This window comes from Ochlerotatus camptorhynchus, unplaced genomic scaffold (genome assembly GCF_037179485.1).
Source record: "Ochlerotatus camptorhynchus isolate MF236.1 unplaced genomic scaffold, CSIRO-AGI_Acam_v1.1 ptg000192l, whole genome shotgun sequence".
Lineage (NCBI taxonomy): Eukaryota > Metazoa > Arthropoda > Insecta > Diptera > Culicidae > Ochlerotatus > Ochlerotatus camptorhynchus.
The window spans coordinates 3,725,870-3,864,583 of record NW_027040682.1 but is presented as its reverse complement, the minus strand read 5'-3'; the positions used below and the strand labels follow the sequence as shown (position 1 = coordinate 3,864,583).

Sequence of the window (138,714 nt, the reverse complement as noted above, 5' to 3'; positions counted from 1 at the left end):
GAAAGCTCCAGGTGATGATGGAATTTTCTATATCCTCATCAAAAAACTCCCAGAGAGTACCTTGTCTTTCTTGGTAAAATTATTTAACAGATGTTTCCATTTGGCATACTTTCCTGATAAATGGAAAAATGCAAAAGTTGTTCCAATTTTGAAGCCGGATAAAAATCCAGCTGAAGCTTCTAGCTACCGTCCAATAAGTTTGCTTTCTTCAATAAGTAAACTTTTTGAAAAGATAATTTTGAATAGAATGATGCTTCACATCAATACGAACTCAATTTTTGCAGATGAGCAGTTTGGATTTCGCCATGGGCATTCAACTACTCATCAACTCTTAAGAGTTACCAATTTAATTCGTTCAAACAAATCGGAAGGCCACTCAACTGGAGTTGCTCTTCTAGACATAGAAAAAGCATTCGACAGTATTTGGCATGAAGGTTTGATTGCTAAATTGAAAAAGTTTAATTTTCCACTTTATATTATGAAATTAGTTCAAAATTATTTAACTGACAGAACTCTGCAGGAAAATTATCAAAATTCCAAATCTAATCGACTACCTGTTAGAGCAGGAGTTCCTCAGGGTAGCGTTCTTAAGCCTATATTGTATAACATTTTCACTTCGGATCTCCCTGATTTGCCTCAGGGTTGCCACAAATCTTTGTTCGCTGATGATACAGGCATTTCCGCTAAAGGAAGAAGTCTTCGTGTTATTTGCAGCAGACTGCAGAAAAGTTTAGATATTTTCTCTTCTTATTTACAAAAATGGAAGATTTCTCCCAACGCTTCCAAAACTCAACTTATAATATTTCCACATAAGCCTAGAGCTTCGTTTTTGAAACCTAGTAGTAGTCACATAGTCACTATGAACGGAGTTCCAATTTCCTGGTCAAACCAAGTGAAATATCTTGGATTAATACTTGACCAAAAATTAACTTTTAAAGATAACATTGAGGGCATTCAAGCCAAATGTAACAAATATATAAAATGTTTGTATCCTCTTATAAACAGGAAATCCAAACTTTGCCTGACGAATAAACTTCTAATATTTAAACAAGTTTTTAGACCGGCCATGCTTTACGCTGTGCCAATATGGTCTAGTTGTTGCACTACCAGGAAAAAAGCACTTCAAAGGATTCAGAACAAAGTTCTGAAAATGATCTTGAAGTTGCCTCCCTGGTACAGTACTACTGAGGTACATAGAATTTCGAATGTTGAGACTTTAGAACAAATGTCCAACAAAATAATTAATAATTTCAGGCAAAAATCGTTGCAATCCAACGATTAATTCTCTTTATACTCAGATAAGATTTAGTTTTAGTTTTTATTTTTAAGATATCAATTGTTATACTGACATGCATGTTTAAGAAACCTGTTTAAAATACTGAATTGCCAAGACAGGAACAATGTAAAAACACTTAGCTATATATCATAACAATTAAGGCTGGTAAGTTACTGTAGTAACTGGAGCACCTAGGTTAAAATGAAATGTAATTTATTTTGAATTTGAAACAAATAAAGAGTTAAAAAAATCCAAATCTTTACTGTAATAAGCTTGTTGGACCTGAAAAGGGTCGTTTTGTTGCCAAAGTTGGTGATCATATTTAACCTCTGAAAACGTACAGAGTGCGTCTCCCAAGTAACATTGCAAGTTTTATCAAGATTTTGAAGCATTCTACAAGTCCAATTTATGGTCTACAGAAGCCTCCTAAAACAAAAATTGTTACTTGGGCTGTCGCTTCAAAGCGTAGACGACATCCATAGCCGCTTACGCTTGGTGGGTTCATAGTAGGTGACACCATTGGCTTTGTGTTGTAGCTTGTCAACTAACGCATCAGTACAAACGTATTACTGATTTCTGCACGGTCAAATCATTGATTATACTGATAGTTTCTGCTCGATAGAACGGAAATGGATGATTACGACGAAGTAGCGCTCTACCCTAGTTAACTTCGCGCGGCGGCGAATTTTATTTGACCAGAGCGTCCTCCGAAGTCCAAAGTAGGCACGATTCCCTGCCATAATGCGTCTTTGAATTTCTCTGCAGGTATAATTTTCGGCGGTCACCAGTGAGCCCAAATATACGAACTAATCGACCACCTCGATTTCGTCACCGTCAGTCTGAACTCGGGGTGGGAGGCTAACATTGTCTTCCGTAGAACCTCATCCTTTGTTTTTGATGCGTTGATGGCAAGTCCAATCCGCCTAGCTTCAGCCTTCAGTCTGATGTACGTTATCGCCATCGTTTCAAAGTTCCGAGCCATGATGTGGATGTCGTCGGCGAAGCCAAGAAGCTGAATGGACTTCCTGAAGCTCGTGCAACTCGTATCTATCCCAACTCTTCTGATCACACCTTCTAACGCGATGTTGAATAACAGACACGAACGTCCATCACCTTGCCGTAACCCCCTTCGAGATTTAAAGGGACATAACTCGATCCATCGTCGCCTTGACCAATCGCGTCAGTTTATCCAGAATCACGTCCCCACGGTAATTAAAAAAAACACGGGAGGTGACCGGTTGTTATAACTCTGTAGTTTGAACAAGACATTAGAAATGATTTGCCAGTTCACGGGTTGCACCGCATGGGTGCGCACATCTGGTCTACACACTTGATTTGTTTTTTCCGAAATTTCAACAGTTAACAATTTATTTTACTGAGATTCAGTACAACAATTTCCAAGACTCGGCAAACAAATTAGATTTTTTGCATAGATTCCAGTGAAAGTAAATGCCGAGGTAATCATCAGCAGATTTTACCAAGCTAGATTAAGTGTTATAGTATATCTCTTATTGTTACCCTGCGAGCCCTTATCTTTCTACTCCTCTAGGCTATTTAGTAATTGAATAATTTCTTCCAGCATGTTATCCGACTCACAAACAATAAATCTTCGGCTTAAACCATCTGATCCAAGAAAAACTTCAGCTTTTCTTCTTCACAAACTTAACCATTTACAAAAACACCTCTCTGCCACCACCACCACCATCAAGAACTGGAGCAAAACCGCAACGCTTCCCCCGTGTACGTAACTTGATTCGTATGCAGCTCAAGTTTTTCGTTTTCCGTAAAAACAGCCAGGCAGCCAGCGCCACGCCGCCTGTCCGGAACGTGCAACAGCAGTAAAACACTAATGCCTTCTGTTTGATGAGAACTTTATCTCTCACTTTTTTTTCCCACGTCGCCGTCGTCGTCGTCGTCGCTTAGAATCCATATTACACATTCAACCACTTTAACCAACCGGGACGGGAACGGGGACGGTCGGCATCGCCGATGACAGCACGACAGATTCTTTTAAAGTGTCCTCTTTTATCACGCTCGTCGGAGATGTTCACCTCCTTTCCTCCTTGCCGCAGTATAAAATCCCTACACTTTACCGAGAATAATCTTTGCCTCAATCTGGCTTTTCCCGATTTTTTTTCTTTCTCGATCGGATGCTGCGTTCGTTTCCTCCCTCTCTCAGCAAGAAGTCAACCATCACCGATCTCCGATAACCAGAACGACATTGGATGTTATCCTTTGGATTTCGCCTCACCCCTCGATAGGTGGTTCTCGGGGTTTGACTTCTTCCTTATGCTGGTTTTTTTTCCATTCGCCAACCCGTCGATGATTTGGGTTGCTGCGGCCGATCAGCAGCATGGGGCTTCAGTTTCAATTTTGAGCCCTTTCTGTTATTCCATGCTCGGGGTTTCTGCACCAGCAGTGCCGACGGCGCCAATAAGGCGAAAATACATGACTTTGCAGTGTTTTTCCTTCCCGTTTGAATGTGGGATGGTATTCTGATCTCTGCTTTCGGGTTCATTCGACCGTAGTTTTTCATGTTTGGGTTCTTTTTTTTTTGCTAGATGTGATGATGGTTTAAAGGTTCATTCAATGTCTTATTTTGACAAGATGAATCTAGGGGTAAAGTTAAACATCATAAAGTGGCGTGGATTGCCTTAAATTTGGAGTGGGGTTTCCAAGTAACTCATGACGACCTTTGGAATACTCATAAACGAATCATGTATGTTGACTTACCTTACCTTCCTTTCCTGTTGCAACGTGCTACGGTCCTACTGTTTTAAAAACAATGAATCACGGGTATGACTTCATTAGTTTCATGATGACAAATTAATACGTTTCATTGAAAATGTTTAGTGTTAGGTACTAGTGTATTTCAATCAATGTTCACAATAACTAATTATTCTTTTCTTATCTTTTTCAGGTCCATCCTAAACCAGGTACGAATTAAGTTATATAAATATACAATAACGCCCCGATTATAAATAGCTGTGTCCCGATGCGTCTCAATGGGATCCTTTTGAATTTTACTGGCTTAAAAAAATATAAACTGTTGTGCGGTACAAACAACCTCACATGCACTCATATGTAGACAACAAAAATGTTTAATCGAAGCTTTGGAAGATGAAAAAGTATTGCTCTGCCCCTAGTTTGGAAAAAGTCCACCTGTAAATCAAAAAGGTTTGGAAAAGAAGTCGATACCTTCAAATAGTTTCGAAAATTTCAGCGAACTATAATAAAGTTGAGAGAAGTTTAAAGACCGTCAAAATAATAACGGACACATTGCAGAACTTCCAAGAAATTCACGGAAGTCCAGAGAACTTTGGGGATCTTTATTAGAATTCAACTAACTTCAGGGCAGTTTCAAGAACATCATCAGGAAAAATAGTGAATACTAATGCGAGGCTAAAAAAAAACTTCAGGTCTTAGAAAATTTTGGGAACCTAATAGAAGTTCCGAGGATTGAAATCAAAGTCCGGGAAATTCTTAGAACAACTACTGTATTACTGGAAAATTGGGATGGATCAGATAACTTATGCAATTAAAGGAATAAATGTTTTCAATTTGATGTCTAGACTTATTAAAGTGTAACAAGAGTAGCAGAACTTAAGACACTAAATTTTTTTTATTGGGTATCAAGCTGGAGCTGCATGACAGCTTTGTTTTCAGGACTTGACCCATTTTACTAAATTTTGCTTCTATCTTTGACAATACAACAGAAGGACTAGCCTATGTTGGCAGGTTGAACACTGGATTCCATGTGTATTGTTTAAGGGGAAGGTTACCGGCCCGAAAATAAAAAAAAATCGGTACGTTTTTATTTTTCTAAAAATATTGGGAAAAACTATCAAAACTCCAAGATAATCAGTTTCTTCCTTAGATTCTTGACAAAAATTACATGTAAAAATATGTTTGCTATCTCATCATGAAAAAATATTGGACTCTCAGCAAAATTGAAAAGTTGATGTTTTGTGGTTTTTTGAGTCCAGTTTTATGCCATAATGACTAAAAATGTTTTTTCACGTGTTTTTTTTTGAAAAATAAGAAAAAATGTGATTTTTTTAGTTTTTTGATACCTTTTTCCAATATTTTTAGAAAAACCAAAACGTAATTATTTTTTTCGGAGCGGTGAGCTTCCCCTTAAAGATTGTTTAAGAAAAAAAATACTGTGCCGTGTGCGCATAGATACATCCACGTAGTAATCCAATTGAATTAGTAAATCCGTTTTCGAACGAAATATCTAAATTATGTAAGTTACGAAAACCGCGTGAATTCCGAACACCTTACAAAACAACCGAAGCGAAAAAAAGCTTATTATCATTTAAAGAGTGCCACCAAAATAATTGTGATAACCTATGTTGGCAAGTTGATTAATTTTAGTTTCCTCCCTAGATATTCTACTTATTTAACGGACGTATCAATCATTTCAATATTTCGCGACTGTACCGAACAATTTTTAAAGTACATAAGCTCAAAAATTTTTGGCAAGCTCCAGTTCCGCGTAAGCTCCGTAGACGTAGGGGCATTGAATCCGACAGTCGCGAAATGTTAAATATCAATTACCACATAAGGATCGATTTTGCAGTCTCGTAGGATTTAGTTTATAGATAAACATTGACTGCTGTTTAGAAATGTAAGTACTTGAACAAAAAGAAATAAGTTAACTCAATTGCTTTAACCGCATAATATAGTAATAGAGTACAATAAATTCAGAGGAAAACAATGCCTACAAAAGATTAAAAGTTATTAATTGTCACATACCTCTAGTTTTACTTATTTGCTCAACTGTTCCTCTTCTTGTTAATCTGCTTAATGCTATTGGTTTGCTTGCGTTTTATTATTGAAGTTCAAGACTAAATAGGAAGATTTATTCTACAACTTTAAAGGTTAGTTGCCTCCCTAAGCGGACCCCTTGCATCCTAATTCTATTGTTAATTTACCTAATGTTATTAGACTTTCTGAATTTTCTGATTTAAGTTCATTTGGTGATTATGATATCTCATAAGTCTAATTTAATACATAATTGAAATCTCTAATTCACCTACACAATCATAACCCATGCTTTGTACTTAGCACTTGTGCTTGTAATCTTAAATTAAACGGGTTTCAAGCACTTTTGACTTTGATCTATATTCATTAAGGTACATTTTGGAAACAATCTGGGTGAATTTGAGGTGACGTTGAACTGAACATGCTTTGAAAGAAGTTTGAAAAAAGATTAGCAGCTTCTTCGGGCGTGGTGGTCGTAGATGAATCGAATCTAACATTGCACAATGGTCTCAAAGCCGTATGTACTTAGGAAGACAAAAATGTTTGCGCTAAAACAGTTGGTTTTAGGCATATGGTGTCTTGGGGAAAATTTCTTCTTATATTATTGCTTGAGATAGACCAATGCAATATTCCAAAAATTTGCAAAACAATCAATTTGCAGCAACTTTGCTCAAGACATCAAATGTCTATTGTCTGGCTGCTTGGGTCGGGAGATTGCGCATTTCTTCTGGTATGTGCAAACTTCAAACAGGTGTCGATCACCAAGAAAATACAGCAAACCCACCAATCTCACATCACTACCTTTCTGGAGTCCTTAAAATTTTAATGCCCGAGGCTTATAACATGCCTGCTATCGACACAATTTCCACCAATTGTTCGTTCACACTATTGTTGGTGTGATCGTGCGAGAGTGCATTCCATGCTTTTTGCTTTAGTGACATAGTGCGACAAGAAGAGTTGATGATTTGTGATCTAGTTTTTATTGATCTAGAAGTATAGGGTAATTTCGATGATTGTTGGCGCATTTCGTCGGCATAATCTCGAATATGTAACACAACATCATTCAAACTGCAACGAGTGTGCACAGTCGCAAAAATTTCGTCTGATTTGTGACGATCAGATGTTGAAAAGGCTGATTGAACCTTATGCTAAACAATCTTTAACAGATCTTCTCCAAGTTGGACATCGAGTATTGTGGTGATAGTTCGTTACGGTAATTTGATACATAACTTATTAGCTAACGGTAATAAAATACTTGATACACTTGTTCGTGACAGATCTATCCAAGAAACTAGCTTCTTCACCGCTGTTGAGCATAGCGGAATATCTCTAAGACCTAATTGCTTATTCTATCCTAATCCTAGGGCTAATCGCTTCTTCAATATCTGAGTTACGAATTAGTTGTTGGGCGCCAGAAATTATGACGAGAAAATACAATAGTGAGGACTGTCACAGTAACTAATCGTTAACTAGGCAGCATATGAGATGAGGAATTGAGTAAAGAGTTTGAGTAGCACATTGACTGTTGCGTCGTTCTTGGGCGTTCTTTTTCAACTAGACATGAGTGAGTGATTTTTCCGTATAGTGTTCCTTGATGACCCTCTCCGACCGTTTCCAGCGCGGAGGAGAGCGATTTCTCGCGATTTGCTAAACGGCACGCGCGGTTGCGCTTCTCCTTCGGTAGCTGCCCTTCTGCTGAAAAGCTAGCGCCGTTGCACGTTCTCCTCCGATGGCTGCTCTCCTGCCGAACGGCTAGTGCGATTGCACTCTCTTTGCCGATGGCTGTTCGTCGCCTGAACGGCTGGCGCGGGTCTGCACTTCTGCTGAACGGCTAGCGCAGTTGCGCTTTCTCCTCCGGTGGCTGCTTTTCTGCCGATCGGTTGGCGCGGTTGCACTTTCCCCTCCGATGGCTGCAAGTTTTTCAAGCGTTGACGTAAACGATCGATGAACAGTTTGATGGACTGTTTGCTGACGACGAGGTTTCTCTAATAGTTGTTGGGCCTGCAGTGTATTGATTGCACATACCACTTGCTGGATGTGCACATCCCAGTCCCGTTGGCCATCGTCTAGGAGGGATCTTACACAGGTGATCAGCGTGCGGTTGGTTCTTTCGGCCGCGTTGCACATCGGTGTATAGAATGCAGTTCTCATGTGGATTACGTTATACCTTTTCAGCAATGTTTGGAAGACTTGGGAAAGAAATTGTGATCCAGAGTCTGAAACGATGATCCTTGGCGTCGAAAACCGAAGAAACACGTATTGCTCTAGAAAATCAGACATCTTTTGAGCGTTTGTGCACGGTTCCGTGATGACGAATTTGGCTACCCAATCGACAATCACTATCACAATCACTGCAAAATACCGACTTCTCTCAGAAAAAGGTGGAATATATCCTGAACGGTGGCAGCAATATCTCCATTGAATTCCATTACCGATTCCCTGCGTTGCTCGTTCACGTATACTATAGTTCCAAAAGGATTTCGGGTGTAGCTTAAGTTTGCGCTGGACGCCTCGTTGGAAACTTGAAAAGCATTCACGACTGGCTCGCTGGTACATGTGATTCAGCCTCACAGAATGTAGTTTCAGAGGAAGCGTGCGATACTTCGTAAATCTTCTTTTCTGCTGCTCTCTTGATTGACTTTAACCTACGTAGCTCTCTCGTCTTCCAGGGGGGCGAGACACTTTGTGGTGAGTTCTTTATTTATTTATTTATTTCGTCAAGGCAGTGTAGACTACATACAATAATTATTACAATGTTTACTTACATACTATGCATTAATTCTATTCTGTTTTAGCTTAGTTTTTAATTGTTGCTTGGACATAGTGATGTCGATAGTTCCGCAATGCAAATTATACAGGCGCATCATTCCATTAATTGGGCTATTTTTTGCATAGTTTGTTCTGTACGATTTTTCAGAAAATAAATTCCGTGTTCTAAGATATCGACAAGGTGTGTAAAAGTTTAATTGTGCGAGAATTTCTGCCGAATCTATGCGCATTGAACTAATGTTGTTGATGAAGAAAAGCATTGCAAATTGGCGGCGCTCCTTAAGTGTTTGTATATTGATGAGCATGCAGCGCGCATCATAAGATGGTAATGGAAATGCAGTCCAATTCAATTTACGTAAAGCATATAAAAGGAATTGTTTTTGGACAGATTCTATGCGTTCTTCGTATATGGAAATGTATGGATTCCATACTAGGTGGCAGTATTCCAGAATTGGCCTTTCATATGTGGTATATAATAGCTTAATAGTGTATGGGTCCTCTAAATTATGACTGAACCTTTTAATGAAGCCTAGCATTCTGTTTGTTTTACTAATGATAGTATTTTAATGTTCTATATAAGTTAGTTTGGAGTCTAGGATTACACCTAGATCTAAAGATTTTGCATTTTTCTACTATTTGGTTGCCTAATGATATTTCAATATGCGGTGTTTCAATTTTCCTGCTAAATGCTATTGCAGTACATTTTTTTTTACGTTCAGTTGAAGTAGACTTTTACCACACCAGGTGTGGAATATATTGATTTCATTCAGGAATTCTTCTGCATCGCTAGAATTACTTATTTCCATAAAGAGCTTCATGTCGTCTGCATATACAAGCAGTTTTTTTTTTTTTAAGTATGTAGGAAATGTCGTTTATGTACAAAATAAAAAGAAGTGGGCTTAAATGAGAACCCTGGGGTACCCCAGTGCGATGCCGTCATACCCTTTTGACGCGTTTAAGTTTTATAGTGCATTGAGGACTTCATGTTGAGAAAGTGGGTTGACAGAGATGTTTTTAGAAATTTCAGGAATGAATGCAAAGAAATCGTGGTCACGATCTTCTTCGGAAAATGTGGTGTATACTTCTTGGAAGAAATTTGCAAAGAGATTGCAAATTTCAGAAGAATTTCGGGACGTGTCTGTCAATGACATATGCCAAGACATGTGAAAAGGTTTGCGCTGCAGCCTCATCGTCATATGGATCTAGGATGTTCTCCCATACCATGCTAGACAATACATCTATGATGCTACGGTGGTCAGTTTTACGGAAATCATAAGAAACCGTAGCAGGATAATCGTCGAAATCACGCTCGAGTTTGTCCTCAACAGTGACAATTAGAGGAGGGTGATGTAGAACTAGCTTAGTTAGTGCACAAGGAGCCGAGGAACAGAATGGAGCCCTGTCCTGCGTGCTCATTTTCGTTAACTACATGGTTAATTTGAGAAAGCGTCGCTGCGCTGTAGTCGTCGAGAAGGCTAATAGCTCCTGCGTGAAATAAAGAGCTATCAGGATCTGGATACAGGAATCTGCTATGAGATGGACTCCACGAAACGCCTGGCAGATTGAAGTTACCAAAAATGAATACCTCATCAACCGACCGACAGTGAGTATCGATGAGTTCATTGTCCCGGACTCGATCCGGATGTACAAAGCGCATAGAAATAGGTAGTGTGCGATCACCCAGATTGATGGCTGTCCGAACCTGCTCCACATAGTTCCATGAATCGTTCTCGATGGCCTTTGCCTTCAACCCGCCACGGACAGCTACAAGGACACATCCACCAGTAGATTTACGGCTGTTGTTAGGATTCCGATCACAACGAAAGACCTCGTAGTCAGGACCGAAGACTTGACTGGAAAGCGTTCGATAATCGAGCCACGTTTCGCACTGTACAATTACATAGTAGCAACAATCCGATACAGCTAGGTGGTACTCTTCAACATCAGAATTCATTCCACCGGCGTTTTGGTAGAAGATCACGACGTCCTGCTTGCGGCTGCTCTCCCAGGAAATCACAGATACATCAGGCAATAACTGACCATCATCAAGTCTGATTGCATACTCGCCATAGTTAGTGGGTTGGAAGACCCCCTCTCCACATCCGACAGCAGGTCCGGAACGACTATGATGAACGAAGGCTGCTAATGGCAGGACTGAGACGGAGGGATTGGGGGCTTCCATGGGGCTTTCTACGACGCGTTCCGGGCTCGCAGGATTGGGACTTGCAGAGGCATCATCACAATGACTAACATAGTCCGAATTGCTGAAAATTTGATCGGCATCAGGCAGTGATTAGTCAATATATTGATTGTACTTGCCTGTAGAGGCAAGGTGGAAGACTCCTGATTCATATCCAGCCACAGGTCCAGGACGACTATACTGAACGCTGGCAGGAATCGGCACGACTGGGCTGGAGGAACCAGGAGCTTCCAAAGAGCGGTCTATTGTGCGTCCCGCAGATGAATTAGGATTGTTCGAACAGTAAAGTGGATGTTGTGAATGAGTAGTATCTGAAGTGCTTCTCAACTAAAAACAGCCGGCAGATGCTTGAGGCGTTGCACTGGAATACGGAAGCTGATCAGGAAAATTACTGTATCTAATGTATGCATACTTTCCTGAAGACGATGTTTGGGAGACCTCACCACCGAACTCGACCGCAGGTCCAGAACGACGCTGATGGCAGGAAATAGAACGACTTTGATGGCGGGAAACAGCTTGTGCGACTGGATCGAGTGGTTCGAGGTCTCCCATAATGCGACAGGCAGTGCGTTCTGGTTTACAGTGTTCTAATTCACAACGCGGCATCCAATTCTGAATCAGCAGACTGGGTCTAGTCCGGAGAAGGGAGTTGAGAACTCGGAAGGTCCCGGAACAGAAGATATCGTGATGGCAGGCGTGTTCAAACGAGGCATCCCCATGTTTTTTGAACAGTCTTCAAATTCACGGAACAAAATTCGAAGTAAGAGCAACTTAAAGTAGTTTGTTGAATAAAAAATGTTGCTCTATGACATCAATTACTAATCTGTTAGTAAAAACTGTGTTCTCAATAAGTAGAAAATTACAAATTTTACTCTTTTTAAAACAGTGCCAAAAATGAAAGTAGTACGAAAAATGCTCATGATGGGTTGTATGAGTGTGAAATTTATCGAAGAGGGTCGCAATCAACGCAAGATTGGAACTATATCTTTCCGATCAATAAATGTCATTATTGGTCGCTTTTTGATTGATTTAAAGTCTTTAATTGGACACTATTTTCGTTATATTTGCCACTTAAGTCACTACTATTATATCCCATACTCACTACCATCCCTGTTAGACGAAAGCATTCATAAAATGCACATACCTTAGAATAGGTAGACAACTTTCGTGAGGATTCCTGAGCTGCAAGCTATACCTTTAGCAGATATACCGATTTTTACTGATTTTCAAGCTTGATACCGATATACTGATAAGACTCTTCAGAAAACCGGTTTTTGAGATTATATGCCGATATATAAAGATTTTTAAATATTTCAAAAATGTCAGGTGAGAGACTTTTATATTTTTGTGAATGCGTCAATTTCTTTGAGCCTTCAATTGCTCAAAAACTTATTCCTCTTTAAAATTGTCTTACATAGGTGTTTTAATTTTACAGCCGTTTTTAACTACCCATGAATTGAGAAACAGCTGATGGCTCATTCATGGGAATCGGGAAATACTTTTATCTTTTATGTGACCATAAAGGTCTATCAGAATGTCCATTTTTTAATTTTCTGAGGTTGATTTATTCTTCTCTTGGAAGTTTCTTCCAACTTCCCCCGGAATTTTCTTCCACCTTACCCCGTAAGTTATTTTCCGATTCCTCCTACAAAATTATTTTGACTTCGCTCGAAATGTTCTTCGGTCTTCTCCTGCCATTTTTTTTTTTCAACTTCCCCCAGAATATTTTACTACCTTTCCCCAGAAGATTCTAACGATTTCCACCGGAATTTTCTTTCAACACCCCCCACAAATCTCTTGCTTTCCGAATTGTATTCCCTAATTCCCCTAGAAGCTTCTTTCGATTGTCCCGAAAGCCACCTGGCTTCCCCGGATGAAGCTTCTAACTTTCTTCAGAAGTTTCTTCCAAACTACCTCAGGAAGTTTCTTCCGTTTCTATAGGAAGTTCTTGTAAACTTATCCCAGAAGTATCTATCGAATTCTCCCAGAAGTTTCTTTCGTATTGCTCTGGAAGTTTCTCCATGAGCTTCCTTCGGAGGTTTTATTCCTACTTCCATTGGAAGATTTTTCCGGCCTTCTTCTAGCTTCTCCTGGAAATGGCTACTCCTGGAATTTTCTTCCGTTTTCGAAAGCGTTCTGGCTTCCTTTGGATGTGCCACCGGTTTTTCCGGAAGTGTCTCAATATTTTTTCTAGGAAGTTCTTTGAATGTTTTTATGACTTTTATAAAATCTTCTTCCTCCAGAAGAGCTGCCGTCTTCTTTTTTCTGGAAGTTTTTTCGGCTTCCTTCAGAAGCTTATTCAAACATTCCCTGGAAATCTCTGCCGACTTTCCTGGAAAGGCCGTTCTTAGTCCAAAAGTTTAAATTTTCGCCTTGAGCTGACTAATTAGAAAAACTCGACCTTCACCGATTTGTATGAAACTTCGCATAATTATTTGTCAAGGGCAGTGGTTCACATTTTAGCTTAAATTCAACCATTTTGGATCTTGTAAAATTCCAAAACGGCGTTTTTGAATTTCTGAAATAAATTGTAGCACGTAAACACTATTTCTGGATGGTCTGGAACTGCTCCCTTCAAAATTGAAAATATAAAAGAACATTTATTAAATCTATACATCTATACATCTATACATCTATACATCTATACATCTATCTATACATCTATACATCTATACATCTATACATCTATACATCTATACATATATATAAAAGTGGATGTATGTTTGTATGTTTGTATGTATGTTCCAGCATAACTCTGGAACGCATGGACCGATTTCTACCAAACTTGGCATACGTATTCCTCACTTTAAGAAGATGGTTATAGGGTGATTGGGAAGACGGGGGGTCCGAAGATTAAGCCGAGGGGCTATCAAAAGTATAGCGCGCTTCGATTTTTTTGCATTTTTGGTACCTTTACACCACATGTAAAATGTTACAAGACATGAAAAATGTTGCACGACACGAAAAATGTTGCACGACATAAAAATGTTGCACGACATAAAAATGTTGCACGACATGCAATTTGTTGCGCGACACGAAAAATGCTGCACGACATGAAAAATGTTGCGAGTATGTTTTGTATATTTTGAACGACCGGAAAAATGTTGCGTAACATGAAGAATGTTGCACGACATGAAAAATGTTGCGCAACACGAAAAATGTTGCACGATATGAAAAATGTTGCATGACATGAAAAATGTTGCACGACATCAAAAATGTTGCACGACATCAAAAATGTTGCACGACATCGAAAATGTTGCACGATATGAAAAATGTTGCACGACATGAAAAATTATGCATGACATGAAAACTGTTGCGCAACACGACATGAAAAATTTTGCACGACCTGAAAAATGTTGCGCAACAAGAAAAATGTTGTACGACCTGGAAAATGTTGCGCAACAAGAAAAATGTTGCACGACATGACAAATGTTGCGCGACACGAAAAATTTTGCACGACATGAAAAATGTTGCATGACATGAAACATGTTGCACTACATGAAAAATGTTGCACGACAAGAAAAATTTTGCATGACATGAAAAATGTTGCGCAACAAGAAAAATGTTTTACGACCTGAAAAATGTTGCGCAACAAGAAAATTGTTGCACGGCATGAACAATGTTGCACGACATGAAAAATATTGTGCGACACGAAAAATGTTGCACGACATGAAAAATGTTGCGCGACACGAAAAATGTTGCATGACATGAAAAATGTTGCACGACATGAAAAATGTTGCGCGACACAAAAATTTTGTAAGACACGAAAATGTTGCGTGATACGAGAAATGTTGTGTGGCATGAAAAACTTACGTGACATGATAAATGTTGCGCGACGCAGAAAATGTTGGTGTTGAAACAAATGTTGCGCAACATTAAAAATGTTGCACGGTATATTTAATGTCGCGACTTTTAAAATGTGTTACAAAACAAAAATGTTGCACGACCTGCAAATTGTAGTACGATAAGAAAAATGTTGCACTACCTAAAAAAACTTTCACCTCTATTCTGGTTTTCGAAAGAATCGAATCCGTCATACAAAAAAAAAATTTTTTTTTTGTATGTCGAATCCGATTTGTTGAAAAACCAGAATAGAGGTGTTTATGTGTTATGAAAAATGTTGTGCAGCATGAAAAATGTTGCATGACATGAAAACTGTTACAAGACTTGAAAAATGCTTCGCGACATAAAAAATGTGGCACGATATGAAAAATTTCTTACGAAATGATAAATGTTGCACGTTGTATACATGAAAAATTGTGAACGACATAAAAAACAACATTCAAAATGTTGCGCAATAAAGATAATGTTGCCCGACATGAAATGATGCATGAAATAAAAAATGCTGCGTGACATGAAAAATGTTGCACGATATGAAAAATGTAGCACGAAAGTAAAAATGCTGCGCAGCATAACAAATGCTAAGCTACGTTAATAGTTGTACTACATAAAAATGTTTCGTGACATAGAAAATGTTGTTTGTCATGAAAAATGTTGCACGACATGGAAAATGATGCACGACATGGAAAATGGTGCAAGGCATGAAAATGTTGCAGGATACGACAGTTTTTTTTCAAAATATAGAAAACGTTGCATGACATGAAAAATATAACGCAACTTTAAAAATGTTGCATGATATGAAATTGTTGCGTGAAATGAAAAATATTTCACAACATGGAAATTATTTCACGACATAAGAATGATTAACGACACAACAAATGTTGCGTGATAAAAAAAAGTTGCACGACATTAAAAATAATAAACGGCATGAAACATGTTGCGAATTATTGAAAATGTTGCACGATGTAAAAATGTTGCATGACAGAACAAATTTAAATGTTGCGCGATCGGGGTATTTTGAACGGCAAAACGAATGTTGCACGCCATGGAAAATGTTGCATGACATGAAAAATGTTGCACGAAACGACTTATTTCGCGTGAAATAATAAAAACTCGGTTGCTCGGAATGAGAAATATTGCTCAACATGTAAAATGTCACATGACACATGTCACGTTGTATGACATGGAAAATGTTGCACGACACAATAAATGTTGCGTAAAATGAAAAATTTTGCACGACACGAAAAAGTTGCACACCACCAATAATATACCGTGAAAAATGCACTGAAAATATGTTGAACGATTGAAAAATGTGCGACTTTTTTTATCTATAGGGGACGGTAGTTTTATTGTGACCCTCCAAAAGGTAGAGGCCATAAAGGTGCTAAGTTTAAAGTTGTACTCTATAGAGGAGAAGCGAAACAGATTAATTTTTTTTTCATCATTTATTTATTTATGTCGGAAAGAAAATGTCCTTTCTCAAATCCAAATACAAGATGCTGGAATGAATTTAAAGATCGGCGGTCATGTGACGTCAAAAGCGCCCCTGAATCCATGCCATTTGATAATCTATCATTGGCAGATGGAGACTTTCCGTTATCCAAAATATTTCAAATACCCTAAATACAATCTGGGTATTTTCGGAAAGGAGGTGACGTGTACAGGCCAGAAATCGATTTAAATTTAAATCTAGAGAGGTTTCACTCAGTCTTTTAGTATAGCCCTAGGTTAATGATACTTCTCTCGATTTTCCTCATATTCGAAAAGTAAACGGTATTCTCTGTTGGGTTAAATGGGTTAAAGAGACGGGCATGCGTTTATTAAAAGCCTCTCTTTAAAGCTTCTTTTTTCTAATAATCCTTGAAAAATGCTCTTCTACTGCGTAGTCCTCAGATTTACTGTCCTGCCCGTGTTTTTTTTAGTAAGAGGAGCGTAGCGACGGGCATGCATTTACTAAAAGCATTTTAAGAAGAATATTATCTTCACTATCATTTGAGAAACGCTTTTTTACTGGGTAGCCCTCAGATTTACTGTTATGCCCGTGTTTTTTTTAGTCAGAGGATCGTAGTGACAGATATGCATTTACTATAAGCTTCTTTCCTCCATTAACCTTTGAAAAACGTTTGTCTACTGCTTTGCTCTCTGATTTATTGTCCTTCCCGTGTTTTTTTAGTCAGAGAAGTATAGCAACGAACATTCGTTTACTAAAAGGTACTTAAAGCTTCGGTCTTCGATGTACGTTAATTCGCTGTTTTTTGCAGGTTTTTAGCATTTAGCTATTCGTACTTTTCAGTTTTTTGTGCTGTTCAGGCTTCTGTGCTGTTCAGCCTTTCTTGATTCAGCGAGAGATCCCTCTTCGATTTGATGTGTTCATTTTTGTTCTATTTACGTCAAACAAATCGGCTGCTCTTTTATTCACCGTGAAGATGATTTTCCTCAGCTCAGTCTTTGACAGTTCAGTGGTAAAATTCACCGGACTTAGAATTTTTTTCGAAAAAATATTTTTGATGTTTCGAGTTTTCATTTAAAAAATAACGAGGAAATAGGCGATGAAAAGAAAAATTATTGAAAAAATCCACTCAACAAAATATCGGCTAAGTCTATGTAAACAGTACCACCAAACTGTCAAAATTTGAGGTTAGCCGCCGACGGTGCAGTACCTAATAACATGAAACACTTGAGTATCCGTCGATAATTTTGAAATCACGTATAGGTAAGGACATAGATACGGTTCAGTTGTGTTGGGGGCCGTTCACGTATAACGTAACGTGAAATATTTCATTTTCGATACAAAATGAAATGTTTCACCATACAAAATGAAATATTTCGCGTTACGTAATATTTGAACGGGTCCTTGTGTGTGAACCTGATAATTAGCTTATTTGATATTTGATGCGTTTGCTTATAGAGAACTTATAACAGCAAGATTCGTAATAACAGCAAGCTACAAAAGATACTAGAAGCATGTTAATTTATTGATTCCTTTACAATTAACAAAGATGATAAAGTCTCGCAGTTGCTAATTAATTTAACTAGCATGATTCGTATTGCTTGCGACTAAGAGGATAGGATTTTTTTTAGTCAGAACATGAACTTAAGGAAATATGGAATCCCGAGCAAAGCCGGATACACTCAGCTAGTTATTAAATAAAGATAAATACCGATTTTTTAAACCTTTGATACTGATAAGCTTGAAAACCATCTGATAACGTTGGCTATGGCTCCTCGACAGTAGTGACCATTGGCTTGCTTCCATTCGTATTGATTCTTCAGCACCTGGTGGGGATTTTTTACCATCAAAGAAGTCCAAATCAATGAAGATGAAATATTTGTGTTATTATCGACCATCAATTGAAAAGGGCCTATCAGCTTTTGTAATCAAAACTTTGTTAGCCTTTTCCTCGTAAAGCGTAGGCCGCCCAAGACAACCCAACAGCCAGTTATGCAAAATATCATGACTCTCACGTGACACTCGTCTACGCATCAACCGACTATCGCTGACAGAACGTTTTGTCACACAGTGAGAGGTAGATCCATGGCAAACGACAATCACCAGTAATGGTCGCTGCTATCAAGCAAAATGTAACACTCGCTGCTGATGATGAAAAGCATAACGAAAACAGTGAAGACTTCTGCAGTACGATCATGAGAAAAGAAGAAAATGAAAACAATGCCTACGCATTCCAAGTTCGTGTCGACAGGCGCGACTATGTGAGTTAAAAACAAAGCAGGCAACATTAAACGGAAGCTGTTGGGCTCACTCACCAACACACTCACATAAGCAAGCAAAACAGCAATTGTTTCAAAACGAGCACAGATGAGTGTCGTGATTGTTAAGAATGACCAGATCGGTGATGGATCACAACCGAAGACGACATTCACCAGTTGCTTTTTACTTCTTTCGTCAACTTAATGGATGGTAATGGAGAGAGCTTCGACGAGCACATCGATAGGAATGTACAAAGCGTTACTACCATCAGCTGTTTGACGATCGTGATTGTGATAGGTCGCAACTCTGCCAACAGCATTACCGTGTAGGGAAAAGTTTCCTCTACCCGATGATTCTGTTGATTTGCGTTGGCGGCCTACAATCTGCGAGGAAAGGGATTAGAAAGATAGGATTACAAAAGCTGATTGACCCTTTTCAATTATCGATCGTGAATTCATACATGAATTGTTAAACCTTCTTAGATTATTTTAATTTGTTTTTGGCTTTCCCAAAAGCACTGGAAATTGTTCGATCGGCAATGTTAAATTAAATGCCAGCCTCGACAACAATGACAACGCATACCAATAATCGTTATTTAAAGAGGATTACCCGCGTAAACAATGTTACATAAAAGTAAACCACGTTTTTTTTCCTGGACGCAGAGGTCATTGTATTGTCGGAAAAGGAAACAGCGAAATCGAAACGCGGGTAATTTCTTCCGACGGCTCGGTAGGGTAGCAAGGCAAGCATGGAACTGATTTTGGTCGTGGTGGAATTTTGAATACTACGTGCTGCTGCTATTGTTGGTGATGAAGAAAATGTGTTTTTTCCCCCGCTTAGTCAGTGGTGGAAAGGGAAAAAGTTATGGTCTCAACATTCCCATGGTAGAGCGAAGGCGACCGACCGACCAAATGCCAAAGCGAAACGAAAGCTTTATTCGTTTTCATTAGCCTTCTGCTGTTGGTGTATATTTTTACGGTTTTATGATTGTTTTATGAGAATGCGTTTAATTTTCCGGAATGTAATCTGATATTAATGGAATGTGCTAAAGTGGCGGCTGGTGCTGCTGTTGACGATCGCTGGAATTAAAACGAATCTGGTGTGATGGCGAGTTACGATAGAGATGCGGTGGAGGCTGATCAACGGAGCTGAAAAGATTGACGACAAAATTCGGGAAATACTTTGGCAGAATTTGATTTGGTTTGGCAATTTTTTTTGGTAATTATACGTTGCGTGGTTGTGGTTTATCGATTTCATGCATTCAGTTGCTTTGGTCTGAACAAGCGTTCAAATTTTACAGACACTAGGTCCATTTTACATTCTATTCAACCCTTTCAGTTCCTATTAGGAGACTCTTCATTACCCAGCCTCATTCATGATTCATGCCCGTTCATGAACTGCTCAATCAAGTGAAACGCTTCTTTTCAAATGCCAACCCTTGTACCCAAACCACTCCATACAAAAGAAAGCATCGAAAATTAAGATCTCGCTCATGTCGATGGGCTTTTCATCAAGTTCGTCACGCTGCCGGCTTTCCTCCTTGAGGCTTGAACCCAAAAGAAAAGACGTCTTCTTTTCACATGGAACTCACAAAGACCGGCACGCACTTGCAGAGCATACGGGACCCTACCGGGGTCTACCTTCTCCATTTTTCAGCCTATTTAATAGACTTTCTGCTTGTTCTTCTTGTTCTCAAAGGAAGTCGAAAATAAAGGCATAACTGTCTTCCGCGTAGTCAGTGAGGCAACACCAAGTTGAGCGTGGTTAATAAATTTAGTTCGCCTTACCACGAACCACAAATGGGGGAATTTTTCTCGCCCCGCTACCCCCCATTATTGCACCCCACTTCCGGTCGACCAGATGCTGCTGCTGCTCCTGGAATGGGCGTCGCAAACCTTGCGGCATTATTTCACATTCTTTACGGGTGCACACTTCCTTGGAAGTTGGGCAATTTACCCTCTCCTTCCCCGTCTGCTTCCAACTGAACGAATAAGAAATTGTAAGGGGAGCAGAGTTTTCTCACAATTCCTTTTTTTGTCGTTGCGTGAAAGCTTTCCTTCCGTAGCGAATTTTTCCTTAGCGCGTCGAAAGTTCCGTACGACGATGACGGCGGGCGGTTCAAAGGAAAAGTCTTACCCTCTAGGTACTAGAAAAATATGTACAGCGAAACAATACAATGTATATGTGTGTGTGAGTGTGAAGGAGCAAAACTAAGAACCCGGAAGAGGGAAAAAGAATGCGCCACTTTCGGGTGAACGCCGTTGTCTGAAAAGACAATAAATTCATCACGGTCGTGTCGGTCGCGTTGTAGCCCTCGTCTTCGTCGTCGTCGTCGTCGTCGTGGTGGTATCGCGTGTGGTTGTTGAGCTTCTTAAAAAAAATTCTGAAATTATCGACGGAAGCGGAACGGGAAGCATGCACTGCACACACACACAGACGGAGAGGAAGGAAGGAAGTGGAAAATATTGTTTTGGCTGCCTTTCGTGATAGGGGGTCACGTTGGAGCTAGTTCCGGATTTAGGGTTGGTGGAAGGTCGTCCGCAGAAGCAAAATAAGCGAAAATAAAATCAGAAAATCGCTGATCGATACTCTCTGAATGCAAAATTGACAGGTTTAATGTGTACAAAACGAATATATGACAAAAGGTTGATTGACAAAAGATCGACCGATAAAGATCGAAGCACAAAAAGTCGAAAGACAAAAGGTCGAAAGATAAAAGGTCCAAGGACAAAAAGTCGAAGGACATATGTTCGAATGAACAAAAGGTCGAATGGACAAAAGGTCGCATGAACAAAAGGTCGAGAGATAAATACAAACTGAAAAAAAATCATAACTTCTCGACAAAAATGTAAAAGTTGTTCAAATCTTCAACATCAAAAAAGGAACATTTTAAAAAAATTTAAATTAATTTTTTTTTTGAAAGCCTATAAAAAATGAGAACTTTCCTGAACTGGATACAACAGCAACTTCAAAATTATCCACAATTGTAGAGCATAAACTTATTGTATTTTTTTTTATATGGTATGGTTTTGATCTAATTTCCGTCCTACTAAGCACAAGTTGGCACCTCTCATCTTGAAAGGGTTTTAACAATAAATTAAATGTTTCTATCACATTCAAGACATTTATTGACCTTTCCATAAGTACCGTTGTATTTGATAAAGAGCCACACATTGTTGAGATATTGTTAAAAATCTAACACTGCTTCTTGATTCCAAATTCGTCCTAAGAGTTTCAATTCCGTCCTAACGCATTGAAACATCATTAGATTTTCTTCGTCCTTTTGATGAAAGTAGAAAAAGCGAGTTCGCTAGGAGCGTTTCTTATTTTTTTTTTTTTTTTTTGAGAACAATGAGTGTAAATATTCACAAAATACGCCCTTATAGGCTTTGTTTTGTAGGTTGTGAACTGACGCATCGGTACAAACGTATTACTGATGTTGTCAGCTCGATAGAACGGAAATGGACGATTACGACGAAGTAGCGCTCTATCCTATCAAGCTGAAGCTGCGTGACAACTTAGTTTTCAAAACATGACCCACACGGTGAATGAGAAGGACCCAATGTTGAGTCTCGTCAACTAACAAGTCACATAAAGTGCAGGATCTCAGCGATAAGCAAATTTGCCTCAGATCCCACGATCCCAAATTTTGAAGCATTCTACGAGTCTAAATCATTGTCTTCAGAACCGTCACAAAACCAAAGTTGTTACTTGGGGTTGGGATTAAACGTAAACAAACATGTAACGTAATGTTAAGTGTTCCGAGACTTAAAAGTTCGTTGCTCGACGAAAAGTACGTTAGATTAAGCTATTTTTTGCGTCTTGTATGACTCAAATTTCTGTCAAAATTGACGCTCGTATATGTCACTCTTAGAGCACCTAAATTAACATATTTTTTTTCTTAATGTGTAGAATAAACGTATTAACGAGTCAAAGGGTACGTCCGCGTAGAACTCCAATTGAATCAGTAAATCTGTTAAGTATAAAATATCTAAACTAAGTGAGTTCCGAGTACCGGGCGAGTTCCAAATGCCGCGCGAAACAGCAGAAAAAAGCTTATTACTTAAGGAGTGCCACCAAAATAAATGTGATAGCCTATGTTGGCAAGGCGATTAATTTTGGTTTCCTCCCTAAATATTCGGCTAATTGTACTATAGAAATCCTAAGATTTCGCGCCCGTATCGACTAAATTTACAATTGGTCTTATTTTTGATCAACTCTTTCAACGTTTTTGAGTTTTTTGTTTTTTTTTACTTTTTATAAAAACATTCATATTTTTATAATAGTTTTCCAATCGACTCAGCTTGACGGCATCGGAAAATGTCTGTCTTTGTATGTGTGTGTGAGTGTGCGTAACACAATTTTCTTAAACATATTTCTGGGCAACCACTCTACCGAATTGAACCACCAAATGAAAAGGTACCATGATTCTTTAGAATGTTAATTAATAGTGTTAAGTTAATTAAAATAAATTTCAATCGATTAACTCGTTCCGGAGATATGGACGGAACAAGACCCGAAAATCGTGGAATTCGGGAACTAAGTGGTATTTGTCGCCAACCACATAACGGAATTAATTGAATCAACCGGCCTATTAAAAGGTATTATGATCAAATTGAATGCTTTGGAATAAATTTAGAACCGGTGAACTATTTCCGGAGATAAGGGTTGGGAAAAGTTTGGAAAAACATGAATTTTGGGAACTAAGTTGTCTTTCTCGGTAACCACTAATACGATTTGCACGCAACCACCACCACATTAAAAGTCTCATGATTCCATAGCCTCGTCCATAGAATATGATTGGACAGATCCAGATTCGGTCAACTGGTGCTGCATATGGAATATAACCTATCATGTGACAAAACATATTAGGGGCTGTTCATTAACTACGCAGAAGGTTTATTTGGGATTCTTGACCCCCCCCCCCCTCCCCTGCGTAGACAATTGCACATACAAAATTTTGAAAATTTGTATGGACCGTGGATAATAATCAACCCCCCCCCCCTAAACTGTCTTCGTAGTTTATGAACAGCCCCTTACTTCAAAATATGATAACCGAATCAATGGTGGCCATTTCGAGCGCCGCGGACCACATTGGTCAGTTCAGGGCATGTCCCTGATGCCCCCAGGGAATTACCCGGACTATATTAGAATTAAAACATAAAACTCGCCATGCCAAATAATGAATTTTGATTTCATCAAATCGATTAAATTTCAAGATATAAGGAAATCATTGCGACATCAGTAATAGGGTATACGTCCCTAACCTCGGTCTAATATGCAGCCATAGATTACGTTTTTAATCATAACTCATCAATTAATTTACCTGCAAACGATATTCTACTGCTAAATGGTATGTTTAGATATGCTTATCATGTCGTTTGCTATCAGGAACCGCAAAAAGTTGAAAAACTTACTTTTTTTAAGACAAAAACTCACCAGGGAAATGTATGTAATATCGGTCTATTGTCCCCAAATTGGGTCTATTTATGGATGCAACTTCGTCCTATCCTGTTTGATTCTCAAAAAAAACGCTCTTGGTAACGTTTTCTTATGTATTTTTTTTTATCACTATCACTGTTAACTTAATACTCTTCATTCCTCAAAACATTTCTTAGAGAAAATTTTACGAAAACTACATTAAATCACTCAAGTTAAAAATTAAAAATTAAAAATTTCGCTTATCGTCTTTCGACCGCAGAATATCTAAATCAAAACATTGTGATGTTCATTATACAGATTTGGCAGAAAAAATCTCCCTTCCTGTTCGTTCCTTATCATCCAAATGCAAACCACATTGTTGACGTTACTCTTATTGCTATATGCTGTCAAATGAATTTCATGGGCCAAAGTTAGGAACATAGAAAAGAAATGTGTCCCTAAAGTTGGGTCCATGATTTACTTGTGAAAACGTTGTTAAACAATTAAAATAAACATAAAATATTCAAACAGTAACTGTGAGTTTTACGTCTAGTGTGTATTATCAGGTAATTCCATTCAATAAATGCCATAATCAGGCCATTTGATGATCGTCAGTGCAACCTTCCCATCTTAACCTTAGAAGTCATGGCGGTTAAAAACTCCGAACAGAGTGATATTCTCAACCAGTTTTATTACTTACGAGAGCTGAAAATGTATTGAAATGTTGTGATATAAATTGATTTGTGTGTGGTACACATTTATCAATCATCAGTGATCAATATTTTCCTTATTTTTTGTGTAATATTCCTTAATTAATTATTTATTTGCGTGATAGGCCGAATGAAAGGACTAGACCCACATTACATACCGTAACCCTACCATAGAAGAAACTCTAAGACTAGAGACTATTCACCCCTCGAAACATAGGAAAATCCACTAAACCCTCATTTTATCTGTCAAACTTTCATAGTGAATCAAAACAAACATAGTGTAGTACTAGAATTTCGACTAGAATGGGGTACGTTAATCGATTTGCTTGGGACCAATAGGCTAGTCAAATAGTGAGCCAATTTAAAATCGTTAGTTTCCACTGGTTGGTAATACATCTCACTCGAAATTTATTCTTGGCGAGCTTTCGACGTCCACATGAAGTGAAACAAAAACATGTTTTCTGATGTGAAAAAAAACTTGTGCCACCAACGATGGCTGACACCATTGTTCACGTACGGTGGAGACATCTACAATTAATTATTTTGTCAAGCTTCTGCATTCATTTTCCATCAGATGTCACTGCTGTTGTTCGCGGTGACATCTATCAAAAACTTCACATAATCTGTTTTCCGTTAATTGTTCACAGAGGACAGTGCAGTGTAGGATTGGGTGATCTTGGATCGATTTTTGGAAGATCGATCTTTGGAAGATCGATCTTTTTTATGCCGATTTTTCAGATCGATTCTTTGTCTACGAAAAGATCGAAAAAATCTATCTCTTCTTTCGATCTTTTCAATCTTACAAAAAAGGTGTTAAATTTGTAAGTGTATTTACATCGAAAAAACGGTTTACTCTCATTCCAGAATACGTGGTAAATTTAACGAACATAACGTCATCATCAGCATCGCTCCCTACAATGACATCATTATTTGCGTTTCCGATATTTACGAATACAGCAACATTCGAAGGTTTGCGCTACCTACATCCTATGCTCATTGTTTTTTACCGTTACGACAACATTCAATTGAATATTATAAAGGAAAGAATGTCTTGGGGTACCAACGTAAACAAGCGTATTAAAATAAAAATCAAAAGTTCGATCTACCAAAGATCGATTCTTTGGTATCGATTTAATCAGTGGATCGATTCTAGAGCCAAATATAAGATCGATCCGTCAAGATCGATATTTCTCTGAAGATCGCCTAATCCTAGTGCAGTGCAAAACATGTCTGGTACTTGTATACATGCATTTAGATTAATATTCGAAGTCCCTCCTTTTTTTTTACACATTCTGCACACAAAATAGCTCACCCCTCACAGAATTTCCCACCGATTTTTATGAATGAGGCAAACATAACAAACGGAATAAGTGTAATTTGCACACACATTGACGTTTGTTTTCAATTGATTTGGTTGCATGCTTTATTAGACATCTAGCGAAAACAACATATCAAGAAGACGTAAGAGATGAACTAGCCATATGGCTAAAAATCTCTATAATAAAGGAAAAAAAATCTTCCATTTTCACATACGAACGCTATGAGACAGGTACAATCGCGTCATCTGCCCCTCAAAGGTAAATGCTTCGAACGAGATTGATAGCAAAGATTACATCCTCGGAAGAAAGGTTTGTGTATTTGCTCATTTTTCTCTGCGTTGCTTCCACCTTCATTCAAGCGCAGCGCTACTGTATCTGCCGCTTGGATTCTGGAAAAGTTGCCAGTCTTCTTGATATGAAGTCTTCGCATCTAGTAAAGCTGAAGTTGTGAATTCAAAATATGTTCCACTCTTCAAATTGTCCTGGAGTTCTGATATTGACAATCAACAGGCTGTAATATTGTACGATGTTCCGACTAAATTTTTGCTTTCGTAGAATCGCGTGGCTCCTTAAATAATGTAGAAAATATATATGAAATGACAAAACTAATTCGAGTCCTCCAAATTGTAAGAAAGGGTTTTCCTACAATTGGGAGCATGCGACTTACCTTAATGACTCATCTCAGGGGGAGCCTAGCTTCCGTCTAAAAGGTTAATTTCTACGTTGGGAGAGGGGACTCTCCGTTCCGCTGTCACGCCAAAGAACACCACCTTCACGAACGACACCAATTCAACGCGAAGCGTCCACTCGAACCGTAGTTTTTCCTTGGTTTTCGCCCCGGACCAGAAAACGGCGATTATTATTCCTCACGCACTTTGGGACCACGGGACAAATCGGATCCGCTCGCGGAACGAGATCGGGAGTCGGTCTTCAAATTACACTGCACTATCTTGGTTCCGGAACGAGAGTCGACACTTGGTCTCACTGTGAACTGGATGCGACACAAGTGATATTCACACGACGGTTTATAATTTTTCACCACGGACTAGATTTTCGACCTTATCGTTGGGAGGTTGGTACGCAAGAGACCGACGTCTCTTTTTTTCCGATCCTCCTCCACCTCCCAAGTTCGTTTTTTTGCGCGTCGTTGCTCGAGCGACGCTCGTTTCGGCGGAAGCTGCCCACCGATCGTTCTTTGCGTTTTGGACGCCTCCTTGTGTCGGAGTGGGTGTTGGCGTTTTGCGGCAAGCCGGAATGCAATTTTATTTTAAATTTATAAACCTAACTCCTACAAGCAATACTAAACAATTTTGATAATTAATTTTTGATTATCTTTGGGACATTGCAAATATGTAACAAAATGATCCAGAAGTTATTATCATGGAGTTCTACAGATTCAACCAAAGTATTGCACGATATTCTGACTTATTTGAAACTATTTGAAGTTAAGTAGAATTCCAATCCTCACGATAGTTTGCAGCATCAAGATCTGAACTCCAGGTCCATTTTCCCTTTGATATCAGCAAGTTCAGCATCCACCTTTGTAAGCGCATTATCAGGTTCGAGTAGTCCAACGGCGCTCTTTTGCATGTGTTCGTAGAAAGCGGAGAGACAATCATTGCATAGCCAGATGATGTTCTTCTTTAGGCAACACACACTATCCTCAGAAAAACCGACACACGCAGCATGGAACGATCTACTACAGCTTCCCTCGCAATCAGTAAACACACCTCTTTTGCAGTTAATCCGTAGAGGTAACTCTAAGACCAGAAGGTCCCGAAGAAACGTGCTCAACTTTTTGGCTCACCTCTGGTACTATCTTCGGTCTCAAGCTAATAGATGCACCCCTCGAAACATAGGAAAATCCACGAACCCCTCATTTTATCTGTCAAACTTTCATAGTGAATCAAAACAAACAAAATGTAGTAGTAGAATTTCGACAAGAATGGAGTACGCTTAGAAATGTACTTAGGACTAATAGGCTAGTCAAGTAGTGAGCCAATTTAAAATCGATAGTTTCCACCGGTTGGCTAATCACCATATTTGCTGATTATACAAAGCACAATCGAATAATTCGATAGTGAGCATTAGAGTGTTACAGCGTTATATGGAAAAAGTCAAAGTCTGGAATTTCAAACGCTACCCTCTGGAATGGTAGTTTTGGGGGTCAGAAACACCCTGCCAAAATTTGAAGTGATTTGGTTCACGGGAACCCCTCGCTCAAACGGCTTGAAGTTTGTATGGGGAAAATCGACAAAATATATAGGGGATCGAGCCACTTTCACATTCGTGGCTCTAGGTGGCGCTGTAGTGGGTCGATTTTCTTCGTGTAGCACCTTTGGAGTATTGGGAACACCTTGGCTCAAGACCGGATGTGAATCCGAGTTACCCCCGAAAAGTTATTAGCGTTTCAAATGAACACCACCTGCTTTACTTCTGGGGAGGGCCTAACGCGCTTGTGCAGTTTTTATTTTTACGAACAGGTATACGAATAGCAATGTTTGCATAGGTATAACTTTTTTTTTTAACCATGAAATTGGTTGAAATTTTCACACTGAGTAGAAAAATGTTCGAAATTATGGTCTACTAAAAATTGGAACAGATTGGCCAAGTGGTTCCGGTTTTATTCCGGGTTTCCGAGAGGCCATCGGAGGGGGGGGGGGGGAGAAAAGGTACCAGTCGTCTAGAACAAGGTGGTGCTGGAAATCCACAGCAACAGGCATCTATGGGTAGTGCTGATTAATATTTCAACAAAATCAACCCATAACCTGGTTCTAAATACTGAGCGTCCACCGGAAGGCCTTCCGATGACCTGGATCAACCTTAATCTGGATTATTATGTATTTTTGATCAAAATAGGCCTTCATTATTCTCTGCAACTATATGAAATGTAGTAAATTAATGATTTTAGATGTATAAGCGTTTCTATGGCTTCAAGTGGTCACCAGATGATCCGCCGGAAGATCCGAAACATCCGTAAAATTTAGTGCTACATAAATTCGATCAAAGTATGCCTTGATTTTTCTCTACAACAATGATAAATTAGCATTAGCATTAGCATTAGCATCGAACAAGTTGCACAATATCGTAGGTGGTACGAATTCAAAACTATTAAGAGCAAGACGGATATCTATTACTGGACAGATAGTAAGTAGGAAGTAATTACTATCTCCCAGATAAAGACATATTCCGCTCCAACAGTTAAGGATTGTCCTGGCCACGTCCTTACAACTGGTAGGGATAGGAAAGGTATGTTAGTCCAACATTTACTTAAGAGAGATGCAGAGAACTCTACGACCCCTCATAAATGTCTCGGGAATTTAGGAATTATGTTAGTAGGGAAGGTAAGCCATAGGATACACCCAGTCAGTGTTGCTGGCATATGTAGTTTTTTTTTATTAATGTTGAAATTGCTGTCCGGATCATCTGCTGGAAGATAAGGTTGCTGAAATAAAATGAAAATATAACATTGTGAACTCGCCATCGTTGTCACACCCGTACCTAATTAAAAGGAAGGAAATATGTTGTGTTTTATCTATTTTTTTCTCCTATTGATTGAGAGGAAAACTCGCGGGAGTGAAAATAATTTAACTACCTCTTCTCCCGTAGGCCCAAAACCTCTATGTCTTTTCAATTTGAATTAAAATCAATTTAAGTAAACTTAAGTTCATGTGATGCACTCAAATTATACGAAATTTATTTCGTTTTCGTTTTTGCGGTGCTACACTGCCGTACACCGAAATAATTTAGGGTGTTGATATAGGATGCACCTTTGTTTAAAACTAATGATGTTAAGCTGTCAAAGACTCGCGCTAATTCCTGTTTACACTAAAGCCCTACAGTAAAAGTATGGACGTCTGTCAAAAGTTGTTCCAATCGAACCGTCAAAATGCACCGCTTTTCTCGATTGGAACAGCTTTTTTCAGTTTTGTGGTGACAGTCGTCCATACTTTTACTATAGGGCTTTAGTTTACACTACACCGGTGCTACACCGCAATAACGAAAGCGACATGACTGGAACAAGCTTACCAATGGGTAGTCCCAGTCTCCCTCGACAATGCTCGCTTTGTAGTCATTATTGGGTATTTTGCGGTTACCGTGTACTATCATTACACCTATACTTTTTTTTTTTAAATTGACACTAGATGGCATTACAAAAAACGCTTCAATTGGTTGTTGTCTCGCCTATCTCTACCATTATATACTCGGACAAAAATGCTACACTTATACCACAGACAAGCAGACATAACACTCACAATTTGTTCATCGAACAAGCATTTAACGGTCAATTTAAAAGTATTTTAGTTGGTAGTACTGCCACCTGTGGCGCGCATAGTCAATTCCCTTGCGTTTGACGTTTACACACTACCGCCATCTGTACAGCGTACTACCCACCACAGTGTACTCAACAGATGGCGGTATTGATTTAGCGACGATGTTTTGCAGTGAGAAAAATTCAATGTGTTATGTCTGTTTGTCTGTGCTTATACAATTCCACACATTTTTATTGACGAATTTCTACATGATTTTTTATGTGAACACACATAAACAGAATCCATCCAGAAGCACACTTAAAATTTATCAGTCAAAAGAATAGTATGTTTGGTTACACATGGCTTTTATGTGTACACATATTAAGTATGCGTCTGACAAATAGATGTAATTCGTTGATCACATTTCAAAAATTCATGTGTGGGACACATAAAAATAATCTTTGAAATTTTATCAGTGTGCTCATATCAGTTCACTCAAAAAGCGCAAGAAGTGTATCCACATACAAATGAGCAAAATTCCACCCAAACTCGAGGAAATTTCACCAACATTGCTGCAACTTTTCCGGAAAATCTGCATCCCATTCCCGAGTAAACCCACCCTCTACATTTAACGCAACACAAAACTATTGTACTTAGCTTTTTTTGAAGGACAAACCATCCATTCCTTCTTTTTCGTCTTTCGGCAATCTTACGCAGAGGACGCAACGCAACCGTTTGTTTTTTTTTCTCGTATTGTACCGTCGTTCAGCCATCCGGTTCCTTCTGCTTCTCGCCATTTTCCTTTTTATTTTTATTTTTATTTTCACAATCTGCGCCAACTCTTTTTTCACACTTTTAGACCTTTCTGAGACTTCTAACACTAATTTTTTGCATCAAATCACTTTCCACCGTACTTATTTAAGCCTTACTCGTATCTTTTTTAATAAATTCCACCAAAAAACATAGGAATTATGATTTAACTGGGTGGGCTATTTTTCCACTACCACTTGATGCGCCAGTGCCTCAAAAACACCTTCTCTACAACAATGATAAATGTTGTAAAATTGTGATTTTTGATATGTCAAGAGCAAATTTTCATTACGTCGAATGTAACAAAGGTAAACAAAGTCGAGCTATCAGTGTCAATCGATTCTCCTGCTATTACACTATATACTGTCCGAATATAGGATCAAATCCCATTTTTAAATTTATTTACCAGTCAAATTGCTTTTTGACGTAATCACCTTCCGATCAAAATAGTTTTCGATGTTACTTAAGTCACCCAATTTCTATGGAGATGCCGTTTGACTTAAGTAACAGCGCTGAGAAACCCGTGAAAAGTGTACGTTCGTCGTTTCGCCTTCTCATTATTAAAGTGAATAAATCGAACTGTTTGTTGCTAAGATGATTTCGGTGGTCCTAAAATGATGAATGGGCTGCACGTATGGAGACGTAATTGATAATTCTCCCGAATATCCTGGTAAATACACTTTGACTTAAGTAACAATAGGGGCCACCAAACGACGTATAATAACTTTTGACTCAAAAACCAGTATTTTTTAGCATGAAAGCTAGCGATTTGCATTTGTATGATTAAAACACTGCTAAATATGTTAAACATTGCTATCACTATGAGATTATATGTGTTTACTTGGAAATAGAAATAACTTTTCGGTCATCAAAACAAAACTTTATTTTTCTCGGATTGGTGCGAATGCTACTTACGACATAATGAAAATTTGCTCTTGATGTTAGCTGTTCAACGGCTCCGAGTTATCACCAGATGGTCCGCTGGTAGATACGGAACATATGTAAAATTGATTGCTGTGTAAATTTGATCAAAGTAGGCCTTGATTTTCCTCCGAAATTATATGGATTACAGTTTCTGAAATATTAGCTGGTCATTGGCGTTGACGGCACCGTCGAAAAATTTGCACTTCCAGCAAATTTAGACAGTTTCTTATGGGAATTTTCGGTGGAGTGAAAGGATAGTACAAAGTCCGCCATGTTTCACGCACAGTCTGACGTTTTCTTACGGATTTTTCCATAGGAGTAAAGAGCTACAGAGTCGCCGTCAACGCCAATTGGCTCCAAATGGTCACCAGATGACCCACCAAAAGATCTGGAACATCCGTAAAATTGGTTGCTACGTAAATTTCATCAAAGTATGCCTTGATTTTTCATTGCAACTGTATATAATGAAGTAAAATTATGATTTTTTATATATTAGCTGGTCACTGGCTCCAAGTGGCTCGCCGAAAGATCCGGAACATCCGTAAAATGTATTGCTGCGTAAATTTGATTAAAGTAGGCCTTGATTTTGCTTTGCAACTACGTGAAATGTAGTAAAAGGGTGATTTTTGTTATATTAGCTGTTCAATTGTTCCGAGTGGTCACGACATAACCCGCCGGAAGATCCGGAAAATCTGATAAATTTATTGCTGTGTAAATTTGATCAAATTAGGCCTTGATTTTTCTCTGCAAGTATGTGGAGTGTAGTAAAATGGTGATTTTAGATACATTAGTTGTTCAATGGCTCTGAGTAGTCACCAGATGGTCCGTGAGAAGATCCGGAACATCCGTAAAATTGATTTATGTGTAAATTTTATCAAAGCAGGCCTTGCTTGTTCCCTGCAACTAAATGGAATGTAGTAAAATAGTGATTTTTTTTATATATTCGCTGGTCATTGGCTTCAAGTTATCACCAGGTGGTCCAGAAAATACGGAACATCCGTAAAATTTATTGCTGCGTAAATTTGATCAAAGTTGACGGACTCAAAGGTGCGTTATAAAAATGTGCTACATTAGCAGAAATGGACTTCAATTCATCAAGAATATCCAACTGTAGCATTGGATTGCTATGCATTGGCGCACTAGAATTCATGTCCATCGTGAGACTTGAGAGTTGCTTGATTTCTTCATTCAAACATTTCAAGTCATCAGACATATCCGACGTCATTGTTTGCAATGACGTAGATATAGTCTCTTTAGACGCTTGCATCGCTATATCAAATAGCGGATAAGGTATTGTCGTAGCCGACATTTCCCCTATTTAAATTCGCTCCCTTGGCTTATCGCCTTAGGTAGGGGCCATTTGTATACGATTGTTTGCATTCGCATGCTAAAAGTCTCGTACTAGCATTCACTTGTTGTTAAGGGTTACTCATAATCCAGCATTCAGTCTGCACAATCTCTGATGTAAAACTGTGTCAATTATCTTAACTGCAGTGCGAAATTAGCAGTTTGAAATCATAAAATCTAAACCAGTACTAAAATATTTTACAAACCCTGTATTATTCGGGCGAATAGCTGCCTGTAACATAGCCTCTATCGTTCCATCCCGCATAATAGCAGTTTGTTGGTTTAGGGCTCAATAAAATTAAGCAAAATTGCAAATTAATGCCTTGCGAATTGTGGCCGCCCCGAACATGCATTTCGTTTCCCCATGGTCGTCGGGCTCCAGCAAACCCATGACTGCAGGGTAGCTCCTTTATTTTTCCGGTTTCAGAAAAGCACGAACAACACCCAAAACGGATATGCAATTCGAATTAAATCTACGTGGCCGCCGCCGAGCGGGTGGTGCTTTTGTGCTTCGAACTGCTGCTTGTTGTGTTGGTCCCGTTTTTATACAACTCAGGGATTAGGTTGGCAACACTTTTGTAGATTGTTGTGGTGGACTCGGATGTTGGAGAATTGCTAGCTGGCGGTACCTACATAAGTGATGGAGAATTGCTGCAGCAGCATGCTGGGTGGTCGAGAGCTAGAATTCCAAATCAGACCAAATATTTATGATGCTAATTCAAATCGGATTTTCGGTGGTGCATTGTTCGCTTTATCCAGTGCAATTGTAACCGATTTGGAATTGCTTCCGGAGTCATAAAGTGTAAATTGGGAATGTGGCTGGGTGAGTTCAAAACGAATTGTTTCTCAGTATTTTAAAGGATTTCAATTACGGTTGGTTAAATTTAGAGGCCTTACCGATGCAAATCTAAAGTTGCGAATAATAGCATTCAAACCAATAGGCAATTATTTGCATGAATATTTATAACCATCAATTCAGTATTACAATACCTAAAAGCATTCTATTGATGCCAGCCACCTAATGATCTTGTTTATCTCTTTCGTTTCAGAATTTATATCGAACACATGACGATGACAAAAAAAAGCTCTTCAAATCGGTGAGTATGCATCCCTCGAATCCTCCCACTCTATTCAAGGCTATTTTTGTTCTACATCATTACCATCATCATCATCATCATCATCATCGTCGTCGTCGTTATTGTCGTCGTCGCCGTTGTTATCAACGAGTCAGAATCTACTCATACCTTTCTATAGAAACTAGAAAAAAGAGAGCTCGATTCACCAAAGCCATCTGCTGCTTGCTCAGGAGATTTATTATCCTTTCCAGCCATACAGAACCGCATCAGAAGAAAAAGGAAAAAAATCTGTCCATTTTACCGACCTTCTCACGTCCAACCACCGTCCCGCGTGGGTGGGTGCCTTTTGAACCAGACTCACACGTACATGTTCCGACTAACCTTTGGGTATACATACGTGTTTGTCCAACCCAATTCATGATGCGAGGTGTCATGCTCTTTTTTAGTACTGTTTGTATCCCCTATAAATGCATCGCCCTTTGGCTGCTGGCGACGGACACTCCATTTGCGAGCTAGTAGGGTAATGTCACTACAAATCAGCGAGTTGCCGACTCGCTCATCCTCACAATCATCAACACGAACTCTCCTTTACACTTCTGACATATCTTGGAATGCAGTGGTGGTGGTGGCTAATAATGAAACTTGACGACAGTGAAAAATTACACGACAAAATTCTCCCTGGTCGAAATTAGAAAATAAATAGAATTTACAAATTTTGCAATAGGTTCGAGCAACATAGCGAAAATAGTCGACAACCTCTTGCCATGGAGCATTACTCATCATTTATGCCACCAGGGGCAATGAGCAAAATATTCCCATTCCTACTTGGTGGGGTGGGGTACGACCCTATCATTTATATTAGGTGTACCACCACCATCATCAGCAGCTGGGACGACTATCCGGTGAGACGGTCCTCCACCTGTCCCCTCCTGTTCGAGTGACAGTTTGTATCATTTTTCAACGAACCACAACCATTCATCTATCCCGTGCTAGCTAGCTACCCAGCATCCAGAAATGGCACGACAGCACCAAACAGCGACTGCCTTATTTGCCGGGAGCAGTGGTGGCACGAGTCCTGGAGTTTAACATTTTTTCCTTAACATTTGATACTTTTTGCGATAACCATTTTGACGACACACAAAAACAAACTGGCAAGCGGCAAAAATGTCATGACATTTCTAAACTGTTTTCTGCCGGCGACAGAACATTTTCGCACAAAGAAGCAGACAAGACCGGCGGCGTGCGCGACATAAATTTATGTCGTGTAGAATTTTGCTGATTTCTGGCTAATTACTGCATTTATTTGATGTTTATTGCATGGAATTAAAAGATAAGAATGAAGACTGACCACTCATAAGCATTGATGTTAAAATTATGCGTAAATAAGGGAGTTGGTAATTTACTGTCACACGCAAGCCTGCAGCTAAAATTTCATTACAATAAACTGTTTGGAAAAATCAGGCTGCGAGATTTTATTTATTCTCTAACTCCGCTGTTCGCTTGGAATGTAGTTATAAACGGCCGCCCGTGTGCTGGCAGTTTTGTTTCGCTCTGGACGATGGTTTTTCAAAAAATGTACTGTTGCCACCTCTGGCCGGGAGTCATGTCACCTTGTGACGTGTTTTTCATACCGAATCAGACAGACAGCACAATGCTCGGAAGCTCATCGTCTGCGGAGTGAAAAACAGCAACCGGAGAACAATTGTATGACATAAGGATTACGACGGATCGACGGTACTTGGCACCCCTTGCAGCTGTCATGGTGCATGGTGGGAAAAAAGTGACCAAACAACCTCCCCTCAGGGGTGGGCGTTTTTCTTTATTTTCTGCGATTTGCTGATGTTGTTTTGAAGAAGCCATTGGCAGAGTGAATTTATCATGCGAAAAGCTGGTTTGCATGGATGTTGAGTTGATGGGGATGCTTTCTTTGGCGTAGCTAGTGGAGGTGCCTGGGGCTCCAGAATGGATCACTCGAGCAGTTTAAAATGACGTCTTATTGCATCATTTTATTAAAATCGCTGGTAGCAGACCGTCACAAAACTACACGACAATGTGATTAATTCTGAATTTTACAAAATCGGAGTTCGATTCCCAGTTCGGTCTAGAAAATCTTAAAAGTAAATTTTGTAGCACAATTTACAAATTGGTTAGCATAGAAAGCTCTAAATAAATACAGGTATCCGTTCAGCCGTTCAGCCATAGGTAGTACTGCTGCAGCGGCACTAGGTACTGCAATCCCGGACCGAAGAAATGACTGGTTTGACGGCGAATGCAAGCTGTTAGTAGAGGAGAAGAATGCAGCACGGGCGAGAATGCTGCAATAACGCACGAGATTGAATGTAGAACGATACAGACAAGCGCGGAACAGACAAAACTCGGTTTTCCGAAGGAAGAAACGACAGCAGGAAGACCGAGATCGCGAGGCGATGGAAAATCTGTACCGCGTAAATGACACACGGAAGTTCTACGAGAAGCTAAATAGTTCGCGCAAAGGCTACGTGCCGCAAGCCGATATGTGCAAGGACTTGGACGGTAACCTTCTCACGAACGAGTGTGAGGTGATTGAGAGGTGGAAGCAGTACTGTGACGAGCACCTCAACGGTGAAGCAGCAGAAAACGAAGGTGGCACGGCAACAGACCTTGGAGCACGCGCAGAAGACGACAGGCTACCGGCCCCCGATCTTCAAGAAGTCGAGGAGGAGATCGGTCGGCTGAAGAACAACAAAGCAACTGGTGTACATCAACTACCAAGTGAGCTATTGAAATACGGTGGTGAAGCCCTGGCTAGAGCGCTGCACTGGGTAATTGCCAAGATTTGGGAGGAGGAGATATTACCGGAGGAGTAGATGGAAGGTGTCGTATGCCCAATCTACAAAAAGGGCGACAAGTTGGATTGCTGCAACTACCGCGCGATCACACTGCTGAGCGCCGCCTACAAAGTACTCTCCCAAATTCTATGCCGCCGTCTGTCACCATATGCAAGAGAGTTCGTGGGGCAATACCAGGCGGGATTCATGGGTGCCCGCGCTACCACGGACCAAATTTTCGCGATTCGGCAGGTTCTGCAGAAATGCCGCGAATACAACGTGCCCACACATCATTTGTTCATCGATTTCAAATCCGCATACGACACAATCGATCGAGATCAGCTATGGTAGATTATGCACGAGTACGGACTTCCGGATAAACTGACGCGATTGGTCAAGGCGACGATGGATCGAGTGATGTGCGTTGTTCGAGTATCGGGGACACTCTCGAGTCCCTTTGAATCTCGAAGGGGGTTACGACAGCTGTCTGCTGTTCAACATCGCGTTAGAAGGTGTGATCAGAAGAGCTGAGATAGACACGAGTGGCACGATATTAAGGAAGTCCATCCAGCTCCTTGGCTTCGCCGATGACATTGACATTATGGCAAGGAACTTTGAGATGATAGCGGAAACGTACATCAGACTGAAGGCTGAAGCTAGACGTATTGGACGTGCCATCAACGCATTAAAGGCAAAATACATGAAAGGAAGAGGTTCTAGGGAAGACAATGTTAGCCTCCCACCCCGAGTTCAGATTGACGGTAACGAAATCGAGGTGGTCGATGAGTTCGTGTATTTGGGCTCACTGGTGACTGCCGAAAATGATACCAGCAGAGAAATTCAAAGACGCATCATGGTAGGGAATCGTGCCGACTTTGAACTCCGGAGGACGCTCCTGTCGAATAAAATTCGCCGCCGCACGAAGTTGACTATCTACAATACGCTGATTAGACCGGTGGTCCTCTACGGCCACGAGACCTGGACTATGCTCGTGGAGGACCAACGCGCCCTTGGTGTTTTCGAACGGAAGGTGTTGCGTACCATCTACGGTGGAGTGCAGATGGATGACGGAACGTGGAGGAGGCGAATGAACCACGAATTGCACCAGCTGCTGGGAGAACCATCCATCGTCCACATTGCAAAAATTGGGCGACTACGGTGGGCTGGGCACGTCGTAAGAATGCCGCACGACGACCCAGTGAAAATGGTTCTAGAAAGCGACCCAACAGGAACAAGAAGAAGAGACGCGCAGCGGGCAAGGTGGATCGACCAAGTAGAAGGTGACCTGCGGACCCGTCGCAGACTACGAGGCTGGCGAACTGTGGCCATGGATCGAGTAGAGTGCAGACGACTTCTTCGGACAGCAGAGGACAACAAGGCCTTAGCCTGATTGGTAAGGTAAGGTAAGGGGTAAGAGGGGTATAGTGAACAGGTGGGGCATAGTGAGCATCCCGTGCACCACCTTGGACTTCCGGCCGTTCGGAACAAATTGGTTGGTAGTAGGATCAATATCATAATGATATTGAATCTCCTACCAGTTGATTTGTTTCATGCAGCTGGAGATCCAGAGCCAAAGTGCGGGATGCTCACTATGCCTCACCTGTTCACTATGCCCCTCCTTCCCCTATGCCTCGATATAACGTAGCTGTCAATTTTGACTTCCATCGCCGATTTCTCGCAAACGATCATTCAATCAAGCAAAGTAATGATTCCATCGGAAAGTCGAGACAAACCTCCATCTATTGGTAATGTTGATTTATATGATTGAATTATTATTTGAGAGATATCGACGATAACGGTCAAAAGTGACAGTTACGTTATATCGAGGTTTACCTGTAACTGTAGAAGTGCTTCAAAGAACACTACGCAGAGATCAGCCAAAACGCTCGCAAAAGAAGCGTCAATAGCGAGGAAGAAAATATTCAGGATTCCTTTTGTCGGTCGGTGTCGGTGGTGTAGTGAGTGGTAAGCGTGACTGCTTTCTCATTCCAATGGGTCTGGGTTCAATCCCAGCCGAGGCACAGTGAGACGAAATAAAAAAGAGTGGGACATGGCTATTGGCGATGCAACTATTGAGTGTAGCATTTTGATGTCTTTTGGAATGTTTCTTAATTTTTTGAGTACTTTAACTGAGAAGTGAACATTTTTGATTAAGGGAGGTATACACTTAGATAAAAAAAAACTTTTTTATGTCTTGTTGAAATTGATGAACATCTTAGGAAATATTGTAGATGAAGTCATTTTAAGAAACTTTGTCCAAGACGTCAATTTTCTATCTCTCAAGTGGACGAAGTTATAGGGTGAAATGGAGTACAAACGCTAGTACCCTCTAAAAACCATTTTTTACCATAGCTTTTTAGTTTGAATTTTACCATTTTTTGAATGTTATACAAAATTGTAAGTGCTCTAAAAATACACATTTTTGTCGATAAAGAAAAGCGTTATCTTTTCATGTAAAGGATTTACATACGTATTGATGTTTTTTACACACTAACTTTAAAAGGGTGTATCTTGCAGGTTAAAATCGTTAAAGGCAACTCCAATAAAATCTACATCATTATCTTATAAGATTTATCTTTTAGTGAGCAATATTCATCACGATTTTTATTATTATTAATTTATTTGATAATGCTCAACCGAATTAACTTTACAGGGCCAAGGATTCTTGTTCACTATACAATACATCTTAACGCTATAGTCAAAAGGTACAACACAATAATCATTTTATTTTTCGCTATCAAATAAGCCTCCGTTACCAGAACGGGAGCCGCTTCCAGTGGTTTACTTGTATGGCATATTCGCCAACGAGGGTCAGAGCGCTTCCATTGTAGCAATGGACGCAAAACGTTCTATACAACGTAGCGTCTCCCATCATCTTTGATGGTCAGCATGACTTTATGAAGCATCGTTCTACAACAACGAACCTCATGTGTTACGTCACAGCACTGTCTCGCGAAGTAGAAGAGAGGCGGCAAGTTGACGCGGTGTATGTTGACTTTGCGAAAGCCTTCGACACTGTACCGCACATTCTAGCCGTGGAAAAACTGAAGCACATAGGTTTTCCAGATTGGATTACAGAGTGGATACATTCGTACTTGTGCGATCGTACTGCATATGTTGCGGTCAACTCGACTCGATCCCGCACTTTCAAAATCACGTCTGGTGTACCCCAAGGAAGCGTTCTGGGACCATTAATATTCAACATTTTTATAAATGACCTGTGTCTGCTGCTTTCCTTGTTTAAGCTTTCATTCGCTGATGACCTAAAAATGTATCGTGTCATAGCTTCTCTTCCGGATTGTATTGCCCTGGAACGTGTGTCGTCCATCTGTGACCTTGGCGTTACCATCGATTTGAGGCTCAGATTCAACGAACACGTGAGCATTACTTCTGCCAAAGCTTTTTCTGTGCTGGGATTCATCCGTCGCCACGCTTCCGAGTTCACCGACATCCACGCTTTAAAAACTCTATATTGCTCGTTGGTTCATAGCATTCTGGAGTACGCTGCTCCGATTTGGTCCCCTTATGATGTAGCTCATGTTCTCACGATTGAACGGGTGCAGAAAAGGTTCTTACGGTTTGCACTGAGACAACTTCCTTGGAACGATCCGACCAATCTTCCTCCTTATTCTGACCGATGCAAGCTCATAGGATTGAAACCACTATCTGTCAGACGAGTAACGATGCACCGGCTATTTATTTTCGATGTCATTGGAGGACCTATAGATTGCCCTGAACTTCTCGCACAGATCCCGCTCAACACTCCTCCTCGACGGTTTCGGAGCTCAGCTTTAATAGCAGTCCCATACCACAGAACAAACTACGGCTACAACAACCCTTTCGATTCGTGTCTTCGCTTGTTCAATGTTGTCTGTGACGAATTCTATTTTAACTTGACTAAAAATGTTTTTAGAAATAGGATTAGTAGTAATTTCTAGTTTATAAGTAAAATAGTTCAGTCTGTACGACTAGTCGAAGACGGTGATAAATAAATAAATAAATAAATGAAAACGTGGTCAGCACGAAACTGCTGATGAAGAACAATGAGGAGGACCACACAATGGTTGCTGCCGAGTAAACAGACGATCGCGTGACACACATTGAGAGGGGTTCTGCTTCTGTCGACAGCCGAGTGAACACTCATTCATCCTGTTATCGTATTTTACTGGATTTTCTTATAGTGCAAACTTTTATGAATTTCCATTAGTTTCTAGATGTCGGTTCCCACCTATGACATATCAATAGTTTTTCACCATAAAATATATCAGACAATATTGATACAAAGACTGGAACGCGCAAAAATTGATTGACAAAAAAAATCGTTTCTTTCAGTCAAAATTCATATCAGAAAAATCTTCCTATTTTTCTTTTGGTAGTTCAATTCATATATTTGAAGGAAAAAATGTTCGTTTATTCTTTTGGTTTGCCAAATCCGAACTGCCTTGCCTTCCACTTAACCCCTTCAATTAAATTTTGCACAGTGATCTCATTGACCTTATTCGCCGCCGAACGCCAGTTAGATTTAAGCTGCTGCTCGATTTCCATGGATTTATTAGTTTTTTTGAGATTCCATTTGACCAAGGCCCAATACCGTTCGATAGGGCGGAGTTCTGGGCTGTTGGGAGGGTTGTGGCCTTTGGGTACCACAACCACGTTGTTCGCATCGTACCACTCGATTGCCTTTTTCCCATAGTGGCAGCTCGCCAAGTTTGGCCAGAACAGTACAGGTCTATTATGTTGCTTTAAGGTACGTTTAGACTATCTGATTTGTTGGTCTGATTCGAGCGAACTGCTCGATAATTTTGTCGAATGCAATGTTTGGAGCGTTCACACTTTTTCAACAGGATGATTAGATTTGACGTTTGATTTGTCGAACGAAATAGCTTTGCGTTTAATTTTCATTCGGCTCATCCAGTAAAATAGCCGTACTTAGGTGACAATATTGATTTTTTTCTTCTATGGTTTCACGGATTTGAACAGCTAGAGAACGCTTGATTTGTGTTTTGACGGCATCCAGCAGCAACCCTAATAAAATATGTATGATTATTTTGCTTAACGACGTCACCATTTCTGGAATAGTTCAATCATATGGGTTATTAGAGTGATGCAAAATTTGAAATTTTCGCTTCACAATACTTAAACGATTCCAAATCGGATCCTGACTAACCTCTCAAAATTTGAACCCATTTGGTGAGAAACTGAGATGGCACAAACCATTTGAAGTTTGTATGGGAATTACTATGGTAAAACCAAGATTTGTTCATGTCTATCTATTCATTCACCATACCGGTCTGCTTCAAAAGCTTTTAACTGTACTTGTAGGAAATAAAGCTGAAAACCACTTTTTGATTAAATGCAAGAATCGAAAGTTATCAATGGTTCAATGCGCTGATGTCTAATGATCATGCTCAATCAATTGCTCAGCAGGCAACATTGGTGTTTCTGGGGTGTTGAAAAGGACACAAAAATCATGGCTACTATGTCACACTGCAAAATACAGTGTTGCCTACAGAACAGTTGCTCGATCATGTCATAAGTTTATCAATATCTTGAATAATTAATAACTTTTTCCTGCCTCGTTTTACATAGAAACGATCTTGAGCAAAGTTGTAGCTGATAAAATTTCCTACAAGTACAGTTGAAAGCTTTTGAAGCAGACCGGTATGGTGAATTATTAGTTAGACATGAACAAAAATCTTGGTTTTACCATAGTAATTCCCATACAAACTTCAAATGATTTGTGCCATCTCAGTTTCTCACCAAATGGGTTCAAATTTTGAAAGGTTAGTCAGCGAAAATTTCAAATTTTGCATCACTCTAATAATCCATATGATTGAACTATTCCAGAAATGGTCACGTCGTTAGGCAAAATAATCATACATATTTTATTAGGGTTGCTGCTGGATGCCTATAAGAATGGCTATCGAACTGTTTCGTAGCTCAATATGGAAAAAGACTAGAAAGCAATGAACAGAAATTTGAGATTTCCCATATTAATTTACATGTAAACTTCAAATGGCTTGTGCGAAGCCTGTTTCTAACCAATTGAGTTGTAGCTTTGGGAGGCTAATCAGGACCCGATTTGAAACCATTTAAGCACTGTGGAGCGAAAAAGTCAAATTTTACATCAGTTTAATGGGTTATCGTTCGGGTATGGTATTTTCAATTAGGGAAGGTAAACCGATTCCACTGTTCAATAATGTCCTGTGTATGGTTTGACTGATTTTTATTTTCCAGTGTGATTGGCAGAAAGATGCCATAATGACTTTGATCATGGCATTATCAACAAAACAGTGTTTATATAATACTATATATAAACTTCAAGCAAGCTTAAATATTTTCAGATCAATTTGTAAAACTATAAGCGAAATTTTGCAAATCTTCAGGGAAATTCGCATAACTTCAGGTAAGTCCAAGAATCTACAGTGTAATATACAGTATTTCACAGAAGTTTGGAAATCTACTGAAAAATTATTAAACATCAGAAAAGTTCGTAGATCTTCAGATTATAGAACTTCTGAAACAAATTTGAAATCTCAGAACTTTTAATGGATCTTCAGTCAAATTTGCAGAACTTCAGGGAAGTTCGGCGATTTAAAAAAAAATATTTATTAGATTTTAGGGAAATTTGTAGATCTTGAGAGAGACATTTAAAACTTCAAGGAAGATCAAATATTTTCAGATTAATTTTGAGAACTTTAGGTAATTAAGAAGATCTTCAGGGAAATTTTCGAATCTTCAGGGTAGCCTGAGAGCCTACAGAGGAATTTACAAAACTTCAAAGAAGTTTGCAGATCTACTGTGAAATTTATAGATCCTCAAGGTTTTGTTTTCGTAGATCTTGGGAATAGAACTTCGGAGCTTCAGACAACTTTACAGAACTTTAAAGATGTTTCAGGAATTTTTCAGAAAGTTTCACAGTTTCAGAAAAATGTGAGATCTTCAGAAAAATTCGTTAAATGTCAGAAAAGTACCTCAATTCCAAAAACAAATCACAGCAAAGTACAAAAGTACAAGATGTTGAAGAACTCCATGGAAGTTGGAAATAGATAGATCTGAAGAACTTCAGAAAATCCGTAGACCTTAAGAGAAGTCTGTAGAAGTCAGAAAGTTCGTATGTTTTAAGACAAATTTGCAAAACTCACAGAACTTCAGGAAAGTTTGCCGATCTTAAGAAGTAATTACACAACTTCAGAGAAATTCGTAAATCTTCAGAGAAATTTTTGAAACTTCAGCGAAGTTCAAATATTTTCAGATAATTTGTAGAGCTTTTGGGGAATTTCAAAGAATTTTTGATAAATCTGCAGAACCTTATGGAAATCCAAGAATCCACAAAGAAAAATTATAGAACTTTAGACAAGTTCGGAGATCTACTGAGACATTTTTTGAACTTAAGGGTAGTTTGTAGACCTTTAGAGCAGAAATACAGTACTTCATAAAACTTAACAGAACTTCAAGTAAGTTTGCTGATCTTCAGAGATATTTGCACAACTTCAGAAAAAATAGTAATACTTCAAAAAACTTCCTAAAACTTCCGGAAAGCTCAAACATTTCTAGATAATATTTTAATTCATTGAATCATGAAAATCTACAGAGAAAATTACAGAACTTTCGAGAAGTTCGTAGATTATTACAAATTTTGTGAACCTCAGAGATAAGTGTTGATCTTTAAGGATCTTAAATCTGCAGAGATTCAGGAACTTTGTAGATTTTTAGGAAAATTTTCAGAACTTCTGAAGAACACATTGAACTTCAAAGAAATCTGTACAACTACTGTGAAATTTGCAGAGCTTCAGGAACAAAACTTGAGGGACGTCCGAAGGTTTTCAAACAAAATGTGCAGCATTGAGTTCTTAGCAGAAATTTTCAGAACTCAAGGAATCATGTAGATCTATAGAGAACTTTTCCCACTAGCTTGTCGAAAGTTGGTATCGACATCCTGGCTTCCCTTCATATTGCAGCTCTTGAAGGACAAGATGAGTCAGATCCCTGCCGGTGTTCCTCTGGAGCATCCATTTCCTACTCCACAAAGTTCACCTTCTCCTTCTCATTTTATTCAAAATAATAAAAGCAAATACGCCTACCGAAGCTAGAGCAATTTTCCGGTAATTCATGGTTTGTTTTTTTTTCCGTCGATCTTGTTTTCCGTGCTGAGCACCAATGCTACCGACGTGCCAGGAAGGCAGCTCCCACACCTGGACCCTACCTATCGACCCATCAACTCATGAACCGGGGACCAACGGCTTTACTTCCCATCCGAAGGAAGGCGTGATCAGAGATGTTATGCCTCAGAACATCCCGGCGGCGCCGACTGGGATTGAACCCAGGCCTGCTGGGGTGAGAGGCAATCACGCTTACCACTACCCCACCGGCGCCGCTAGAGCAATTTTCCGGTAATTCATGATGGAAGTATTTACTTCTGATTCCAGATGCAGTTTTGTTTTGAAATCTTAATTGACAGTTATTTCGACATGTGCAAGCAGTGTGAATACCAGCAAACGGGGGGGTTCGACGAAGTGTGTCGAAAGTAAATTCGAGCAGATTTTTCAATAGGGGCTGTCCATAAACTACGAAGACAGTTTAGGGGGGGGGGGTTGGCAATTATTCACGGCCCATACAAATTTAATTTTTTTGTATGGACAATTGTCTATGCAGGGGGAGTCAAGATTCCCAAAAAACTGTCTACGTAGTTTATGAACAGCCCTTATGGCGGCGGTCAAAATAAGACCAAGAAATCAGATAGTCTAAACGGACGTTTAGGAATGGTAGCATTCGCTTTTCCAGGCACTCCTGGACGTAGATCTCTTGATTGGTGGTTCCCGTAGCAATGAAAATGCCGCTTTTTAGACCACACGTGCATATGGCCTGCCAAACGAGATATTTTTTTCTGTTTGATGGTTTTGAAAATTTCAGCCACCTTCCCTTTTCCTAATGCGGTATAAAACTCCTGTCCCGAAAGTTGCTTAAAATCCGACTTCACATAAATTTCATCGTCCAAGACGACACAGTCGAACTTTGTGAGCAGATTCGTATTCAGCTTTCGGGGCCGCTGCTTTGCCGACGTGTTTTGTTTGCAATCTCGATTCGCCACCTTCACCTTCTTAAACGTCGACAACCCGGCTCGTTTCTTGGGCCGCTGCACAGTAGTATGGGAGACATTAAGCTTGCCAGTGACGTCCCGGATGGAGAGGTTAGGATTCCGCTTATATTTCACCGACACCTTCTTTGTCGTCGCTGCCATGTCCGGATTGCCGCCACTTCCAGGCTTCCTGGCGGTCGACAGACGCTCCCAAAACACTTTTAAAACGTTTGTCACGGTCGATTTGGCCACATCCAGCAATTTTGTCAACTTGGCGTGTGTGAGAACGTTGGATTCTCTTGCTGATCGAGCAAAATTTTGACACGCTGCTCCTCTAGCTTGGACCTTATTTTGAAAACTGGAGGACAAACGGTGAAAACTCATCATAGCAACCATTGCACACTGGGCCAGGAACCGAAATTAGCAAGACATATTGAAATGGTGTCTTTGGCAAAGTTTCTCGATTTAACATGCGCCTTCATATGGCATTGAAAATTAGTTCCAATTTTCTCCGCATAGATAGTGCTGCGATACTAACTTTCTTATTTTACATCCTAGAGGTTTTATGTCTACGGCAAAGTTGTAGAACATTAAAAAATATAAAAAAATGCCGGAAGACTCAAAGTTCTAGGTCTTCAAATAACAAAGATATAGTGAAAATTGTAAAATTTCACTTTTTTTTGTTTTTTTTTTAAATTTTTTATTAAAGAGCTTTTTAGCCTTAGGCTAGTTCATCTCTATGAAATTTAACTGAAATTTACGTTTTTTGTTCTATTTTCCATACAAACGACAAATCCTTCATTTTTAACGCCGTTTATCTTTTAAGTCGGATAATTTTCAAGTTTTAAGGAAGAGTTCCCAATGTTTTGGGTCGATACAAGCGAAATATTAGCCAAAATAGTGAAAATTACCATGATTTGTATAATCTGGTTTCTCGAAAAGTAGCAAGTTTTAGCAAAAAGTCATTTACTTTCCGAAATGTACCATTTATCATCAATCAAAGGTGAAAGTTTGCCGGACATATAATTTTATATATTTGAGATATCTGAGTTCATAGACTACAATGTTTATTCAAGCAGCGTTCGCCAACGCACGGCTTGCTGGCTGCATGCGATGGAAACGATGGAATATGTCTCTTATGCTTCGCTAGCCGCACGTTGGTAAAAGCTGTACTTATGTATGCGCAAAGCTTCTTCATGTATATTCTCGAACATGTGTGCTTGTGTGATGAGATATCTAGATTCAAAGTATTTTTTTTTTAATTCTAACAACTACCTGTTATCTTGCATTGTCGATTATTGCATCAGCATTTCCACGGGTCCTGGAAATTGCTCTTTCTTGTTTTGAGGAAACTGTTTCTGCACTGTCATCACCGGTTAAGAGGTCAGCAAAAGTCGATGGAATACGTCCTCGATTTTTGCAAGACGACTGAATTGTCGAGAATGGTACTCCCGATATTTTCTAATTGATTTGTTTCGTCGCTCTTGCGCCTCTTCGGATAATAAACCAATCGGAATATCACAATGGCTTATGATTGTCGGTCCATGCACCAAGATCCTGTGTACCGTAGGTGACAAAGTGTAAAAACTATAATAATGGACAAATAACCTTCTAGTCTCTTCTGCGTAGGTTTCGAATGCCTTTACGTCGATTTTAAGGTTGCTAGATAGCGCACACAGAATTGTAACCAATCAACGAAGGATATCCTTCTCAATTCCTGTAATTCTTGCCGTTATTTCTGGATTCTGAAATAATCTTCTGGCGGTGTTGTCATCATTTCGATTACATGTTCGAGAATGAACATGAACATGAAAAAGCTTTGTGCATACATAAGTACAGCGTTCCCCAACGTGCAGCTAGCGAAGCATAAGAGACATATTCCATCGTTTCCATCGCATGCAGCCAGCAAGCCGTGCGTTGGCGAACGCTGCTTGAATAAACATTGTAGTCTATGAACTCAGATATCTCAAATATATAAAATTATATGTCCGGCAAACTTTCACCTTTGATTGATGATAAATGGTACATTTCGGAAAGTAAATGACTTTTTGCTAAAACTTGCTACTTTTCGAGAAACCAGATTATAAAAATCATGGTCATGCGGAGAAAATTGGAACTAATTTCCACTGCCAGATGAAGGCACATGTTAAATCAAGAAACTTTGCCAAAGACACCATTTCAATATAATGCAAACCCAATGCGCTAGAGGTTTTGTCTTGCTAATTTCGGTTCCTGGCCCAGTGTGCATTGTATACACTCAACTAGCAAATGCAGCATTTATGTTTTTTTTTTTTTAAATGCATTATTAACAGGAATACACCAATTGGAAGTTGACCAATTTTTGCGCGTTCCAGACTTTACATATACAAACTACGATAGATATCATTCCATATCACAGTCATAGTTTTTAAGTGATAATTCAATGGAATCTATCAATCATCACATAGAATGAATGAATCTTCTGACATCGCTATATTATAAGATGGATCCAATAAACCACACACTTCGATTTTTTTAAGTGTAGTATCAACATTAATCATGAACAAAAAGTATGAACCTGCCAAAATTGCGTATAATCTTCAACTGATCCAATCGCAACCCCCCCACTACGTCCAAACAAACTGACAGCAAACACTTTTGGACTTCTCAAATCTGCCCAAAATGAGCACAATGATACAAACAAAAAAGCAACAATACGGCTAAACCGTTTGCCACCCTTTTCCAATTTCAACTGTCATCGAACAGTTGCGAAAAAAAAAAGAAAATCAGAATGATGCATCGAACAGTTCCCTGACTCAGAGCCAAGAGAAGGGGTTGAAAATCGTGAAATAAAAACAAACGGATCGTATGAATATTTAATTCAAATAAAATCACCATTTTTTTAGCTGTGTGCTGCCCCCTCCGGAACATTCTCACAACCAACGCCTCTATCGACCATAACGTTTCCTGTCAGCAACAATCCTGGAACAATGGCGATGGAAAGGGACTGGTGCGTGGCGTCCTGAGGAGTGATGCTGATTTTATTTTGATAGTGTTTTTGAAGTAGACTACAGTACACATTTTGACCATCAACTACCACGCTGTTTATACCATCAAAGTTTCATCACTCGTTGGAGCTATTCCTTGCCAGTTTCGGGAGTAGTTGTGTGTTTTTTTTTTTCAAAGGATATTTATTTTATTTTCCCGGGATTTGCAGCTGGTGCAGATTGCGGTAGCTGGTGATTCCCTGCCATGGGGTTTCAATTTGTGGCCAAACTACAGTGTTTAAGCGGATGTTGGATACTTGTCCCATGATGATGGTTGGAGTGTAGAAACAGAGGGGGAGCCAAAAAAAATGCACCAATGATAAATTGGTGGTCTAAATATTTTATTACTTGTATGTGTGCGGTGATGGTGTTTTTATTGTGATGGACCTATTAGTTATCATTTTTTTTTCTGGAATTTGTTCCACACATTTGTTAACCGGCTCTGGTCTCGTGTGGAATTTTATTTCATTGTTGGTCATTTTGGATATAAGCCGTAAGTTTAGTCATTCTTTTTCTAAGACGAAATTGTAATTTTTTTAAGCTGAAGTAAGCTTTAATTTAATGATAAAATTGCTTTCAGGCATAAAAGTTTGCTTCGATTTTGAAATTGTCGTGACACGATCCTAAAAACTGATATTTTCATTTGTACAACCACTGATCTACTTCAATTCAATGTCGATTTTGACTCCCGTCCTTTGTTCTCAACAACCTTCAAAATTATCCATAAGCTTTTGTCCTATCGATTGACCCGTTGCTACTCAAACGGAAAATCCGTTTTCTTTTTTATAATCCCCGGGCACTAAACCGCATTGAGTGTCCCATCAAAGTTGATCCTTATGTCGTGCTGGTTGCTGGGCTGCTGCAGTGACGACATAAATTTTCATTCCCTGCTTTTTACACTGGCTGCTTCGATTCCAATTTGAAAAGCTTAACCTCCGATTTTTGCTTGGGTCAGTTTCTCCGAAATCGACGTCGTCGTTTTCGATAATAACACAGCAGGTCATCATCGTCGTCAGCAAACGTTGATGTGCCGTAAATTTGGCTAATCCGATAACGGAGCTCGGACAGAAAAGGTCGGTCCGAGATGGGTGGTTGTCAATTATTAAAAGTCAATAAAAGTTGCTTTTCATTTTCCTCGACCCTTGTCGTCTCGACTTTCAACCCGGAACGGAGCAGGATGCGGCGAGCTCAGGTGGATCCAAGTGGGGGATCATCATTTTCTGTTTGACCAGCCACTTTCGGTTTGTTTGGTACGGTTTGGTCTTCATAAACCCGGGTGCAGATTGTAGAATCGGAGGGTTGCTTTGCTGCAGATATCATAACAGGTTGTTTTACGAGCCCCGAAAAATGGTGTGAGTGTGTGCATGGGGTGTTGTTTATTGGGGGCCACCGTGATTTAGAGATTTCCCGGTTCTATTTCATGATTATGGGGAAAGAGAGCATTATAATTTATGCTTCTTGCGGGGGAGGACCGATCCTTTTGAGTGTGAATAACGATTTCGACCTAATGGCATGATTCTAGGGCCAGGGGATCCTTTTCCGATCTCCTTTGAATGGCTATACATTATCTGAGGGAAATAATCTGCTTTGATTAACAGTGTGCTCAAATTGGATAAGAAAGTTTCCTTCTCTGTTGGAAACTTAACTGGTCCACTTGGTTGGGGCACACGCATACATACATACCAATACAGAGTTGCGAGTACAATCAAGGTTAATCAGTGTCTGGGTTCGCCGTCAGAGCAAGAAAGGGAGATTACATCGTAATGGAAGTAATTTGGAACTGATACAAAAGAGGACGTCGCCGGCCGGGTGGTCTTCTTTGGAAGTAGCACAAAATTGGATCCGTTGTGTTGAATAATAGATGCCATGTATAGCGAGTAGCTGCTTAATGGTTTGGCTAGGGAAAATCAATCTTGTTCGATGGGAAAAGTTGTGTCCACTTACGAGAAATGAGTGCGACTGGGGTGAAGCTTTGTGGAGGTTATGATGTTGGTAATTTCGTATATCCCAACGACAAGTTTTATCCTGATTTAATGATATCGGCATCATTGGTTTTGGTGAATTTTTCTTGTACTTTAAACTGCAATGCACTACAATTTCATGCATTGAAAGATTGCACCATGATAACACATATTTCTTGTAAACTTTTCACAAACTTTCATCAAGTTCACCTAGATGGAAATTTGCAAATCAATGGCAGTTATTTGCGAACTTCTACATCACTACTTGTGAATGAATCAGATGATTCGACCAGTTGAAAATTACATTTTATGTCAATCGAACTTTGCCGTTTAACAATACCTGTCATTTTTTTTTCAAAAACCTTGAAAAATAAAGTCTTATTTATCATGGATGCCAGGTGTAATAAGAAAAAAATCTTCGTAGATTAGGAATTTTGATAATTTACCTGCAGAGTTCTGTCAGTTAAATAATTTTGAACTAATTTCATAATATAGAGTGGCAAATTAAACTTTTACCATTTGGCAATCAAACCTACATGACAAACACTGTCGAATGTTTTTTTCTATGTCTAGAAGAGCAACTCCAGTTGAGTAGCCTTCACGTTTGTTTGAAATAAATTGGTAACTCTTAAGAGTTGATGAGTAGTTGAATGCCCATGGCGAAATCCAATCTGTTCATCTGCAAAAATTGAGTTCGTATTGATGTGAAGCATCATTCTATTCAAAATTATCTTTTCAAAAAGTTTACTTATTGAAGAAAGCAAACTTATTGGACGGTAGCTAAAATCTTCAGCTGGATTTTTATCCGGCTTCAAAATTGGAACAACTTTTGCATTTTTCCATTTACCAGGAAAGTATGCCAAATGGAAACATCTGTTGAATAATTTTACCAAGAAAGACAAGGTACTCTCCGGGAGTTTTTTGATGAGGATATGGAAAATTTCAGCATCACCTGGAGCTTTCAAATTATGAAACTTTTTAGTTATAGATCTTACTTCGTCCAAATAAGTCCCCCAGGAATCATCAAAAAAATTTTCCCGAGAGAAAATATTCAGATAATCCCGAGCAACCTGATTCTCAATAGGACTAGTAAGACCCAAACTGAAATTATGGGAACTCTCGAATTGCTTAGCAAGTTTCTGAGCTTTCTCCGAATTTGTGATCAAAATGTTACCACCTTCTTTAAGCGCTGGAATAGGCTGTTGAGGTATTTTCAGAAATTATGTGAGCTTCCAAAAGGGGATGGAACTCGGGTCTAATTTAAAAACATTATTTTCAAAAGTTTTGTTCCTCAGGGCAGAGAATCGCTTTTTAATTTGTTTTTGCAAATCCCGTCGGATAACTTTCATGGCAGGATCGCGTGTTCTTTGATATTGTCTCCTACGGACATTTTTAAGGCGGATCAAGACGTCTATTATAATTGAATCGAATTTAACCTCGCATTTTGGTACTGAGGCAGCTCTTGCTTCAACTATAACTATAGAGCATAATTAATTTCATCTTTGGTTTGCAAAGGAATGTTTGGATCGAAGTTATATTCCATAAATGTTCGATATTGCTTGATTGGGAGCTCTATGGTAATTGAAAGTAGAGCTGTTGGGATTACAAATTATTTCTTGGGATATTTCAAAAGTTACTAGAAGGTGATCAGTACCGAAGTCAGCATGGGTAACCAGTTGGCTACAAAATTGACATGAATCAGTTAAGACCAAATCAATAGTTGAAGGATTTCTCGCTGAAGAAAAGCATGCTGGGCTGTTTGGATATTGAATAGTGTAATAACCTGCAGAACAATCATCAAACAGAATATTACCATTGGAATTGCTTTGAGCATTATTCCATGAGCGGTGTTTTGCATTAAAATCACCAATAATGAAGAATTTAGACCTATGACGGGTAAGTTTCTGAAGGTCAGCCGTGAGAAAATTCTTTTGCTGGCCTACGCATTGGAATGGAAAATAGGCAGCTATAAACGAAAGTTGTCCAAATTTTGTTTCAACAGAAACTGCCAATGTTTCAAAAAATTTGGTTTCAAACGAAGAAAGAATCTGATGTTTGATTCGTCTATGAACAATGATGGCAACGCCACCATTGGGTCCATCAAGACGATCAATTCTATAAATGAAATAATTTGCGTCCCTCTTAACCTTATGGTCAGGTTTAAGGAACGTTTCAGTTATAACGGCAATATGCACGTTATGAACTCTCAAAACAGGAAATAGCTTATCTTCATAAGCTTCTTAAAATCCATTTTAGAATTTTAAAGTCATAACAATATTGTTTGCAAATTTTACTCCAGTTTGAATAGCATCAAGCATGGAGTTAGATTTAAGCATATCAGTAATCATGTCGATTAGTGATTTCTGTAAAAATTCGATTTAAAGAGCAGTAATGCTTTCAAAGTCAAAATCATTAAAATTTCTGTTACAATTATGCTGGCTAGAATTTTCATTTTGATTTCTACCAGCTGTAATAGGAGCATAGTTAGCTTTATTTAACATTATCAGCAGAGGTTATAGATGAAGAATTTGAAGCAGGGGAGCTGTTTGTACCTACCGGTACGAATGTAGAGTTTGTTCCTCAGTGCCCGTTGTTAATAGCAGAGGAATTTGTACATGGCCGGGAACGTGGAGCGCTTAGAACGAGATTGAAGGATCGCTTTGCTAGTCTTACAATCCCAAAAATTTGATTTTACATTAAAATTTCCTTTCACAGGACAGCCGTCCTTAGCGTGAGAGGAATCACCACAATTAATGCATTTACGGCACTGAGTGAGGTTTAGGAAATTTCCTCCAGTTTTCCTGAAGTGTTCCCACTTCACTCGGACATGGAGCATGAGGCTAGCTTTTTCTAAGGCCTTAAGGTTGTTTAGTTCACTAGTCTTGAAGTGAACTAAATAAAAATCATCGAAAATCCGGTTGCGTGAATCGCCAGGACTGGATTTCATTTTCATTTTGATTACTTGGACAGGCTCAACTCCAAGTAATTTAGTCAATTCATCTTAATCCAGGGATGAACCACTGGGCAGACCTTTCATGACAACTTTGAACACACGTTCAGTTTTGGTGTCGTAAGTAAAAAATTTGTGCTGCTTATCAGTAAGATACTTGAGAAGACATTTAAATCCGTCCAAGGTTTCAGCCAATACACGGCATTCACCCCGACGTCCAATTGTAGTGAAAACTTAACTTTCACGAAGTTCAAAAGTTCCATGCGAAGAGCCAACCATCGGAAGTGGTTATCACAATAGGGGGAATCTTTTCCTTCTTTGCATTAAGCCGGGAAAATTTACTAGAATTTTTCTTGGATGATGGATCATTATCATCATCCGTAAGCATATCAAATTGATTGCTCAATTGAATTTCATCAAAAGGGGGATCAAGAGATTGCCCTTTTCTTTTGCGCTTAGACACCATGGTGGCAGAACCAAGTTTCTACAAATTGACTTCCAATCAGATTACTAGGGGAAATGTTGGCTTCGGCAATACCTACCTACCGAAGGATCGAAGAGGAATTTTCCAAGTCGATGGCCAAGCAGAATTACCTCGGGTAGGGTCCAAACAATGATCGAAGAGGAATAAGGGTCTAAAAAGGTAGAAATTTTACAGGTTGAGCACTGAAAAGTGTTTTAAATTTGTTGTAACTTTAGGTAGCAGTAACACTTCCCTCAGCAAAAAACAAATAGATCCGCACAGCAAGAGAGCACGATGCGGACTGAAGCAGAAATCAATCGTTTGATGAGAGAAGTGTCCTGCCATTGACAGGAAGTGTTATCGATGTGGAAATGTAAGTCGATGTGCAAACAGAATGCGAGGAATGTACGAATACTATTCAGTTTTGTAGAGTTAGATCCTAATGATTTCTTGTTATTTACTTAAATGTTTTATATTGTATAGTCATTAGAGATACATAAGCGAAGACAATGAACAAAAATTTTTGTTTTTCCAAATTAATTTCCATATAAACTTTAAATGGTTTGTGCCAAGTCAGTTTCTTATCAAATAAGTTTAAAGTTTCGGAGGCTAATTAGGACCCGATTCGAAACAGTTCACACTGTGGAGCGAAAATTTAAAATTTTGCATCAGACTACTAAGCATATTGTCGGACTGCCCGAATACAGTTGTCTTCATTGATGGCATTCTGATCTAGGGAGCCTCCGAAGAAGACCACGACAACGCAGTAAAGAAAACACTTTCAGTCCTGAAAGAATATGGGATGTTGTTCAACACGCAGAAATGAAAATAAATTACATTTCTTGGACACAAACTCTCAGAAAATGGCGTTCTTCCAACCCATTTCAAACTTCGATCTATTCTTCCATGACGAGCACTGCGGAGTAAAGAAGAATTGAGAAGATGTCTTAAGGCCGGCGCACAATAGATACGTTTTCAGGTTTTTTGACAGTTAGCCCATGCATCAGCATCTGTCAAAAAACCCGAAAACGTATCTATTGTGCGCCGGCCTTTAGACTCGTTACTAACGTTTCCCGCTTCAACCAAACCTGGCAACAGAAAACCATACTGCTCAAGAATTCGGCACCGTTCGTTACTCAATAGAGCAACACATGGAGAATTTGCAAAATTTTGGGTATTATGACCCTAAGAACCAGACCTCGAATGTTGAAATTTAATACCGGTTAAGAATAACAAGCCTGTGTGCTTCTCGAAGTTTCTCAATGACTGAACAACGCTATTCACCTATTGAGGAAGAAGCTCTGGGAATATTATGGGCTGTAGAGAGGTTTAAAGCTTATCTACTCAGAGCTTCATTTACTCTGGAGCAGTGATGGAAAACAGATCATCGTTCATTGGAAGTTCTATTCACAGTGAAATCTCGTTCACCTGCAAGAATAGAACGATTGATCATGCAGTCGCTTAACTGTACTGTCATCTACAGGAAAGGCTGTCACGACTATCATCCCAAGTAACATTGCAAGTTTTATCAAGGTTTTAATTCTACAAGTCCAATTCACGGTCTACAGAACCCTCATAAAACCAAAATTGTTACTTGGGATCTCACGTTGAAGATAATTGACTGGAAGAGTCAGAGATTTATATTCGTCGTATGGTAGCTTCAACATTGGCTGCGCTTTTGGACGAATGGGGATTTTGATGAAGACACTGAAATTTGTATGCGGACTATTCAAGAGATGGCTGCAATGGATATCGTGGAAGTTGTAGAAGCAAGTGCAAAGGACAAAGAACTTCAAGTTGTTAAAAGAACAGCCATGGATGAAACTTTGGCATAAGAACTGGTGAAGCCGTATGCAACATTTTGAAATGAACTCTCATTCGTGAACGGACTTACTATGCAAGGATCAAAGCTGGTGATTCTTTTCTCTTTGCGCAACAAAATGCTTGTATCAGCACATGAGGGTCAGCCAGGTCAATTGATATTGAAAAGAATGCGAAGGGATCGTTACTGGTGGCCAAAAATGGGCCAGAAAGCTGCAAAAACATGCGTTAGCTGTAAGAGATGTCGCTGGGTGAATGTTTTGGAGCCCGCTTTAATTCATAGAGGGAAAAATAAAATAGATTCGGCAGTTGGCGTGGGACTGCTCTCATTATAAATTTCACAAATAGAATAGAACTTGAAAAATATTATTCGAATTTAGAAACAGCTTATAGAGGAAATTGTAATTCAGGAAAAATTCAGAATATTATTATGCATTTGCAGATACATATTTAGAATATTGGACAATCCTAACCGAAGTTCTGAAGACCCCATTAACCTTCTTGACCTCAAATAAAATTCCGATAGATCCCAGATTGAAATCAAAAAAAAATGGGAGGCGATGTTTTTCAGAATATAAATTGAATTGCTTCTTGACCCTCAAGAAAGCCCCGGTATTGCAAATATGTTTCTGCATAAATTTTATTCAGAACGTTTGAAATAGCTAACAACATTGATGCTCTAACAGGAATCTTCGAATCCATTAAAGACATTTTCCTGGCTTGGAATCCATTCTAGAATTCAAGACTCTTCAAATTACCAAATTTAAAATGAGGTCTGTACCGCAGTGACTTTAAATCCCATCCAAAACTATCCAACTCCTCCCCGAATCCAACCCGCATCCCATTCGATTTCATCTCCGCCAGCATTCTGACCGTCATTGGACCATTATTGGACATAACAGCAAAAAAAAACCAAAATCCTAACGAAGGATCCCCCGGTCCGAATCGCCGGGTTGGAGCAAAATTATCACCTCTTTCATTTGACCCTTTTCCGGCTCCCACTGCTGACCACTATTTGAACAAGTCCTATCAAATCACACCCGACTAATTCTCGATATTTCCTCAGCCCACCCCCGACCGCTTTGTCTTCCCTTGGTCCCTCGATTTTCCCAACCCGGTTCGACAGAAATGGAAATGTTTATTTTGCAATGCTGCTGCTGCTGCTGCTCGAAAGGAACTCAAAATGAAAATTTATTAAATAAATATCCGCACCCGGCACGTACCAGCCAAATCAAACCGTTTCCGAATGGATGGACATTGCACACATACGGACCACCATAAATTATGTATATTTTATTATCATTATCATTATCGTTATTATGCTCGAAATGTGTGTGTTTCTTCGTCCTTGGGTGGGATCTGTGTGATCCGATTGTGAATGACTGACCATAATCACGCCATCAAATCACCCTTCACCAAGGCAGGGGTGGCAAACGATCAGCCATCAAATCGCTCATCCTCGAAACAGATGCAGGCACGAGCTTCCTAGTTATTAGGTGAACGCATGCCGATGACGCCAACGACGACGACGACGACGACGGTTTATCTGGATTCCGGAATGAGAAATGTTTGTTTACGACTGTTCTGTTCTATAGTCGTCGTCGACGACGTCGAGTGTTTACCGTGAGAAGGCCCCGGCTGGCTGCCGCTGCTGCTACTACTGCTTCCCACTAGTAGTGGATTGTGTGTTTTATGATTTACCGCTTGCCCCCACCGGATCACCACATATCCTGGCAAGCTGATACGGTTCGTTAGCAAACTCGACAAGGTCTATTCCCTCATCCGTCAGGATACGACACGACACGGCACAAGTGTTCAGCGTATGTAGTGTTCAATTTATATTCACGCACTGCGGATGCACGACGACGTCGACGACGTCGATGACGACGACGGCGCGATGACGATGAACGAGCGCAGCATGAAATGAACAAGCGATTTTCTGGTGGCGTTAACAGGATAAGGCTGATGCCAAACTAACGAATGGTGTGCCACTCTTCGACGTGGGTGGATCTGCAGTACTTGGTGGTATGGAGGGCAAACTTATTTAGTTAGAAGTTAGGTAAATTGGCACCTGTAGACGTTGCTACTAGTGACGATGAGGGTGATGACGACGACGACGTGTAGCAAGACTGGTTTGTAGAAATGCATACATCACTATAATAAAATTGGGCACATTTTAGAGCTAAGAACTGATGGTTTGCGCATCTATCGATGGATTGTTATTATCCCTATGGAATCAATACACGCTGCCTGTTGAACTGGTATGTTATTGTGTGCCGGGGTAATAGATGATCCTTTTTATTTAACACCTGATTTCGGATCCGTCTCTCATGACTTCAGGCGCCCCTTAGCGGAGTCATCTTAGGCCTTTTTTTCGTGTTTTTTTGTGAATGATCTTAACAGTGCGTTAAAGTCATAAGCAGAGCTGTTACAGCTGGCGTGGATTTTGCGTGATTTTAGCTCTGCGGTGTGAATTTCGCGGAAAGCTTGTAATAATATGTTAAACCATTTAGAATTGTATTTACCAATGTTTAATTTTTATTCAATGTGTTTAGTAAATTTCTGATTAATCAATGACTTAAAAAATCCATCAATCGTCACATCAAATTAAGTGATACACCATGGAAAATATTGACATCATTCAGAAACTGTCTAAATTCTTCGTTGAACAAGAACTGGAAGGAGTTGGTTGAAAATGCTATCCAATATGAAGCTTTAGTGTGATAATTTATTAGCTAGAGAATGATTTTTAGAAGAGGGTAGGTGGATAGTTCCGTTAGAGTTCGGTAGTATGAAAAATGGATAGAAGTTGAAAATGAGCGAAGGGCCATTAATGCGACAGTACAAAGTCAAACGCACACCTTTTTCGCGCCCGCCTTTGCTCATTACTGTCTGCGGCTGTGAATTAGTTCGCAACACCTACCCTACTGCTTTCTCTCTGAGATGAACACGTTGGTCATGATGAGAGGAGCAACACAATAGTTGGGTAAAGAAGAATTGCATTTTTACACACCATCGACTGGAAATGCTTTCGGCAACGTGAGGCTTTAGGTAGTGTTGAAACGTCGCTAGAACTATTCCTCAGCCGCAGACATTAATGAGCAAAGGCGGGCGCACACTTTTTGCCTGTAGATTTGAAGACATACTTCAAATCTCCGCGTACATCTTACGGGTTAGGAAAAAGGTGTGCGTTTGACTTGCAATGCCGCATTAATGGCCCTTCGCTCATTTTCAACTTTAATTCAATTTTCATACTGCCGTACTCTAACGGAACTATCCACCTACCCTCTTCTAAAGATCATTCTCTAGCTAATAAATAATCACACTAAAGCTTCATATTGGATAGCATTTCCAACCAACTCTGAAAATCGCAAACTTCGCGTAGCATAAAAACACTTTGAAAGAATTGGAACTTTTTTGTCGGAATTTAAATTCGTACAAAAGTTCAGAACTCGCCATAGGTGGGTGAATTCAAGTATTTTATATATTGTCCTACACGCAAAACTGTTTTCTCTCACATCCAATGTAAGGTTGCATTAATTACATCCTCTGCATATGTTTCATACAGCAAATATAATGGCAGTTATTGCAAAGGACTGCAGTGTACAACCAAGTTTTTCCAGAATGAATATTTTAGTATAAAACCTTTACGAGATGATTTTATAGAGACAGCTTTACTTTTGCTCCATAAAACAGATGAAATTATCCTTAATAAGTAAAAAAAAAATCTCCTTAAAATAGATCGGGGTGCTCCTTAAATGATTGATCAAAATACGTTAAAAATCTTAAAATGCTCAGTAAATATTTAAAGTACGCTCCCTAAAATAGAGAAAACTGTACATTAAGCATTTGAAAATGCTCCTTAGTATGTACCGCTTTGCACCATTTTGAAGTGTAATTGTACCATATATCATCGGAAAAGCTGCTGTAGAAAAGTTAATAAGTAAAAATGCACAAATGCACACAATGATTTACTGAACATTTCAGATGATTTCATGGTACTTATAGACTGTTCCAGAAAGTATAAGCACACCTTATTTTAACGGTCACTTTGACTATAATGAAATATTTCAACATGTTTTGGCTGCATCCTTTTGTTTGCTTATTTCTGAATGACATAGCATAAAAAAAGTGCTCAGTTTTGTGTTTGTGTTTCCTGTGAAACCACGGGCCCGCAAACTCTACGATTCATTATTGTGTCGATATTCTGGGTGTATAATAATGGACGACGAAACGTACGTGAAACTAGATTACAAAACGCTTCCCGGACCACAATTCTATACTGTAAGCGAAGGCAAGGACATCCTCAAAACGGAGAAGGCAATTTTTACCGAAAAATTCGGAAAGAAGGTTATGGTTTGGCAGGCAATATGCGAGTGTGGTAAAACATCTAGTCCGTACATCACAACGGAGACGATGAACACTCAGAAATACGTTAAGGAATTGAAGAGAAGCGATTGTTGCCGATGATCAGGCAGCAAGAAGGTCAAGTAGTATTTTGGCCTGATTTGGCGTCATGTCATTACGCAAAGGACGCTTTAGAATGGTACAAAAGTCAAAATGTATGTTTCGTGCCGAAAGACATGAATCCGCCAAACTGCCCGGAGGCACGGCCAATCGAGACTTTTTGGGCTTTAACCAAAGCAAAGCTTCGAAAATTAATAAAACCAGCGGACGACATCCAAAAATTCAAAAAAGATTGGCCAAAAGTGGTCAAAATGGTGCAAAATGTGCAGAAGCTAATGGGTCATGTTCCAGGAAAAGTTAGGAGTCTTGGCTATGATTAAATATGTTGATTAAACGAGAGTAAAATATCATTTGAAACACAAATACAAATATGATTTGCCAAATAAAATTATTAAAACTTAAAAAAACATGACTTTTTTGTTATTTTGAAAGTGTGCTTATACTTTCTGGAACAGTCTATATTAACCTTTCTACAGCAGCTTTTCCGATGATATATGGTACAATTACATTTCAAAATGGTGCAAAGCGGTGCATACTAAGGAGCATTTTCAAATGCTTAATGTACAGTTTTCTCTATTTTAGGGAGCACACTTTAAATATTTACTGAGCATTTTAAGATTTTTAACGTATTTTGATCAATCATTTAAAGAGCAACCCGATCTATTTTAAGGAGATTTTTTTACTTATTAAAGAACATCGTCATTGTTTAATGATTCATTTACCTTTTTACCTTTTATAGACGCAATGCATTTGGGGAAACAAATTATGTTCGAAGAATGAGCTTGCATAAAAATTACAAAATTATTTTAAAAACATTCCGGTGGCTACATTACACAATCTATTCATGTCACGCTACATTGCAAATTTTCCAAACTTTTCATGCAAATCTTTAATATAATCTTTCATTTTCCGGTTGGTTTCATATTTGTTACATCAGACCACTCAAACTTTAACTACTAGGCTTTAAAGAACCTTGAAATGTATCTACATATATCAGATTGTTGTTTGTTAATGAATATTTTGTCGAAGTCCAAGTCTAATCAACCATTTGGTCCAATTAATGTCAGCCTAATGGCGTTCTGCCAAATATACGTAATAGTGGCCAATTCGTGAGAATGGTGCTAGAGCACCTTGATTTCATTTATCTGAAATTTGAGAAAACATCAAGGGGTAATCAACTCTGCACACTGTGCCAAAACACAGTATGAAACATCGATCGGCACAGTTCGGCACTTTAAGACACACACTGACAAGTAGGACACAAACAATATAATACAAAACGGCATCACTGTTGAGTTTTGACGTTTCGCCAATCGTTGCTAAGGTTTACTACCTTGTTTACCTTGAAGTGAACCAAGTGTTAGACAATTATATTTCATACTTGAAACTTGAAGCTGGTGAAACGGCGATTTAACCAAGGATTTGAAAATGGAAAACAGATTCCCAGATCGTGCCTTGCAACAGTTAGAAACATATTGTAAGCATTCTCTGAGCCAAGATCACTTCACAACTAGCAAAACTCAGATCCATTCATCCGATTCACAGCGAAAATCCTAGCGGGTCTCATTCAGAACCGCTGCAATTCGGGCCTCACACCTACCGAGTCCTTCTTCCACTCCATGGTGATGATGATTGAATGTCATTATGCAATCGAAACGTATGTGAATTGAAAAAAAAATGTCATGAAAAAATGAACATCTAGTAGGCTATGACATTTTTTTTGCGCATATAGTAGTATGAAGCCTAAGGAATGTGTACAAAATATTAAAGGGTTGGGTTGCATTAAGTTTTGATGCAGCAGAAATATTTTTTTCAGTAATAACTGTGAAAATTCCACAGTTTTAAAAATCTTAATCTCAATTCAAGCACCTCTAAGTCGCATTTTCCAGAATTGCCGCCATACGTATTATTCATAACACTCTTAGCTATCATTTGGAGGATGAGCCCTCAAGTTTCCAGACAATTTGTTATTTTGGGCCACCCTAGTGGACAGCTAAGATCATGAATTAACATTTGGGTTGCACATCATGATCAGCAGCAACAGCGATAATCCACCAATATGATAACAATCATGTCAATGGCAAAGTTGTAGAGGAAATCAAAGCTTTTCGAATTTTGGTTAGATTACCCAACAAACATTGAAAGCTGAATAAGAGCTTATTCATACAAAAATATGCTTCTTCAGCTAAAAATTGGCTTATTCAGCTCATAATCAGTTAATATTGTTTGTTGGGTAGTTCAAAATTCTACTGCCATGCAGCGCTAGTGTGCACGTAAATTTCCAGCCAAGGCAATAGCTTGCGATCCTGACCAGCTGGGAAGTTGCTGATTTTGGAAAAGTTGTCCAGATAGCCAAAATCTTTCAATTGTGAGTGGATTAGATCAAAATTTTGCCACTATACGACGCTAGTGTATATGCGAAATTTCATTTTTTTTCTTAACCAGTTGGGAAGTTCCCCGTAACGTGGGTCGATCACTATTTCGCGGTACGCTACGGAATGTAAGATCTACCATCGATTCTTAGTCTTGACTACTTCAAACTAGGGGAACAGGATTTTTCAGGGACAGGATTCAAAGGAACACATCTTAGTCCTTGCTACTTTTTATGCCTTGTTGATAGTAATAAAACTCGGCTTTGTCCACCGAGGATGATCTTGAAAAAAGGAAAAAATGAGTTAGTTAGTCTTCATCCATGTGATTCCTAACCTTCTATTCGCTGTTCCCTAGTTTGAAGAGGTTAAGACGAGGGTTCTGATGCATGGTCATTATCGGTGTCGTTGCTTAATTTTGTTGCTAAAGAATTCAATTTTGACTAACAAAGGGGCGCGCCTGTGGATGGTGCTTTCTTTTTTGACTTTTAAATGATCTTTATTTCTTGTATTTTTATGCATTTTCAAGTGACACAGATGCGCCTTTTCAACTTTAGTGGATTTGAAATTTTTAATTATTATTTAAAGTTCCTAGTCCTATCAGGCCTGTTTAAAAGAATGACCACCTTGGTGGGATTAGTCTTTGAAAGGTGCTTTCACTCTTCGAAGGTTATAAATAGCGGGACCTTTCAATTAAAATTTTGGAGGCGAACCAGCCCAAGGCTGAAAGCCTCCTTAATAAAGCTAAATAATAATATTTCAATTAAAATCGATTCCTTGTGATGAAGGCAAGGATGATAACTGTATCAAAACCGAATACTTCACCATTTATCAATAGTAATGGAGTAATACGACATGGACTAAGCTAAGGACACGGGATAGTTCATACAATGTATAGATTAAATTACTGGTCGCAGTAGGAAAAAATCCTGTCTTGAAATGCTGAGAATAAGAAGAAGAAGACTACCTGGGAAACTGGAGGCGGGTTAGTTAAAAAATCACTCCCAGCCGATGGCAAAGGATAGCGCTGCCAACATTGGAAAGAACACCACATCACCCAGTTTACAACATTGTAGAACGACGAACACACTTGCCACGATTCTCTCCAATTCCCGTTCAGCTGAAAAAGCATACGAAATCGATTTATCGTACTATGTGCGCTTCTTACTCGCTATTCTATCCTTGTTTCGTGGTTCGAATATCTCATCCTCCGTTCATGCGGTCTCCATTGTTGTAAGCCAATCTTACATCCCCCGGTTGGGTGTCGTACTTGCCTGTGATGTTACTTTGGAAGACCCTTGCACTACTCCGACGCGCAAGGACGGGACGACTGCTGAACGCTGACTGGACTGGCTATCCTGCGGAGAAAGGCACAAGGGCTACCATGAGGCTAACTTTACTAATTGCGGCTGAAGAGGAAAGCTGGATGGAATTTGCTGGAGTGGCCATGCGATTGCACGAAGTTCGGTTGAGATAAGTGGAACATGCGTCCAAGATGACAATGGGGATTGCAGCCATTCTGGAACAGTTTGACTGAAGAGTGCTGTGTAACGTGGTGAATTGTCACGTATTCTGTCATGGCGTTCTCTTGGTGATCTGAGTAATTGGGAGAGTCCGTGCTGGGAGATAAATTGGCATCTGGTGTTCGACAAGGGTTCGGAAAATTCGCAGCGGTTAATTCTTAAACTAATGAATAGCATTCCCTTTGGCCACGTAGCAGTCGAAAGAGCCTTTAACTTTAAGATCAGGACTCATACCAAGTTTAAATGAGATTAATGTCATACTACTGACATCCTTACCGTTAGCGACTAGTCTGAATGCCTCATCGTCATTCGTTCCTATTAGAATGCAAATTTAAAACGCGTTTTTCTTTGCTTGCTGATTTGTGCTATGGGACGGATTTGCCATGACCGGCAGTATATATCGAGATCCTGACTATCTCTGAAGTAACTGTTTTCCGCAAAGTTTCTCAGTTAACCAAAATCTTACCAAATCAGTTGAAAATTATCTCACATATGAACTTCCAAGCTATGCTATATGACGAAATTATGAGCACATAGTTTAAATTTTTGGAAAAGTTGCTCAAGTAGCCAGAGCCTATTGAATGGGGAACGGACTAGTTCAAAATTCTGCCACTACATGGCTCTAGTGAACATGTGATCTTTCAATATATGCTATATCTCGAAATCCTGACCGTTTAGTAAATTGCTGTCTTTAACAAAATTATTCAGGTAACGAAGGCCTTCTACAAATTGTCCCCTACGCAGTGCTATTGGGCAGTTCGCGGTGAAGTTGCTCCGATTCATTATTCTCCCGCTTTGCAGTGCTTACATATATGCTTGGAAATTTCAAGTAAGTGCTATATCTCGAGATCCTAACCTTATGGGAAGTTACTGACTTCGACATAATTGTTCTTATAACCAGAGCCTTTCGAGTGATGAACTGATAAGTTCAGAGTTCTAACACTACGCGGCGCTTTTGTACATATAAAGAGTTGCTGTCTTCGGCAAAGTCCTTCAGATAGCCAAGGCCTAAACAAATTTTATACTTGCACACCCATGATCCAGAAACCCTAGATATCTTAAAGGTTTTTGCCATCGACGATAACTTCCCAGAAGGTCAGGGAAATATAGCATATTTTCGATGTCTTTGGTAAGCTGACCAGCTTTGCCGAAAACAAGCAATTTCCCAAATAGTAAGGATTACGAAATATAGCAAACTTTGAAACTTCAAATGAACAAAAGTTCCGCGTACTGGCAGAATTTGGAACTTATTTACTCATAATTTAAAAGAATCAGATAAACTTTTCCCAAAATATCAACTTCCAAACTGGTTAGAATCTCGAGATATAACATACTTTGGATATTATCATGCATATTAGTGCCGCATAGTAGTCATTCTACTAACCATTCGAAAGGCTATCTGAACAACATTGCTGACGACAGTAACTTCCCAGGTAGTCAAGATCTCGAGATATAACACACTTTTAAATTTCGCATGCACACTAGCGTTGGATAGTGGCGGAATTTTGATCTAATCCACTCGCAATTGACATATTTAGGCTATCTAAACAACTTTTCCGAAAGCATCAACTTCCCAACTGGTCAAGATCTCGAGTTTTTGCCTACATTGGAAATTCACCTGCACACTAGCACTGCATGGCAAGCTAACCATAATTTGAAAAGCTTTGATTACCTGAACAACTTTGCCGCAACTGTGGTCGGGATTTCGAGATTTATTACACAGTGATTGTTATCATATTAGTTTGAAAACCCGTTACGCGACAGGTAGAGCCAGACTTCTACCAAGGAGGTGGTACAGTGAAAGTGCCAATAGTTGGCTTTGCAAAAACCCAGTGGCATGCGTGATACGAGTTGATGATTTGGTTGTAAATGACCTGGAACTGATCAAAGCGGTGAAGTTCAGACGAAGTTCACTTTTGAGCGCCTCGAATCGAATTGCGGAAACGAATCCATTGTTCTTTTTCATCTTATCGTTAACAGCTGAGGTGAAATTCCACTTTGCAGAAGCCACAGCCACATGTAATCATCAGCAACATCAGTGGCACAGGAAGACGAACTTTTCAGAATTTGAAGATGAGTTCCAAAGCAGCATTACCACACGGTTTCAAGAAAATCGCCTAGAATAGTAAACACGTGGAGGCAAGCAAAAATCACGACCCGAATATCACGCGGTTGGCACAGCATAAATATAAAGCTCCACACGTGACGTGGAAATGTGATCACCAACAACTAACTAAACAATGAATCACAGATTAAAATAAAATACTAAACGGTAGAAACATGAATGCAAAGTAGCGCTTAACAGTGATCGATTGCAAACAGAGTTGCTAGAATTATAACATGATATATACATATAAAGCGAAATTGGAACCAAATTCATAAAAGAAAATAAAAATAGAAGTGAAATCGATGAAAGCTTTAGTTATGATATGGATATAAGGTCCAAACTACTTCACGACACGAATCAAAAATTAAATTAAATTAAATTAATTATATTAGAATTAAATTTTAAAATCGAATTAAAAGGAATTAATGTAACCATAAATGATTTACTGTGCGACTTGCTTACTTGAAAAAGAGATGTAAACATCTAATTTGTTTCGCAAATCCAATTGATTGCTCAAACTAATTTCATCAGCAGGGGGATCAAGAGATTGCCTTTTTCTTTTGCGCTTAGGCGCCATGGTTGCAGTAAATTTTTTATCCAAATCCACTTCCAAGCAGATTACTATTAGAATCTGAAGGATCGAAGAGGAATTTTCCAAATCGATATCCAAAAGAATTACCTCGGGTAGGGTCCAAACAAAGATCGAAGAGGAATAAGAGTCAAACTAGGTAGACAATTCACAGGTATATTGAGCACTGAAAAGTGCTATTTAAATTTGTTGCTTTAGGTAGTAGTAACACTTCCTTAAGCAAAAAGCAAATAGATCCACACGGAAAGAGAGCACGATGCGGACTAGATCAACCGGAGTGTTTTACTTCATCGCATGATGTTCACACAGATGCCAATCACCACCACTAGTCCATTGGAAAGCTAAAATCACCGACAGGAGTTGTTTTTTAAAGCTAAAATTAGAATCAAATGTCAGGAAAACCATTTCAAAAATTCATAGTCTTGTTTTCACATTCCAGCTCAGCCTATGACGTATGCTGAATATCCCGAATTCTCCCATATTCAAAAATTCTTCGCATCTAATGAATGTTCTCTTCCTTCTTTCCAGATCCATCATTGCTTCAAACGAACGGTAAGTTGAACCACTGTCCCATTCCAATCCGTCAAGCTAAAGTTGTCCAAATGGAAGTCTCCTGTCCCACATTCATAACATTACACAGCATGACAAATGTGAAAAGATGCCGGAAAATTATTCACTCAATCTCATCTGCCCACCCAACGGGAGCGCTTCCCGCCCCGCCACCGCACTTCAGCAAACTTATTCAATTTCGTTCGCATTTGTTTAAAACAACACATTAAATCACGCACAACAAATCCCATTGGCCCTGGAAAGCGAGCAAACAACGAGAGACCGGTAAAAATTCATACCGATTTTGGCTGCGATTTAAATTCGGTTTGAATGCGTTCTCCCCCTTCCCGCAAAAGTTCGAACCCAGCAGCCGTTCGCACATATATCATCTCACAATAACACGTCTATAAAATGCGCCATTTATTATCAGTCATAAAAAAGAGCCCCGAACCCGACGTTGCAAGCTTTTTCTGCCATGCAAAACGGCGGAAAAATAAGTATCACACCACCCCGAACAAGGCAGGGAAGGAATGGAAGCAGCTGGCAAAGGCGGATTGCGGAAAATATACCGCCAATTTCCGCACATCTCTATCGCTTTTCCGACGACGACGACGTTGTCGCTGTCGTACGAATTACGATAGACGCACCCCGAGTGCCTTGTACTTTATGTCATACGAACGAATCTCCGAGAGGAACGTTTTAAAGTTGGCACAACCGAAGAAAGCACCAAATTTGCAGCAGCGGCACCGGAGGAGAAAAACATATAAATTCTTCTCATCTCGAGATTCCTTTTGCAGTGGCATCTCGCAAGTCTTCCTTCTTCTTGGGGGGTTATTCGATGAATGAAACTTGCGGGGTGGGATTGGTCGTGGTTTAGCAGCTTGAATGATGAGGCAGAAGATTTGCCATAGAAGCCTTTCAAATGAAATGGGAAAATATACCGCCGGAGGACACTAGGTTATGCAAGGGAAGTCGATTTGTATCTGTCGTTTGTATATTAGAACAGTGGATGTTCGATTTATTGATGATTAGCAATTTTTCCGGCATGATCCATATTGATCAACTGCAGAATGGGTGTTATGACGGTCTTTAGATTATGATTTAGATTTTTTTAAACTCTAGGGCTATGATAATTCCTAAATCAACATTATGTATTTGATCACATGCATACGGATCTGAATACTAATTTTGATCATCCAAGATTCTTTCATCTAAGCACTTCGACAGAACCTCTTTCGACTAGATAGTCGTAAAATCTACAATCCTAGAAACTTCACAAGGACGAATTCGAACGACTTTTTTTTCCCTTCTACTCATTTCGAAATGCTTTAAAGTCCATATCCAGCTCTGTGCAGTTCTAAATTATGCAAAGATAATAAATCCTGTCCAACGATTAGCATACATTGAGCTGTGTAGTTCCGTGTACCCGGAATGAATCGAAGCATGAGAGAGCAAATTTGGTTAAACAAGAACCTAATTTATTCATTTACCAAAGCACATGCACACATCCATATGCATGCAGTCCACTTAGAGGTTTCCCATCTTGTGCTGCATTCTTCCATCGTCCGAGTTGAAGGTGCACATCTTAAATGCATTGCATCGTCTTCTGCTGCAGTACAGGACGGGAAACTTGATCCTTGTGCGTCCGCCGGTCCGTCCGTACGACCTTCTGTCTGTCTGTCAGTGTACCGAATATACTTTTCCGCCAATTTGAGGATAACCGACCGGAAGAAGGAAACCGAATATCCTTATCCTCTGAAAAAGGATCTTGGATAGAAAACGACGCATCCAGGAGAAGAAGAAGAATTCTTTGCAAAAACATTGTACGCCAGGACCTGGCAGGAAAACATCACTAAACGATGCTTAACAGACAGTTTCAATTTGCGACCTGTCATCATTTTGAGTAGGGAACTACGGGGCCAACTTTCGGCGAATCACTGAAAATTGTCAATCAGAAGGGTTGAAAAAGGGATTGCCAGCATGGCAGGAAAAATTAAAACAAAATTTAATGCTTTGTTTAACCCAGAAAGAAAAATCTGAGCTGCAGATAATCGTCATGGAAGAAGAAAAAATGGCACTCGGAAGAAGCCACGACGTTATCTTCATGTGAATTTAAACTTATTTTTTCCCTTCAGTCGTTTATCTCCATTTTTATGCTCTCTGTACTATTTCCCGCAGACATGCAGGTTTGTTCGTGCGGAAAACTCTACATGGAAGCATACCGAGCCACCCTGGCCTAGACGATTTGCCGGAGATGTAGATCATTGGGCAAGACAAGACAAACCGTTGTGGGGCTTGGCACAACTGAAGGGGGAGACGGGGGATGTAGACGCAGTATTATTTTTTTTGGCATCAACTTGACGACTCAGACTCAGAGATACGTCTGCACTTGTAGACACATATACACGCGCACCTAGTTGCCTTCGAATAGAGGTAATTGAATACCGTCGGCCACCAGCAGAGCTCGGAAACGGAAGAAGGAAACAGTACCGACGACGATTTGAGTGTTTGCGTTTCAATTTGCATTCCCGCGCGTTATCTCTATTTTGATGATTCACCGTACCTGCTAGTGGAAGACCCATGGTGCATCAAACGTATCTTCTGTGATCCTGGGAAAATACCGGCAAAGAATATTATCATACGACAAGTTGTGAGACACGGTGACACTGAGTTGGATTTGACCGATTTCTGAAGGAAATCGTTGTATATTCATTCGAGTATGACTGGAACTGCAAATGTTGGCTACACTGCTTGAAAAATTAGTGTAAATTTATTCGTAAAAAAATCCTTGAATGCTTCAAGATGTTCTGCTTGGAAACGTCCTCGTGATTCCTTTGAAGTTATTCTTACCACGCAATTTTGAAGAGGAGGCAAGAAAGACCATCGCCTTTATGAAGCCCTTTGCCTGTTTCAAACGAGTTCAACAACGCACCCGATATCAGTTCTGCACAGTGGTCCAGAATAGGAATTTAGTAGCAATAGTAGTCCTAGAGCATTTCCTATAACATTGTATTTGAAGAAGTTTTCGTACTACAAAATTTCTTTCTTTTGATGATCGTTAACATGATGGTGGCCCTCAAAATAAAGGCTGACTAAAAGTAAATTGGTACGCACAAAAAGACCTGTAATTCGTGATTCAGTACGTTTAAAAAGTCTATTAATTGTTGCTTTACAGTACATTTATTAAAACTTCAAAGTTACAGAATAAGATGGCTACATTTCTCCAGTTCGAACGGAATCTCGAACCTTCCTCTTAATGGAGCCCATTAGCACCCGCACAATGGAAACGAACACGGAATCAGCGCATATCTTCCATTTTACCCGCATTTGCTGGATGTCCCTGACTGCACCGCCGCTTCGTCGAAGTCGCTGCTGTGGAATTGCCCAGTATTTTTCGATTGGTCGAAATTCCAGGCAATTCGAAGGATTTATTAGCTTGGGGACAAAATCGATCTTGTTGGCAGCATACCACTCCAGAACCACCTTGGAGTAGTGACAGCTGGCCAAATCTGGCAAAAAGATGACTTTGCCCCTATGCTTGCGGATCAACACGCTTTTTCAGGCATTCTTCAATGTAAACTTGGGGTGTCATCGTTGAGGATGTGACGAATGGTTCCGTTTGCAGGCCACAACTGCTAATCGCTTGCCAAATCATGGCCTTTTTCGCGAACTAGTCGGAAAACACGAACTTGAATCCCGCACATCCCACGTCCAGTCGTGATGTAAAACTTTTGACCGGGAAGCTGCTTAAAATCGAGTTTGACGTATGTTTTGTCATCGATCAAAGTGCAGCCCTTGCGTTTCTTCAAAACACGGTCGTACAAGAGCCTTGCTCGCTTTTTGGCCACGGAATTCTGCTTCATGTGCCGGTTCGGATATATGCTGGCTTCGTGCGACTTGTATCCTTCCCTGGCAAGGATGTTCCGCACCGTTTGAAAGTTGGTGTTGTACCTTCTGGCCACATCTCAGATCGACGTTCAGGGTTTCCTTGTAGGTTTTGAGCACTCGACAGACTGTTGTTTTCGGCATCTTCAGCACTTTAGCCAGCTTGTAACCGAACCACTCTGGATTTTCCATGTGTTTGTGCACAATAATTTTTCTTCTTTCGAGTTCCATTTGACGTTAATTCTGAACGCGAACGACTACTTTGATCAAACTTGCACCAGTCGTTCTCTTTAGAAGTTTAAACAAACCTCTGTCAAATATTTTCGAGTCCCAACACTAGAGGCGTGCTAGCTGCGCTCGAAGAGCGTACCAATTTACTTTTAGTCAGCCTTTAATTCATACTCAACATACTTTTTTTTATTTTTGAAAATAAAACATAGAAGCAATGGCTCTAATGTTGGTTTATGGATCTAAAGATAGGGCCCATCGATAAAAATCTCCTGTTCTTATTTTTGTCAAAGATCAATGCGTTATCTGGACGTCACAGAGGCGTCGCGTGCCTCATTTATTTACCTGTGCACCGAACTTTGTTCGTTATAGCTTACCACCACATAACAGTGTCAAAATCTAGAGAAAATTCATGACGTCCCCTGGGTAGCAAACTTGAATTAATCAACTCTTTATTCATCAGAACAACACTATCAGAATGAACCAGGGGAAGCTCATAAGTTTACACAGGCGCACCAGCGCAACCATCGGTAATTGAGAGATTTACAACTGACAAGCGAGTAAAAGCAAGTTTTTGCGCTCTCTTTCTCCATTACTCTCTTTGCCTGCAATCAGATATCCAAGTGCACAGCGAGAAATGCACACTTTGGGCACCCATACATCGCAAATGTTTTTCTAATTTAAATACTCCCGTTTGACGCGTGACTGCTGAAAGTTTCAATTACAACTAGTGGTGCAAACCGCCATGTATTGTGGAAAATTTGTGATATGTTTCAAGAGGTGATAGAAGGTCTGCTTGGCTTACATCAGACATTGACCATTCACAAACTTGCCACCCGCCACCCAAAAAAGCTCGCTTTTAGGTGCACTATTTAACGAGTTTTGTCATGGTAGTGTTATCGATATGCTTAGAAATCAATGCATTAGGGATTAGGCAGACCATCCGAACCTTTTTGAAGCAAACCAAGGTCGAAGATTTAATTGAGCCACATTATAAAATAGTGTATTCATGGTCACTTGTAATCTGGAGTAAAATAGTACAGCTATAATGTGAGCATAAAATCTATAAAAAATCTAAACACATTTGTTAATTATTCACACCTGTGTCGTGCACAGGTTGCACATGTGGACGCGACGCCACTGTGGACGATACAAATAGATGTTTTTGGTAGCTAGTAAAAAAAATGGCAAAAGATGCTTCCTTCGAAATTTATGCATGGGCCGAATTTTAGGGATACTTGGGTCGGCATTAGGAACATTAACCCTATTTTGATGGAAAAAGCCGAAACTGAATTAATTACCTGCAACTTTATGCAAGAAACATATATTCTATCTCTAAACGTTCAAATTTAAGAGTAGTTTTTAAGAACTTAAAAACTAAAAGATCATGTGATACTAATAATTGTCTCTATAAAGTACGCCATTTCCAAATGTTAATTACTCAGCACAAGGAAAATACACATAAGTTTTTAAGTTTAGGTTGAAAGGGCTCAACATAATAAATAGACCAAAATCGTATGAATTTATGTGATTTAGTTCATTTTTTTAAACAATTGAGAATAAGTTTTTTATGACCCAAACCGGGTGCTCATTAATCGAACCAGTGCGTAAAAAAAACCTCGATATTTGGGAAAAAACTTACTGCAAGGTGGAAACTAACGATTTTAAATTGGCTCACTACTTGACTAGCCTATTGGTCCCAAGTAAATCGAATAACGTACCCCATTCTAGTCAAAATTCTAGTACAACACTATGTTTGTTTTGATTCGCTATGAACGTTTGACAGATAAAATGAGGGGTTCGTGGATTTTCCTAGGTTTCGAGGGGTGCATCGATTAGCTTGGGACCGAAGAGAGTACCAGAGCTGAGCCAAAAAGTTGAGCACGTTTCTTCGGGACCTTCTGGTCATAGTTTTCCTCTAACCGGAAGCCACCATCTATGATTTAAAAATGGCGTCAGACAACGATTTCCAGTGGTTACATGTCACCACAGTTCCAAAAATACCCATATTGTGGGGTATTTGACAGTATTTTACATTTTTTTTATAACTGGAAGCCGCCATCTCCCAATTCCAAAAATATCAATATTGTGGGATATTTAACAATATTTTTCAATTTTTCTTAACCGGAAGCCAGTTAATGGCGTCAGACATCGATTTCCGGTCCCAACACATCACTTCGAATAAAAAAATACCCATATTGTGTGGTACTTCTTAGTATTTCCCAGTTTTCCTGTAAGTGTAAGCCGCCATCTTTGATTTAAAAAAGGTATTAGACATCAATTTTTAATTCCTACATGTCACCCGAATCCAAAAACATCAAAATTGTGGGGTATTTGGCAGTATTTCCAAGTTTCTGTAACCGAAATTGATTTCAAAATGACGTCAGACAACGATATCCAGTCCTTACATGTCATCACGGTTCCAAAAATACTCATACTGTGGGGTATTTGACAATATTTTCAGATTCTTTTTGTAGCTGGAAGCCGCCATCTAGGATTTCAAAATGGCGTCATACATCAATTTCTGGTTCATACACGTTACCAGATTCCAAAAATACCTGTATTGTGGGATATTTGACAGTATTTTTCAATTTTTCTTAAACGGAAGCTACGATCTTGGGTTTCAAAATGGCATCAGATATCCATTTCCAGTCCCTACACGTCACTCTGATTAAAAAATACCCGTATTGTGGAGTATTTCTAAGAATTTCCCAGTTTTTCTGCAACTCGAAGCCGCCATCTTTGTTTTAAAAATGGTATTAGACATCGGTTTCACGTTACTCTGATTCCAAAAATACCCATATTGTAAGTTATTTAACAGTATTTCCAAATTTTTCTGTAACCAGAAAACGGCACTTTGGATTTCAAAATGGCATCAGCTATCGATTTTTGATTCCTACACGTCACCCGATTCCAAAAAATATCAAAATGGTGGGGTATTTGACCGTATTTCCCACTTTCTGTAACCAGAAGGCGCCATCTTTGATTTCAAAATAGCTTCAGACAACGATTTCCAGTCCTTACATGTCACCACGGTTCCAAAAATACCCATATTGTGGGGTATTTGACAGTATTTTCCAGTTTTTCTATAAATGGAAGCCGTCATCTTGGGTTTCAAAATGGCGTCATTCATCGATTTCTGGTTCATGCACGTCACCCGATTCCAATTTTTTTAATATTGTGGGATATATGACCGTATTTTCAATTTTCCTTAACCGGAAGCCACCAACAAGTCACTCCGATTCGAAAAATAGCCATATTGTGTGGTATTTCTTAGTATTTCCCAGTTTTCCTGCAACTGGAAGCCACCATCTTTGATTTAATACTGGTACAAGACATCGTTTTCACGTTACTCTGATACCAAAAATACCCATATTGTAAGTTATTTAACAGTATTTCCAAGTTTTTTTCTGTAACCAGAAACCGACACGTCCTACACGTCCCCTGATTCCAAAAATACCAAAACTCTGGAGTATTTGACAGAATTTTCAAGTTTCTGTAACTGGAAGCTGCCATATTTGATTTCAAAATGGCGTCAGCCATCGATTTCTGGTCCATACACTTCTCGATCAATACCAATATTGTGGGGTATTTGACAGTATATTCCAACTTGTTCTGTAACCGGAAGCCGCCATCTTCAAAATGGCATCAGACATCGATTTCTGGTCCCTTAACGTCACTTTGATTCGAAAAGTGCCATTATTGTGGGTTCCAAGTTTTTCTGTAACCGGAAGCCGTCATTTTGTATTTCAAAATGGCGTCATACATGGATTTCCAGTCCTTTCACATCAGCTCGATTCCAAAAATACTATTATTATGGGGTATTTAATAGTACTATCAAAATGGCTTCAGGCATCGATTTCTGTTTCCTACTAGTCACATGATTCCAAAAATATCAGTATTTTTGGGTACTGAACAGTATTTTCTTATTTTTCTGTAACCGTAAGCCGCTATCTTGGATTTCGGAATGGCGTAAGACATCGATTTCTGGTCCTCGCACCTCTAATTCCAAAAATACCCATATTTTAAGGTATTTGATATCATTTAAAGTTGTTATGCAACCAGAAGCCATCCAAGAAACCAAAAATTCCGCATTCAACGATAAAGCTCACTTCCAAGTTCCATAAAGTTCAAATATAGTTCCGACAGAACCTTCAAGTTCCACAAAGTTCGAATAAAGTTCTGACAGAACTTTCAAGTTCCATAAAGTTCAAATAAAGTTCCGAATCCAAGAAGGATTACCTCGGGTAGGGTCCATACAAGGAACAAAGAGGTATAACAGTTGAACAAGGTAGAAAATTTTTACAGGTTGAGCACTGAAAAGTGCTGTTTAAATTTGTTGTACCTTTAGGTAGTAGTAACACTTCGTTCAGCAAATAAGCAAATAGATCCGCACGGCAAGAGAGCACGATGCGGACTCGTCGTGTGATCTTCTTCTTTCCTTTATTTAACGTCGGTCTCCGTTCCGCAATCTAGTACCAATCACCGACGGACATCGATTGCCATCCATTGACGGCAACCGAATGTGCAGGAAGGCAGCTTCCACACCTGCGTAGGATATCGCACCCATTCACAACACACATGGGCCGGGACCAACGGCTTTACTTCCCTTCCGAAGGAAGACGTGGCCAGAGATTTTTATGCCTCAGAAAAATCCCACCAACCTCGGCTGGGATTGAACCCAGACCCATTGGGGTGAAAAGGCAGTCACGCTTACCACTACAGCACCGGCGCCGGCCAGTGTCGTGTGATGTTTTTCTCGAATTACTGCCTCAGTTGTCACACTCAGTGTTGAAAATTTTCACCTTCACTGCATAAGTCAAACGACGTGAGACAAAACAAAAACTGTATCACAAAATGCTGGTGATAAACGATCAAAGCATGTTGCTAGTCATCTCACTATGATCGTCAAGACAAGACATATTATATCACTACGGTTCGCGTATAGGACACTCATCGTGGTCCTGGTTTGTTCCAACAAGTATAACAGTTTGGTTTAAAATTAACTCGAACAATAGATAAGGTCCTATCTACATTAATCGATTATCTTAGAGGTATATACACCCACTGCACAATGGTCCCAAAGCCGTATTTAGGAAGACAAAAATGTTTGCGCTAAAACCGTTGGTGTTAGACATATGGTATCTTCGGGAAAGTTTCTTCATATTTTTTGGCCGATCTTTTGATGCAAGTGAAATTAGGGTGGTCCATAAAATGTGTGAATTGGAAATGCGAACTTTTTTATTCTTTGAGATAGACCAATGCAATGTTCTAGAAAGCTTATAAAGAATGGTTCCTCAGCAGCTCTATTCCTACACCGTACAAAATTCTGGTCCACGGTAGTGCGATTGTCAAACACTCTATTGTTCCAGTGTTTAGTGAAGAAGCTTTAGAAACACGCAACAAATCTATAAGAAAATTACGTGAGTTTTTAATTCTCGTAAATTCAGCTGAAGTGCCAACATCGAGGATGTATTTAATCGATTGTTACTTACATCCAGCGTTGCCAGGTCATTTTCAAGAAAGTCTGTTCCAGTTAGAATATTTGTAATTTGTAATTTATTGATAGCATAACGAAAACCTGTCAGTTACAGAACCATAAATCAGGTCAAGGAAGCAACCTTTTTGAATCAGTTTAGTGGGGAGTTAAGAATGAAATTAAAGTCTAAGTCTAAACGTTTGACATTTCTTAAATCGACAGCTACTATTGGTATTGGCCTAGAGAATTAATCAGCTCTGTGGAGCGCCGCTTTAAGCGACGTGAGAGTCCGTTGCTGCCTTGTAGCTAGTGGTAGTGCGTTCCAGGTGGACGCTCCGAATATTAGAACACTTTTTCGGGAACTTGTAGTGTGATGCGGTAGGACAAAGGATCTAGCTCGCTCGTTCCGATCTTTAGGTGTGTACTGCGTGATGTACTCTGGAGGCTTCCATGGTAGGCCCCGTACATGAAGCAGCAGATACGACGGTTGTAGTTTTCCGGCAGATCGCATCCGAGTATGGTGTGTCGCACTTCTCTGGTCGTGTCACGCCCTCGGATTCCATACACGAACCTCACCGACGACTTGAAGCATCGATGCAACTGAGCCTTGAGCGCGGTGGACAGTCCTGGGTAGTACACGACGTCGCAGTATGCGAAGAACGGCATCACCACAGCTTGGACGAGCTTCATACGAATCTGTCTGGAAAGCACTCCACGGAAGCGCCTGAACGCACGAAGAGTATTGTAGATCTTTTTGGTGACTTCGTTTATCTGGTCGGTCCATAATGAGACCAAGGTTAGTAACTTTGTTCGACAAATTAATGGTTTCATGACAGAAGCGGATGTCATTTTAAGAGATTATGGTCCCATCTCTACAAAAGACTATAGCTTGGGTCTTCTTTGGGTTGGGAAACAGACGATTCTCAGTGGCCCAACGTTCGATAGCGAGGAGATCCTGGTTGATTGCTTCGACGAGCCTGTTAATTTCGCTTGCGGGGCCTGATATGTAGATTTGGAGGTCGTCCGCATAGAGGTGATATTCGCATTTTAGCACATTAGGCAGGCTGCTGATGTATAGGCTAAACAGCAGGGCGCTCAGACAGGATCCTTGTGGCGTACCGTCGGTGAGATTCCGGGGATTCGAGGGAGTACCATCCAGGTCTACAACCTAGCTTCGCTGCTCCAGGAAAGATGAAATCAAATTACACGCGGAGTTTGAAAACCCGAATTCCCTCCTCAGCTTCGTTTCAAGTAGCCCATGTCTAACACAGATGAATGCCAACGAAAAGTCGACAAGAACCATTACTGTGCACCTGTTATCGTCAAAGTTGTTGAGGATATCGTGAGCAACCTTACTACTCTCTGACGACTGTACTGGGGGAGCAGCATATGCATGTAGGTAATTGGTGGATTTGTTAGTTAATTCGACGCTTTTGGACAATGCTGGACATTTACCAGTTTTTCAATAGTTTCTTGTTGAAAATCAACATTCAGAAGCATTGTTATAGATGCGTAGCTATATTTCTGATCGATTGGTGATAAAATTATTGAAATTGGACCAGGGGCAGCTGAGTTAACGTTCAAAATCTTTCTTAATTTGTTACATGGTCCATTTTCGGTTTTCACAAAGTGTACCCCCATATAGAAATCAAAGATGTAGTCCTACGATAAAAAAATGAACAAACGATTATTGCTTGTTCAAAATCAGTAAGTAGTAATCGTTGTTATGAATTAAATATAATCAAATTTATTGTTTCACCATTAAAATTATAGTAAGCCTCAATGTCATACATATTATTGATCACAGAAAAAAAATGTGCCCAACAAGTTGTCATCTTCAAAAGTTTTTGTTTAACCGTAGTTTAGCAAAATAAAAAATGCAACAGGCATGCAAATGATAAATTTTCTAGCTACGCTTTAATAGAATGATTTGAGATAAGTTTGAACATTTTAATATTGATGGACTGCAATGTTTATATTCGTTTCGTCACATCGAGAGAATACAAAATTGGTTTGATTTTAGGGTTCTTTTTGCATCACCTAGGTTTAATATATTGCGGAATCCCCGTGTCCTTAGTTTTCTACAGGTCGTATTACCAACAATCAATACGAAACTAACGATTTTAAATTGGCTCACTTCTTGACTAGCCTATTGGTCCCAAGCAAATCGACTAACATACCCCATTTTAGTATAAATTCCAGTTCTACACTATGTTTGTTTTGATTCGCTATGAAAGTTTGACAGATAAAATGAAGGGTTAGTGGATTTTCCTATGTTTCGAGGGGTCCATCGATTAGCTTAGGACCGAAGAGAGTACCAGAGATCAGCTATAAAGTTGAGCACCATAGAGGTAACTCTAAGACCAGAAAGTCCCGAAGAAACGTGGTCCCAAGCTAATAGATGGACCCCTCGAAACATAAGAAAATCCACGAACCCGTAATTTTATCTGTCAAACCTAAGGCATAGCGAATCAAAACAAACATAGTGTTGTACTAGAATTTCGACTAGAATGGGGTACGTTAATCGATGTGCTTGGGATCGATAGGGTAGTCCAGTCAAAGTTCAATAAAGTTCAAATATAGTTCCGACAGTACTTTCTTCCCAAGCAACCAAAAGTTCTGTATTAAACGATAAAAACCACTTTCAAGTTCCATAAAGTGCATATAAAGTTTCAACACAACTTTCTGGCTACTTTAGAAGCTATAGAAAGCACACGAGTAACTTCAAGCTCTTGAAGTTAAAAAAAAAGTTCCACAAAGCATCTTTAAGCACTTCTTATGAACTTCAGGCAAAGCTGAAAACATGGCCACAACAAAGTTCCGAACAAGTTCCAGTGGAACTTCTAAGCAACTTTAAAGGATCTTAAAAGTTCCCTGCGGAACATCTTAACAGCTTTCAAATACCTTAAAAGTTCCCAGGGGAACTTCTTAGCAACTTGAAAGTTTCTAAAAAGGTCCGTCTTAGCCCACATGAAGCAATCCGCACAAGTATTTTTAGGGAACAAAAATTAATGTACGTAAATATGAAATTATCAGTGGCTCAATTAAATCAAAATTCTTTTATTTATGCAGTGCATCAAAATTCCATCCAAACGTAAAAAAATATAAAGAGAAATTTCCTGGATTCAAACCCGTGTATTTGGCGCCACAAGTTTGTTGGAATACAATGCGGGCAAACAGCAATGTAAAATTTATCAAGGTGTTGTGTTTCGTATTCAAGGCAGTCAGCTGGCACTGAAAACTCCAACAGCAGGTGGGACAACAGCTCAATAAATAATAAAATTCATATCTTCCTTTAGAAATAACTTTCATATAGACCTGACTTTAGAATTAACATTCATAAAAGTGCGAACAAAATATATAATTGGTGTACATTTTAAATTTACTTTCTAAAAGTTCCGTTCAAGTTCCCTGTTTCTTCTCTCGATGATTTCTCGGAAGCCATGGCTATCCCTGGTAAATCGTCATCACCATCGAGTAGAGGAAAATTTTTCCTACCCGTTGAATATGTTGGTTTGTGTAGGCGTGCCTTGAATTCCGAGAAATCAACGAGAGAAGTCATTGTTTACAAACGCTGTTACGCCCTAATTCCAGCTCTATCTAGTATTGTCCTCGTTTGCAGTTGCTGTTGCCACCTCAGAGCAAGGTTGTTTGGGGTGGGATTTCTTCTTCTTCTTCTTCTTCTTCGCTTTTCAAGCTTATTGCATATCGCATATAAGCTTATTGCGTGCTCTCAACTTAGTGTTCTAGATGCACTTCCACAGTTATTAATTGAGAGCTTTCGATGTCTGTACCATTTTTGCATTGGTATAATTGTGTGACAAGTCCAATCATACTTCTATGCCCAGGGAAGTCGAGAAATTTTCCTGTTTGATTTAACTTGACTCGTGTTCATTTTGTCTTTCATTGTCAAATGAACTTATTTTCGCATTGAAGCGAAGCTGTTCGATCCAAATTCGCGCAGTTTTTCTGAGTTTTCTTGATTGTTCACTCAGTTCATTTAAGCTCATGCGTATCAATGACGTTTATATAAGGTTCGGGCCAACAGGCCTATGTTTTGATGCCTGACGACGCGAAGCGTGACAAGTCGATTGAGCTCCGAATTGAAGTGAAAGTTGAAAAAACGAAGGAAGCAGTTTTCGAGTCATTCATTGCGTCAATTGAAACAAGTCGTTGCTTCAAATGAAATGAACTGATGATCTTGGCGAAAGAAACAAGCGATAGCCAAGTCATGTTGAACAGAAGGAATGTTCGTCGTGACTCGATATCAAGAAACACAATGGCTTACACGAAAACGATTTTGCTCGAAATGAAGCCATTCTGTGGAGGGTTCATTTTCTTTTCTTTGTTTCGAAAAATGCAGAACCCTGATAAGCGCACGTCGACAGCACTGCTTTCTTAACATCGAATCAAGATCTTCTTCTCCTCGTATTCCATGAAATGCTTCAGGTGATAAGCTGAAGCGATTCTTCCTGCCTCTATGTCACTTTGCATAACCAAATACACAACGTTCTTCGAGCTGCAGCTCATTGTCCAAGACATTTTTAATATCCGAGATACACGGTTGCTTTGGAAGAATTGATGATGTGTCTAACACGACACAATTTGCTATTAAATCCCGCATTGCTTTATCTTTTAAGGTTGCCTTAATTTTCAGTTAATTTTAGTGTAGAGCAAATGATTGTTATCTGCACCTTACCTTGAGATATGTAGAGCAAAATTTAGCTTCTCACTGAATATTGTTAATAGTACCACTTGACCAAGGACAAGATGATGGCTTGGAAGCTTTAGTAGTGGAATTTTTGTAGTTCGGGACGATTGTGCAGGAAACCTAATCGACTCATCAGAAAATGTTATGTAGTTAATCATTTACGATAAAACATCATTACTTATTCCGTTAATTTGCCACTCGTTTACTGACAGTCACCCCAGTATTATGGACCATGTAGTCACTATTATGGGCCAGTAAATCCTGCATGTTAATGGAACTGGCTCATGATTGTGGGTGCCCCATAATACTCGGGAGACTGTATTTAATCAGTTGAACCATTCTCAGTATTCCAAGCTTCATTTGACCGACCCATCCTTTTCAGCTACTCATTCGTAGCTGGTGACTCATGCCGTGTTGGCGTGTGTTTGGTTTAGGAAGCCTATATTTAATTAGAACTTGCCTACTAACGTCCCGTTCACCATGTGGTTGTTGATGTTGTTGCCGTCGAAAGTTGATGCTTTAATGTAATTTCTTGTCGGATAAATTCGTTTTCCTTGTGTTGGGACAGTAAGTTTTCGCAAGAAAAATGTCCGCCCATTTTCTCCTCTCCTCTCCTCAGCTTGCGCTCAAATTGAGTGAATATTTGTCACACAGCGAATGTGAACATTAGGAATGTGTGAGCAGTGCTGGCAACCCACAAACTTTTCCGCCCAACAAGAAAATTAACCCTTGTCAAACACAAAGGTCGTTATCGTTATCCTTTTAACAAGTTTTTCAAGGATGGGGAGGAGAGCCGTGTGTTTCTATCAACGAACGAGAAAGATTCGGTCAAGCAGATAAAACTTCCCTTGGGTTTCGTGTTTGTTTCCGTGTTCCGTTTCGTTACGAAACGGGTTTTTGGTGGGGAAGTTAAGTTAATAGTTTTCAACGTCTTTTCTGGTTTCAGTCGGTGAGTGACGCGTTTGACGTCGTCGTCAGTCAGTGGGTGGGTTGAAGTTGCTATCGTTGGGTTTTCAGGATGATGAAAAAGGTCGACATGTTAATGAAACTTAACGGTTGTGTGTTGATTCGTTTGGGAATGCGGAATGCGAAATTCGCTGACAAGTTATTGTTTGAAATTAAGTTTCCAATGACGGGAAATGATCGTTTGGAAGAATTATGATAGTTCTTTACAGTGAAATATATGTTCTTGTGAAGTATACTTACATCATTAATGTGTAGCAGAGCTTCGGGTGAATCACTGAAAGTAGAAAAGAATACACTTTAGCTCATTTCGTGCTTTTTCGTTGTTTATAAATGTAAAAATGGGATGAAGGTGCAAATAATATCTCCGCGTACATCGTACGGGTTAGGCAAAAGATGTGCGTCTATCTTTTTAAAAAAAACTGTCGCATTAATGGCCCTTCGCTCATTTTCAACTTCTATTCAATTTTCATACTGCCGTACTCTAACGGAACTATCCACCTTCTCTCTTCTAAAAAAAAAGATCTTTCTCTAGCTAATAAATTATCACACTAAAGCTTCATGTTAGCATTTCCAACCAACTCTGAGTTTGATAGAGTTGAATTATCTTTTTTCCAATTGATGTCCAGAACCAAATTTATCTTATGCATGACTAAAAGTAGATTCCAAGAAATTCTACCATCCATGCTTTAAATATTGATAGAATTTTCAAAATCCCATTCAACTCCAACCATTGTCCCAAACAGTCCCTCTCCAAAACATTGGCACAACAATATCCCACAAACCAACCGGAGCTAGCCGTACTGGAACCATCAAAAGTTCTCTCATTATCATTTCCCAACTGCCTCCTTGTTCCTCCGCAAGCACACACACACACACCGGGATAAACATTTCCACTTAAGATACAACCACCGTAAAAGAGACATCTTCCGTCCGCTGTTCAAACCCCACAACACATCCCCACTGTGCTATTGCGGAGCTGCAGCACAAGTTCCACTCCGCAGCGCTTCCGAATTTAATTTGAATTTATTTTGTCCTGGTACTGCTGCTGCTGCTGCTGCTGCCGCCAAGTGCCATGAAACTGCATCTCCGAAATGCATACACAACCCCACACCACAACCCGGCGCGGGTCGACCCATCTCGTCGGCTCCGTCGTCAACCAGCCAGAGGAATGCCAGACGGACAACGAACGACGCAGAGCTTGATAATCTTTTGTGAATGCCGAACAGTTTACTCTGGGTCTTTTAAAATAAGCAGTAAACTTTACCGTTTCGGGTTTAAGTGAGCGAAAGATAGCTGGCTTTTCCCACCACACCGTTCTTGGCTTGTTCCCCGTCCGGATGATGCTCCATCCGGTTTCATGATAGTGAGATAATTGTGAGAAAAGCGCCCACCTGATGGAGAAGCCGGAAGTCGATTGTCCCACGCTGGCTTCGGGCAGAGAGGAGGAAAACTTTTGAAATTAACTACTCGTTTCTCTTGGAGAAGGTGGCTTTCCCGAGTATGCTTAAGAATGGTGGTTTTCGAGTGGTAGATGTCGATGAAAGGTAAACCAAGTCCACAGGAGCTTGGATTTTCATTATGAGTGAATTAATTTCCGCCCATTACTTTGCGTTTCATTCTGCAATCAATCATCAGCGCTGAGTTTTCGAGCGTTTGGGAGTGGCAGCGGAAATAACAGCGCGTCAGGAGAGTTTGGGTGATTTCACTGAAAATCTAAACTAACATTTGAAAAGGGCAGAATTCCTTGATCACCATATCACCGCTTCCGAATGTTGATGATCAAAAAATTAATCCCATTTCACGACTTCCAATTTTCTGGATGATTTTATTAGCTTTACATGGTAGTTAAAAGTGTAGTGTAACATCATCATTGATAAATAAAAACTCAAAAATGTGTTTTTTAACGTGAAATTGAGAAGAAACATCATACGCCCTGATTATTTCTTACATGTCTGGATCGTCCACCCTTTGAACTGCCAACACTGGGTATACGCCGTGGAAATATCATGGGTGCGGGTGGCTGTCAAATTCAAACAACCGTCCAGCGTTGCCAGATTTTGACGTAGGACTACGTCTGTGATTTCTATACACTTTGTGAAAACCAAAAATAGAACATGTAACAAAATTATGAAAGATTTTGAACGTTAATAACTCAGCTACCCCTGGACCAATTTCAATAATTTTATCACCAATCGATCAGAATTATGTCGATGCATTTGTTAAATTTAAAACTTTATCATTTTTCAAATATCACTATTGAAAGTTGCATGAATGTGCAACTGTTGCTATGATAATTAAAATTGTCATCGATTGCCTGCGAAAAACGATTTCCCTAACACAGTTTTACTAGTTGAATTCCATCCGGTCTCACCAAACGGTGTTTATTCAATCATCGCGTGGTTAGTGATGTTGTACTCCAGTGTACAACGAAAGGCTTCCCGTAAGCAGCAAGCTATCAAGGTTGGTCTCAACCGCTGATCGGATTCAGCGGCAGTAGCATCAGCAGTAGCAGTGTTTTCGGCGCGCGGCGTTGAACATTATTCTCCACAACACAACGAAAGGCTGCCGGCAAGCCGTGAGCTGCAGCCCACATGAGCATCCATAGACGGAGGAAGAAGCCGCACCGCTATTGATCGGATTCAGTAGCTTTTCGTGAGTTGCTGTGGGCCATCTTTGTCAAGCGCGTCATACTTAAGAGTATAAACAGAGAGAACCCCGCTCAAATTCCTATTCCTACGCAAAACAGAAGCTTCTGCTGCAGTTTACAAATAAGATTTATTATATAAGACCACGTAGTCTTACGTCGCCATTGCGTACAACCTAATAGAGCTGTCCTTTGTAGTTATTTCATGGTTATTGGTATCAAATTATTACAAAAATCGGTATTTATCGGTATTAAAAAATTAAGTAATTAAATTATATTATTTCAAACATTTGGACTAAAATCGAAGGAAGTACTTTCCGTGTAAGTCGGAAGAAATTTCTGGGAAATATATAAATTTGTCTCTCAATGGTACCGACAAAACTTCCAGAGTAGGAATAAAGAAGATCTTCTGAAGGAAGTTCTAATAAATGTCGGAAAAACATCCGAAGGGGATCTTCCAAGATAAATATTAAGAAACTTCTGGAATTTGTTTTTAGAAACTTTCGGAAAAATCCAGAAGCCAGAAAAGTGTGGAAATCGGAAGCCAGGAGAAGCTTGGAAAAACCTTCCAACAAGTCGGAAAAAAAACCCACAGAGAGTGACTTATGGAGAAACTTCCAGAGGAAGACGAAAGAAACTTCTGGCAGAACTCGATAGATACATCCGGTAGAACTTTAATTGAACTTCCTGGAGAAGACGGAAGAAACTTCCAGGTGACACTTGGGGAAATTTCCTAGGATAGATTGGAAGAAACTTCTGGAAAAAGTCGAACGCCAGGCTTACGGAACATTCGAAAGATATTTCAAGGAAAAGATGGAAAATATCTGGAAATAGATTTCTGGGGGATGTTAGCACAATATTCCCTGAAGTTCCTCACATGCTCTATTGATCCAGCAATTTTCATATTCATAAAACATCCCTGAAAACCCCACAATGTCCCTGAAGCTTTCCGAACATTCCTGAATTGCACTTCGGCATATCCCTTAAATCCTCGGAACTCCTTGTAAGTTCTTGCAATTTTCCTAAAGTTAATCTGGCTATAGTTCTCTGATCTACTTGAAGTACTCGAAACTTCCCTAATTATTATGAAATTACCGGAAAATCTCTTTCATAAAAGTCCCTGGATCTCCTTTAGCGCTTTCATTTTTTTTTTAAATATGAACAGCAGCATTAAAGTTCTCTGATCTTCTCGATTTTTTAAATTTTCGTATCTTACCTAACGTTTCCAAAATTTTCATGGACCTCTCGGAACTTTACTGAAGTTTTTTGGAAATTCCCTGAGTTTCTCGGAACTCATTTGAAGGTTCAGAAATTTCTTTGAATTTATATGTCCTAATGTTCTCACAGCTTCCCTAAAGTTATCTCAATTCTCCTGAAACCAAGTTTCCAAAATACTTCAGTTTCCTTAAGTTCATTGGAGTTCTCTGGGCATTCCTGAGATTCCCGGGTTTTCGAATTTGAACAGAAGTTAATGAAACTGTCTTTAATTTATCGGAGCCTACCGAAAATTCCGAACTACTCTGAAGTTTCAGAATTTCTGAAATGTTCCTGTAGTTTTCCTGAAGCTTCCAAGGAAAGTCGAAATAGCTTTCCGGACGGAATCGGAAAATAACTTACGGGGTAAGGTGGACGGAAATTTCTAGGGTAAGTTGGAAGAAACTTCAAAGGAAAGATTTAAGTAATTTCAGGAAGTTAAAAAATTAGCGTTTTTATGGACCTATTTTTCCACTGAATAAAAGTATTTCCCGATTTCCAGAAATTACCGGGATGAGCCATCAGCTGTTTCTCGACTCCTTGGTAACCAAAAAAGGTGAGAAAATGGAAGCATTAGTCAAAAGAGTATCAAGCATAAGAAAGTTTTGAAGGTAACTTTTTTTTAGAGCAGGCTCAACAATTTTTAATTTCTAAAAGATAAAAGTCTCTCACTATAGTTTCCTTTGACAATTCAGCGAGGGCAGGCAGTAATCATTTTGTTTATTAATGAAAAATCGGTATAAATCGGTATTCAAACTCAAGAATCGGTATTCTGAGAAACCTTATTTGTATACCGGTATGAAGTTTGAAAATCGGTATAAATACCGATAAATCGGTATATCTGGCAACGCTGCAACCGTCACCTATCTCGTATAACTAAAGGCCTCTAGTTAAAGTATGGACGAGTGTCACCACAAAACTGAAAAAACTGTTCCAATCGAGCAAAGCGGTGCATTTTGATTGGAACAACTTTTGACAGACGTTCATACTTTTACTGTAGGGATTTACGTATAACTGGTTCCAAACGTAAGCAAGCCATAAGTCATGTTAACGTTTGGAACTTATTTCATACAAGGATGATCAGTAAACTGATTTCAAGCTGAACATTGCCTTAGGTTCTAACATTAACAGATTCTCTTTCTTGACTTTCTCTTTATATTCCCACGGCCATGTAAAGTCAATCCCAGACATTCGATTAGATAAGCTTTTATCTAGCAACCAATACGACAAACACAACAAGAAACAGTTAAGTGCTCAAGTTGTTAACGAAAGAGAAAGTCGACGAAGAGAATCGATCTATGTTACTTAGGACCTAAGGCATTTTTTTTTTTTTTTTTTCCTTTGGTTTGTTTTTTCCGTCGATCTTGTTTTCCGTGCTGAGCACCAATGCTACCGACGTGCCAGGAAGGCAGCTCCCACACCTGGACCCTACCTATCGACCCATCAACTCATGAACCGGGGACCAACGGCTTTACTTCCCATCCGAATGAAGGCATCATGTTATGCCTCAGAACATCCCGGCGGCGCCAACTGGGATTGAACCCAGGCCTGCTGGGTGAGAGGTAATCACGCTTACTACTACACCACCGGCGCCGTTATCCCTATGGCAATGTTCAGCTTGATTTGACAGCAAGTCCCTCCGCAAGGAAATACCTAAGAGGAAGAGGAAACAACTGGTTTCTTACTCTTTTATCTCTATCTCTATCTATATCTATATCTATCTCTATCTCTATCTTACGCACTTCAAATCGGCCAATCACGAGCTGGTTCGCGTTTGACAGAAAAGTGGTTCGTTTTCGCCCACGTACTGTCTTCTCTTCCTCTAAGGAAAATACGAGGGGGACGACTCTATCTACGATGCAGAAAAGATTGTGTTTTGCTGTGGCTAGCTGCACGAACGCTGAGTAGATGGAAGGAAGATTTATATCGATTTTGAAAATTTCCTGCAAAAAGATGAAGCGCGATGCAAGAAGATGCGAGAAATGAAAGATGATTTTTCGAAGATTGATTCGCTAGTGTGAGATTTTTTGAGCATCTAGAATTGAGATTTAAATGTGTCGCCCCCCTCGGGAAAATACACCCTCAAAATTTCTCGCGTTACTTTTCAAATAGACCAATCTACATTGATCGATTCTCTTCATCGACTCTCTCTTTCGTTAATCACTCCGCAAAGTTCATTCTAGAACAATTCAAATTAATCCTGGTTCCTTATTGACTCGTTGTGTTTGAGTCCGCATCACTAGACTTAGAATGCGTGATTGATAAACATTCAAATTAATTATCAAAAATCAACGGAAAATATGAAGGCTTTATAGATTCTGTTCCCATCTGCGTAAAAGAAGAACTTAGTGAAGGAATAAGTGGATTTTCGTAGCTTGATGCCTTCGGATTTGAAAGCTCGTAGGTCACCACGGCTTATTCTGGTGAACAATTATAGCATTAACTTCATCATAAGTGGTGTGCTCTGATATGAAGGGCTCGGTCAAAGAAGAATGCTTAGATGAAATAGTCCAAAGAAAAAACTTTCTATTTTAGTGCCCTCTTTCACGGTTCCTTTTATCCAATGAATATAAGGCATTTTACGAGACAGATCAAGTCAGCTGATTTTATTCTGTTTACTAATTTTGACATTTACTGGCGGGCCGAATATCTTCATTCGCAACTACACGGCCATCAAAAGTGACTCACGGAGTGTGTTTAGCTTGCTTACTTTTGGGTAAATCCGTGGCAAGCCCATACACTCGTGAGTTACTTTTGTTGGCCGTGTAGAGAATCAAAACAAAAATATCAGACGTAAACAATAACAATGCCACGAGCGGCCCGCCAGGAACTGTCATCAAAACGTCTCGTAAAATGGCTTATACCCCGCAAGGCGTTTTTGTGCTTATGCTACCCCCTCGGAAGATTTCAATTCGCGGTTTGGCTTTCAACTTTCAACAATAGCAGTTCAGCTCGTGCTGTGCTCTGTGTGCTTACTTGCTGAGTGCTGGCGTTCCGCCTCCCGGACGCAATTCGTCCGTTTCGAACGTTGTCGTCGTCGTGTTTGTGTTTCGGAAATGCAATCGAAGTGTGCCATGGCCGCTATTAGACGCGTTTTTTTTTTCGGTCGCTGGAGTTGTCGGTTCTGATTTCGGCGCTGGTCGCGAGTTGGTTTGGCCGGTGATGAGCTGGCGCTGCGTCTTACAGACTGTGTACTGATGAACTGAAGCCGTTGTGTCGCTTGTGATTGGTCATGGAAAGTGAACGCTGTCCTTTTTTTTTCTCTCTGCTGAGGTTCCTCTAGTTAGAGCCGCTAGGGTGTGCTTCGTGGTAGATGGGGGTTCATGCTGTTGTGTGAGGATGGAAAGGCGGGTTTCCTATTGTTAACACCAGTTAAAGAAGAAGCTGCAGCATATATATGGGAGCTCTTCGAAATCGTTGTGATGTTATTGATTCCTTTGCAACATTGTGTGAGATCTTCCCTTTATTTTTCTATTGACTTTCATTCCATTATTATATGAAACATTAAATGCTGGGGACGGGATGGTCCCCTAGGGCACCCGATTGAAGCGAAATGGATGGGGAGAGTGGAAATGTCAACTCCCTGTCTTTAACATTTCGAGAAAAGAGGGTGGACTCTTTTTCCCACTCATTGGGACATTCTCCTGTTGGATGGCCTGTTTTTTGACCAGTCGTATGACTCTGTTGTTGGAAGGAGATTCTCGTCAGTTGAGTTGATGTCTCCAGTGAAGATTCTTGGATTAATTGGGACTATAATGTGGTGGATAAAATTAGTTCAAGTCTTGGCCACAGAGATGGCGCAGCGGTACAAACTTTTTTATTTCACAAGATAGAGGTTTGCTGTCTCGGGTAAAGTTGTTGAACGTAAAATTCTATGCAAAGGTTTTCAAAGACATAAAAGCTGTACATCTTAAAACAACTGAAATATACGAAGTTTTATAAAATTTGCCTGAAATTCACGTTTTTTTGTATTATATTTTGAACAATCGTTTTATCTTTTCATCATTTTCATCGATCGGTACTGACCATAACAATCTTTTTCAGATCAATACTATTATTATTTGATAACTGATAAATATTTTTTTTTTTTAATAATTCGTTTATTTTTCCAGGCTCATTTGCTGTTGCTTTGCGGAGCCGATATTCATTGTTTAGATAGCAAAATTACTTAAAACTAACGTTAGTAAAGCGGAGGCCGATTACTCGCGGCTATCTCGAGGTTAGGGGTAACAAATTGTAACAAATGGATGGCAGGGTAGGGATTGTGAACACAAGGATTGGAGAGCAATGTGCTCTTGATCTCGAACTAGGCGACACTCTGATGAAAAAGACAAACATGGGGGTACACCAATGGGCAACTAACAACTTCGGAGAACAAAAGATGACACTAACTACTAAATCCTCAAATCTATCCGTTTTAAAAACACATAAATTAAATTTAAAAAGTCGAGGTCTCGGCTCGCCAAGACATCTCTAACGGGTATCGCGGGTTGTTTTCCTCGGGCCCTGAGGGATATGGATAACTCCGATCTGGCAACACGGTGTAAGGTACATGACCAAACAACATGCTCGATATCGTGATAACCACTGCCACACGCACATAAATTGCTGCCTGAGAGTCCAATAAGCCTTGATATAACGCGTATAAAGTCGCGGCTCATGTCCAACCCTTTAAGCCATGGTTTGTTCGACACCTGTGGAAGAATAGAATGTAACCATCTTCCCAATTCACCATCATTCCATTTTTGTTGCCAACTGATGAGGACTTGCTGACGAGCAATGGAAAAAAAATTCGTTGAAGGCGATTTGTCGCTCAAAAATATCGCCTTCCAGATAAATATTTATCACGTGAAATTTTAAAAAATACATGATTTTCCGAATGGATTTTCTAAAAAAAATGCGCAAGTAAACGCAAAATGTCATCAATTATTCAAAATGATATTATTTTGTAATAAAAGTAGTAGTAGAACACTTAGGGATCGCTCATTAATTATGTCACACTTTAAGGGGGAGGAAGGTTTTGGAAACTGTGACGAGCCTTTCAAAAAACAATTAAAGTCCATATAAAAAATGTGACAAAGGGGGGATTTGAAAGTGGGCGTGACATAATTAATGGACCTTCCCTTATGCAATACCATTCATACTATTCAAATAACCTTTGGAGATCGAAAATTGAACAAAACATATTTGCATGGTTTTTTGGGGTGTCCTTAAACTTATCACGGGTAGTGTATGTTCTATCCGTCAGGTATGATCCGATCCATTTGAAAAGTGTTCTTGCTAATCCAATACGTTTTAGCTTAAAAAGTAGCAAGGGAATGTCTAATCTGTCAATGGCTTAGCTAAAGTCAGTGTATAATTCTACAACAGCATCACCTCTATCCATTGCTGCTGTAGAAAATTCTACAAATTCCAATAGATTAGTTGATGTGGACCGGCTTTAAAAAAACATGTTGATTATTTGAAATGCGATGTTTGAATATTTTCTGACTAATAATTGCTTCGAACATTTTAGGAATGCATTAGATAATTTCAATACCTCTATAATTTTTAATATCTGACATTTTGCCAGATTTAAATGTGGGATTAAAAATGATTTTCTTTCAAACGAATGGAAAATGATTTGAGTGACAAATTAAAAAGCCAAAACGATGGTTTAACGAAAGCTAGTTTTTCAGTAATAATGGAACTATTTCATCAGTGCAATTAAATTTTCTTATTTTTAGAAATCATTAAATTGAAAAAAAAACTCAAGATCTGAGCTTGAAAAAAAACTTGGGATGTGTCTTAAATTTTGATGAACTTACAGAATAAATATATGATTAAAAGGTTATTCCGAAAAGAACTCATATGGAATTCTGGAATGTCTTCTTGGCAAATTCCATGAAGACTAGAAAATAATTCAAAAAAGAAATTCAACTGTTTGGTGAAAAACTCCGCAACTTCAAGTAAATTGTGAAAAGAGACCCAAAGCAATGCTGACAAAAAGCTTTAAAGGAATTCTGACATAAATTTCCAGAGAATTGTGATGAGAATACGAATGGAATCTTAATCCGAAGTCAATTCGATTGCAAAGAAATTCTAGAAATTCGATCGCATCAAGGTGAGGCTATTGAGGTGTAATTTTTAGTTGAATTTCATGGATGTTCAAGCTCACGGCGTCTGAGGATAGTGTGATGGGAGTATGTATTGTGTAGAACCTTCTTTTTAGTTGAACTCAGAGGAGGTAAATGTACATTTTTACTGCAAAGATGTCACCACTAAATTGTATGGGGGAAACTAATTTCACAGCATTTTCCTCCATAACATTATCATGACATGTACAGTACTTGTTCACTAACTGGGCTAAAAGCGCAGCCCAGTTAACAAATTTCACTCGCTAACTGGGCTGGCTTGTCAAACGTCAGAAAACATTGAGGGGAACTTCAATGGATTATTTGATCCACGTTAAAAAAAATCACGTGCATTGAATTGAAATAGTGTAAAGTTTGTTATTGTTATTTTCACAGCATTCAAATTCGTGAGGCTTGAAGCTTTCGCTCAAAAGGCTTTCAAGTTTTGATTTCGGTGTGAAATGAAAATAATTTCAAATTTACTTATATTAACACTTAACATTCCGTTCGACTACCCCTCACCAATTATGGCAACGAATTGTCAAACTAAATGTGACGTCTATTTTTGACGTATAACTGCTTTTTAACTGGGCTACGGCCAGTTAACGAAAGCCCAGTTGAAAAGCAGCCCAGTCAACGAACGCCCAGTTAGCGAACAAGTGCTGTACCACCTCTGGTTTAGCTGTCAAAACAAAGGAAGCAATTAAATATCAAATGTTAATGGCAAAATAATTCGGAATTGAATTGTTCACCATCAAATAAAGAAGATGGACAAGACCGTCCATCTAAACACCTTTGCTGAAAACAGCAATCTTCTATCAATTCGAGCAGTCAAATTAATCAAGTAACTAGAAGTCAAATGACACACTAGTGCCGGGCTGTGATCAGTGCTTATAAAAATCATTTATTTAACATTCAACTTAGCTGTAAATGAAGACAACCTTAACTGATAGACCAACTGCCTGCATGAATTTGAATTTGGACATAACGACATTCTCTTGATCAAGGAAACCTCTGAGAATCGAAGTCAATTATTTTTCTTCAATCATGACTGTATGTTCATTATTGTCTGTGTTGTTGTCAATATTAACATTCAAATGCAAGATTATTATTTTCATTTAACACCAATATAGCGTTGAAGAACGTGTCGTGTTGATTTTTACACTGAGTTGAAGCGGTTATGGTTATGGGTTATCCGTAGTAATTCCCATATAAACTTCAAATGGTTTGTGCCAAGTCAGTTTCTCACTAAATGAGTTCAAATTTTGGGAGGCTAATCAGGGCCCAATTTGGAACCGTTTGAGCACTGTGGAGCGAAAATTTAAAATTTTGCATCAGTCTAATGTACATCCTATTGATTCAATGATTAACCCCCTTAGAAAATGTAACAAACATGTAACAGTTTTTTGAGCAAATCACCTTCAATCGCCATGTAGGGCTGAAATTCAAGACCTCTTCGTTATTAGCCCTAACCTCAGGACCCACCAACCCCATCCAAGTTTATGTTAACCCACCAAAACTCGATGCGTCTCATTCCTCGCCCTCTACACACACCGATATCAGCAGAAGCGCCCCTGACCCGATGATGTTCCGGTAATCGGTTTATGTACCTCCCATACTTACTTCGTTATCCATAAATTTCCTACACGACCCAACACGAATAGTCACGGTGAGGGAGGGGAAGTGGCAGGAAGTAGGAAGCCAAGCGAGCGGGGAGTACACTGTAGACATTCTGCCGAATTTCCTCTTCCACGTCACCAGTTCAGGACGACGGCTAGGGAGACTCCATACGTGCGTATTTACTAATGGCAGCCAGTAGCGCCGTCGTCGTCGTCGTCGTCGTCGCCGCCGCGTTCAGGAAGGACGTCCGGGAAATTGGCGGAAATACCGGAGCTATATGATGACGGTAGGCAGGGTAGGGGAGGGAAATGTGGCAGATTAGCCCGGAAACATGACTATAGACTTTTGATATTTATGCTTCCAGCGATTATTGTCGACTGATAAGCGAGACGACTTGGATTAGCTCTTTAGAGCATTTGAGGGAATGTGAACGAGCTCTCCTGCCTGCTGCTACATATATTGAATAAATGGGATTGTGGTATCTGAGTGGAATCAGGAGGGAAAGCATTGAGAGCACCCAGTGTGAGTACTCACTTTGAAGTACTCGTTCGAATACACGAGCAGAGCACCCAAGGACTCGAATGCCGCCGTCGTTGCTGTTGTTGATTTTATTGTTGTATGAACGTTGGAACATTCTTTCTTGGATGTTATGCGTATGCATGTTATGCGAAGCGAAGGTTAAACTGATTCCTCCGACAATGGGCGGATAAGATTTGCAAACGAAGTACAAGCACGGCGTGCAGGAGCGGTTGTATGTCTAAATCGAATCTTGGAGATTGCGATGGTAGGTAATTCCTGAAGAGCGGAAGCATTTTGTGTGTTCCAGTCGGAGGGTTCCTGCTGACACAATTTTGGAGGTCGTTAAGATTAGCAGATGTCGTAAAGAAGGCTTTGACTGGAATTGAGATATGTTAGTTCATTAATGTTAGCAATGTGGAAATCCCGTAAATGGAAGCGCCAATCTGGGATTGTTCCTGTAACAATCTTCCCGTTCCTAAACGAATCGCAAATGGGATTCAAGATTTGCATGTGCTGGGACGATGAATAAGTCGATTTTGCATATTTTTGAGCAATAACTCAAAGGAAAATAAATATAACATGTCTGACTAAGGACAAAAAATATAATCATTCTAAAATTAATGAGCTCTTTTTTTTAGTAACGCTCGAGCGTCCATTGTCACCTGTAGGTGACATCTGTTTTTATTTGACTGTAAACATCCAAATTGTTATCAAATTTTGATGAAACTGGTTGCAAATGAAGGCTTTATTCATCTTCTTACGTTTTTTGGCTAAGGCGTCACCTCTAGCAATGGGCGATCTTGGATCGAATCACAAAAGATCGATTCTTTTGGTTCGATTAATCGATTTTTTGAATCGATCTCTAACATGACAAAAATCGACTGAATCGATCCTTTTCATTCGATTTTTGTTTCGATCCAACAAAAAAAATATCAGTGCATTTGCATTTGCAATTTAATATTGACCTGTACCTGGAGTCTTCAGCTCTCTGCTATGTCAGAACTGGATTGCCATGGGGGCATATCGGTAGAATTACGAAATATCTTGCGTCAGCCTGTTTTACCACGTTCTGTGGATCCTTTTCGAGCATGGTAGAAACACCGTAGTGTATATCCCCATGCTCGAGACTATTTATCAAGAATGGTAACTAGTGTTTCGTCGGAGAGGCTATTCTTCCAAACTGGTAGAACCACACAGAATCGATATCGGCTCAATGCAAAACGCATGGCTCAATTAGCTTTCTTGGGATCCCTTTCGGATGAGTTTTGGGATATCTGAATTAAGTTCTTACCTGCTCTTACACTCCGACCTATTGCATTCATCCTGCTAGCCAGAAGAGCGGACTACCATTGGCGAAAGTGACAATCACTGGAGGGCTAAGCTCCAACCAAAGAAACAAACTAAAACATTCAATTTACTTGCGAATCATTGCTATATTCTCATCGTGCCTTCCCACATGGGCATCCCAGAGTCTAAATCATTCTCCTATCTGGTTCCCTTGTGCTTATGCGACTAACAGATTTTGGGTTTGCTTAGTGGCTAAATACGTCTACTCACGCACACGGACCCATGACTCGTTGTTGTTTCGGCTACGTCATCGACCGACCAAGAATGTCGCCCGATCAAGCATCCCGTCGACGCTCGTTCACTTGTCGGCCTGCTCCTACTGGCACCGGCCAAGTCTTCCTGCCGCACGTGAGTGCTTCCTGGCTACGCCGTCCGTGCGGCCACGCGAAGTTGGCGCTTGCCTATGGAACCCAATGAGCACTCTGCTTCCGTCAATCACCGCCTTGGCGAGCAGTTGACTCCCTGCTTCGGCGATGTTGGCCGAAGACGTCTGCGGGCCCTTGAAACTCGTATCTACCTGAGAATGCTACAATAAGACCCTGCGATAGAACAGCTGATTAGTTCCTGACAACTGGCCGTCCAGATCGATGATGCTTACCCTTTGATGGGGTCTTCTTTGTGTCCGTGTAGCCTTTCTGGTTGTGACCACCAAGCAAGGCTGCTAGCCGGCGATCTAACACGGGTAATGTCGGTCGTATGATTTCGTCCAGTGACGATGCTTTGGTGCGTTCGGATCGTACTGCTTCCACACGTGTGCGCTTCGAGTCCGTTCTTGGCGTGTTCGGCTGTCGTGCAATTCCTCCAAGTGCGGTTGGTAGAACGCCGATCGTTTGACTTCGTCCGGTGACGGTACTTCCGCTTGCCTCTGTGGAACGGGTTGCCACTACCCACGTTGCAATCCGAGTCACCGGTCTGGCCGAACTGCTCTTAAAAGCAAGGTTGACTGTGTCGTGTGATTTCCAACGTTTGGCCTAGTCCCTTGACGGTTCTTTCGCTCGTTCCTACGGAACGTGTTGCTTCCCCGTAAGTCGAAATCCAAAACGCCAGACTAGCTCTTCTACGAGTATGGCTGCTGGTCAACTTCCCGTCATTTTTCACAAAGCACACCAAGCGTGTGAATCCACCGTACACTGGAGAATAAGAATGACGAAGTAAAAGCATCCGATCTAGCTGCTGCCCTTGCTCGCTTTTGTCTGTTTGATGCGTCCGTATGAGTGCAATCTTTTCGCTCTCTCGTTGCGTTCGTTTGCAGCGTCGCCTTGCAAAAGGCCTTTTGCGGTGGAGTATTTTGACTTGGCGGTTGGTCGATGCGTGCGTACGAGCGTACTGATGACAAAATTGTACTAATTCTTCGGCACTTAAAGCTAATGTTTCTCTGGTTTGTTAATTTAACTGAACAAGTGCAAGAAATAAGCAGAATTTGTTTACATCGTAACAGACCATCTAATCGTTTTATTTCATATGTTAATCTTTCGTTCTTTAAATCGTTTATTTAATACCAACGAATTGTATCGCTTGCCTAATCAAGAATCATGAGCAAAAACTTCCACATGTCAAATGAAATCAAATATTCTCACGTAGACCATCCGTTAAAGAGTTCGATCCGCGGTACGCGGTAAAGACCGTAAAGCATGTAGGTGGTAGCATCATGATTTCGAGCTGTTTTTCTTGGTATGGAGTACGTCCCATTTTCCGTATTAATTCTATCATGACCAGATTTGAATACAAAGAAATCATGGACAAGGTTATCCTCCCTTATGCAGAAGAGAACAAGCCTCTTTCATGGCATTTTCAGCAAGACAACGATCCGAAACCCAATTCTAAGTATGTAAAGGAATGGTTTCGTGCAAATAAAGTATCGGTTATTTCATGGCCTAGCCAATCTCCTGAGATCAATCGCATCAAAAATTTATGGAAAGAGCTTAAAAGAAAGTTATCTGGTCAAGCATTTTCAAATAAGGATCAATTATGGACCACAGTTCAAAAAGAGTGGTATGCTATAACAGAGGAAACTTGTCAGTGCTTGGTTGAGTCAATGACAAGAAGATTGAACTAGGTTCTACTTAACAATGGAGGGCACAGCGGTTACTTAGCGTCATTAGTCTGATAAAACTTATACGATTATTTTCAAGCTTTCTATACTGTAGTTTTATGCAACACACCTATTTCACTGGCCAGGCATATTTTATATTTGATTCTAATGAGTGAGTCATTTAATGTTTTAACTTTGAGTTTTCTCGTGTAATTACTTAATTTTGATTACACTATCAAATGCTAAACTTTAAAGTCGAATAAAATGAAGTTGAATGAGCATAATCTAAAATTTCAACTTTCCTATGATCCGTTATATTTGAAACATTTTTGTGCCATTTTGAAAAATGAATCGATTTAAAAGATCGATTAAAAAAAATCGATTCAAAAATAGTACATAGTATTTTTAATTGATCATTTTATCAAGCTTCTGCATTCATGTTCCATCAGATGTCACAGCTGTTGTTTGCGGTGACATCTATCGGAAACTAGACACAATCTGTTTTCCTATAATTGTTCACAGAGGACACTGCAGTGCAAAACATGTCTGGTATCTCTATAAATGCATTTAGATTATTATTCGAAGTCCCTCCTTTTTTACACATTCTGCACACAAAATTGCTCACCCCTCACAGAATTTCCCGCCGAATTTTATGTAGGGGGCGGGGCATAAAGCATATTTTGCGCAGAATATGTAAAAAAGGAGGGACTTCAAATGTTAAAGCAAATGCATATATAGAGGTACCAGACATGTTTTGTAGTGTCAGGTACTCTATTTTGTAATCTGTGAAAGGGAAATCACAAATCGAGTGTCAACAAAATACATGGCATGTTGAGAGATTGAGGTCGTGAGAGCAAATTTTCTGTCTCAAATTTGATTTTTTGGCTCTCTGGGTGCTGGTAGTAAATCAGGTAAAACTGTATGGGGAAAAATAATTTTTATAAAATTGTATCTTGTTTAACAATAATTTCCGGGAAAAAACTGAACTACAAAGTCCCTGATTAAATTCTTTAGGTTGTCGTTCACTTTTTTTGACCTGAATATGCACCGAAAGCGAATTATTCCCACTTCTCTCAATTTCTATATGGGGATTTTTATCACTTCCTACCAGCGGAATGGCGCCATCTCTGTGGAAAATGTTCGAACAAAATGATTAATTGTCTTTCTCCGAAAAAGAACGCCTTAGATTTCCACAGCACAGGAATTCTAAAATTTCTACATTTCTCAATTTCATATTTCAAATTAGGAATGGTTCGGAAAGCATGAAGTCATCTCAAGTACTCGGCAAAACGGCATTTGAACAAATGACCATACACTGTTCTTGAGTAGTTCCAGGCCAAATATCGTGGTCAGTGGATGTGGAACATCCGTAAAATTGATTACTGGGTAAATTTGATCAAAGTAGGCCTTGATTTTTCTTTAGAACTATACGGAATGTAGTAAAATGGTGATTTTAGATATATTTAGCTGGTCATTGGCTCCAAGTGGTCACCATATATCATTTTGGCAGAGCTAATTTCATACATTTTTTAGGTTAGTCAGAGATCTTGACACGGCGATGCACCCGCTAGGGTGCGTGCGTCAAACGTCTCTAATTTCTATGTAATTATTTGCAAGTTGGTTGTTTGCTTTTCTTCAACTTTAGGCAAAATCTGCTATTTTGCGAATTATTTCGTGGCAAAATCAAAGTTTACAAACTACGCTTAATTTGATCATCTATCTAAAACCAAACCTTATAAGTTGCTACCATGCAAAAGTTGGTATTCAACATCCTTGGCTATCATTTGGAGGGTGAGCCCCCAGGATTCCAGACATAGTACTATTTTGGGTCACACTACCCAAGCAACAATTTCGGTTTTATAAGGGTTCTGTAGACCATGATTTAGACTTGTAGCATGCTTTAAAACCTCCATAAAACTTACAATGTTACTTGGGTATTGACATTTCGTAAGATATTTCTGCTTTCGTAAGATATTTAGGGGTCTTGTTGGTTACGTGAGTATTGTTTTAAGATATGGTAATTAAATCCGAATGATATTCTTTGGTTTGATCACATTTTTAGGATCTTACTCTTCGCAAATATCTAAAAGTCTAGGCCTTCAGTATTGTTCCAAAATCCCATGCTAAGAAAAATCTTGGTCTTCTGGAAAATCAACCTTACAGAGCTTCCTTCCAACGCAATGACCAAGGTAGAAGGACCGTTTCTAATTAAACTTCGTAACACTTGAATCACCACACACTTCCTCCTGCTATGCTAAATCTAACCTTTCCATGACTGACCCCAATTTGCGTGTCAACAAACGGTGAAATGTAATCAAAATTAATGAGCCACTTCGAAACTTTAAGATGCACAACATCCCTCTCTTATCAACATCTTTCACCTGCCTGTTCGACGTTCTTTCTCGAGACAAATTCCAACCACTTGCGATTACTCATTGATGACGGTGCGGGTCTTTCGTTGATTACCCCCCTGGGGGGTGGCAAGCAGTTATGGAAACTGAGACCTGCCTCTCACTGTCATCTGCATGTAGACGGGAATGTTTCTCCGCAACGCGAAGGGAGGACCATTTTGATGGATCCAATATGGAAATGAATTTTTCACGAACCGCAGACATCGTTGATGGACCCATTTTTCCCCCGCCCGGATTCGTTTTCCTTTATTTGACCTTCCGGACGTATCCTTCTGAGTACATCCAGGTTAATGGCTTTGATTTGATACATTGTTTGAAACTATTGCAATCTCGTTAAAGTACTGCCAAATAAATATAAAAACACGTTGATGCCCGGAAAAAAACAACTTTTTAAAGCTCTAGCATCATTCCACCAAATAGGCAAAATCTCCAATATCACAGCTGATGCAAACCAAATGAGCACCATATGTTCTGACATAGCCTGAACCTTAACAAATAAAAATTCAGTCTGGAAACCTTCAATCATCACCACCGCCACAATATCCACCGGAAAAGCTATTGATGAAAATCCACTTTCAATCCGATCACTGTAGCCGAGCAACGATCTGATTAGGGCCACCGTTCTGTCTCGGAACAATAGCCTGTAGAGAGACAGAGAGAAAGAAAAAAACGACATGAATCGAACAGCCCGAACAGCAAAAATACAAATCCTGTCGTTCAAATTCCGTCAATGCCCAATTCATTCCGGACATCATCCTTTCTTCTTCTTTTTTTTCTTGATTCAGCATCAAGCGAGCGAGCAAACTTTCTTATTCCATTCACCAGCGAGGACAGCGGAATGCCGAGGCATAAAATTTCTTTCAGCCAAAGGCTCAACCGAAGCATGCTTATCCTTTTTCGGCTCCCATCGGTGGTAGACCCGTCAATGCCAAGAAGAAAAAAGAAAATCCGACACAATCTATCGGAAAAGTGTTGGCAATAAATCTTTATCTGTTTCGCGCCCCCTCCTTTGGCCGAGTTTTATCTCTGCCGATCGAGATGAAGAAAAGCTTCTTTCGACAGTCAAGGCAGTTCAGAACGGGGAACGAGAAGAGCAGCACAAACTGAGGGCATTCTTATTGCTAATATATGTTGTGTGTGGGTCATAAATACTTACGGCAGAAGAAGAAGGGAAGCGGTGATTTACATATGGAATGTGAATAGGTTGCTGTCATTTCGTTGGCTTTATCGCTTATATCTGGTATGGGGTAGGGCACTACTTCAGTATTAGCGCCCATTTTCGTCATATCGAACAGGAACATCAAATATATCACTGATTTTGACAGGAACGAATCAATCGTACTTTCGAAGTTCAAAAGCGCTCCTAGCGAATCCAAGAAGTTAGATTTCTATCATTTTAATCAATATCTCAACAATTTGTAACTCTTTATCAAATCCAGGGATACGAAGCATTCCATTATTTGATCAAACCCGTTCGTAAGAGGAAAGAGGTAAAGTGCGGGTTGTGCTTAGTATAACGGAAATCGGATCTTAACCCTATAAGGGTGATTTTGATACCACAAGCTACGTTGAGAACGTCTATTGCGTTGAATTTCTGCCTACCGACGATAAACAAAATCATTCGATAATGGCTTCGTCAGCACCTTATCGCCTTCGCCGAAGTAATCCACTTTTGATGTGGTGAGCACTTTGAACCAAACACTCTGTCCAATCAAAATGTAAACCACGTGACGAAGTTTTGTTTAAAGATAGAAGGCTGATCTCTGAACGAATCTCATTTCACTCTTGAAACTACAAACTTCTCTTTATCCTAATGTTTCTTTCTTTTTTGTCTTCTTTCAGTGGTCTTTGTCTTACATTCGAACAGCGAACACCGGTAAACATAAGAAGTAAGTATGTTTTGAGAACTTCAAGTGCTCCAGAAATTTCAGGAACTAACGGAGCTCTGCAGATCCGGGAAATGTTGGTGCGGCGATAACAAAAAATCTATCATTTACAAGAACTCACAAAATCTTGGAGCAGTCCCAAAACTACGAAAATTCTCCAAACTGTATAAACTTTAGGAATCACTCTACTCACCGATAGCTCTATACATTTCCTGAATACATTAAATCACCCGCAACAGCGGGATCTCTTGGAATTCCATAACTTCCAGAACTTCGGTAAATTCGGGCCTTTTGTAATTCCTGCAATTTCAACATCTTTTGATACTTCGGAAATTGCCAGACATAAGAATGTCTGGCAATTGACAAACTTTGTAGAGCAAAAATGTGCGCCTTTTAAAGATCTAAAAGTTAGTTAAAGACACCTTTGCTGAGAAATTTGAAATAAGAAAACTAGAGCAAAACATTTTTTTTTAGATACACCCTAACTCAATCCAAGAAAATAGCTCTAAATCAGTCAAAAAGTTTTTTTATACAAAGTTGCTTGAAATTAGCTCAGTTATAACTTTGCCTAAGAATGTATACCTTAATTTATTCAAACAAAAAAGTTAGATTTTTGATTTTAATGATAATAAGAACCACTCTAGAATTCATTGTCATAAAAATGAGGGCCTAACTATAATGAACAACTTTGTAGAAGAAACTTTCAGTCTAAAGTTTCAATTGCAACATATCATGCTACCTAAATCTACATTCTGGACCACTGTGCAATGGTTGCTATGATGAGTTTTCACCGTTTGCGCTCCAGTTTTCAAAATGACCGTGTCAAACGTTTTAAAAGTGTTCGGGGAGCGTCTGTCGACCACCAGGAAACCTTGAAGCGGTGGTAATAGTAATCCGGACGTGGCAGCGATGACGAAGAAGGTGGCGGTGACATACAAGCGGAATCCTAACCTCTCCATCCGGGACGTCGCTGGCAAGCTCAATTTCTCCCATACTACTGTGCAGCGAGCCGGGTTGTCGACGTTTAAGAACACAGCAAAAAAATAATTTTGATATCACATCAAAGTAGATGCACTACAATCATGTCGAAAATTTCATGTAATTTTTATGACCACATAAATAAACAAATGCAGTAAAAGCAGCGTAATGTCAGTTCATGCATTGTATTAATGATAATTTTGTCCTTTTTAGCAAGTAATATTACACCATATTTTCGACATGATTGTAGTGCATCCACTTTGACGTGATATCAAAATTATTTTTTTTGCTGTGAAGGTGAAGTTGGCGAACCGAGATTACAAACAAAACACGTCGGCAAAGCAGCTTCCGTACTTCCGTCTATTAACGTCTCTTGGCAAAGCAGCGGTCCCGAAAGCTGTTTACGAATCTGCTCAATAAGTTCGACTGTGTCGTCATGGACGACGAAACTTATGTGAAGGCTGATTTCAAGCAGCTTCCGCAACAGGAGTTTTATACCGCATAATGAAAAGGGATGGTGGCTGAAATTTTCAAAACCATCAAACTATCGAAGTTCCCGAAAAAATATCTCGTCTGGCAGGTCATACCATGTGGTCTAAAAAGCGGCATTTTCATTACTACAGGAACCATCAATCCAGAGATCTACGTCCAGGAGTGCCTGGAAAAGTGGCTGCTACTATTCCTAAAGTAACATAATAGACCTGCGCTGTTCTGGCCGGACTTGGAGAGCTGCCACTATGGAAAAAAAACAATCGAGTGGTACGATGCGAACAACGTGGATGTGGTACCCAAAGACCACAACCCTCCCAACAGCCCAGAACTCCGCCCTATCGAACGGTATAGGGCCGGAATCTAAAAAAAAACTAATTAATCCATGGAAAACGAGCAGCAGTTTAAATCTAACTGGCGTTAGGCGGCGAATAAGGTCGATGAGAACACTGCCCAAGTAACAATTTTGGTTGTGGTTCTGTAGACCATGAATTGAACTTGTAGAACGCATTAAAACCTTGATAAAACTTGCAATGTTACTTGGGTGTGCAAAATTAAATGGAAGAGGTTAAGCGGATGGCACGGCAGTTCGGATTTGGCAAACCAAAATAATAAACGAACATTTTTTTTCCATTAAATTGGGGAAACAGTCCTATTATTGCGGTACGTTAGAAGCCTATTGTTGTGTATGGAGGTCTCCATACGCAACAATAGGCTTCTAACGCTTCTAACGTACCGCAATAATAGGACTGTTTCCCTGAACTGCCAAAAGAAAAATAAGAAGATTTTTGTGATATGAATTTTGACTGAAAGAAACGATTTTTGTCGACCAATTTTTGCACGTTCCAATCTTTAGTTGGCCCATCACGAAGTTTTTGGAGTTCGAACAGCTTCTAAAGCATTCACGCTGTTTCCCAGAGTTCCAGAAATCTCGGTACTTATTTTTTTACTGCTCTGGAAGGTCATAAAAAATCGAGAATTCTCAAAGCAACGGGTGGTTTCTACAACTCCTGCTATTCATGTTATCCCCGGACGCTACTTTGATAACTTTTGGAGCTCCAGTGACTTTTGGAACTTTTATCATTCTGTACACACTCAGAATGTATTGTCGTGTTCGGTATTCTTTTCCGAAGTCTCAACAGTAGTACATTTGTTAAAACTTTGACCTTCATTTAAAGCCTATGCTGAGTTCAGCTTGCTGATATTACGGTAAAAATTACCAGAGACGGCGATAACTTTCAAGTGTGCAAGCTCCCAGAATTTCTATAATGTCCAAAACTCTTAAAACTTTGATTTCTCGCCTCTAATGCAACATTTATGGTTTATGAAAAAAGTTTACAATTTTCCGGGAAAAGAGATTTCCCGGGAACAAAATTTTCGTTTCCCCAGATTCCCGAATTTCCCTGGAAATTTATTTAATTATTCATAGGTTGCATTCGATTCAGCGGAACTACATTTTCTCTGATGAAATTAATCATTAGAGTGAGGTGTTACTTGTGATTGATGTTGACGATGACAGGAAAAGTACATCAAAATAACATTTTCATTGACCTTTAAGACTCGAATGTGCAAAACTTCCGTTGTATAAAGCGTTGATCTTAAGGTGAAAGTTAATGTTTTCCGTTACTGAATCCACACCCGTTCGAACCACACTCAAATTCAAAATGATGATGCATGATGCATGATAGTGGTTTACCACCCATTGTAGCACGGAAACTAAGTCCGACAGCAGCGGGCTCTCTTCTCTGTTTGTCTTGATCAAGCTTAATAACCTCTGATTGTCTTCAACGGATTGGGTAGATCGATAGGCAAAGTCGCTCGATAGGCAAAGTCGCCTATACGCATCTACGGAACAATAAAGAATCTCCTTCCAGCAACTTGATCAGTCAATTGGTCAAAAAGACAATCCCCCAAACAGGAAGATGCTCCAATGAGTGGGTAGAAGAGCCTGCCCTTTATCCACGAAATTTTATCAACAGGGAGTTGGCATTCCCACTCTCCCCGTCCATATCGCTTCAATCGGGTGCCCTGTTGGACCGTCCCTTCCCTTTTATTTATGTATTTCAATGTTTATACGAGTTGATTGTTATGATTATTGCCAATAATACTTACATTTCGATGAAGATTGTGATACTTATCATTACAGAAACCAATCTTGAATCGTAGGCCATGTCGTTCAACCATACACTCGTTCCGAGACGGGGTTCTGTGATAAAGCCATCTTCTTCATCATGTTCGCTCGTCACCCGGAATGCATGCAAATGAAAAAGAGATACGACCAGGATTACTTTTTTGATTTTTTGATTTTTTTTTTTTCAATAGTCCTTGTAACACATTCTCTGTCTTATCCTTTTTTCTTCCAGTGTTTATAATTTCCTTTTCCTTGACCTTCTTCCTCTGTCAATACATCATCTGAAATTTCGCTATCCACATTCTTATAAATTTCTTCCACTTTCTTTTTTAATTTTTGTTTGTCCTTAGCTAGTTCTTTCCATTCTTCTGATTTAATGATTTCTTCTAAGTAAGGCTTGGTCTACCCTCTTTTTTCTTGTTGAATTTGAATCTATACGCTAATTGTCCAAAATAACTTATTCTGCCTACCCTAACTCGTCTATTTATTGTTTTTCCTGCTAAAATTTTTCTTTCAATAAATTTCATATTACTTGGTATTTACAGCTATTAAAAATGTTCATTAGAATATTTTTTTCGTAGTTTGCTAGTGCCACTCTGTTTTTCTTTGTTAATACCGCTACTTTAGTTCCGTATAATAACGCTGGCGCCAAAACTGTATTATATATAAGCTTTCCTAATTCCCAGCTCAGATTAAATCTTGTACAATAAATCTTGAAGTTTTCAAAGCGTTTATCCCAAGTAGCAATTCAGTAACCATTTAGCATCCACTCTGATTTATGATGGTTTTATAATGGCAATGAACAATCCACTTAGTTTAAATATAGCATTTTAAAGTGTAAAACATTCCTGCTTTTCAAGATTGAATTCAGCTTTTTGCTGTTTTAAAAACCTTTTATAGTCTGGCAAGAAAGTCAAAAACTGTCTTGTTTTAAAAATAAATTTAAAACAGTTATCAATCCCTCCTTAAAACTGTTCTATAATTCAAGCATAAACGTCATTAGCAATTGTTTATTAATGTCATTATAAAATACTTTATAAACGTGTTCTATCATTATAAAAGCAACCATAAAACCATTAGGTTTTGCATAAGAGAAAAAAGCATTTATTGTTGCTTTTTAGCCTTTTTAAAAAGCATCATTAACTCCCAATTACTTTGTTTACAAATTGAGCTTAAAGATGGTTCCTCATAGTTACTAAATGCCAAATCTATGACAAGGAAATCTCGAAGGATAGACGAAGTAGGATGAAAAAAATCAAGTCAATTTCAGATAAATTTACTTCTTTAGAAGAACCAGCACACCACCAACGACTGACCATCTGTCGGAGAAGAACAAAGTGAGCGGGGCCCTCGAACTCATAAAACATTGTCTAAAGTTGAAAAACATACCAGCTTTCTCCAGATCTTGCGATGACAATCGAAATAACAACCGACAGCAAACCACTGAAACTGTTAGTTAGCGGAGATCAGCTGGTTTCCGATCCAAAGCAGCGATTTTATTCGGCGAAAGACTCTTCGAAAATTTTATTCAACCGTACATCTCTGCATCATTGGATCGTGCACTTCTGTAACCATCCGGAAGAAGGGGATCTTTTTCGGGAACGATTGCGCTTCCAGCTGTTCGAAATGCGAAATGTTGTAAAACAGTATCGCAAACTATCTGAGTAACTGCTCACAATCCATCGGGAGAAAACCGCCTGGAAGAATCCTGGATCTCACAGCGCAACTATCGAAAGATAAACAAACTTTGACGTTTAACTTTCTGCAGGCAACTTTGCCTCCATAAATGCTGCCATTAATCTGAATGGTTTTGGATCAAGCAAAATGGCTTTAGATTAATACAATTCAGCCTGCAAGTTTTCTTCATAAAAGCCATTTTAAACACTTATTAATTTGTTAAGGAATTCTTGAAAGCAAAACAACTTTTTCACAAATGACCCATGAAAATCAACTTTTATGCCACCGCCATGTTACAATTAGTTTGCTTGTTTTTTACAATCTTCGATTTTCAATCTATGTTGCCTTGGATATAACTATATTTTGGTAAATTTAGCAATGAGCAAACATTTATATGCGAAAATCATTTAAAAAAATGTCGGCCAAGCTCGATCTGAAGAATATATTTTTTTTTTTTTCAATGTTAAATAATTGGTCAAATCGACGTTTTACGAGGGTGGACTTAATTTTTTCGATGTTTTCACGTACATTTCACATAAAATTGAATATGGCACTTAAAACTAGGTCACTTAATGAGAACTATTGTAATAAATTTGGATATTCAACAATATTTTTATACCATCAGTTTCTATTTTAATTATTTTGATAAGATCGGATTCATAAATCCTTTTCTATCTTGATTGATGCTTTCCTAGTGGATTCAGCATGCGGCTAGGGGAAATGGCTCGAAAAGGGTTTTTATTGTTGCTAAATAGCTTTTATTGTAGTTTTCTAATGGTTCTGAATGCGTTCGTCATACAACCTTTTGCAGTAAATCAATCTTGACGAGTTTCGAGAATACACCCTTCAGAACCTTCTCCAGGATGGGCCAACTAGACATATTCTAGTCTTAATGAGGTTTTGGTGGATGCATTAATGACAAAATAGCCTTGACCAGGGTTTTATGAATGTTGTTTTATAGTTGCTTTGTAGTATTTCATAAAACTTAAAATGTTACTTGGGATAGATCTATGCCTATTGGTTAATTTCCTGTTTAGGGTTGCTGTCAGAGAACCACACTCAAATTCAAAATGCACCAATACCAACAAGCTTTGCAAATTAGGAAAATGAGAAGTATCGAAATTTTGACCGTATTTTTAAACACAATATTCTTGTATAATTATAATAATTCTACTACTGAAATGACAACTTCAATTCAAAGATTCCCAGGTTCAGCAAAGTCCTACTAATGCTCAGGGAAGTCTTTCCGTAGCTCAGGGAAGGCCTGCTGATCTTCTGCGAGGTCCTGATGAAGTTCAGGGAAGCCCTGCCGAAAGTCCTGCCGAAGTTCAGGAAAGTCCTCCCGAAGTTCAGGGAAGTCTTGCCGAAGTTCAGGGAAGTTCTGCTGAAGTTCAGAGAAGTTCTGCCGAAGTTCAGGGAAGGGCTGCTGAAGTTCATGGAAGTCCTTTCATTTAAATTCTTGGAAATCAGCAAAGTACTGCCGACGTTCAGAGAAGTTCTGCCGAAGTTCATGGAATTATCTAATCATCTTTAAAAATATCAAGACATATCAGAACATCCCGGTGGCGTCAACTGGGATTGACCTGCTGGGGTGAAAGATGATCACGCTTACCACTACACAACCGGCGCCACTCAGGATCAATTTGATTCAAACAATATTTTATTTAGCAATGGCAAAGGTGGGTGATTTCATAAATAGTATTATTTATCTAATTATCTTCTTTTTTTTTCCTTGTCGGATATTTTCATCACTGCGACCATTTTTCTGATATTGTGATATATTCCCCATTTTTTTTTTCTTTAGCAATATCAAGATGCCCTATCACTATTATTAGGAGTGATCGCCATCGTTTGACTGATAGCATTATCCCAGCACGGCGTTATACTTCGAATAAAGTGCACTGCCGTACTGGGAGTTGTTCTCCAAATGTCAAAGGGTTCTATCAGCCCCTTGTCGAAGAACTTACGCCTTTTATTGAAAATTGTCGGAAAGTTCATAGCAAATGTTCCGAGTCTTCCTTTTCTATGCCACATAAGCGACATACATCATCTTGCAGTTTTCCAACCTGTTGTAAGATCTGCATATATACTAAGATCTTTCTTAGAAAGTTCCTGGATTTTGTGGGTCACAGAAATGTTTGGATTAATGAATCACTTCGACTGCCTAGCAATAGAAGTGTTCTTCCAGTTTTCCTCCACTTTTGAAGATTCCCACGCTGTTAGCTCCATTCTAAGAGATGCAGCCGATAAGCCACAAAAGGGCTCTGGTCCTATGAACTTACGAGAAGATCCGAGTCTTGCTAGTGCATCAGCTCTTTCATTTCCCTCAATCCCGCAATGACCAGGAACCCAATATAAGTTGACTTGATTATGACAAGACAATTTTTGAAGTGATTGAACACACTCCCAGACAAGTTTTGATGTACATGTCGCCGACTTTAAAGCATTTAGAGCAGCTTGACTGTCGGACATGACGCATATATTTGAACTCTTATAGTTTCTACGCAAACATATAATGGAACACTCTAAAATTGCTTGGATTTCAAATTTCAGATGGAAATCTGCCCATAGGAACTGATATTTATATCCCTGGGCCAGTTACTCCTGCTCAATCTTGAACCATCTGTATTAAAAACAATCGATCCTGAACGAAGAACCGGACCACCAAATTGCCATGAACTACGCCCAGGATCAAATACTTGAAAAAGTCGATTGAAATTGTATCTTTTCTCCATCCAGTCTTCGTTGTTCCTTACTAGAGGATTGATACTAACAGTTTTTAGAATCCTAAGATGTCCTCTAAGGTTTCCTTCAAAGAGTTTTACTGACCTTGTAATCCTTAGAGCACACTTTTCGGCTTCTAATTGTACAAATTGATGCAATGGTAGCATATAAAGCAAAGCATCCAATGCCTTCGATGGTGCACCTGTTATTGAGAGAGTTGCTAACCTTTGGAGTTTTTCTAACTTTCTCTGAGCAACACTCTCTTTTGTTTTTGGCCACCAGACCAATGCACCATAAGTAATCCTGGGTTACACAATTGACGAGTAAATCCAATGGATCATTATCGGTTTCAGTCCCCACTGTTTACCGAATGTTCATTTGGATATCCATAGAGCATTAGTAGCTTTGTTTATTGCCTGCTCTAGATGCATATTCCGACTAAGTTTGCTATCAAGGATTACTCCAAGATATTTGACAGCATTAGAAAGTTCCAAAAGTGTGCCTTTCAATCTTATGTTGTCTAATGAAAATTTCTTCCTTGGCGTAAATGGCACGATAGTAGTTTTAGAAGGATTTATGTTTAATCCTTTCCTTCCTATCACACCATGATGAGACAAAATTTAAAGCAATTTGCATTCTGTTAGCGATAATACAATCATATTTGCCACGTACAATTATGACCATATCATCTGCGAAGCCAATTATTTCGAAGCCTTGGGCTATTAAATTTTTGAGAAGATCATCAACTATTAAAGACCACAATAGAGGTGATAACACGCCTCCTTGCGGGCATCCTTTGGTTGCTCTTACACTGATGAGTGAGCTTCCAAGGTTCGCTGATATTTCTCTTTTTGATAACATTTCATTGATCCAATTTACAATGCTTTGATCGAAACCACGTTTCATCATAGCTGTAGTCATTGAATCGTGAGATGAATTATCGAATGCACCTTCAATGTCAAGGAATGCAGCAAGTGAAATTTCTTTTGCTTCAAAAGATCTTTCTAGTTTTGTAACAACCGTATAGAAAGCTGTTACTGATGACTTACCTTCCTGGTATGCAAACTGATATTTGCTCAGAGGATTTGTAACTAGATATGATGATTTTATGTGTTCATCTATTGTTTTTTCGATTATTTTTAGCAAAATAGACGATAAGCTTATTGGCCTGAAGGATTTTGGTGAAGTTTTATCCTTTTTATTAGCCTTGGGGATAAAAATAACTCACACTTTTCGCCACACTGTCGGTATGTAGCTTAATATTAAGCTGGCTCAAAATATCTTTGTTAGAATAGGCATTAAAACCGCTTTTCCCTTCTGTAGTAGTACAGGAAAAATTCCATCCCTACCTGGTGGCTTGAAAGGTTCAAAGGAGCCAATCGCCCATTCAACTTTTGTTTCAGTAAAGATGTTGTTGGGCAAAGTGCAAGCATCAGCTCTTGTTCTGTCTAACTCAGTCGTTTCATTCAATATTTCATGAATATCCGTCCTGGTTTCATCGATACCAATTGCTGTTGTCGTTGCGTTTTGGTCTTCGTTTGAATTAATAATAGAACATGGAAAATGTGATCTCATCATCAACTCTAACGTTTCAGGGGGAGAGGTAGCTCATCGATTCTTCCGGTTCGCCTCCTAGCATCGTGCTATAAGGTACCAGGCGATAACCAGGGTAGTTGATCGATAACTCGATGACGTCATTTCGTTGGCGTCTGCAATGGGAAATTCTCATAGCAGGCGTTGACGATGGGACGTTGTCGAGTTGTTGAATAGCAACTATCGTGGTAACTAACCGATTACGCAATATCGAGCGCAATAGAATCATCAAGTTGCCATAAGGCACAGAATGAGACTATTGCATGGCTGGGTAGTCAAAGTCTTTCATTCGTTAGTCATTTCAGGTGGATTAGAACAGGTTTAGGTTTAGGGTGGGCGTTGGCCAGATTTGGATTTTTCAGATGTAATCCTATCATTGAACGTCGCGTGAAAGTGGAACTTAATGAAGGCCTAAGTACTTTTCGTAGTTTTTAGTTTTCGGATTTGAAAGATCGTCGGTTACAGTGGCCTGCTTACTGAGCAGAAAAACGCGGTCCCAGGTCCTTACATATCAAAGAGATTTATTGTAAAATCGCTTGTGTATCGTGTATTTTGCGAAACTCGTTGTTGTCGTTGGTTCCGGGATTGAATGGATACACAACTTTGAGCAACGGTATTATGTGATTTGAGGGGCTCGGTGGCCTTAGAGGAACCGTTTTTGCTTACTGAGCAGAACATCATGAATCTAATCTCAGGCTTATCCACATTCAAGATTCGTCAATCGCTTTATTTGTTAATATGACTGCATGGTAATAACAGCAACTCGGTGATTAAGGGGGTATTCCCAATCTTTTGCCTTTTTTCGGCCTGTTTTTCAATTTATTTTTTTTTCAAGGAAAATGAATAGTAATGCGCCTAACTCTTTGGGATTCTTGTTTATTGAACATTAAAGTTTACAAATAATTTTTTTCGACATAAAAAAAAGACATTATTGACGTCACAAAATTGCGACAAACAGACCCCTGTTCGCCGCAAACGCCTGGACGGGCGAAGACTTTTCTCTGGAACGGCTTCATCTGAAACAGATTTCGTGATGAAATTAATAATCTGCATAAGATTCTCTGGAGCTTCTCCCGTTGGCAGCAAAAAATCTTGCAAATTAACAAAATGGCGGCCATATGAAAAAACAGGCGATTTTTAGCCCGCTTTTTTGCAACTTTAAGGTGCTTCAAACAATGTTAAATGTTACTATTTTTGGCTGAAAGTGGGAGAAGCTCCAAAGAATTTAATAAGAAACAAAATGCGCAAAGATTCAAGTCAATATCTCTTATAGTTTCTGAGAAAAATCTTCGCCCGATAAAAAAAATGTGGTTTCGAGAAAAACGCGTTTAAAGTTTTGACTTTAGTTAAAACCATTTGGGGGTTCTTACCATTAGTCAGCTATGCCTGGACACCGAATTCGCTGATCGGAAAACGGCTTGGGGGGATGAAAGTATATAGTCTAAAGTACAAAAAAACGTAAAAAAAAAATTTGATTTTTTGAAAAAAAAGATCGGGAATACCCCCTTAAAAAGGTGCTCGTCTGCCTAGTGGCAAACATTTTTGCTTACTGAGCAGAAGATCGTGGGTTTAGTCCCAAGCTTCTTCGCGTTATATGATCGTTAGGACATCAATTCAGCTTATCGTTTACCAAAACGAACTCTGCTGCAAACCCAACCCTCTTATCCAACATCCCAGTGATTCCTCGTGGAAGTGCAAAGGTGTTCTCGGCTTCCATCAAAGCGAGTTTCATGTCAACACAATCCTTCCCATTCCTTTCTTGACCTGTGTTCGGGCGCGGCCGGCGCTGGTATTGCCTAATTTAAGATCACCAGATTTTACACATTGAGGATGATTGCTAGTCCCAAGCATCGTCTATTGGTTCTCTGTGTAATTACAGCTGATCTGGCAGTAACAGAATAGCAACCGTGGGCGGTCAATCAAGCTCAAGCTCATCATCAACTCTAACGTTTCATTTGTAGAAGTAGTAAAAGAGCAATCCTCTTTTTTTTAAAGTGCCCAGACCATTGGAATGATCTTTATCGAGTATTTTCTGCAACCTAGCAGTTGCTGGAGTATTTTCAATGTTCTCACATGTATGCCTCCAGTGTATCCTCTTTGATCTCCGTATTTCCTGATTATAAGCGGTGAGGGATTCCCACTGTTGTGTTCGTTTAGCCCTATTGAAAAGCTTCCGGGCTTTTTACGAAGTTTCTGTAGCCTGTTTTTCCACCAAGGTACATCTCTGTTTGTAGAGCGTTTCTTTTCGATTCAACTCTCATAAAAGGCATGTTGGATCAAATTTGAAAGTTGTTTAGAACTATTTTCAAGTTCTTCACAAGTGTATAGGCTAATTGCTATCGTGTCTCTTCCTGCCACTAGCTCTGAATTATATAGCTCCCAGTCTGTTTTCCTAGGATCTCTAAAAGTTTGTGTGAGCAGCCTCACATTCAAATAATATTTGCTTGTGATCAGACAAAGGTATTTCGTCTGACACATGCCAATTTTTGATTTTGTCTGAGATTATTGAACTACACAAAATCAAATCAAGAACTTCTTGTCTAATTGCTTTTATAAAGGTTGGAGCATCTCCTCTGTTACATATATCTATATCATTGTTAGAAATATAATCTAAAAGGTACTCACCTCTGGTATTGATGTCCGTGCTAGCCCATATCGTGTGATGAGCATTTTCATCACAGCCAATTATAAATGCCTTATTTTGTTTCTTGCAGTATGAAACAAACGCCGCTACTTCTGGTGGAGGTACATCTCCCAAGTTTCCTGGAAAGTATGCTGAAGCAATATATATTTCCGATTTCCCGTGAGTTGTTGGAACCTCCATCAGGACCGCAACAATGTCTCTTTTTGTAAATTTTGTTATAGGAACTAAATTTACTCTTCCATTTACTAAAATTGCAGCTCTTGGAGCTAATTGCCCTTCATCGTAAATTAACTTACAAGATTTTGTAGGAACTCCTAATATCCTACTTTTATTTGTCCATGGCTCCTGGATAAGGGAAATGACCAGTTTTCTCTATGTGAATCTTTTACAAAGTACAGCAGTTGCTCCCTTTGCATGGTGAAGGTTTACTTGAACTAATTATCTTCAAAAATATCCGGATATATCAGAATACCTTCATCAAAAAGGTTGACATTTTTACAAAATATACTCAAATACTTTGACTATATGTTAAGTATTACTTCTGCGTGAAGTCAACGATTTACATAGTTTAACATGCTAATTTAAAAAAACAGACTTAAGTGGTAATTTTTATACGATAGATGAGGAGGAGATGAAAGTATAGAATTGATAGTTCCGTTTAGAGTACGGCAGTGTGAAAAATTGCATATAGAGAGTAGACAGCGAGCTAGACAACTTTTTTTTTAGGAAGGTACAAATCGGTTTTATCATCTCTCTTCACCAAACCCCCCCGTTGGAGAGGGATGGTGAGGGGTGTTCCATGAACGCTCAAAACCGTTTCAATAAAAATTGAAAAACCTCAAATAGATTCTACAATCGCTCCCACCACCCCTATTTATTTTTCCAAATCCAAAATAAATTACATTTCCTTCTAACCTAGGTGGAGTTAGTTTTAAGCGTATCAGTAATCATATCAATTAAAGATTTATGTAAAAATTCCATTTTAGTAGCAGTAATGCTTCCTAAGTCACAATTATCAAAATTTCTGTTAGAATTATGTTGGCTAGTATTTTGATTTCAACCCGCTGCGATAGCAGCAAAGGTAGCTCCATTTACTCCATTGTTAGCAGCGAGGGGAACAGGTATAGATGAATAATTTGAAGCAGGGGTGATATTTGTACCTACGGGTACGAATGTAGAATTTGTTCCTCGCTGACCGTTGTTAACAGCATAGGAATTTGTACCTGGTCGAAAACGTGGATCATTTCCTACCTGTCACTTAGAACAATATTGTAGAATCGCTTTGCAAGTCTTGTATACCCAAAAATTGGATTTGTGATTTTCACCACAATTTGAACATTTAAATTTCTTAGGATCCTCCTGCACAGGACAGTCGTCCTTTGCGTGAGAGGAATCACCACAATTCATGCATTTAGTTGGAATGTAGCAGTTTTTGCTTCCGTGACCCCATCCCTGGCACTTACGGCACTGGGTGAGGTGTTGGAAATTTCCTCCAGTCTCCCTGAAGTGTTCCCACTTCACTCGGACATGAAGCATAAGGCTAGCTTTTTCTAAGGCCTTAGAGTTGTTTAGTTCACTAGACTTGAAGTGAACTAAATAAAAAGCATTAGAAATCCCGCTGTGCGAATCGCCAGGACGGGATTTCATTTTCATTTTGATTACTTGGAGTTGCACAACTCCAAGTAATTTTGCCGGTTCATCTTTGATCTGATCCAGGGATTCACCACTGGGCAGTCCTTTGATGACAACCTTGAACACACGTTCAGTTTTGGTGTCGAAAGCAAAAAATTTGTGCTGCTTCTCAGTAAGATACTTGAGAAGACGTTTGAATCCGCCCAAGATTTTAGCCAATACACGGCATTCACCCCGACGGAAAATTTGCATTAAAAAATTGAATTTCACGAAGTTTAAAAGTTCCTTGCGAAGAGCATGGAAATCGGAAGTGGTTATCACAATAGGGGGATCTTTTCCTTCTTGGCATTAAGCCGGGAAAGTTTACTAGAATTTTTCCTGGACGATAGATGATAGATGATTGATTGCTCAAATTAATTTCATCAGAAGGAGGATTAAGAGATTGCCCTTTTCTTTTGCGCTTAGGCGCCATGGCGGCAGTAATTTCTTTTATCCAAATCGACTTCCAAGCAGATTACTATAAGAATCTGAAGGATCGAAGAGGAAATTTCCAAATCGATATCCAAGAAGGATTACCTCGGGTAGGGTCCAAACAAGGATCGAAGAGGAATAAGAGTCGAATAAGGTTGAAATGTTACAGATATATTGAGCACTGAAAAGTGCTGTTTAAATTGTTTGTAGCTTTAGGTTGCAGTAACATTTCCTTTATCAAAAAGCAAATAGATCCGCACGGCAAGAGAGCACGATGCGGTCTGTCGCCACCCTGTCATATGACCATTTAAACCATAAGAAAAGGGAACCAATATTCTATTTTTTTTTTAAGTTTGCATTCAAACTGAATACAGTAATTACCCGATTTTATCCGCCTCCTTTTTGAAAATATTTTCTATTGTTATTCGAATACCATACGCTTATTGAGTAGTCTTATTGTACCAAAGTATATCTTAAATTTACATCTTGAAGATGAATGACAAAAATCTAGAAATACAGTTATATAAAATTATTGAAAGATAAAAGTCTATAATATAATCTATCGTGCCATTGATTGCAGCTACGGTCAGCAGGACGTTTATCAGTGCAGGCATTATCATTTGAGCAGCGTAATGAAAGCCTTCAAAAAGTTCGACACACTTCCCATGCCATGCAGTGACGCATTCCTGATAACACACCACCATAAATAGTACCGCATCACCCCTCCGCAATTATACCGAAAAAAAGTTTACCGAATACGCTGACATACCATTTGCCAACAAACGCTCCTTATCGTGCGGGACTGTGCACCTGCTTCACCATCCTGGAGCTGTCGTCACCGAGCGAAAAAATTAAAAGTTGACTGACTTTTTCCATGCTCCACTTGATTAAGGGTCCCTCTGCGGCATATTTTCAACTGCTGCTATCACGACGACGGCCACGGACTCAACGGTAGTAATTTACGACTGGGCATCTACGTCACGTGATTCCTACTGGGAGCTCTGCAGCATGTACCACCAATGCAATTCATTCGTCGCCCCAACATCATGCCATCATAGCCATCATAGCGATGTAAGTGAACTAAGCCTCACTCTCCCTGTCTCTATCGCGCCTACAACTACGTGAAAATTATTGTTTTAATTTCAAATATGTGCATATCATTTTGACCTCCACCTCGTCCCCCCGATTTGAAATTGAGGTTCTTTGTTCGCTGACCTCCTACGTGCACTTTAATTGGAAGTTTTTACTCCAATTTTAATACTTACTATGCATGGTTGCAGCTCATTTTGATAATCGTTATTATATGTTCGCGGAATGCAAGGAAACTGCAAAGAAAGTGGCTTTCGCTTTGGTCGATAATTTACTTCTTTCCACTCCGTTCATGACTGCACCGGGCTCTCGTACCAGAGGCATGCAGTCACGTAATGCAGATCGTTTGATTTTGTGTTTTTTTTTTTTTTCCAATGTGGAACAAAAATTATGGCAATTGTCAACTTTCTTCGCGCAGCGTGGTTAAACTTTTTCAATTATTTCAAAACTGATGAAAAGCCCCATTATTCTTCCACCTGCCACTTGGGCTCATAATTAATCTAGTTGGATAAATTACGAGAAACGTATCCATCCACGGAATGCTCTGCCATGGCAATGGAAATTAATTGATGCAGTTTGCAGATTCCCCTTGCATCGGGCTCCTCTGTCGCCATCGTCGGTGGGTATTAATATTGACTTCATTGGGAAACTCCGGAGGAGAGGATGCAACTTTGTTGCCATTAGCATTTAAATCAACTCCCGGTGCCGTGTCGTCGCTTTGACGATTCGTGAGCGATGATGGCTTCTACATATTATTCCGCTCCTAATAAATTATTACATTCAAGTGGTGCAGAGCAGATAAGGCAGCAGGAAAAGTTCAATCCGATTGTCGAACACTGGTCACGATTGCTCCGGAAGGAATTACAAGCATAGCCAGCGCAAAAAAAAAGTTTCGGTCTGCTGGTCTTACCCAGTAGGTATGGGGCTTAAGCCCTAGATTTTTTCCCCTGGTTATTCTTTCCGTTGATTTTATCGCCACACTTTTGTGGAGTGTGGATGGGTGCCGGTAAGACGGTAGGACGATGACGACGACGACGACAAGTACACGCAAAGTTTGGGCTTTAAGTTCCCGGCCTAATGGCGGTAGTTTTCCAAACTGCATCATGAATGCTGCGCCACATAAACACGAGGCAGCAAACGAGCGACGCAGAAATGGTGCATTGAGCGTAATTTTCATTTTTATTTTCGCTGATAGTGATAAATGGTGCAGAAGTGGTACGTTTTAAATTTAGGAAGTTTCTTTTATGGCTGCTTTTGTGGTGCCGGTGCTTTAATTTATTTGTTCAAGCCATGAAAAACTGCGATTTTCTTTCCAATAAATAAGTTTATGGAAGGGCTGTGCAATGGAAGAAAATATTAAAAACAGGGCAGACCTTTGCCCGGATACATGCCATTAAAGCGTTAAATTATATAAAAACTTTGGAAAACCTATAATAAATATCTATCAATAACAAAGCTACTCTCAGATAAAATATCGCAAAAATTGGCAACATTGCATACAAGTAGGGTTAACTACAGTATGTCTGGCCTATTAAGAACAACCCGCACTTAGTCTTTCTTAATCTAGTGTAGTTTAGCACCAAACGGACACGGTGTCTCTGGTAGGAAACATTAATTTAAAAAAATCAGTATCGCTAAAACACTCACCAAAGAAAAGCTTATGCTCTCCAATTTCAAATGAGACTAACCTCGAAATGTTTTATCGGGTCTAGAACATTTGTTTCAAAACATTACATTTAAAAATTTATCCTATTTATGTGATTTGAATCTTATGGATATCGCATTAGTCATTTCTACGGTTATCTAGGTAGCCATGACAAATATTTAGATTGTTTTTTTTTTTTAATTTGTGATATTTAAAAAAATGTTTTAGTTAATATTAATGGTTATTCATTGAATTCAATTGTGAACAAGCATGGCTTAAAATAAAACTAAAAATAATTAACAGTCTACAAATGTCCACTATTGTACATCACTACAGCACGAAGAAGCTGCCGATCATATACTTCAGAGGTTTCTGGTGCATTGACACGATTCCATATAATTTGAAAATCGAAATTTACAGTTTCACTGACTTGCTCCTCAAACCACTTCCAGAGATTTTAAAAAAGTCTGGGACATGGTATCGTAAAAACATGGAATTTGGAGCTATTGGGTAAGCAATCCTGGCGTAGCTAAAAAAATTATCTGAAGAGGGCCGAAGGGGGGCCTACTGCACTTTTTTTATTTTGCAAACCTACGGGTTATTAAAAACTCACTCAAATTGCGTCCAAGGCAACTTATTTTTGGGTACATTTTTTTTGTGACCAATAATATGGCATTGAGGCTTACTATTATTTAAATAGTGAAACAATAAATTTGATAATATTTATTCCATAACAACGATTGTGACCTTTGAACAAGCAATGATCGTTTGTTCATTTTTTTTTTGTAATAACATCACAGTCCGGATCTTGTAAATGTAAGCATGTCAAACTTAAGAAAATTCTCAGGGTTAGGTAATTTCATGAATTTTGTAACTAGATTTTTTTATTGAGCAGTCAAATCTCAGACATAGGAACCAAAGTTAAAAAAAAAGCAAGTCTTATTCTTGGGTTTATACCGTCATCATGGCGAAAAGTACGTGTTGTATTTATTCCGAAAGCTAACAAGAAAGATAAGACTTCACCTAAATCGTTTAGACCAATAAGCTTATCATCCGTAATGCTAAAAATCATGGAAAAGCTTATAGATCAACACACAGAAAAGTAATCCTTTTAGCAGCCATCAGTTTGCTTATCAATCAGGAAAATCAACTATAACAGCGTTACACACACTTGTTTCAAAAACTGAAAAATCGTTTGAATCAAAAGAAATTTTGCTTGCAACATTTCTCGATATTGAGGGAGCATTTGACAACGCATCACACACTTCTATGGCAAAGACAATGTCAATGTGGATTAGTGAAATGCTTTCAAAACGTGAAATTTCGGCTGAGCTCGGTAGCTCATCTATTTCAGTAAGAGCTGTTAAAGGATGCCAACAAGGGGGTGTTGTGTCTCAACTTCTGTGGTCATTAGTAGTATACGATTTACTAACAAATCTAGAATCACAGGGTTTTGAGATAATCGGGTTTGCAGATGATATTGTAATAATTGTTCGGGGAAAATATGACGATGTTATTACAAACAGGATGCAAGGATGCAACAAGCCATAAATTACACCATTGCTTGGTGCAAGTCAGAAGGATTGAGCATAAATCCTCAAAAAACACATATTATCCCATTCACAAAAAGAAGAAACATAAAAATAACTGGTCTTCACATGGAAAGGACATCAATGAAACTTTCACCTGAAGTCGAATATCTAGGAGTTGCAATTGATTATAAACTTAACGTACCCCATTCTAGTATAATTTCCAGTACTTCACTTTGTTTGTTTTTATTTGCTATCAAAGTATGACAGATAAAATGAGGGGTTAGTGGATTTTCCTACACGCAAACCAAAAATCTATTACAATGAATGTTAGTTCCATTTCCTATCATCCTCTGTATATGAACATCGCAGCGAAGTTGACCTTGCAGGCGATGTAATGGTTTTTTGCCTTTTTTTTATTTCGTGTTCTGTCTGTGCTTTCACCAACACAAGCAAGCATTTGCCTTGATTTTTATGTATAACATGGTAGAACGACGCACACACTTGCCTCGAATCTCTCCAACAGAAAAAGCATACGAAGTCGAGTGTGAGAGGAAATGAGCGCTTCTTGTTTGCTTTTAGGCTATCCTTATTCAGAGGCATCGAGAGAACAGTGGAGAAAGCACAGGTCTGATAACCGCAGCGTTCGTTGTTCGAGTCCAGTCGGCAACCTTTTTCCTATTTTTTTGTCGACATAATTAATTTACCTCACTAATACACTCTACATTTTTTGGTCTCCAATTTTCTTGCATTGGACCGCAGCTAGGTATATCGCATCGTCGGTTCATGCGGTCTCCACTTACATCCTCTGATGATGAATCCCACATAATTGTAAGCGAATCTTACATCCACCGGTTGGGTGTATGTTTCGAGGGGTTCATCAATTAGCTTGGGACCGAAGAGTACCAGAGCTGAACCAAAAAGTTGAGCTCGTGTTTCTTCGGGACCTTCTGGTCTTAGAGTTACCTCTATGATACTATTGTGTGTTCAAAGCGAAAATATAAACATGCAAATCTATGCATTTTTTCTGATAGCCAAGCAGCTTTGAATGCTTTAAAATCATTTACATGTACTTCCAAGTTAGTATGGGAATGCATTCAGTTACTTCAACAGTTGTCTAATAACAATACAGTAAATCTCTACTGGGTGCCAGGACACTGTGGAGAAGAAGGTAATGAAAAGGCTGATGAACTAGCCAGGCAAGGATCATCTAAACAATTTCTAGGACCTGAACCATTCTGTGGGGTCTCTCCAAGCTCCATCAAGATGGAATTAAGGAACTGGACAAAGATGATGATAGATTGTAATTGGAATAATACTATCACAGCCCGACAATCAAGAAAGTTTGTGATGCCAAATGCATAAAGCATAGCATAGCATAGCATATGCGATTGTACAAATCGTGGGTGGCTATATAATGGTCAACTAATACGTTTTGCAGAAAATATCGAGTGTTGACGCAGAAAATATCACTTGGGATTAGTGATTTTCCCCACACGAAAATAAAATCTACAATAGAAGCATCGCATTATACACCTGGCCACATCCTTACAATCGCAGGGGAAGGGAGGGAAAGTTAATCCAACATCTACTTAAGAAGGTGCAGGGAACCCATACTACCTTCATAGGTGTCACAGGAAGGAAAGAGTTGTGTTAGTGGGAGGGTGAATGATTTGGCAACTCTATTCGTCAATATAGAGCATTTGATAAATCAGTGAAAAAAATTAAATATAAATAGATAAAATGGAAAGATCTCACCCGTTTGGCCTAGAGACTTTGCAGCGTCATGTTTTCAGAAATGCTTTATTTAATTTTCCTTGAACCACCGCAATCACTGATAACGCTCTTCTAGCTCGTACGTACAAAAGAACGCACTCCACGCATAATCAAGGTCATGTATTTTCGGACTGTCTTCTTTAACACCACACAAAGAAGTTGCTCATCGCAGCAACAGAAAAATATATCAGCGTGATAGAGGTTGTACGGGGCAACAAAGAAAAACGCAAGACCACACCAAGCACCATTGCATAAGCAACAAGAGATCAAAAAAAAAAAAAAAAAAAAAAAAAATCACGCACGGTATTCAAAACTTTTAAATGCGATCACCAGTTCACCTCCAGTCACTCGAGAACAAAACGCATGCGAAAAGGTTTTCAGCAGCAAAAAAAAGCACAGAAGAAACAAAACACATCCGTTTCGGTCGCTGGTTCAATAAGCACTCTGCTTTCTCCTTGGCCTCAATCAGTGCCCTTTCGGCAGTTACGCGCAGTCCTCAGCGCATCCTGTTCACGTTCGGCAGCAATAATGGCGGATTTGATGCCCGTCACCATTTCCTTTATTGCCTTGTGGACGTTGCTCTTATCCTTGATGAAGTCATGGAGTTCATTGATCCTCCTCCTGACCTCCATCAATTTGGTCTTCCCAAGCTGCAATCCTTCTTGGGGTGTGCTACTGCTGGATTTCGGTGTGAACACCTGGCTTAGCATAAGACCTAGCTCTCCTTGGTGTCCTTGCTGCTCACCTTGGGGCTTACTGCTGCTGTTGGAACTCGCTGTTGCCTCCAGGTTCAACACTGGTGATCTCTGCAATATCCCGCTCCTTGCGAACACGTTCGCTCCTCCGTTTTCAATTTCTGGCGTCTTGCCGTCGTCCTTCATATTTTTTTTGGGTTTTCTCATTTTCTTCTTTTTTGTTTTTTCTCCGTTTTTCTCCATTCTGTTGGGTCCCCCCTCCGGGCCGCTATCTCCACTCGTTGTATGTAGTCGCCTATCGTGATCCCATGGTTATCTATGCAAGCAGGAGTTTGTGATGCCAAATGCATAAATCACACAAAAACTCCTTAGCCTCTCAAAGAAAGACCTATGTACTTACATAGGACTAATTACAGGGCACTGTCCAGCCAAATATCATCCAAGACAAATTAAAAAAGTTGATGATGATATTTGTCGGTTTTGTAACGAGGAAACAGAAACCTCCGAACATTTATTGTGCAACTGTGCAGCACTTCTTAACAGAAGGGTAAAGTTCTTTGATAAGGGACAACTACAGCCCTTTGAAATATGGTGTTTATCTCCTAGTAGATAGTGCGTTTCATACGACACATAATTCCTTGCTGGGAATATACCTAAAGTAAAGCGTTGATGATTATTTCTAATAGTAGTTTTTCACCCTAATAAGGTTAACAAAAGAAACCGGGGAATATACTACAATAGATCAAATAAATGGTCACAGTGGTAATGTACCCAACAGGAAAAAAAATAAATTCTAGGAGTTTGAATTTGATAATTTTATAAAATTCGGGCTGCTTCAAGGTAAAGTGCACACAGAATAAAATTTATTACATTTAGGACGTAGGAAAATGTTCAAGATGCACAATTTTTCGACGTAGGACTACGCCAGTGATTTCTATATATGGGTACACTTTGTGAAAACTCAAAATGGAACATGTAACGAAATTATGAAAGATTTTGAACGTTAATAACTTAGCTGCTCCTGGACCAATTTCAATAATTTTATCACCAATCGATCAGAAATATTTCTACGCATCGATAGCAATGCTGTTGATTTTTAACAAGAAATTATTTAAAAAACTGGGAATGTCAAGAATTGTTAAAATGCGTCGAAAAAACTAACAAATCCACTAATTACGTACATGCATATACTGCAGATGCACAATCCTTAACATTGTTAATGTTAAAATAAAAATAGTTTTGTGATCCCAAACCCATATGTTTTCTAGATTTTGTAACTAATTAAAAATGATATTCGAAAAGAAAGAAATTTATACATATTAGGTATATGCAGAAATTGACCGACCGAAACCCGAAAAGATCGATCGGTCAGAAAGTTCCGGTCGAAGTGAAGGATGTGTCCTTTCAGGCCCCAATCAGCAAGCTTCTTCAATACAGCTGGTGTCCATGTTCGGTTGAACGCTTTGGAGATGTCCAGTGAGACGATTTCCGCGTGGTCCTGGTCAGGACTTCCCCAAGAGTGGCGAAGTAGGTGGAGGTGCCATACCCTTGCCTGAAGGCGTGACGCCGATGGTCAAGCAGCCCCTTGGCCTCAAGATATTGCTTCAGCCTCCTGTTGACCATCCGTTCCAGGACTTTGGCCATGCAGCAGGTCAGTGCAATGGGACGGAACCCAGTGATGTCCTTGGTCCCGACATTGGTGTTCGGTAACGGTATAACAAGGCTTTCTCTCCAGTTTTCCGGGTATTCTTCAGCGGTCCTGTGGTTTTCTGTGAAGATCTCAATTTTTTTCTTTCAAAAAAGCTTCCCTGAAGTTCTTTGGATTACCTGCAATAATCGGTTCTCCCAGTTTTACTGGTTCAGAGCGGGCAGTTCCGAAAATCTCACGCCAAAGTCACGAGTTCAAATCTCATCCCCGGACGAATCACAAATGACCCAAGAGCGTTAAAGAGACTAAAAATAAAATCACTGCTTTTCCATGAATATTAGGAAAATTTGAGAACTTCAGGGACGTTGCAAGAACTACAGGTTAGTTTCGAGAATATTATGGCAGTTCCAATAATTAAAAAAAAATACCGGAAACCTTCAAGAAGTTCGAAAAATTTAAGGATAGTCCAAAGAACTTAAGGGAAATTTATTAAACTTAAGAAAAATTCAGTAGTTCAAAAAAACTCATGGAAGTTCAGGGAACTTCAAAAAAGTTTGAAGATCTTTTGGAAACTTCCACTAATTTATGGAGGATTCCAGGAACATCATCAGGGCAATAGCAAGATGTTTAGGGAAGTTCCGAGAATTTCAGAAAACATTAGAAATCTTCAGGGCGATGTGAGAAATGAAAAGAAATGTCGAGAATTTCCGAGTAGTTTCATAAATAAGCAAACTGCGGGAACATAAGAGAAGTTCCGAAAACTTCTGAAAGTGGTTGGGAACTTCAGAAAAGCTTCAAGAAATTCAAGGCGATTCCATTAGGTTCAGGAATACTTCAGAAACTTTTAAGACTGTCTGAGAAATTTACGGATATCTAGAGAACTTAAGGGAGAGAATTTCAAAGATGTATGAGGTAGAAGCTAAATTTAGAGAGTTTTATGGAATTTCAGAGATATCAAATAACTTCAGGGAAGCTCCGAGAACTTCTGGAAAGTTTAGGAATTGCGGGGAAGTTCGAAGATCTGTAAGCCTAAGATCCGATAAATTTTGGGCAGTTCCATAAACTTCAGAAAATATCCGAGAGCCCTTTTGAAGATTCGGAAATTTCAGGGAAGTCTTGATAACTTAAAAATACTTCAGAAATATTTCGGAAACTTGAAGGAACTTTAACGATTTTAAGGACAGTTCTATTTATTTCCCGGAATTAACAATAGCTTCGATAGAATTGAGAGAACTTCGAGGATGCTCTAATAACATAAGGACAGATCAGAGAACGTATAGGCAGTTCAAATAATTTCAAGGAAATTGAAGCAATGATTAAGAAGTTCTGAGAAACGCAGGGAATTTCCGAAATTTCAGCAAAGTTCCAAGACCTTCATTTAAATTTCGGAAACGTAAGGGATGTTACATGGACATCAGGAAAATGCAAAAACATGTCAAGGGAGTTCCATGATTTTCATGCCTGTTTAAAGAACTAGTTTGCGGGAACTTCAGCGAAGATCAGAGAACTTCCAAGTAGTTACATGAATTTGCGAGAAATTTTTAAAAAGAAATATTCAAGGAAGTTTAGATACCTATCGAGAAGTTTATAGATTTTTAGGGAGTTTCATTAAATTCAGAGAAGTTCCCGATACTTCGAGGATGATCAGGGCTCTTCATAACAGTCTCATTAATTATACAAAAATTACAGGAACTGTCGAAGAGTTCCAATTAATTATGTGATATTCCGAGAACTTCACAAATGATCAATGCGGGGTCGTCTTCAGGGAATTTTATAAGTATGATGAAAATTTCCGGGACAACTAAAATCGAGGTTGTCTGTATTTTCCAGTGGCATTTCCTAAACCTCGATCTACCTGTGCACCAACTCTCAAACCATAAATAATAATCAAAATACTGCTTGCAATAGATAGATATCGAGTAAGCTAGAAGATTGAGTGTATTTTCAACCGATTCGAATATGAATATGGCATTAAAACTGGTTTTGAAAGTTGGTGCACAGGTAAATAGCGAGGCTACGGAACGCCACTTGTATTTTGTTATATTTTATTAATTATATTTCGACGTGATGGATCCGGAATTTCGACGTCTGTGTCCTAAGGAGATACCTGCATACATACATACATTTTGCATTTCACTACATATAGTATATAAATTATACATTGCATGATATACTATTACTTTTAGCTTCATATTTCAGTTTACCCAAGCAAGTCATCGAAATGAATATGAAGCTGATGAAGCAGAGGAAATAACAACATTAAATAATATTATATGTGTATGATTATTAAGCAGGTTATTTCTAGTCATGTTAGTTATTCATCACAATTTTTAGCATTATTGTTAGTATCATTTTAGCAAAATATATTTAATTGCTTGATATGTCCTATACATTTTAGTGTTGCATCCACCTGCCATTGTGAGCTGAGGAGGTATAGAGCTGCATCTTATTATATGTAAAATACTTCTTCATTGCAGTAGCAACTATATTATCCATATAAATGTATTTCATTATGTCATGTTTTAATATTCTGATGTATTTCATTTCTGCATTGCATATATTTTCATTATATAAATAAATACTGGGTTGGGAGGGAGCATCAGGGTATCATTCAAACTGAAACTGGACGATGGTATGATTGACAGCCGGAGTCTAGGAGGGAATAAACACTATCATTTTCTTTATCCTACCGATTCGATTGTGGTGGTGTGAATTCTACTCCAACAGTTTCAGGGCGATTGACGCGCCCTTCTCAACAAACCATCCAGTAGGAAGCTTTATAAGTATTGCGAATTGTGTTATTCGATTTGTTGGAGCGTATCGTTGGAAGGAGATTCTTAAATTCCCGTGGATTTCGCGTAAGTGTCTCTGCTTACGGGTCCACCCCTCCGTTTTTGGCCCTTCATACAGCGATATAGTGAATTCAGATCGGTAGCTCAAATTGATCTTGCTATTAAGTGGAGCTGCATACAAGACAAGTCTTGAAGGGATGGTGGCTACCTTACATACATACATACATACATTAGGTATATGCAGAAATTGAAATTTCTGCCCAGAATTTAGCTGCAGGAGTGCAAATTTGTGACAATATAGCTCAAACACCAAGGCACGGGTCTTCCCTATAGAGAATGTACAAATATGGCCATAAAATCAAGATTCATCATTCAAGATTCCATCTGATTCCATTAGCTGGAAAACTTTTGAATACTTCCTGATCAACCTACAACCTACCAAATATCCAGTGAACTTTACTAATATGTTGGACTATATGGAGATCTTTCGAATATTTCCTGATGTCTAGGAAGGATGTTTGAAAGCATATCCTGTAACTTATGCAACGTTTCCTGAACATCTACAAAACTTAGATTTTACAAAATTTCCTCAACTCAAGTTCCCTGAATTTATTCCACATTCCATATTGTTTTTCCATTTCTTTAAATTCTACAAAGATCTCTGAACATCTTTGCACTTCTGGAAAGATACCTAAGACATCTACAAATATTCTGTAAAACCTAGAAAGTTCCTTGAATTTAGCGAAGTTCCCAAAACCTCCAAGAAGTTCATGGAGCTTTTTTGGAGTAAGATCTCTGAAAAACTGCAACGAAGTTCCCTAAACTTAGGCGTAGATCCCTGAAGTTCTTAGAAGTTTATTGAACTGTTTTTAGATCTTTTAAAAAAATTCCTTACACTTATATGAAGTTTTACGCAGCTTCTCAAAATGCAACGAAACTCGAAAGTCTTATACAAAGTTTGCTGTTGAATTTCCAAAACTATTCCAAGTCCATGAGACTAAACAAAACTGAAATTATGTAGAGGTTCCCGATCAATAATAAGCTTCCCTAAAATAAAATAATGTTCCTTTAACTTCTACGAAGCTCCTCAAATTTAAATGAATTCTCTACTTCTACGCAGTTTTCAGAACTTTTCGATGTTCCTTTTTTCTACGAGTTTTTCTGAAGGTTTTTGAAGTTCCCAGAATATCTACCAAGTTTACTTAATTTCTACGATCTTCCCTGAACTTCTATTTGAAGTTTTACGAAGTTTCCTGGGCTCATGGCCAATTTTTAGAGCCTGAAGACGTCTTATTGCCATCGATTTGATATAATATAATTTCTCAAAATTCGTTCTTATAGTCCAGAACATAACAAAATCAACATAAAGGACTTTAATAAATCTTTGTTGGTGGTTCAATTTTATTAATCACTGTTAAATAGTAGCATTGATCTGAACAAGCTTGAAAAAATACCGGTGAGTCAAAAACAAACACCAAAAATTCTGGAGGGGGCCTGGCCCCCCTGGCACCCCCATTAGTTACGCCAATGCACGTCTTAGAAAAGTTGTCAACCTTTTCTACGCAATCTTCAAATAGATTTTCTTGAAAACAACCCTTGTAGACAAGATCAAATAGATCGAGTGCCTGCAATATAATTTAGCATTATAATACGGTAATTGAACGATAAGATTACTTAAAGTTCTTAGCCAGTTCAAGGCTCCATCAGATTGCAAAACATGTCGATTTTGCAGCAGTTTGTGGCAATTCCTTCCGGTGAATCCTACGTACTTGCTGTGACGTTGGCAGCTACTGATACTTTCTCAATCCATAGCAGTGTCTGAATCAATGGATTCCACCATCTTGTAGATTGCATTTATAATTCCAATCGTAATGTCTTATGGCTTATGATTTGGTCGTCAGATGATCCGCACATCAATGGTTCATCAATGCAATTGAAAATTTTTCTCGACAGTTTATTTGCGGACCCCTGGCTTTGCAGCTGTTCGAGGCTGTGCAGCTGTATGGCAAAGATTATTCTTCGGTGCGGTGCAACTTCGCGCTCAACTTCCGAGCTGAACAGACGCGTTTTTGCTATCGCTCGTGGAAGTCGAACACGAACTAATTTCCAGTGTTAACTGTGTTTTTCTTCATATTCTGCTCATCGCTGAGCCGTTTTTCCGTGTCGCTGCGCGTCCTCCAAACGACTCCGCGATGGGCCGTCGAGAAAATACCTTTCGAATAGATTTTTCGAATGTGCCGAAGAAACCGGACCTTGCCAAAGTCCACAAATTCTGTGCGACCGTTCTTGGTCTGAAACAAGGTGAAGTGCTACGTATACAGAACAGCAGAGCTCTCGGTGTTTCGTTCGTGAAAGTTGTCGACCTAGAGTTGGCGCAACAAATCTGCGAGGAACATGACAACCAACACGACATTACCGTCGACGAAAAAAAGTATCCGCTAAGGATCACGCTGGAGGATGGAGCAGTGGAGGTGAGGCTCTTCGATTTGTCCGAGGTGTCGGACCAAAAAATCGCCGATTTTCTCGGAAGGTATGGTGACGTCATATCAGTACGCGAGCAACGATGTGGAGCCGATATCGATTTCCCTGGTATTTCGACCGGTGTCCGCATAGCGAAAATGAAAGTGAATCGTAACATCGAGTCGTGGGTCACCATCGACGGTGAAGTGACGAATATATCGTATTTCGGGCAGCTACAAACGTGCCGACACTGCCGCGAATACATCCACATCGGGGCTACTTGCGTGCAGAATAAAAAAAAATGCTCGTACAAAAGTCGTACGCCGATGCCGCAAAGCAGATGCCTTCACAAAAAACATCTCAAGCCGACTATACTCCGAACCAAACCAACACACACTCGAACCAAATCGCTCCCAGTGCGAATCAAAACAAAACAACTTCGAACCAAGCTGCACGGCCCCGGTTCGAACCAAACTCGGTCAACTCGGCTACCATGCCGCCACCGAAACAAGTTTCCCACCGACAACAGAAATTGTTACCACCGATGCGCAACGAACAGAATTTTCCCACGCTAGCCTCTTCCTCGGCTTCGATTCCCCCATCGGACAGCGGGTCGTTGATTCCCTCTACAGGTCAACAGTCCCCTGCTAGCAGCGGTGTGGATCGCAAAACTGCTAGTGGCAAGTCCGATGGCAACGAAACAGATTCGTCTGTCCAGCTCAAGAAGGCATCTCCGCAATCGACCACCAGGCAAGAAGCCTCGGTTGGAGAACGACTGCGACGACAAGCGAGATGGGAGTAACCAACTGTTGTAATGGCTGAGTTCTCCAGTTACAACCTCGCCTCCATCAACATCAACAATATCACGAACGGAACGAAAATTGACTCTCTTCGGACCTTTGTACGAACGCTGGAGCTAGATATCGTATTCCTCCAGGAGGTGGAGAATGATCAGCTCTCTCTCCCTGGCTTCAACATTGTCTGCAATGTGGACCAGGTAAGGCGAGGAACGGCAATCGCGCTGAAAGACCACATTCAGTTCTCGCATGTGGAGAAGAGCCTGGATGGCTGCCTCATCGCTTTGAAGGTGCAAAACACGACTCTCTGTAATATCTATGCGCCATCGGGGACAGCTGGTCGTGCGGAAAGAGAGAGATTCTTCAACGGCACGATCGCATATTACCTTCGGCACAACACGCAACACGTCGTCCTCACTGGCGATTTTAATTGCGTGCTTTGCCCGAGCGACTCCACGAGTTCAAACACAAGTCCGGCGCTCCAAGCGACCGTACGGCAGCTGCAGCTTCAAGACCTGTGGCTGAAGCTATATCCCACCACCCCCGCACCCACATACAATGCGGCATCCAGGCTCGATCGCATGTATGTAAGCTATGGGCTTTGCGAGCATCTGCGAAGTGCCGCCACACACGTATGTTCGTTCACAGACCACAAAGCTCTTACAGCGCGAATTTGCCTTCCGCACCTCGGTCGTGAACAAGGACGTGGATTCTGGTCCCTCCATCCTCATCTTTTGACTGCCGAAAACATCGATGATTTCCAAGTCCGGTGGCAGTTTTGGACCCGCCAACGGAGGAATTTCCCCAGCTGGATGGCATGGTGGATCTCATACGCGAAGCCAAAAATTAAATCGTTTTTCCGCTGGAAGTCAAGCGAAACATTCAGCATCTTTAACGCTGAATACCAACGTCTCTACGCGCAATTGAGGCTCGCGTATGATGGCTACTACCAAAATCCAGGCATGTTGACGATTATCAACAGCGTGAAAGCGAAAATGCTCACGCTGCAGCGGCGCTTCGCACAAAATTTCATTCGGATCAATGAAACATTCGTAGCTGGAGAGAGCATATCCACCTTCCAGTTGGGTGATAGACGACGTAAAAAAACAATCATCACAGAGCTGCAGAGCGAGCGCTCCCTGAAGATCGAGCAGCACATGCTCCGATACTTCAAGGACTTGTATGCGGCGGAGGAGATGTTTGAAACCGAGAGAGCAGTACCCGAGAACGACGAAGCTAACGCTGCTCTTGTGGCAGAGATCAGCATCAACGAATTGAAAAATGCCATCCGAACGTCACAAAAACGAAAATCGCCGGGTATCGATGGTCTACCGGTAGAGTTTTACCATCGAACTTTCGACATCATCTATCGAGAGCTCTACTTCGTCACCAATGAAGCTATGACGGATGAGCTACCTTCGGAATTTGCCGATGGCACTATCGTACTGGTTAAAAAGAGAGGTAGCGATTTAACAGCGAGAGCATACCGTCCGATCAGCCTGCTCAACGTCGACTTCAAAATTCTCTCCCGCGTCATCAAGACCCGCCTGGAACACATTCTCCGGACACATCGAGCCCTGAGCGACGCGCAAAAATGTGCCAACACCGATCGATCCATCTTCCAAGCCACGCTCTCGCTTAAGGATCGGGTAGCTTCTTCCTCCTTTTATGGATGCTCATGTGGGCTGCTGCTCGCTGTTTGCAGGCAGGCTTTTGTTGTGTACTGGAGAACAATGTTGAACGTCACGCGCCGAAAGCACTGCTGCTGCTGATGCAGACAACCCGACACCACCACACACGGTGATTGGACTGAATCCGATCAGCGGTTGAGGCAGCCTTCATAACTAGCTTGCTGGGAGCCTTTCGTTGTGTTCTGAAGTACACCACCACTCACCACGCGATGATTGAATAAACACCGTTTGGTGAGTCCGGATAAAATTCAACTTTGAAATCTGTGTTAGGGAAATCGCTATTCACAGGCAATCGATGTTAATTTTAATTATCATAGCAACAGTTGCACATTCGTGCAATTTTCAATAGTGACATTTTGAAAAATGATAAAGTCTTAAATTTAACAGATGCGTAGAAATATTTCTGATCGATAGGTGATAAAATAATTGAAATTGGTTCAGGAGCAGCTGAGTTAATAACGTTCCAAATCTTTCATAATTTTGTTACATGTTCCATTTTTGATTTTCAAAAAGTGTACCCCCCTATAGAAATCAAAGACGTAGTCCTACGTCAAAATCAGACCGACTGGTTGAAACCCCGCCGAGAAAAAGCGGTGGGTGCAATTCAGTGGGTAACGCGTCCTTCGGGGGGATAGCTGTAACCGGTTCAGCCATTCTTTTGATGTGAGTGAGAGTTATACATTTCAACCTTTTTATTATTTGAGATAGAGCGGTACAATGTTGTTCAAAGTTATATAACAATTAATTTGAAGCAACTTTGCTGAAGAAACACAATTTTCTATCTGTAATGGCTCATGTGTTGGTGGTATACACTGTAATGTTTTCAGTCAATTTACGTGTTAATAAGTCGCATGCAATAAGAAAATCACTTTATGTTGTGATTTCCAATCTAAAGCGTAGCAAGACTAGGGGCGAAGAGAACAAAAAGTTCGCTTTTCTTTCAAATCAAGACCAACAATAGAAATGGCCTCAACTCCATTTTGTAAACAAACCTTGTAAGGCCATTTTCTCGCGAACCGAAGTCCGCCAAGTGACACCAACATAATGAACATGTAGGGGAATTTCTCCTCTACCCGATTGTGGCTTAGGTTTGCGAATGTAGGTTTCGGTTTGTGAGAAAATGGCCGTACAAGGTTTGTTTACAAAAAGGAGTTGAGGCCATTTCAATTGTTGGTCTTGAAATGATCAGTACAGCATGGGATCGTAACCAAAATTAGCTCTAATTTTTGGAGAATGGTCTGCAACTATATTGCAAACCAGCCTATTATTGATATTTTCAATTAACTGACAGAACTCCAAGAAAGCAAAGTGCGTGGCGATGCTGTGAATAAGCACGCTTCTTGGCAACGGAACAGGCGTGCTGTGTCACAACATCGCCACGCACTTTGCTCCCTTGGGGTTCTGCCAGTTAAAAGTGAATTTCCGCCGCACATTCTCAACTTGATTTTCTACCATCACATACGCACGATTTTCCATCATTTCTTGTTCAACGATAATGCAACTTATTCGCCTTTTTGTCAGAACAAAACATGATTTCACGTTTAAATTTGAACTTCCTATCAAGAAACGGTTGCATTTTAACCCCATTACCCGCACATTTGCCGCTAATATTAAAGCATAAATAATCCACACGCCCGTCCCGAAAGTTTTGGCATTTTCCGCTTCCTCTTCGAAAACCGCTGCCCCATGTTTCTAATCCTTGCCTCAGCTCGCAAAGTGTAACACACCGAGAAGCTTATAGGTACCAGTTCAGTGCCAGCAAGCGAACGAAACATACAAATGTATTTCCTGTCTGGCTCAAATGTTTCCCGCCCCACCCGAACCCGGATAAGTTTTCCGAAAGAACCGCCTTTGGTGGTTCCGTTTTACGGGGTTCAATTCCGGACTCTCACCAGCATTTCGCATTTGTCCCAGTCAGTAGGCAGTGCAGGTATGAATAGAATAGGCATTTGAAGGAAAACAGAACGCGGAAAAACGATTTCGAAACACACAAAACTATCAAGTGAGGAAAAGTGTGCCACCCGATAAGAAAGAGAAATAAAAAAGTTCCAGTATCTGGTTTATGTACGGGAAAGTTGAGGCTATAATAAAATATATGCTGCATTCAAGTGAAATGTGACAAAGTGGTTTGTCGTTCTGCCGCAATACATATTGGCCCTTGCATCGGTTTGAGTTGTGTTTGGTGGCTGTTTGGATTGAAGGGGAATCTTCAAAGCGGGAAGCAACTCTGAGGAATCGAACATTTTCGATTGTTTTATTCAACAAATTCAGTTAATTTTTACCAAATGAAAACATCTAACATTCGCCTTTTTCTCTATTTACTTTCAGATTATCACTTGATGCTGATGATTGTGCCTAAGTCATCTTAGAGCAAGGTATGAAGAACAAACTTATGACAATTACGATTAAGAAAATGTATCCCGATCAGGAACGGATATCTCGATACCGATAAATTCATATTGATTAGCCTGATATAAGAGGTAAAATATTAAAGAATAGTACCGAAAAAAATGTTCCCACAATTTCATTCCAATACCAACTAGCGACGCCGGTGGTGTAGTGGTAAGCGTGATTGCCTCTCACCCCAAAAAGGCTTGGTTCAATTCCAGTCGGCGTCACCGGGATTTTCTGAGACATAAAATCTCTGATCACGCCTTCCTTCGAAAGGAAGAAAAGCCGTTAGTCCCCGGTCCATAAGTTTGATGGGTCGATAGGTAGGGTTCAGGTATGGGAGCTTGGCGTTGGTAGCATTGGTACTCAGTACGGAAAACAAGATCAACGAAAACGAATCAAGGGAAAAAAAATCATTCCAATACCAAATTAAGCGAATGTAATACCAAATCGTTACCACACAGGTATTCTTTTGGAATCAAAATATATTTTTTTGTTATTTAGATAGTATTTCGCATGCAACTTCTTGATATTATGTCAGGCTAAACCAAATTTTGGTATCAAGAACAGAATAAGGTATTCATAAGTTATTTTCTCCTCCTCGGGATACCACTCCAAAATCCATCCCTGAATGATAACTGAAAGGAAAACGATGGCTCTTACCAAACCCAAACAAACTAAGTCACAAGCTTTCCCACAAAGTAGAGACTCACAATCAGCACGAAACCAAATCGGATTTTCTTCTTTAGCAATTTGGTTGGTGCAATTCTCCGGAAACGAGTGAACCGAACACCCTGCTTCCGACTCTGCCACTACTATGTATGCAAACTAGCCCAAATGGATTCATTTTCCAGTCATGCTTTCGCGCGGAAATATTAACGTCCGCAAACATGCATCTCTGGCTGCCAATCCCTCGCACTGCACTGCAACAGCAAATTGAGAAAAGTACATTCGGAAAGAATTATCCGAGTTGACGTTTCGCCAGCTGCAGCAGCAGCAGTTAGCGAACCGGAAACCGTCCAAAGTGGACGCTAATGATTGCACCGAGAGTCGCGCCGTATTCCGTTCATTCATTTGTTCTGTGGTCCTTTGGGGAGGTCCACGTGTGGAACTAACAAGAAATGGTGCCTTTTTTTTTGTTTGCGTTGTTACTCGAGATACAGGCTTTTCCCGCTAGAACGGGTTTGGGTGTGCAAGTCAGGTGAGTGTATATGTTACACGCCATGCCATGTGGAAAGACGGATTGGCGTCAGGAGATTTGTCGAAGGTTAAATTGGTTGAGTGGGGATAATTGGACGAGTTGTGTTTTCTTGTTCACGTGACACTGGTTAATTATTACAGGGAAATAGGTGAACCGATGAGAGCTGATCGAGTCGTAATTGAGTTCGGCGAACGGTTTCCATGAAAAAAATTAAATTTGAAGGCAGAACTAGGGTTCTTTACCGGTCATTTTGCCACTGTTCGTAATATTATTTTAAATTCAAATCTAAAAAGGCTTAGACATCCAAGTAGAATGGATGCTATGGATAAAGTAAGTTATGTCAATTGGATTTGTTTTGCTACGAATTCGGGAGCGCATGGACTCCATTTCCGACCAGATTACCGAAATTACCGGGCTCCTGCATTATTTTTTGATATTTTTTTTCACGGCCAATTTTTGGTGGTCTATACTGTATACATAACATAACTGATCCCAAATGATCAAAAACACGTATTACGTATTATGTGGAAAGCCAATGTTATTAGCCCAACAAAATATAAAATCTCACCAATGAGCATAATCTCATTTGAGTATCGTAAACAAAAATCAACATGCAAACAACAGTGGATAATATTCCAAGCTGTGATACGGTTGCTCTGATATCATACTAACAAAACTCACCAGCTACAATTCTCACCAAACTGTGGTGAGTTTGAGCTTCAAGATTTTTGCTGTACACCCGAAAACAAACCAAAACTTCCATCACTGCTGACAGCAGCAACTTCGTTTCTGCCATCTGTGAAGAGTAAAGTGAGATAGCAAACTATGCTTTCTCTTTCTAAGAAAATGATGTGCAATTCGCCTTGACACCAGTTCCGAAGTGACGTTTCTTCACACACATTTTGACAGTTCCTTATGGGGTTTTGCGTTGGAGTGACAGAATAAGAAAAAGTCCGCCATGTTTCACACATAGACTGACAGTTACATATGAGATTTCTCCATAGGTGTAAATAGTTACAGAGCTCTCGTCAACGCCAATGGAATCATTTTTGTGATTAGTCAACTCGTTATACAATTATACATACACTGAAGTCTTTTTTTACACGGTTTTTTTTACGCGGTTTTTTTTTACACGGTTTTTTTTACACGGTTTTCCACGATTTACACGGTACGTTTTTAACGATTTCTCGACAACGATACAACCTATCGACTTGATTCCAATCACGTTATCCGTTTCAAGCTATTTGTAATCGAATGGCATACTTAAAAAAAAATCACAATTTTTGGTGTAAATACAGAAATTTTTAAAATATGTCTATATGGACCATATCATGCTTTAATTACAAATGGCATCAAAATCCGATTTTTTTAAAACATTTAAGCATGCGAAAAATCAAAATCTCGTAGGTTTTTTTTTACACGGTTTTTTTTTTA

General features: G+C 39.5%; 1 long non-coding RNA gene across 1 annotated transcript; it reads left to right on the top strand.

Annotated features, from left to right (window-relative positions):
- Window positions 1-34,391: 34,391 nt before the first annotated feature.
- On the top strand, window positions 34,392-136,420 carry LOC135702394 (uncharacterized). The gene is made up of 4 exons (XR_010517698.1): window positions 34,392-34,442; window positions 68,112-68,135; window positions 103,184-103,230; window positions 136,017-136,420. It is a non-coding gene; the product is annotated as an uncharacterized LOC135702394 (long non-coding RNA).
- The last annotated feature ends 2,294 nt before the right edge of the window (window positions 136,421-138,714 follow it).